General features: G+C 45.2%; 8 protein-coding genes across 9 annotated transcripts; 5 read left to right on the forward strand and 3 right to left on the reverse strand.

Annotated features, from left to right (window-relative positions):
• Positions 1-2,906: 2,906 nt before the first annotated feature.
• On the forward strand, positions 2,907-9,813 carry LOC135375457 (cysteine dioxygenase type 1-like; the record flags this gene model as incomplete). The annotated part of the gene is made up of 3 exons (XM_064608150.1): positions 2,907-3,027; positions 7,025-7,194; positions 9,675-9,813. Coding segments are annotated over 3 exons (330 nt in total), but the record flags the coding sequence as incomplete, so codon positions are not given.
• A 975-nt stretch (positions 9,814-10,788) lies between these two features.
• On the reverse strand, positions 10,789-22,309 carry LOC135375481 (FAST kinase domain-containing protein 1, mitochondrial-like). The gene is made up of 9 exons (XM_064608179.1): positions 22,208-22,309; positions 19,383-20,758; positions 17,797-18,036; positions 17,233-17,369; positions 15,940-16,071; positions 14,169-14,282; positions 13,955-14,090; positions 11,430-11,544; positions 10,789-10,878 (listed from the first exon to the last, which is right to left on the reverse strand). Exons 1-9 carry the CDS (start codon positions 22,307-22,309, stop codon positions 10,789-10,791), a joined length of 2,442 nt encoding a protein of 813 aa, XP_064464249.1.
• Positions 22,310-23,804: 1,495 nt separating this feature from the next.
• On the forward strand, positions 23,805-24,937 carry LOC135375476 (ELMO domain-containing protein 1-like). Its single transcript, XM_064608173.1, has one exon. It carries the CDS (start codon positions 23,942-23,944, stop codon positions 24,887-24,889), a length of 948 nt encoding a protein of 315 aa, XP_064464243.1. The 5' UTR covers positions 23,805-23,941; the 3' UTR covers positions 24,890-24,937.
• A 2,892-nt stretch (positions 24,938-27,829) lies between these two features.
• LOC135375436 (putative Dol-P-Glc:Glc(2)Man(9)GlcNAc(2)-PP-Dol alpha-1,2-glucosyltransferase) lies at positions 27,830-29,229 on the reverse strand. The gene has a single exon (XM_064608132.1). The coding sequence runs from the start codon at positions 29,227-29,229 to the stop codon at positions 27,880-27,882; it is 1,350 nt and encodes a 449-aa protein (XP_064464202.1). The 3' UTR covers positions 27,830-27,879.
• A 6,051-nt stretch (positions 29,230-35,280) lies between these two features.
• LOC135375480 (peritrophin-1-like) lies at positions 35,281-37,820 on the forward strand. Its single transcript, XM_064608178.1, has 2 exons — positions 35,281-35,301; positions 36,909-37,820. Exon 2 carries the CDS (start codon positions 36,918-36,920, stop codon positions 37,470-37,472), a length of 555 nt encoding a protein of 184 aa, XP_064464248.1. The 5' UTR covers positions 35,281-35,301; positions 36,909-36,917; the 3' UTR covers positions 37,473-37,820.
• A 309-nt stretch (positions 37,821-38,129) lies between these two features.
• On the reverse strand, positions 38,130-47,900 carry LOC135375437 (immunoglobulin-binding protein 1-like). Its single transcript, XM_064608133.1, has 9 exons — positions 47,751-47,900; positions 46,947-47,059; positions 44,875-44,959; positions 44,581-44,808; positions 43,869-43,938; positions 43,686-43,759; positions 41,996-42,141; positions 41,790-41,932; positions 38,130-38,223 (listed from the first exon to the last, which is right to left on the reverse strand). The coding sequence occupies exons 1-9, from the start codon at positions 47,898-47,900 to the stop codon at positions 38,183-38,185; spliced, it is 1,050 nt and encodes a 349-aa protein (XP_064464203.1). The 3' UTR covers positions 38,130-38,182.
• Positions 47,901-49,332: 1,432 nt separating this feature from the next.
• On the forward strand, positions 49,333-88,368 carry LOC135375482 (LHFPL tetraspan subfamily member 2a protein-like). Of its 2 annotated transcripts, none has more exons than XM_064608182.1 (5): positions 49,333-49,664; positions 79,680-79,865; positions 84,367-84,618; positions 85,639-85,752; positions 87,659-88,367. In XM_064608182.1, exons 2-5 carry the CDS (start codon positions 79,694-79,696, stop codon positions 87,799-87,801), a joined length of 681 nt encoding a protein of 226 aa, XP_064464252.1. In that variant the 5' UTR covers positions 49,333-49,664; positions 79,680-79,693; the 3' UTR covers positions 87,802-88,367. The 2 variants fall into 2 exon arrangements, with proteins under 2 accessions (XP_064464252.1, XP_064464251.1); XM_064608181.1 differs by lacking the exon at positions 49,333-49,664 and adding an exon at positions 77,163-77,207 and having other exon boundaries at positions 87,659-88,368.
• A 14,702-nt stretch (positions 88,369-103,070) lies between these two features.
• Positions 103,071-105,533, forward strand: LOC135375466 (uncharacterized). Its single transcript, XM_064608158.1, has 4 exons — positions 103,071-103,148; positions 103,413-103,489; positions 103,911-103,982; positions 105,126-105,533. The coding sequence occupies exons 2-4, from the start codon at positions 103,442-103,444 to the stop codon at positions 105,420-105,422; spliced, it is 417 nt and encodes a 138-aa protein (XP_064464228.1). The 5' UTR covers positions 103,071-103,148; positions 103,413-103,441; the 3' UTR covers positions 105,423-105,533.
• Positions 105,534-107,914: the final 2,381 nt, after the last annotated feature.

Here is a 107,914-nt window from a genome sequence, read left to right on the forward strand (position 1 = left end):
CAATGCAATAACAACACGTTGCTACCGTATGTGCCGCAGTTTGTGCCCAAGTGCTTACGTGCGGTTCGCCAATAGACCACACTCGCGGGAGGTCACGTCACATCAAGATATCATGTGATTGGGAAAGAGTGGATCGTTGGCAAAACAAGCGCACGTTGGTGTTGCCATCGTGTACCCTCGTGATTTTCGCGTTTGGTGAGGTCAGGTGAGGTCAAGGTGGTATCTGCCCCCGCACGTGAAGTTTTCCTCCTTCGCGCATTGGCATCCATAATCGGAAACAACCTCAAAACAATGCACGTGATCGCGGGCTGCCAACGCACGTGGCCTTCTTGTGTCAACGACGGGTAGCGACACCTGGCGTTGTGACCTGGGGGCGTGACGTTTGTGACGCTCTCAGAAAGCAACCCCTAGCGAGAAAAAGGAAAAGCCTGACGAAGTCCTGACAGAGGAGAACTCAGGTGTGCCCATGGTGGCCTGCTTTTCTACGAATGTTCCAGGCAAGCTAAAGGCTTGTGCGCGTGGAGCGCACGTCGCGAGAATGATACAGGGAACATTGTGTGCTTCTGCTCGACTGTGAAACTGAGCCTATTAAATTTTGGATACAAAAACAGCGTCGCTTACATGGAGTCACCGCGATACGCATTTTATCTGCGTGAAACAGTGGCCCGATGGGCATCGCAGGCGAAGTAGATGTCTCCTACTAATGCGACTATACGAGCGGTAGGATATGAAGTGCTCTATACAGGGTGTTCCACCTAAGGTGATAAAAAAAATTATAACTGGCGGCGTACTCGCCGGAGGATTGTCGTACTTTCGGCATTTACCTTCTGAAAACTTTTTGCCATCATTGAGGAAGGCTTTGGACAATTTTTAATTGCGGGAAATTTATTATTATTTTTTCAATTGAACTTTGAAAATTGCCAAGCGAACCTCACTTTTTTTTAAACAGAAATATGATGTCCTCCATGGATAACCGCAGACCCAACAAAAACTATGCACAGTATCGCGACAGAAATAGTCGAAAAAAATTATTAAAAATTACGCTTTACCCCCGCCTGGCTTGATTTTCGCAGAGAAGCGCGCGCGAAATCTGCGTCTAGACGAGAAAGTGTCCCCGCCTTCATTTGTCTTGGCTTCTTTGTGATAAGACGGTTGTTTTGTTTTCTTTGTGATAAGTCGGCTGTCACCAGCATCAAGGTCAACGCGGCGCAAAGAAAGGTAAAACCAAGAGGCGAGAACACTTCCTCCGCTCCCCGCAAATATCGTGCGTTTTTCTTTGCGAAAATCAAGTAGGCGGGGCTAAAGCCGAATTTTTACTAATTTTTTTAGACTATTTCTGTCGCGATACTGTGCATAGTTTTTGTTGGGTCTGCGGTTATCCTTGGAGGTCATCATATTTCTGTTAAAAAAAAAGTGAGGTTCGCTTGGCAATTTTCAAAGTTCAATTGAAAAAAAATAAATTTCGCGCAATTAAAGATTGTCCAAAGCCTTCCTCAATGGTGGCAAACGTTTGCAGAAGGTAACTGCCGAAAGTCCGACAATCCTCCGGCGAGTACGTAGTGAGTTAGAATCTGTTATCACCTTAGGTGAAACACCCTGTATATATCGTGAACACTAGCGTCCTCAGTTACGTCGTGTACTATAATCGTATTTCTCGACAGTCATTTTCCCGCGAAATGATTTTAACAGCAATATTTTTAATGATAACAGGAAAGTACCCAATGAGTGCAATTGATTGTAGCACAATTTTAGTACATATGTAACACACTTTGGCAGCCTTTACCTTACTGGACATGGATTCCATACTCATACGAACGTAATTTAGCCATTCCACCACTCGTTCTCAACTCGACAATGTTGGCTTGATGACGTCGAATTCATCAAGAAAGGATTCATTCCCTTTCGATGCACATAGTTGCCTGTACGCGCCATAAAAATTTCAATCATCACCACCTTTCAGTGCTGCACAAGCACCGGCAATACCCCACATCCTGGCAAAACCTCAGACTCCCTGCATTCTGACTCAGATGGACTCCACAGTACAACCTGATACAGCTTCATAGAAAATGCATCGCGAAATTCAAGTCCCGTGAAATATTCGCTGAACGTCCCGCCTCGCGAATTCACCGACTGCAAAAGTAACAACTTTTACGCAGTGCAATTACCGTAATTTCACGCGTATAAGCCGCACCGCAGATAAGCCGCAGGACGCGTTTTTTGGGATGGTTTGAAAATTTTCTTGCAGATAAGCCGCACCCGCAGATAAGCTGCGGGGCAATACGAGACGACTGATTTGTGCGACAAAGGAGACCATAGAGAAATCCATAAACCCTGTGGTCCATACTCCGGGATCGGCACAGTGTACAACGGAGGAGATCAGTTCTGGAGTTGTACCAAGATCGGAATGTGCCCTTGTCGGGTGTTTTTCGTGGACAGATGGGTCAGTGATCTTCCAGAAGACGTGAATCACTGTCACCACTTTCCTTAAAGCTGCTTTGGGGAATGCACCAGGAAGATTAATCTACTCGAATGTGGACCCGTCCCTGTTACGCACTGTTCGTGCATCGGCAGGGCAGTGCTGTTCCAGAGACACTGTCGGCCCTTTCGTTAAAATCGGCGTATGGGGAAAATACCAGGAAAAAGTAGTCATCAGATAAGCCGCACCGGTGGATAAGCCGCAGGGCGCCCGTGAGAAAAAAAAAATCGCGCATAAGCCGCGGCTAATACGCGTGAAAATACGGTACATCTTAGAAGTTGCACCTCTTCTAAATAAGTTTCAATGTACCAATTAGACAAATACGGCTGACTAGTATTGCACATAGCACGCTGCACTCGCAATGCAATTGCAAGAATAGAAGGTCTGTCCTTGTTGAAGTAACCTGATGAAAACTGTTTACGTATTTCAGATGCTGCAGGGTGAACTCCACGAAATCCGGTTTGCCTGGCCTAAACCTGGCGATGAAGAGAAACCCATGGAAGTCACTGGAGAAAATCCCTTGCCGCTCAACTGCGTGGCCTATATTAACGGTGGGTGAGATGGTTAAGCCCGCTTATATCGAACGACGTTATACGCGGGTCATTGTTTAAAATACATCGTACTGCCATAGCCCTCTTTGAAACTGTCCACCAATGAGGTGGTCTGCGTATTCGCTAGGGTATAACGGATCCGTGCTAACCCTTGCATCTCTAGTACCCACGTGGACGTGACTCAGCGTAATGCATGCGCCGTCGTCCTATGCAATGAAGAAAGACGCACGTTTCGTTTCGTGTGAGCGGCTGTAGCAGAATACACTTGTGCAACGGCACGTTCAGACATCAGCATCCCAAGACCGGCGTCTACTTTTCGCCCCTGCACTCTAAATCTTTTCACACCTTTAAAGGTGTAACAACGTGCATGGCGCACGCCTTTTTAGGTGTAATTTCGGTAACATCATAATGGAGCACGGTTTCGCACAAATTTTCTTTACTCGAGTGTTGTCTGTCCTCCAAAAACTCAGTCTTGCAACATCTCAACATTGTTCAACAGTATTGTAGACACTTGCGCGTGCTCGATTATCGATAGCGATGCATATATGCATTAGCTCATACCTACGATATCCAAGACATAATGAAAGCAAGATTTGCACTGACACTTGATCTTTAGTAATGCTTTCCAAATTTTGTAAAATATCATCCTGGAGATGCAATGTTACGCAACCAGGTTGAATGTTCATAGCGCACACCTTTAAAGGTGTGAAAAAGTTTACAGTGTGGGAGTAGATGCAGTTCCCTGTATCTATTATAATCGGGCTATGTGATTTCTTGAAATTAGCCATGGAATAAGGGTAGAAGTCCGCAACATAACCTTGAGGAGCATGCTTCGTCGCTTGTACACACTGATGCGGATGGAAGTGTCGATAGTTCAAACTTCGTGACAAAAGAAAAGACTATGCTAACCCTTGCGATAGATTACTATGTTGCTCCCAAAGTTCACAAAAAGAAGACATATACTCATTATTTCAATTATACCAGTGTTTGTTTCGATATACCACAGTTACCATTCAAGTAGTGTTCCAAGCATCGAATCTTTCGCAGGCCGTGTTTGCTGCGCTGAGCACTGTACTGAGAATGTTGCATGAAGTAGTTCCTTACTTCATGTAGTACTTACATGAAGTAGAGATGTTTTCACCGCACTGGTACCGCTGCAGAAGATCACACATCGCAGAGAACGGACCTTTTCAGTCTTCTACTAAATAGTGCTCTCTTATGGTGTGGAGTTCGTAAGGTATAGACACGGCATAATCAATTCGAAGTCCTCCAGTAGTCCACAACAACAGTTGATGATGACTTCTGTTGTCACATAGTTCAGTTCTTCATTAGCTGACTTCGAAGATTCGGCCATCAATGCCAGTGGTCCTTCCAATGTAGATGAGCAGACGCTTTTGTAACGCGTGTAGATCCGGCGCTCTATATCTCTAAGCTCTATATCTTGAAGCTCCCCTTGTGCGATCTCTCCCATATCTCCGAAAAGGGAAAAGGACCATGTCTATGCAAAAAGTAGAGGTGACACCATCGCTTGACTCTTCTTCGAAACAACTGAATTTTAAGCCCTGCCATGATGGGTGATGGCGTATGCAGTAAGTTTGAGAGAATAGTAACTAAAACATATTTTCGGTGGACCAGCTCGGCCGCCGTAGCGGTTAGGTTAGGATAATAGGAAGTTACCCGGGTTCGAATCCCAGTCCCGGCTGTACTGCCTGAGGTTTTTCCAGGCAGACTTTCCAGACGCATGTCGGCACAGTTCCCCCTGAAGTCGGCCCAGGGCGCATACTAACCCTCCTGTGTCCCCCACTCCTTGCTGTCCTCTCTCCATCTGACCACGTCTGTACGCCGCTCATAACCACAGTTGGTTCGCGGCGCTAACACAGAATTAAAAAAATATATATACGGGGTGCGGCACGTAAGACTGACCAGAATTTTTTTTTCTTTCGAAAGAGCAATTGAATATATCTACTCCCGATGGGGCCTACCCAAAGGCGGTGGTGTATCAGTAATTAGTGCGGCCGTTAGTTCACTTATTAATCTTCTTAATTAGTGAAAATAGGTTGACGGCGTAATTGCAGAGTTGTACAGCGCAACCCTGAGGAGTGTAGTTCGCTAGAATCGAAACCGCAGCGCTTTTCTCTGCCCTAGTAAAAATATGCGGAAATGCACAATTTTCCAGCGTTCCGCGAGGTATGCGGTCGCTTTCTCCTCTCCCCCTCTCGATGTCACCCTGAAACCAGGCTGTTCCTCAAAGCATTGGAGGGAATAGCAGGCTGACCCTCCTTCCCCCAACATCACGCCCCTCCCCTCTTGGGTGGGAAATGGGGGTCTTTCATCTGTTCATGCCGAAGAGAGCGTTGGTCGAACGTAGTGAGGGGACAGAGCAAAGAGGGGCTCGGTGTGCAGCCGCGGACCCAAGGGGGGGGGGGCGATCGCCCCCCAAAACGTCAGTTTATACATTGGATTTCCCTCTTTCCCCCTACCCCACTACGCGCTCCGACAAAGAAATCGCCCCCCCCCCCCAAACCAAGGGTCTGGATCCGCCCCTGTCGGCGTGGCACAGCAGGACCGGGGATGTGCGTCCGCTAGCGGGCAGCGAGACGAGGCATCGGCGCCGGAGTGCTCTCGTCCGGATTTATACTTGATCCCAGCGAGCGAGGCGGGCCGGTAGGGTCTTTTGAGGAATGCAAGCAGCACCGGACGGTGCTTGTCGGTAACGATGGCGAAGGGCCGACCGCAAATATATGGCCTAAAGTGGAGGACGGCCCATAGAATCGCAACGCACTCCTTTTCGGTTGTCGAGTAATTCTGCTCGACTTTCGTGAGCGTACGACTGGCGAAGCCGACGGCATGCTCCGTGGGTGCGTACGGGAGCCGTTGCGCAAGGTCCGCGCCAAGGCCATAGGCACTAGCGTTGGTATGCAGTTCGGTGGGTCCGGAGGGGTCGACGTGCCGTAAGACGGTCGCGGAGGTGAGGATGTCCTTCAACCGACGGAAGGCCGAGGTGTGGGCGGCAGACCAAAGGAAAGCGGTATCTTTGTCGAGTATATCTGTGAACGGGGCAGCAAGATCAGCAAAACCGCGGGTGAATCGGCGAAAGTAAGATCACGGTTAAGATCAAACTGTAAGGCTGTAAGCCAGCGGCGGTTAAACAGTCAAAGACGGCCTTCAGTCGTTGAGCGTGGGCACAGGGTATGTCGAGGAGTAGACGACGACGACGTCGTCGTCAAGGTAGCAGAGGTTTATTATTGGGCATATGTTCCACTGTAATCCCCGGAGCACGGAGTCCATCATCCGCTCAAACGTCGCTGGGGCATTGGTCAGTCCAAAAGACATGACTGTAAACTCCATCGGGACCATCGGGAGTGGTGAATGCGATTTTTTGTATGTCGAACGTGGTCATGGGAATTTGCCAATAGCAGAGCGAAGATCCAGGCAGGAGAAGTACGTGCTTCCATGGAGGGCGTCCAAGGCGTCAATCCGAGACATGAGGTAGACAACGCGTGGAGTGATTTTGTTAAGACGACGGTAGTCTACGCGGAAGCGAATAGAGCCATCCTTCTTAGTGACGACCACAACAGGGGACGCCCATGGACTGGAGGAAGGGCGCACGATGCCCCTGGACAACATATTGTCGACACACGACAGGGTCTATGTCTGAGAGGTCGGGAGTCACAGTGTCGATAGGGTGAGAAACGCCTTTGGCGGCGCCCAGCGTGGGCGTCAGCCCAGCTGAAATCAAATAGACAGACGTACTCCCGCAGCAAGGCGAGCAAGGGAGGTCGGTTCAATGGCTCAAGGTGTGCCCATTGTTAGTTGCATGACATGAATCTCTGTGACAAACTCGGACATAACAAGATATATCGCTGCAAGAACGAGTGCAATTTTCCTTGGTGGTTCAGTGCGCCTCGTTACTTCCTGCAATATATTTCGAGAAAATAAGATGAGCGATGCGGGGATCAAAGGGCGATACCGCATCTAAACTGTTGACTCATTGCAGATTCCATGGGACTGCATCGCGTGGAGAACCGTAGCCACTCTGAGCGCGCCGTAAGCTTGCACCTGTACTGTCCGCCCTTCCAGGCTTGCCAAATGTTTGACCAACGTACAGGTCATCGCTCTAAGAGCAAGGTTACCTTCTGGAGCAAGTATGGAAAACGCACTCCTCTGGTAAGTTTTGGTTGTTGTCCTTTCGGATAAAGATCTTTATTTACATTTTTCAGTGACACCGTTATATGGGTTGCGACATTTGAATGTGGGTCATTATATCATGCACGTATTGTATTGCGCAAAGGTATACGCTCCTCAGGTAGGTTTCTGCGCAGCAGAAGAGGGCGAGGGTGTAAAATCACGTGCGCTCCTAAGCGCACCCATTCGCCAAGGCCGCTGTTGACTCCACCCAAGCAGCACAATGTACTGAAAGTCGAGTGCAATAAGGGTTGGTGGTATGTGTCTTGTCAATGTTCTTTACTTTCACGCGTCTGTTCAGGGCCTTCCATCTACCCGGCCACCCCTATCGCACTCGACTTTCAGTACATTGTGCTGCTTGGGCACGTGCGAACGGTAAGGTAAGTTAAGGTAAACGGTAAGGTGCGAACGGTAGAAAGGTAAACAGTATAGGGAATCCGCAAATAACACTGGAGCCTTACAGTTTACCAGGAACGAGCGTCATCATTGTCCGTTCGGGTGCCTCTGCCACCATATCAGGCTCCTGTTGCCTCACATTGCAAGATGCATGCTCGTACGCGTGCTGAGGCATGGTTGTCTTCGTCCCGTCGTTCACGGAAGAGCATTGTAGCTGCCATGTGACTACATTTGCCACATCTATGAGGGCACTCGCAGTTCGCCCCCTAGATAATTTTACTACCCCGCGAGACCGTAATCTGAACACAATGGGAAAAACGTTTGCAGGATGCTCACACGAACGAACTTATACCAACAGCCGAATAGTTCAAACTTCAGCAAGCATGTTGCGTTGAACTTCCGTTTGTCTTTCGCCGATAAACCAAGATAATCCCCAACGAAAAATGGGACCTTTAATACAGAAACCAGAGCTGTTTTAGCCTTCCCGGAGGCACTCTGTGCATCCAATGCTCCTTTGTTTACCTTTATGAAGCGCACACATGGTTCCTGCGGCTAATCACGAGCGTCCTAGAAACGTCACCGTTACGTCATGAGCATTGACCTCGCGGACTTGCCTAGCGTACTGAAGGGAAAATAACGATTTTTCTACGTGTCGCGGCAACAACGACACGGACTCTTGAATACACACATTCGTCGAGCTCCGTTGATGAGCGCAAGCAACGGCCATTTTGGAAAATCCCAGTGCTCCTTGCGTTCAGCTCAACGCCAACAACATTTCAATATGTAATCGGAATTTCACCGAACTGTAGGCCTAACACGAATGTTCAGAGTTCGTTGGCAATCCACTAAAGCCACGACTGCGTTGCCGGTGCATGCGTACCGCGGTTTCGCGTTTGGCTTGGGCGGACTTTAAAATGGCGGCTGCGCACAACCGCGTACTAGTTTCGGTTTCGGTTACCGAACGTGTAGCGACGGCGGCGCATTCGCAGATGAGCGTACCTCGAAAGCTCCTCGCTTCGCTTTGCAGCTGTTCTATACTATATACATGTTCGTCGCTGTTGCTGCAACATACAAATATTAGCGCGCAGCCCGCAACAGCGTTGAAAAAAGCTGCAATGATATTTTAAAAAAATTGCATATTCGAACTTTGACGAATATTCGAAAACTTCGAATATGAAACTTTCGAATATTCGCACGCCTCTAATAATGACTTGTATTTGTTTCACTAAAATCCCGCGAGCCCTTACGCTCTGAATACAGTCTCTGTTCGAAATATCGGCAGCTGTCATCCTGAGGCACTTTCCCTTTATCATTCATAACGTGTTTTACATGCCTTTCAATTCAGTTTAGTTGTAACTGTGATTGCCCTTTAAGCCTGAACTCAGGACATATCACTAACCTTGCCCACATGAAGCAACAAAGGGCTGCCACGTGTGGTGGTACCTGTGCTTGCAGATCACTATGATGTCATTGTTCATTGTGGTTCAAGAAACCGGTTACATGTATAACAATTCCAACTCTGGGATTAACAAAAGCGAAATGGTGCTGACAAGCTGGTGCACGACTGCAAAGTAAACCCGAGACGTGGGATTGCTGTTTCACATGGATCAAGTATTTGCCTCTGTTCTATTATGTCAGGGGGCAGAATGCTTACCAGAGCATTTGTGTGATGGGCCAGGTCCGCTGGTCTATTCCATGTCACGTTACTGTTTATAAAAATGTGCTGCACATTGTGTTGAACATTGCAACCTACTGTGTTGCACATTGTGACCTACTGTAGCATTGCACTGTACAAGTGCCGTACACGACAGCTCATCTGGAAGTTTCAGATGCTCGCATAATGATACGACGGGCAAGGTTTATCTTTCCTATGCATGATTCATGCCGTGTACCTGACTAAAAGTTGGGTATGAGGCTAGTCACAAAAAAAAAAAAATGATATAGGAAAATGCCTTATGAATAAGCCTTAGAAACACCGAACATTAAAAGAATATAAGACAAGAAGATTGCTCTCATCCCACAATTCTATTAATGCAGCATTTCTTTTTTTCTTTCTTTTTTTGCAGGTTGCTCCATCTGAACCAGTACAATATGAAAATAACTGAGTGGACCACAAAGATGAAGACTCTGGCATATGCAGATGTACATATGCAGTCGATGTGACCAAACACACAGCTGCAGCGGTATTCCAAGCACATGACATTCCTAACCAGGCCAGTAAACACCCGTGTACAAAAATTATTTTTTGCAGTAAAAATCCTTCAGTAAATCCTGCAGTGTCTTCTCTGAATAACCGGATACATACACTCAAGCCATATGTCATGTCATGTCATGTGTTTTCATAACTTATTGTGACCTTTCAGAGCCCAGCCCTTTGTTGCCACAAAAGGGCAGTGCAGGCTTAGTGTTTTGTCCTTCCTCCAGCTCCTATGCTTCATTGCCTGAGCTATAGCTACTAGATGATATCTGCACCTTCTTGAACATGCATTTGGTGTGTGGTCGGCTCCCTGTGAACATTAGCTGCTTTCGCATATAAGTGACCTTGGGGTTCACCAAACTCCTGGTATTTCTTCAATTTGGGCTCTGGTGATTTGACGTAATTCTGTAGTCTCGTCTGGATCAAGTTCATGAAAGATAACTAAGACCCCTGGTTTTTTGCTGCGGAAAATTCAAAATTCTGCGGCACCGATTTTCTGCGGCAAGCAGTGAACGGCTGCTTGGAGTGGGAAACATTTTATTTTCTTGGATAATGTGGGAACAAAAATATGTTATAAAATTACGGATTGAAAGCACTGTTGTGGCTCAGCGTTACATACATGATATCTTGTGTTCTCCTCTGACAAAGACAAAGGTCCGTCACCTACAACCATTTTGTACCTGCTGAAAGGTTTTCCAGCATATACAGAGTTTATAATAGGAACTTTATAGGAAAATTACAGGAAGGATTCCTAGGAAGGATTCGAAGGATAGGAAGGATTCGATGAGTTCTGGATTTTGCGATGATTCGCAGAATCGCGGAAAACCCGGGGACTTAAAGATAACATCCGTGTCAAAATCAAACTGGGAGAAATAGGAATAAATGCTCCAGGGGATCTTTGGCAATGCTGTATTTACAGATGCTCGACATTATTACACCTATTTCCTTCCAAAATACCTATCTAACTACAATTGGAACATGTTCTATGTGGGTGCAAATATCTTGGCTTGCAAGTACGCTGCACGAGAATGGCGGTCTGACAATCTCATTGAATTCCATTCAAAGAAAGGCACCTGCAAAGCAAAAGTGGAAACCATGCTGGAATATGTGACACCACATTAACCATTTACCATAACCTCCAGTACCAAGGGAAGTCATTCATTACATTGACAGTGTTAAAGGTGTATGTCAGAAATGCTAATACAGTCGAAACTCGTTAATATGACCACAGCCGTCACCGCAGATTTTACCAGGCATTGTCATAAAAATGGCCATAAAGCGGGGATGTCATATTAACGAGTGTCATATTAACAAGGTTCGATTTTATAAGCATTCCATGTGATTGCCCTTGCCACATTTGAACAATAAAAACTACCCACAAAATTAGAAGAAAGTTGGGGTAGTTTGAAATTGAACACTTTTGTGATGACAGCATGTTGATCTGTGCATGACTAGTGGAAGTTTCTCATGCCATCCTTATTACAACTAGCAATGTGTTGCAGATAGGTAATTAAAAATTGGACCGAATGTTTTAAACGCCAAGCAGACATGAAAAGGAGTGGATCTCACATTAAACAAGTTTCATGAACGTAACTTATGTGCTTGTGACCATTAATACTTTCACCTGAACGAGCTTGTAGCCCAAGATTTCCAAGTGGCGGTTTTTCAGAAGTTGGTACCCAGCCATATGAGGGACATTATCACAGAAACTGGGTTCCCTGAGGACATCAATGGCAACCCTGCAACAGAAAATACAGAGTGGCCTATCTTTCAGATAATCAGCAAGGAAGATACATAATTCACTGCTACTACACACAGCTAATTTCGACCAAACAAAATTAGGGAAATGCCAATCGTGAAATGTGCTGTGCTTTGATGTGATCCAGCAATATATTTTTTTTCTAACCGTTTGTTAATATCCATGTTAACCTTGAAATTTACACATTTGTACCTCGTTTATTTCATCAAACTCTTAATTCATCACTAACAATGTGGTTCATGCAGTATGGCTTTGGTTGCCCATGTGCCAATTAACATCAGACATCGTCACCACAACATATTTTCGCTTCGTATCGCTGAACAATTAAATTTGCGCACACGTTCTGAAACATTGAATTGCCCAACTTGATGGTATGGGCTACACCTGCTGCTGCTGCCTATCCTGTTACAAGATAAGTTCTCGTTTGACATGCTCTGCTCATGCTGCGATTGTAACCACCAACGTCCTCACAAAGTGACAAGAAACAGAAAATGTACGATGAAAGATTGTTCCATTAAGCTCCAAAATCTATTTGCGTATCTTTTTCTTGACATATGTCTCATACATTTTCTAACCCTGTGTGTTGTGGGGTTTTCTCCTACAGGTTAAAAAATTTACAATGTGAATATAGTCGCCGTCCAATTTTTCGGACGCGGCGGGGATCGCGCAAAAGTCCGAATAATCGAGCTGTCCGAAAATACGAATTTCGCTTCGAAAGTCAACTTTATTTAGCGCTAGTAGGCCTGAAAAAGTTTTTCGAATGCTTTCTCGATAGGCAGTCTTCCATTTTCCGCCTGATAACATCGGCTTCTTTTTCCCGAAGTGACATTTCGTCACTGTATACGGACTAAAGCTCCGCAACGGAATTCATTAGTTCCGAGTTTGACGGCTGCGCTGAGAGACTGCAAGGCGTCGATGTCCCGAACACGGTCAGGGAACTTTTGGCAACACTAGGTTTCACCATTACGCAAGTCGGCTTCACCTAACGCCTGCGTGCTTTAGGTGAAGCTCTCTTTACGACACTGTCGCCCGACTTGCAGGTGGACAGCACGTGCTGGGCCTTCACCAATTTCGGCACCGTTTCGGCAGTCCTGCTTCACTCAGAGTAATGGAAAATGAACAGTCACTGCCCATTTTCTTGCCTGAGTTTTTATATGCGGACTAGTTCTTGTCACACGAATTTCGGATGATAGGACTATTTTCCGGCGTCCCGAGAGATTCGTACGATCGAGATTCTACTGATGACGACAATTCGGCGTGATGACAGTTCCTGCATCTGGGATGAAGTGAACGGCCGACACGAGCGAAACTTGCGGACACGATCGCTACTGGTGCAGCGATTTCCAGCTTCCCGATGTGGAAAGGGGGAGATGGTCCCTCTTTGACCTATTTCACTCCTTATTCCAGGTCCAGTTAAAGTGGGTCATAACTCATAAGGAAGAAATATAAGTAATGCGCAGTTCCTTGACCTCCGCATTGCGCCATACGCACGTAGTGAGCTGGCGACCGTTTGGGACGCTCGCTTGCTGGGCATACAGACTCCGAAATATCGAGCGACGGAGCTGTACGCGCGTCCCAAATTTTTTGGACGTTGTTATACATTAACTGTATGGGGACCGTTCCGCGAACTCGTCCAAATAATCGAGCAGGTCCAAATAATCGGTCGCCGACTGTACATTGCAAATTACAGTATAAACATGTGCATTCATAATTCACACGCTTTTTCACTGTTGCTCTTTGAACGCTTATGCGGCGGTGAAACACCCCAGCCACCACCAAAATAAAGTACAGCTTTTTTGAAAACTTGTGATGCACGCACTTTCTGTAGACGCATACAGGCAGTGATGGCCACTAACTACTTCTACAGTAGTTTAATTATAACTACTAACTACTTCGTGATGGAGTAGTTTAATTACTTTTCAGGGGAGGTAGTTAAGACTACTTCTTTAACTACTGCAATGGATTTTAACTGCATCTATAACTACTTAAAGTTGTCCATCAACACCAATCCCATTCTATATAATGTTCTTGGACACTTAAAATATGTATCACAAGCAGTGATAAAAGTGAAGATTTAGTACACGTGCACACTGCACCTCCGTTCTCATCAAACAAGTAGCTCAAGGTAAAAGTCGGAAGCACAGTAGTCCCGTAAGGCTTGCGGCAAAATCGGAAGTAGTTCGCGCCTGCAGTAACCTAACTACCGTAGTTAACTACTCGAACTAGTAGTTGCACACTACAGTTCTGCAAGTAGCTGATAACTACTTTTTAACTACAATCAGGTAGTTTAACTACATGCACTGCATACAGGGTCATACTCTTGCCAGACCATACATGGAGGTGTACCAGCAGAACAACTTGCAAACTTGGCAGAACTTTGTAAAATCTACCTTTGATATTCTGGAGGCAGGCTGCTAGAGATCTTTGCGTGACGCTCATCCAGGGCTGGATCGCAGCCCCAGAGAACACTTCCATAATCTGAGCAAGGTACGGGTCGACCATTGTTGTCCAGGACACATTCGAAACCTACGCGCAGATTTTAAAAAAAAATTTACAAAGTTTTGACCAACAGCCCCTGGCAGACAATGAAGATGATATACCTACTTATGTGGTAGTAATATGGCGTGTAGACATGACAACGAACATGGTCCATGCCGGAAAGCAGATGTACGAGCACTTCTAGCACTTCTCTTTGTATGGGCTGCAACCTGTGAGACACTGTTTCACACCTTCATCACATTCAAAATTCCTTCTAGGCAATTTTTTTTTGTGTAAATATGGCACACTGGAATATATGAATAAGAATCTGAATTGTTGAAGGATGTGAAAGAAAAAAAGTACAAATACAGTAACAAAATTTGTCTGGACGTTTCGACGTCTATGCAGACGTCGTCATCAGCTGATGATGACGTCTGCATAGACGTCGAAACGTCCAGACAAATTTTGTTATGTAAGCCAGTGCTATCCTTCTATTAAATCTGAATTGTTGAAGGAGGTGAAAGAAAAAAGAACACAGAAAGTTCATAAGAATGAAACTTGGAAAAAAAAAAGTGTGAAGATGGAGTCTCTTGCAGTGTCACATACACCATAAGCCTTATGGCAGTTGCAAAATGATTCTGGACACATTTAGGAGCCGTAGTTGCTAGCTAGGTGCAGCAAGCAAGATTAGTTGTTATCAATATCGTTTATCTGTTATCTGTAAACTGTGTCTTGCATAGTTCTGAAGTTTCCATGTAAGCATATAGACTTTTTTTTTTGTAAATGTGGCACACTGGAATATATGAATAAGAATCTGAATTGTTGAAGCTAGACCAGAAGCCAGGAGTCATGTTTAATAGAAGGATAGCACTGGCTTACATAACAAATAAAGTAACAAAATTTGTCTGGATGTTTCGACGTCTATGCAGACGTCGTCATCAGCTGATGATGACGTCTGCATAGACGTCGAAACGTCCAGACAAATTGTGTTACTTTATTTGTTATGTAAGCCAGTGCTATCCTTCTATTAAATCTGAATTGTTGAAGGAGGTGAAAGAAAAAAGAACACACAGTTCATAAGAATGAAACTGGAAAAAAAAAAGTGTGAAGATGGAGTCTCTTGCAGTGTCACATACACCATAAGCCTTGTGGCAGTTGCAAAATGATTCTAGACACATCTAGGAGCCGTAGGTGCTCAAGTTAGGTGCAGTGAGCAAGATTAGTTGTTATCAATATCGTTTATCTGTTATCTGTAAACTGTGTCTTGCACAGTTCTGAAGTTCCCATGTAAGCATAGACTTTTTTTTTTTGTAAATGTGGCACACTGGAATATATGAATAAGAATCTGAATTGTTGAAGCTAGACCAGAAGCCAGGAGTCATGTTTAATAGAAGGATAGCACTGGCTTACATAACAAATAAAGTAACAAAATTTGTCTGGACGTTTCGACGTCTATGCAGACGTCGTCTATGCAGACGTCGTCATCAGCTGATGATGACGTCTGCATAGACGTCGAAACGTCCAGACAAATTTTGTTACTTTATTTGTTATGTAAGCCAGTGCTATCCTTCTATTAAATCTGAATTGTTGAAGGAGGTGAAAGAAAAAAGAACACAGAAAGTTCATAAGAATGAAACTGGGAAAAAAAAAAGTGTGAAGTCTCTTGCAGTGTCACATACACCATAAGCCTTATGGCAGTTGCAAAATAATTCTGGACACATTTAGGAGCCGTAGCTGCTCAAGCTAGGTGCAGCGAGCAAGATTAGTTGTTATCAATATCGTTTATCTGTTATCTCGAAACTGTGTCTTGCGTAGTTTGAAGTTTGCATGTAAGCGTAGACTTGGCTGAAAGTGATTTCAACATGGTGTGTAAAATTAATTGTCAGTAGTTGCTTACCAGTTGCAATGTGGTTTTGGTAGTAATGCTGGTGGAACCACGGGACACCTTCCTCTGGAAAGTCTAGGCACACAATGCGGTTCAACGTAGACAGCAACTCTCGTAGCTGATGCCTGGACAATGCACTGAGCCCTGTTACGATCAAAGATCAAAGTTTTTACACTTGTAACGAAATACCGCAGCAGACACGGTTGCCAACAGATCTTTAGGAGCTCCAGTAGCCATCAGATTGGTCCAAATTAGCAAGCAACTGTGAAACTTTTTCAAACACTTTTTTCAAAAGCCTATTTATTCAACATAGCTAAACGAATTTGAAAAGCTGTCAATGTATGTATGCCCTGCCACAAACAAACGTAAGAAAATGCGCGAGATAAATTTGTGTCAGTGTAGCTTGATGAAGTGCCTAATGCCCAGTAGCTCAATGTCCTGCTGTGCAATCGTCGTTTTGCAAGTTCATCGTGTTAGTCAGACAACTGAAGGTTCTGCTGATGCAGTTGTACGTATTGTTGGCTCACCCAAGGACATTGTTGACGTGATTGCCTATGCCACAGATGTGTCAACTATAAACACGGTGATAGTGTTGAGTTAATATCGCACCCACACCCACATCCTGCATGACAAATGCAGTAGCATCCTCCTCGCTTGATGCTGACGAGGATATGTCAACCTACACTGCCAGTATTTTGAGACCAATTGGCACTACATGTCTGAAATGGGACATTTGAGCAGACATGTGCAAGTTCATCCTCTGCCTAAACGAAAGCATCTGTGCATTGCACTGCATATGCAAACTCTAGCAGTCCGTAAAAAAAAAAATTGTAATTGTAAAAAAATCGACTCAACGGAGGGTTTGGTGGTGCCAACAGTGCAGTCAGAAAAATCGAAAGTTCAGATTTTTGTAGTCAATAAAAATCAACAGACAACTATACTTTCGCTGTTTGTTGAAGGTGGCATGGACAACTTAACATTTTGTGATGCAAATATTGGTTGAGAGACGTTTTTTTTCAAATCACATTTCTGTTATGTCATCCCTAAAAATAATTGTGAAACATTCTACGTGAAAATACATTGATTCAACAGAGGGTTTGGTGGTGCCAACAGTGCAGCCAGAAGAATCAAGAGTTCAGATTCTTGTAGTCAACAAAAATCAACAGACAACTATACTTTCGCTGTTTGTTGTAGGTGGCATGGCCAACTAAACATTTTGTCATGCAAATATTGGTTGAGAGACGTTTTTTTTTTTTTTTTTCAAATCGCACGTCTGTTATTTGATATTATTCTTGTGCTTCTCACCCGCAAGCTGCTTGTCCAACCGATCCATGAATGCTACTGAGAAGATGTGCTTGATGAGGGCACTGCCTAAACTTTGGAAAAACCCTAGAGCAATCGCAGCTTGCAGCAGCACAGTTTCCTGCATGTCATCAAAATTCCTGCAAGTTTAAAGAGATTTCAGCGTATCATTCCTCCAAAACAGCAAATCATTAGGGCTGTGCAAATATTGCAATTTTTGGAATACCAGCACAAATAATGCAATATTTAATTTGAATTCTGAACCATATTTCGAATTCTATGCTTGAATTTTGAATCTAAGCAAAGTATTTTCCGAACTAAATACTACACCTGAACAGTAGGCTGCGGGTCTGAAAACTTCACAACAGAAGGAATACAGCAAAGTGCGTGCTGCTTCATGCGAAGATCAGTGTGCATGTATCACATGCATATATTCTCTATATGCTCTACATTCACTTCGTTTTCACTTCGGCTATATAATACTCACGTAAGTTTTCAAATAACTATTCGCACAGCCCTACGAATCATTTGAAAATCTCGTTGAGCCGACATTCCATATGCCGTTACCTAAGCAGCTGTTCATTGGCAGTCGATGCTACAGCATCCAGCCTGTGTGGGGCATAGCCACTTTGGAAGCAGGCAAATAACAGATTAGAGATTCCTACAGGTCCCAGGAGGTTTTCCTCTTCCAGCACACGCAGCACAAGTGCATCGTAAACATCAGGCAGCCAAAATCGCTCTGCAGCCATCAGCTTACAGAAAATGCCTACACTGTTTGGAGGTGCCTGGTTGACCTGAGCTCTGTAGCTAAAAAAAAGAAAAAAAAAGAAAGGTGCATCCTCCGTCAGTATTTTGTCTAAAGGTTTGTATTCTGACACTAACTACGTACAGTGTGTCCAACGAGAGGACGTCATTTAATTCTTAAAAATAGATTTCACTACATAAAAATTTTAATGAAAAAAAGGTTTTGCCACATATTAATTAAGCTAATTTTGTCAACTGGACCTACAAATTAGACAAGCTAAGGTGGTTTTTTGTTTTTTTTCACGAATGCGGAAGCCTATGGCCATAACACACTTCCAATCAAAATCACTGCGTTTTTCGCAAGATTTCACCAATAATTTGGCAGTCATAAAATCAGTCAGCGCGGAGCGTGCTCACTGAATTTTTCATGTTTGCTCCGTCCAGATACCCTCCTTGCTATGCAAGAAAACAAACCACACCACAGTCACACTATTCACCCTTATGAACGTGTCTGTTGTCAGTCGCCAGCCACTGATAATGATGGGTTGCACAATGATCTGTATAAAACATACAACTGTGTCGCTCTTTCCACTTCGCCTCCACAAAGGCAGAGCCAACAGATCTGCAAACGCAAACTTCACCGAGCATGCTTCATCAAGCGATGGATTTTCCACTGTCAAATTTTTGTAAAAATCTTGCGAAAAACCCCTCGATTTTGACTGGAGCAGTGTGTTATGGCATAGGTTTCCAAATCCACGAATAAAAATGATTTTTTTGTTCGGCCAATTTCGAAGTTCAATTAACAAAATTAGCTTAATTAATGTGTTGCAAAAACGTTTGAGTGCATTCCAAGTAGTAGTTTCATATCTGTCTGTAGCAAAAAAACTATTCTTAAGGATTAAATAACATCCTCTCACTGGACACCCTGTATAGAAAGCAATCAGATCATGGTCACAGATAAGTTCTACATTAAAAAGTTTTTGAAACTGTTTCAATCAAACCAAACTCTGAGGAGGTGTCTTACAGTTAGTCACTAAATGACCTGCTGGAAGTTACAACCATAGGTGCTCAAATAATCAGCGAGACGTTACAAATAAAACGTAGTCCCGAAAGGCTATTCAGAATGTTCTGTGACCTTCCAAGAAATACTAATCTCCTTTCCTATGTAATGTAATTATTTTTTGATGCATTTTCAATAGTTTTGCAGACACCACTGTTACATCAAAAGGTAACTGTATCTTGAGGTTATTTACAGCTTAGTCACTATACTGGCAAGGAGCTTCATAACTTAACACCACACATGTCACCTGACAAAAATAGAAAGAAAGAAAGAAAGAACGAAAGAAGGAAGGAAAGAAAGAGAGAAAGAAGAAAAGAATGAATGAAAGAGTGAAAGAATGAAAGATTACCTATTTATTATGCCTTCCTTCAACCCTCCAGTAGCAGAAAGCAGTTTTTCTGTCATCATTAGAATATTAATTTCCTTCCACGATTCTGTGGTAGACACTCTCCTCCTAAACTCCTTGTGCAGTGACTCCTCGAGCGTCCCGCACGTCCTTTGCTTCGACAAGTAGATTCCGCGTGCAACGTCCCGAAGTAGGAGGGGCGTCAGCTGCGGAAGCATCGACACCACGTGTGCCGCGTGTTCCGAGCTTAGACGTCCGAAAGCCGAAACGAATAGCGTTGCCAGAGATACCGTCCTCGGATAAAAGCAACGAGAGTCTAACTGCGACAAACTCCACTTCAGACCTTCTTCCTCGAACCTTTTGTGTCGAAACCCGGTCTTTGCGAAACAGACGACGTAGCCTCGAATGATAGTCTGAGCGCTCCGTGACGAAGCTAGTACTGCTGCCACCTTTTCCCAGAACAGGGTCAAAACTGCCTTGTCTTCCACCGGTAACAGTAAAACGACGTCCAGGAGCTTGGTCAAATCCCACTCGTCCGCAGCGTTTTCTAGCAGTGGTAGCAGGCATTCCTCCACTTGTTTTACGGCGGAGTAGGAACTTATGGCGAGGCATCTCGCCAGCGAAGCCGACGGTTCCTCGAAAAACAACGTTTTCGCGCGCTCGCGGATGAGACTCAGCGTGTCGGGCACGTCGTCCCCTCGTAAGATGAAATTGCTTGCCAGCGAACTCAGGTCCTGGCTGTCGAACCTCGAAATCGCGGGGTTGATCAACGAAAGTAACCTGCACATGTACGAGCGACTCTTGCTGCTGCTTTGCCTCTTGGCGAGCACTGGAAGACAGCGCAGAACGGTGTGAAAATCTGAGACCGGCGTTAGAACGTCTAACGTTTTCTTGCCGAATGCGTCGACGAAATCGGGCGAGGCAAGCCGAGAGACCCTCAGCAGGGAGATGGCTGCGCACTTAACATCTTCATCCGTGTAGCATCGTGGAAGAAGCGCTTGGAGACGCTCCATCGCTTTACATTGATACGAAAGGCTGACGTTGCTGGACTGGTCCAGGCTGACTAGGAACCGTGACAGACTCTGCAAGTCAAAGTTTCTGCAACGTTGCGATGCTTCCTGTATTAGTGCGTTGTACGCTGCAGTATGTGATGTGACACACAACCGTTTCAGAGCCACCAGAACAGCAGTTAAAGCAGTGTCGGCGAGCACTCGTCGGTTGTGCGCTACTTGTGACACGATGCTCTCGAAGCCTACGAGGGCAGCAGGGTCGAACACTGTGCGGCTTGGAGATATCTTTTTGACGTCCCAGAGACAGATGATGGCTTGAGCTGCATGCTGGGGTGACAGGTTCTGTTCCGTGCTGCACTGGAGTATCTCCTATAACATTTTTGGGGCATTTCTGTGATGTCTTTGATGTTGCGCGTATTGTTAAAAACAGGAACTAAATGCAAATAGTGAAACGTCAGAGCATACACCTATACAGGGTGTCGCACGAGAGAGCGACCCCTAATTATTAAAAAAAAGCTATGTGAGATAAAAATTAGAAACCTGTTGCACGACACTCGTGAAGGTTTTTGCCGTCCAAACAGGTGGTTTGCATGAGTGTACCTCATTAACTATGCTAGTTATCTTAATTGAACTCAAAATTTTGTCAAGGAAAGGTAACGTTTTCTTGTGTTAATTAGAAAGTCTGTGGCCGCCACATGCTATTCCAATCGTAATTTAAAGTTTCTTCAACTATTCACCAATTATTTGACAACCGAAAACTTGCCACCTCTGCAAGCGCGTGCCAGGTCTATCGACACTCCCACTGCACATAGAAACTGCATGAGAAAAACAGAGCAAAAAAATAAAAATAAAAATAAGGGAGGGCAGGTACTGGGTGCAATCTAGTAAACCGAATTCAACTCAACAGATAAAAGGAACCGAACAAAAATGGAGGCAGCAAAAAGGGGATGGACCTGACTTCTTGCTGTTTTCTGTGTGTTGTCCTTTCCTCCTCTCCATACTTTAGGCGGGGCAACTTGGCCGTGCACACGCCTTGACGAACGACGGTTTTTCTGGCGGTTGTTACGTGTTTTCGGGTGTCAAATTTTTGTGCAAACATTGTGAAAGATGCTATATTTGTGACTGAAATGGTGTGTTGTGGCCATGGGCTTTCTAATTAATGCAAAAAAAAGTTACCTCTCCTTGGCAAATTTTTGAGTTCAATTAAGCTGATTAGACTAATTAATGAGGTACACTCATAGAAAACACCTGTTTGGGTAGCAAAAGCTTCACACGTGTCGTCCAGAAGGTTGCGAATTTTTATCTCACGTAGTTTTTTTTTAATTAAAAATAAATTTCTAAAAAATTAAAAATATTTTTAAAATAATTAGATTTTTAAAATAATTTTAAATAGTTTTTAAAATAATTAAAAATAAATAAAAATAATTAGGGGCCACTCTCTTGTGCAACACCCCGTACTATATGACAAGTTATAGAACTAGCTTTGTAACTCGCTGATTATCCATACACCGGAAGGCATACAATATACCACAATGCAGAAACATGTTAGGTGTAAGCCCCTGTGTGTTCAAATCTCTGTCACATTTGCAATTACGATGCAAACTGAAGTTGCGGCCACATTCTTTGCCTCATTTTCCACGTTGTGAAATTGTTTATTCCAAGATGAAGGATTACCATTTGACATTTGAAGACCACTGGTAGAATTTAGAAACTTATGGCTAATCTCGCAAATATTCTTCATAACTGTACACATCCTGTACGTGAGGCAGCTGAGCAAAACACAAGTCAACTGGCAGGTCCATATCGTGTGCTTTTTACCCTGCCTAGGCAGAGGTGCTTCAACTGGAGAGGCTTTCGAGTGTATGATTTTATGCATGGGACCATGCTGGCAAGGATGATGCGCTCACCCTTTGTAGACATTCTATGTGTGCTACAGATTCTTGGTTATACAGGGTTACGTTACAACAGCTTTATGTATCATCGTCATCACCATCATCACCACACACAGGCACCCCTGTGTGCGGTGCAGAGAAAAAAAGGGAGGGGGGTGCCGCAAAACAATGGGGGCGTGGGGTGGGTCTGGATCTGGTTACCTGTTTCAAGGCTGACTATCAAGTGCTACTTGACTCACAAACACGAATCCGTAAGATTCGTGTTTGTGAACCCGGGAATTTCCGCTAGATGTACTTGTTCAGGCGCTCCTAATCAGGGACCATGCTGGCAAGGATGATGCGCTCACCCTTTGTAGACATTCTATGTGTGCTACAGATTCTTGGTTATACAGGGTTACGTTACAACAGCTTTATGTATCATCGTCATCACCATCATCACCACACACAGGCACCCCTGTGTGCGGTGCAGAGAAAAAAAGGGAGGGGGGTGCCGCAAAACAATGGGGGCGTGGGGTGGGTCTGGATCTGGTTACCTGTTTCAAGGCTGACTATCAAGTGCTACTTGACTCACAAACACGAATCCGTAAGATTCGTGTTTGTGAACCCGGGAATTTCCGCTAGATGTACTTGTTCAGGCGCTCCTAATCAGTTACCCTAACAATTCAAGCTTACAATCGATTCCCTCGTCTAGTTCGTGAATTGCCCGCACAGACACTTCTAGCAGGAAACACAAAACTGTATCTTATATCAGAGGCAATTGCCAATGAACGAGAGCTCACCAAAGGTGATGTTGCAGACAGTAATTGGTTAAGAATAGGATCAGCGTGGTCTGGGATGACGACAGTCTGATAAGGGGCCCATTTGCTTTCAGCTGGCTCATTGTCTTCACTGTCCGTGGGCACTTCATAGTCACAACGACGAGACCAAGTGGTGCTCCTAAACAGCTTGCACCAAATCGCGGAGAAACCACCGGATAACAGTCTGTGTCTTGTCTTCACTAAACTTCTACCTATGTGCTTCGGTGTGATCATCACAAATGATCTTCCATGACGCTTATAAGATGGGGAATATCGCACACGGAATACGTGAAGCAGTGCAAAAATCAGTGCAACCGCACATCACAGAGAGCCATGTGCTACGATTGAATTTGGATTGTATTGACTACAAGCTTTACTTTCACTGGATTCTTTGTTGACTATGCTTGGCTCGAGGAAGCTAATTAATCTGTTTGCTGTGCGCAGATAGTTTCGCAATAATTTAATCACTACCTACTACTAATAAAGACCGATATTGACCGTATATTTAATTCACGTATACAGCTTGGCTTAATTTTGTTACGTCGCCTGCGTAGTATTTTTAATTTTTTCGACACATAATTATACCAGCTTCCGGCTCTGTGTCATCTGCTGGATCTACTGGACGCCGCTCCGAGCTCGGAAGGACGCTAGAATCCGGGAAACACTTGTTCCAGCTTGAACGCAATAATATCCTTGAATTTCACTGCTGTACAGCTAACCCTGAGATACAACTCTAATGCGTCCATCGATTCATTGGTTGCCAGCAACACGGCTATGTGGTTTTAGTTGAGCGATATGATCGAGCAGGAGACCCGGGTCTGGTACTTGTGTTGTCACTACGTTTCCTAGGCACCTGCAGCGTAATGTGGGCCTTCTTAAATCGCGTCGTTGTTTTCTTGTACATGCAAATTCGTCCAACAATCAAGTGGATAATGCGAAGTGTTACACACTTGTGTGAACTACAGCGTATCTGCTACGGCACGGAACCGGGATACCGACGGACCCGAGACTTGGAATGGAGCATGCAGATGTCCCGCACAACGGCCATTCGTGCAATCTGCGAAAGACTCAAACAAATGGCAGACGAAGGACGCTTTTCCAAAGAGCAGAGCAACAACGCCGTTGAGTGCGCCGTGATGGGAATCGCTTACATCAAGAAGGTCAACCCGCAAATCCACAGCGAGTTCATCCGATCTCTCCGAAGGAGCATACTCCAGATGTTCGGTTACAGGCACCTCATGGTTCAAGTGGAACGCCTGCGTAAGGTGCAGTTCATGGCGCAAGACCCCGACCACCTCAACAAACTCCTGAGGTTGTGGAAGCTTCTTCGTCCGGACGAGCATCTTATGGGACCGGTGTCGAAGCAGTGGACGACGATCGGTTTTCAAGGGGACGATCCGCGCACCGATTTTCGAGGCATGGGCATGTTAGGTTTGGACAACTTGGTTTTCTTCGCCACGGAGTACACGGACGTAGCGCGACACGTGCTCTCCCATTCTCAGCATCCCGAGTACGGGTATTCCTTCGCCATCGTGGGAATCAACCTGACGAGCCTGCTGTACCACCTGCTCATGAAAGGCCAGCTCAAGTCGCACCTGTACAATGCGGCCAGCGAACGGGCTCAGGTGACGGACTTCCACAGGACTTACTGTTACGTCTTCTTCGAGTTCGACAGGTTGTGGCTGGCGGAGAAACCCACGGACATTATGGAGTTCAACCGCATCCGGGACAAATTTGAGGACTACCTGTCTCAGATGCTCGAGAAGGACAGCTGTCTGCTTAGGTTGAACGAACGCGTCAAAATTGTTTGAGGCTATTTTCAGCGAGACTGTGTTTCACGTACATTGTCAGACAGTGCAGTGATTTTCTTTTTAGGTGGTGGTTTTTGTTTGGAAGGCATGACAATGCAGAATCTCACAAATGTAAACCCAACTTCCACTAACATTCCTCCCGGTGATCAGAGACTTCCTTTCCTTTCTCCCTTTTGTCTTGTGTGTAGTCGTAATTCCGACGGGGTGGCAACAAAAAAAGAAAAAGTCGAGTAAAAATTGTAGCACTGTAGTTAGATAGCAACATGTACACGCATCTTCCACTGCACATATCACAAAACGATTTTGAGAAGAATATTCAGGCCCGAGTAGTTTCATTACCGCTGATAAGTGCTTTGACAGTCAAACAAAGTGTACGTACTATGTGAAATCTCTTAAACTTCTGATCTTTACTTGTAATTAACGTGCAAGCATTAAGGAAGAGAAATTATGCCATGTGAGTTTTGTGGTCTTATGGTGAGCATCGCGTTTTTGTGTGTGTGGCAACATGCCTCATACCATCAGTATTACTCCCTCTAGGGCAAGTGCACATGTACAAGCATGTACTCAGTGATGCAATAATCATTCCATCTCAGTATGCAGAGCACTTTTGTGCAGCGTTATGACTTTGCTTTTTGCAAGTCAGTGCGTGTTGTGAGCAGCACAGCCAGATATACTCTATTGTCAGGCAGAAATTTTCCTATAAAAACCTCATTGAGGTCAACACATCATACAGGACTGGGGAAGAGATCGGCATGCCAAGCCCAAATGACAATTTTTTTTTGTCAATGATTTCGAAGGTTATCTTTTGTGTGGAAAAGGCTACTGGAGATTAAGAATTTTGATTTTTCTAGTTTATAATTCGCCATTTCCCCGATTGTTTCGAATCATCTGTGCGGCGATTTTCTTGTCAAAAGATGTTTTTTATTGGGCACAGCATGCATTGTGTTATAAGAGGCTGTTCCATGAGAAAGAATGCGGAAGAAGAAAAAAAAAATAGAAAAGAGAAGAAATGTTCTCTGCATATGCACTCATAGAGCTTGGAATCAAAGCTTCTCTGTACTTACTTTCTGCAAATCAAAACATTTGCTTTGTTACTTGTTAGAAAAGACAATAGGAAATGAAGGTGTACATGGCAGAAGCACGGCACTATATTTATTTTGCACCACATGCACTTCACTCATGCACATTGTTATTCATCGTGTTTTTAGAATAAATTGCTCTCATTTATCCTTGTTCCCAAATTTGCGTGTTTGGAATTCACCAAGGTCCATTCATGTACTGCCAAATAAAGTGGGGTGCATGATATACATAGTAACACGACACATCCACAACATGCATGTAGGGCCTGACTTTCCCCCCGAGTTAGTTGATCGTTGGAAACTTTGGGTGTAAAAGGTTTTAAATTTTTAATTTGAGGTGAAATTTATTGTTGCACGTACATTATGAGCTTTAGTGGTACATAATAAAAAGGAACTTTTGGGTCAAGATTGCATCAGACCACATCTACATCTCGTGCGTAAAACCGGTCATGTGGTGTCGACGACACAAATCGGATTCAAATCGCCCTTATTCTGCTAGTTACAGTAACTTTGATTCGAAAGAAGTATGGATTTAAACTGAAGTCCGGACTTGTAAATGACTTCAAAATGGAAAAATTACTCACCAAAATGAATCCAAATCCCCCTGCAGAAATCTGATTCAATCCCAATCCAAAGTCCTACCTATTAACTAGCCACCAATCAAATCCACACACACTATCACCTGAATTCGAATCCAGATTGAAATCAAATCTGTGATATCAAACCCACAACACCAGCTGTTTTTGATTAGGCTGCACTTTGTGAACTAGTGCAAACTGCGAAAGTCCATGCATTCGATTCAAAAGGGGTCAGCCGTTGCACTTGACTTTGACCATTTCATTGGACTTGCACTTTTTAACGAATCCAAGACAGCTACTGATGCCTGTCTGGAAAATAGCATACCATGTCGGCGGTGTATTCGGCCAAAAATGACACTTGAAAGCTTTGTGTACAGTTTTGCGAATTGTAGCATTACAGCAAGATTTGTTGTGAACATGTTAGGTGCATGTACATTGGAGGAGCTGCAAGCAATAGTCTTTCCTTGCCCTCTTTCTGCACTGCACTGCGTAAAAATGAAAGGTAATTCAGCGAAAAATTTGATTTCGTCTGGCCCAGACAAAAATCTAATTTGGTGTTAGCGTACCTGGTGAAAGTAGGTCGCAGACAGAAAAGTGGCACTCCAGTTAAATATAGACAACATTTGTAAATTTTACTCACTGAAACCACACAGTTCTTGAGACAAGCAATGGAAATGAACCACATTTGCACACCTTGGTTTTATGTGGAAGGAAGTATAGGTGGTAGATCCACAGGTTAAGTGAGGTAGACAGGGAAGGTGTTTCTACGACCGAGTCAGCATGTTGCATGGCGGGGACAGGACATGTTTTGTATGATGACATGATAGGGACAGGAGGTGACAAGGTGCTGGTAAACTGGTTTGTCAAGCAAAAAGAGAGGGAGTGTCTTCTGTGTGTCTTCACTCTGATGCTTTTACACTAGTCATAAGCAAGAATTGAAGAAGGAGAATTCACACCGAGGATTGGATATCAGTGAAACTTGGCAGTTTAGTGCATTTTTCTTTGGCAACAAAGGTTTTGGTTCAGCCTAACTATTGTTGAGAGAAACCACATCAAACCAGCCTCTTCCTGGCAACAATGTGCAAGTGACACGCTTAATATCACAGACAAATTCCAATTGCAACATGTTCATGTAAGAGTGGGATACAAAATTTATGGCACAACTTGAGATTTCTGTAGGTGTTCGTGAAAGCACAAGTTTCTAGTGGAATTTCATGAGGCTTCATAGGAGCCGGACATGTAAAGCACCTTCTGCAGAAAACTGCAAGCACGTGCACGTAAACCTTTCACCAACACTTCATGACATTCACACTGTAACACACTTCTCAAGCGTTCACCACATGAACCTCTGCGGACTCGAAACATCCTCCCAGTAAAACGTCCTGCCTAGGAACAAGTAAAAAGCAGCTACATTGATCACGGTGTAGATCCCCAATTCCAAGAGGAGCTGCTTGTAGCTTGGACACCTTATGTTGAGCCTGAAGAAGAGGTAAGGGACTATGAAGTAGCGGAACTCCAGCAGCTTCTGCGGCACGGTCGACGCAAGCACGGCAAAGCAGTAAAGAACGCGCCACGAGGTACTCTTATGTCGAAGCTGCCACAAAATCGCGTACCCAGCGTATATATAAAACGGAACGAGGGAACATCGCAATGCCGCTCCTCTGCCGAGGAATCGCCTCCACAAGTAAAACGTGAAATGACGGTTATCCGCGAGCAGGTACGGGTGGACGTAGCTCAGTTTTTGGACCCCAGCTATCGAGAGCGCAGCCAGCAAAACGTAACACCAGGTATGTTGCACCACACTTTTGCAGAAATCCTTCACGGCACTGGGATGAAGTAGGTATGGCGAAGCGTGCACGAGTGTGAACAGCAAAAAGTAACCCAACTGCGCCAAGTGAAAGCAAGCTTGGTGTGCACTTTTATCACCGAGTACGATACTACCGTTGTAGAAAATGAACGACAGAAAGAGTACCCCCACTACCATGTACCCGAAACAGTCCCGAAATATTTTCTTAATCGTGACAATCCACTTGGTAACCACTGCCTTGATGACTTCGCACGGTTTGACATCTTGGAAACACTCTTTTTCCACTATTTCGAGCAGTCTGCAACCTGCAAGCATCGCAACCCACACGATGGACGTTTGCCGAAACATGACACTCGCCGCTCCGAACGCAGATGCCAGCCAGTACCACTCATAGAGATGATAAAGGTACATGAGCTGAAGGAAGAATACGGTTCCTGGGTCTGTGTAGTACAAGAACGCGAAGAAATAAAGCACCGGCAATGTCGTCAAGACAGCACTTGAGCAAATCAGCTTCACTCGCACTTTCACCGTCGCGTACACGTACGCAAGCTTGATGGAGATAAGACTAGAAAGCCACAGGTTCAAGATGGTAAGGAAGACATTTGTAAAACGCAAACCCTCTGCTGTGCATAAATTGCTCGATGTGAAGATGTTTCTCACACCATTTAATGCAAGAGATATGAGGTAGAGTCCCGGTGGTGTTGTTATCTTCGAGTCCCAATGAGTGAAGTTGTGCTCGCAGTAAGCTTGCGCTTGTGGAACGTGAAACTCTTCGTCCATGTAAGCTGTCTCCTGCACTTTGTTCACGATGATATGAAGGACAGACGTAACTGTCGCCACAATGAAAAATACTAGCACGAACACGTAAAAATGCATCCTTTTACCTCTCGCACACGCTTGCACCGTGTTTTGTTATGGATTGGATTGGACTGAGGACGACGACACGTCGGATTGGATTGTGTCGACTTTCGTGAGTCCGACGTAGCCCGTAGCTAGCAGCAGCCAGCAGGACAACCCCAACCCCCGCGGGTGGCCTAGACTAGACCGGCGACTCGAGCTTACAACCATATTTCAACGGTGTAAGTCGGTGCAAGCAAGTTGGTGCACTGTAGAAAGAGGTAATATTTCCTCAAATTTGAGAAACCGATGCACAAAATGCGCGCCGGCATGCTTTGAGGCTCTGAAAACGCGGGAAATTTAAATTTGAGTTTGTGCTTCTCTCGTGAACTACGCCTATGGGTTGGTTATGACATCGGAAACGTGGTCTCCGTTTCTGAAAAGAGTGTCACCGTTTTTTGTTGATAAAAATTCATAAAGAACGAGCGAAGTATGGTGTCATTTTGTCACTGTGGTTCAACAAGGCGGTGGCACGCAAGATCGCGTCCGATTTCTGCGAGGAGTGCCCGGGAGTGCCCAATGCATGTCAAAGGAGAAAGATGGGGAAGAATCCTTCGAAAACTGAGTTTTCTGTTTGCGCATGACGTCATTAAACAGAACAAGGGGCACGACACAAAAGACGAGTAACTCTGTATATCTGGTAGAGAGTATCGACTCTCGTTCACGCATCAATATCGCTTGAATTAAGTGTAGGATGATTTATGTTCTTGCAGACAAACGATCTATCATCCAATCCTTCCTACCCAGGTGCCACTAAACGGTACTTTTGAATTTGCAGAAGCATTTGAATGGCTGTCATCAGATGGACCTCGAGCGAAGAAAAGCAGGGAAGGCAAGCAGCGAGTTCGGGGGAGATTTCCCCTGGCTACCTTACAGGTATCACTACCACAGTGCTGGTGAAACGTAGCAGCTTTCACAGATGACGGCATGTTTGACTTGTGGATATTCCATAGCACGCGACAAATGCAACAGTTCCCCGTGCTTCGCTATGAGCTCCCGCGTGGAGGCCAATCGCAACAGTTTTCATGTGCTGTTGCGTGCCGTTTGGAGCGCGCTATCTTGAAAAATATGGATAATGCTTCTGGGAGAGCCGAAGGAAGGCTGTCTGCCGAGGACCTTCCCGACCTCAACACTCATTCGAAAGGTGCTCTGCTGACCACATATTCCCTTGTACCCATATCCATAAGTAAGTCCCCATAAGTAACCCATATAAAGTACCCATAAGTAACCCATATCCATAAGTCCACCATATAAAGCAGGGGCCAAGGCTCATGACGACGCCCTGTAGGCAGACAACCATAGCAGACAAAGCTACATTACTCTCACATGCCACTTCATCTATGGTAATTCACTTTCTTGTTCTTCTGTAGATAGCGGGAAATGAGATTCCACATAAGATCACACTTCCTTTGGTTCATTTACAAGGAACTCTGAGCAGCAATATATCACTCTCACCACAGGAAACAAGACATGAACCAAGGAACACAGACACAGTGGCGACGCCATCACTGATGAACTTTTCAAGTGCGTCGATGACTTTGAAAAGAGAGGAAAGGTGGTGCATTCTGTCACTGGCACTGGATCAAATGTAAGGTGGGCCGCCTCAGTGGACAGCACAGGTGCGTCAGTCATAGTCTTCATAATCACACTCTTGTGGACGGTTTTGCTAAAGATCCGGAGCCACAGTCACTTCTTATTAGCCATATACTGGCACGCAGTTCGTTGTAAAGCCGACATACTAGGAGACTGGGTCGAGGTGGAAACGAGAAGAAGATGGCGTCATGCTCGGTTGATAACGACAAACGTTAACCGGTGACGTCAATGGCAACTGACCATGACTACATATACGCGATAGGGTCAGCACAATCAAGGAGCTTTTGTACATCGAAAGCACTCAGTTTTATGGTGACAAACCTTGGCGAACGTCACGAGGATGTGTGGCTGAGATAAACGTTATTGGGTTCTGGTTTGAGAAATGAAAACACATTTAGCAAGTTTTGTCTCCAATTGGTGACTTGACTGCTTGTCAGACCAGAAAGCAGAAGTTACTGACAGCGATGTGACATCAGTAAACCCAGTGCCTGTAGAATTCAGCTATAGAAATTGGCTGCAAATTTAATTGAAATATATGTCACTGGCACTGAGCATCATAAAAGAGCATATATAACCGTGTTTCTGTCATTTGGGTGTGGACTGTCGCTTTAAGTCAGCGTGTAGTGGTGAAACAAAAAAGTAAAATACAAGATGATACGTACATGTAACATTCTTGTTAACTCTCTCATGCACAATCATACGGGCACCGTACTGACCAAAAGAGTCCACCACCCTCATGACACCACTCTGAAGAAAGGAAACCTAACACATGATCACCGTGCATTTACTTCCATAACGAGGTCAATGGAGAAGAATTACAATGCCGTATGTGCATACTTTTGTCCAAGCATCTTCTCCTGCTGAAGATTTTCCTATTTTTTTTGTTTTTTTTTTTACATTTCCCAGCATAGCAATAAAAATATGTACACTCAAAGATGTTACGGTCAGGTCTCCACCACAGTATAATATGAAATTACGGTAATAATAAATTGAGGGTTTATGCCATGAGACAAGTATGATCATGTTCCTATGATTGGGACGTACTCAATCTCGGGACTTGTTTTATGTTGACCTACCTCTCGTTTACAAGGTCTGTATAGCGCGCATGCCAGAGAGCATGATATTTTTTGTAATTTGCGGAGACGGTGATGTTGTGTCTGACATATATGTTATGTAACAAAAAAAAGCTTTAGAGATTTTATTGTGTTTGCATGTACATATTGTGTACCGCTATTTAGGACATGGCTGTTGGTGGGCACACTTAAATAAAACCCAATCAACCCAATCAATCACGTGGCATGGGCATCACACTGTGTTTATACACGCGAACTAGATGAATTAACGTAACAGTGACGACTCAGATGAACCAATATCTCCGAATATAGCAAAGTAAAGTACAGGACCAATATTCCTGTACTATACGTTGTATTTACATTCCGTTGGTGCAGTTGACATCAACCTTTGGCTCACCATTTCTCATTAAGTGTGAATAGAAGGCGATATAATCGGTTGAAATTGCTGTACGATATTCATAGCGGAAACACTGGTCTAAATAAGGATGAATTTCTTCTACCACCTGTGTATGCATCGTCCAGGATGGATCACTCTAAAAAAAATTGAACCACTGCGTTTTTCAACGAGTGTTTTACGGCAATCCTTCTTTTGTTCCACCATCCCAGAGTGGAATTCTCTGCCCCAAGAAGAAGCTGTTAATGCTGCCAATAACTCATTATTTATGGTTAAGATTAGGTGTCTTATGCACTGATTCTTAGTTTTTGTTGTTACTCTTGTTTTTTTTTTCTTTTTTTTTGTGCAATATTGTGTGTTTGATCTGCTGAGAATGATGCAAGTAGCATCACCATTGCACTACCTCACTCCTCTGCTGTAATGCCTCACGGCGCTGCAGAGCTCTCCGAATAAATAAAATAAATAAATTACATAAAAGGGTTGCATAGGCTCAGCTGAGATGTGATGGTGCCGTGATGTTGTGGGCTGTTGGCACGGCCGGGCATGATGTGGTGTTGAACGAATTTTTGGAAAAATGCCGGCCCTACGCACTTGACAGCTCCTCTGGGAAAAACTAATGCAGCCAGTTGCCCGACACCTGCTACATCCGTGGGAACTACGCTTTTTATCATCGCATTTAAGGGCACGTCGTAAAATGCAGTGACGTGCGCCGCTTCTGGTGACAATGATGACGCTTTCGTCATGCAAGATAGAGCGCGCGCCTGTTGCAATGCACTGTTGACAACAAAACTGAATCCCTATGTAAAGTTACATTCTCATTTATACCAACGTTGCTAATGGGAAGCACGTTAATTACGTGCATGCACAAAGTGTGAGAAAGCACTTTTTTGTGTACCCAGATGCAAATATTCCCATCTAAGGTAGCGGGACCAATACAATCTGGAACGTGGGTGTATAATGGGGGGGGGGGGGTGCTTAGGGGAGCTTCAACCTGGGGGACAGTTTCGATTTCTAAAACTTAACAGAAATTACATTCAAGAGCAGTACGGATACACAACAGTGAAGGCTGCTTCACTAAGCAGACGACGAAAGACGAGAAATTTGCAAAAAATATACCATAACAGCAGATGCAGGATGGGGAGAGCAGTGAACATCTCACGAAAACTGTGACATTGACACTTAACCGAATATACCAATGTGTGAAGGGGACAGGCAAAACAGCTGTTTCTGGTAAGGTTCTCGCACCCCACTTTGAGCATGATGTATGTGTTGGTTCCTCATCCTCCAAGGTTTCCATCAAGTTCAACGAAACAGCCGTCTTTGTTTAGATCCAGTCATTTTTTCCCCTTTGGAGTGACGATGCTAAAGCATTACAGTAACTTTGTTTTCTATGTTTTGAAGGTTATCTCCTTTAGACAGCCCAAGAGGTTTTGAAACATTCTTTTCTTTTCCTTTTGTCGACCCGTGCGATTATTCGGGGAGATGCACAGTGGATGCCGTTGTCGTCGGCACAGCTCTTATTAATTCAATTTATTTACGTGATGACAATGACCTTTTGCGGCAAGAGAATTTGCCGTTCTTCATTACCAACGGCGAAGATTAGAATGGCATGCATTCCGAGTAGGTCTTGTCCCTATGTGTCTGCCCATCTGTGTTCTGTAATGAGACTGTCCCTTTAACTCGAAACATGTGGCCTCGATTAAGAGGTGCCCTCGACCCCATGGTCCCCTCATACAATTAGAGGTATGAGAAAAAGGTTCACAACCATACAACCCCACATTTCCCTCCACTCCATCTATACATCCTTGCTTACAATATTTGAGATGTGCTACTGAATGTTATAACTGCCTATGCATGTTTGTATCCACATCTATGGCACACTCCTGGACAAAAGTTTATGGAACACCCTTACAGACATGTGCCTAGGTAACCCAGTCACCTGTTCGCAAGTGTGTACGATCCAATTCACTGTTAGCATGTCACTCTGAGGGGAAAAATGCACCGGAGCGTGTACTGTAAACTTTTGTCCAGCACAGTGCATTATAGTAACGTATGACACTGGAAACATTAGACATAGCTTGCAAGCTGTATCAAAAGCCATGTTTTGCCCTTCTTCCACATTCACAGTAAGACTATGTATAGAGCCTGAAGTTTTTGGGAAATATTTTTTTCTAAATTCGGGGGGTAAAAATCGGGTAAATAAACGTGTGCACTAAATTCGTGCAAATTCGGGTGAAAAAAACTTCCAGTATGCTAAATCCGGGGTGAAATCGGGCTCAGTTACTCAACTAACTGTAGTCGTTTGGTACAAATGGTGATGTAACTGAATTTTTCTGCCAAACAAGTAAATTAATGCATTCCTACAGACATCCCAGTGAGGGCAATTTGCCAGGTAAAAATCGGGTTTCACCCTAAAGAGGCAACCTTCAATTCGGGGTGCAAATTCGGGGAAGAATCGGGTAAAACCCTAAAACTTCAGGCTCTAACTATGTATAGTGCCTTGGACATCAAAGACAAACGTTTCCCATCCCTCACGGAACTGCCGGCAATGTTACGACGTCATGAAGATAGGATCCTATTTCTAATTTTGCCGTTATAGCTCATAACGTTTGGTTCGGAGGCAAGAGCTCGTCTGCGTAATGCAACATACAACGTCACTGCACATTCCAGTACTGAAGCGTAAGACCGTCACAAGGCACATTATCCGTCGCCAAGGCGACAGTGTTTCCCAGCTGCGAGAGAGAGCCAGAGAAACGTCCAGTACAGCGTCCCGTATCGGACCATTTCGGAGTCTGGTTATAAAAGCTTCGATTGCACGTCCTTCCCACGCACATCTTTGTAGGAGGATCCGGGATTTCTAATCTGTCGGCTTAAGCTTATCTCTCTTTACGGCTCCTCTAACGACGATGGTATAAAAACGTTTATCGAGAAACAAGGGGCCTCTACAGCCAGAGTTGGACCGAAGCGACCACAACCAGGAATTGCAGAAACGTGAGTACAGGTGTTTTTTCTGTTGTTTTCCATAAGTCAGGTTCAGGAGTACCGTACTACATTGGTAACCGCACTGCCTGTAACAACGCTGCCTTTGCAATGTCTACAGGGAATGCAGAATGTATTTCAAATATTTTTAGGTGTCTTAATAGAGCAATACTTCAGACTATCTTCATCTGACAATTATGGTTTAGGACAGTAGCTGCTTGTGCTGCAGCGTTATAAGAAGCATTAGGACCTTCCAATGGGCTCGGAACGCAGTGTAAATTAGTACTGGAAAAAATTCGAAACTGGAATGATCCCCCCCCCCCCCCCCCCCTAATTTTAGCACGACAACATCATCTGTGGCAACTACCCACTCTGTCTGTCCACTTTACACATCGTAACTATAACTGACGCATTAGTATTGCAAGGAAGGTTCCTGCAATAACATGAGAGGTGTATGACATATAATGAAGAAAGGCTGTTACTTTTGTAAGTGGCTCATGCTAGAGAAAAAGTCTGGCGAAAGTACTGAAGCGGAAGCCTTACACCAGGGGTGAGCGATGGTTTGGGACAGACTTTGTTCTACTACTAGGCAGCTGAAATATGCCTGCTGTTAGTTAGGCTCACTTGACTGTCAAAAATTACTAAACAGCTTCTGTTACTTTGTATTTAGCTTATATTTCCTTTTTTTTTTTTAATGATGCAAGGCAAGCTGAAAATTTTAGGGCATATGTGACGAGGGCGCTCAAAACTGACTCTCTAAAAAGGACACTACCCACTAGTATAGCAACCTCTGTGGTGGAAGTGCCAGTTTCAGCAAGAATTAGAGAATTAATATGCTGGTCTGCCACCATAAGTCTCAAGAAACAAAGGAGGGTTGTAGCTTGAATTCTGCCTGTTCATTAATTCATAGCACAGCAAAGCACGATAGGTCTACTCATGTAATGTTCCGGAGACAACAGTGTGGTTCCACCCAAAAGTGTGAATGTGCAACTCTCGTAACTGCGCAGTTCTGAGGCATTCTCATTATCTCAAACTGATAAACCCATGCACAATATGCAGTTGTCTTGGTTCACAGTAGATTTTTGAATTTTGACGTTGCAATAGAGAGTGACACAGCAGCCACCTCTTTCGGTCCGAAGGATATTGTAGATATTCATTCATTCACTTTTTTTTTTTCACTTTTCTTTTCACTTTTTTCATTCATTCATGTTCATTTCACCTTTTTCGGTCCGAAGGATATTTTGGACATTCATTCATTCACTTACGAGCATTTAGAAAACTGGTTCATTAGCATTGGGATCAGCAATGGGATATTAACCATCGAGGAATACAGTGGGACGCCTTATAAAATAGGACATAGCGTCTTATTCTCATCTAAAGCATTCTTTCTTCTGAAATGGAAATTTCCTGTGCAGCTTCCAATTACATTCTGTGCTCTTTTAACCCTGTTCAAGGTACTTGCTATACTTTGTTTCTACCTCTAGAACCACACAGGAAATAACACACAAACTTTCCTAAGGTCCTTAACAAGAACATGTTGGGAAGATGTATCCATTATTTCCTGGCATAATATTAAAAAAATGTATTGAAACTAAAAATGACTCCTTTCTTTTATGCAGGCCAAGAACATGAAGTGCATAACGACAATCTTGATGCTGGTGGTGGCACAGGCCTACGCAGACCTCGGCGTACTTGAGTGCCCTATCGTGGAAGACGAAAACGCCACAGTGACCCTTCTGCCCAACCCATACAACTGCTCCACTTTCTACTACTGCGCCCAGGGACAGCCCACGCTGTTCCTGTGCCCTCTCGGCCTCGAATTCAACGCGGAAGAGCAGGTCTGCGACTACAAGGGCCGTGCCAACTGCGTTGAAGTAGAGCAAACCGCACCTCCTACAACAGCAACAAACGGGACGCCTGCATCTGACGAAGCGGCTCCAGCAAGCGAAGAGGGGGCAAGCGTGGTGGAAGTAACGGCTGACGTGGAGGCAAAGGACGCGCCGTTAACCAAGGTGGTGACGGAGACCGTACCGGTGACCAAGCTGGTGACCGTGGCTGTACCCGTAACCGAAGCGGTGACCAAAGTGGTACCGGTGACCGAAGCGGCAGCGGATGCCAAGGTTGAAGTCGCAAATGAAGACCCCGCCGCTGGACTGGGCGACACCGATTATCTCACGGCATAGCTAGAACTTTCGCGTAAAACTGCACCGTCAAAATATGGCTCGCTCTGGAAACCCGTGAAATGAGACGCCCCGGTGAAGAATGGCTGGAACCGGCTGCTAATGGTCAAAGGCAGCTTATAACTTGTTTGTGAGAGAATTTTCTGTACAACAGCTCACACCAAATCAGATGTCCAGTTCTTTTTCATTAGGCAATGCACAGTTGGAGCTAAAATATTATACCCAACCTTGAATATTAATCTTCTCGGCAAAAGTATGTGACGAGTTCTGCTCAGTATTGTCTCGCTTGCTGCATTTATTAATTTGTACTATATTAGAGGTGACTCCTTAAGGCTTAAATTTTTACAAAATATAACTGTCCATCTACCACTACTCCATCGCTACAACACTATTTCACTTTCCTGGATAAATGACATACGTAAAAGAACATACGTGAATTTACTGCTACGTTAGATGCACGTAAATCTTGGAAAAAGTGTGAAAACATATACTACTATATAGAAATATTTCATTTGATTGTATTATATGATAAAACTTGTTTCTTTAGCATTTGGTTATTAGTATATAATTTATTGCACATAAACAATCTTGCCAATCTGTCGCAATAGAAACTGTTCTCATTTATTTGCACATCTGTACAATAAATAGGCCTCTGCAAATTCAAAGTAACAGAGGAGTACCACTGACTTTTTCCAGAGTTACACCGGAAGACCTCAGCCCATATTTTTCCTATTGCCATCTCCTCTCCTGTTTTCTGAAAGGCATAAAACACTGTTATTAGTACGTGGCACACTGTACACACCTTTGTCTCCTATCATAAACCTTGTAGGTAATACTAGCCGTCTTAACCAGGCATGAACCATTTTGTATGGCAAGACTCATCCTTACTTTGCCCCCATGTCATGGCTTATTGGATTCGCGATTAATGGTCTCTCACTCTTCTTCGAATAATTTGCAAAGAGCAAGAACGTAACGTGTTTAAAATATGTTCATGTCCCGCTCATCCGGGTCCCTCTGTTCCCACTTCCTATCATCCAGATAGCAAATTTTCGATTAAGCAGATAGACCTAATGCAGTTCTGCAGGTCTTGGCCTTTTTTTACGTGCGTGTTTCACTTGGGAATCACAAGCGGTCGCTGGAAAGCTGCTTATCTCTCAGAATGTCGTAAATGGTAGATTGCTGGTATCAACGCTCAGCACTTCTTTGGCTCAGTTCCCGCTTCTTGGGAACCGTCGAGACACAGTCTCTCCGCACGAGCATGTGTCGACTAACCTTGGTGCAAGGTGTGTGTGTGTGTGGGGGGGGGGGGGGGGATCAAAAAGTGAACGGAAGGCTTCCGTGGGAGATGATATTACTCTTGGTCAATGCAAAGGCCACCAAATCCCAAGGGTGATACCCTGGCACATTTCTGGATAAGCAGATTAGGATGACACTGTTTCTGGAAAAGTGTCACCAGCAAATCATGTCTGGATAGTATAAGTAGCGAATTCCAGATAACCAAATAAAAAATTGACGTCACCAAGTCCGTTCTCGGTAACGCAGAGCGGATAACGAGCTTTCTGATAACGTGTTACGGATAGTCGGTACATGGTTGTACTACAGTGAGCGATACTTCGTCCGTGCTTTCACGGTTCCAAGTCACGGTCTTGTCTGCACTTTCAGCTACGACATTGTACACCTATAATAAAAGCGAGCTGGTGGCAGCACCAATCAGGTGGTCTACCATTGCACTGTTGACATGACTGAGCGACATCCTCTGGTGCGAGCTGGTACCCCGAGCAATGATGACAGAGGCATGTCAGCCTCGGTGACTCCCGTTTGTTCTCAGCGGATGCCGTTTCCCGTTTCTCTCAGCGGATCCCGTTTCTCTCAAAGAATGAGACTTAAACGGGGCGGCACTGAGTAGGTCACTTTCTTTGCATCTGCGTCATATACGGTAGTATACGGTGGAATCCCGTTAATTCAAAAATCCCTTAATTCGAACGGGTGTTCTAGACGCGTTTAAAGTTGGTATTTCAATGGGGGAGAACGCCCGGTAAATCGGACACCACAGGAACGCGTAGGCGCTGACTGTGGGGTGGTGGAAGATTTTTGTGCATTAAAGGAGTACAGAGGGCCATCCAAAAAAAAATTCAGATTAAGACATCTGATGAAAGTGTGTGTGTCATTATACCGAATAGCGCGAAAGGTTTTGATGTGTGCAATTTGTTTCCCAGAAAAAAACTTGCATAAACAGAGCTCCGCGCGTTCACCCTTAACTCGCCACTCCAGCTATAACGAGGATGAGGAGGTATGATGCCACGTCACCGATGACGGCATAAGGAGACTTGTTCTGGTCAGTGGGGGTCAGTGCCTTGATCCTTTGCCGCCGTAAACCTGTTTTGCCAGTTCTCCCGGGGAATTGGGGATAGGAGGAGCGGCCGAAGCATTACCGAGCGAGGAGAAAGGCTCTATCAAAACCCCGAATAGACGAGTAGCAGACGACAGCGGAGTAGCGGACAACATTTCCCTAGGCCAATCAGTGAGCGTTCTCCTTATAGCGTCAGCGTGAGGTTCCAGGCAGATCACAGGCTGGTACTGCTCTTCACCACCGTTGCGCACGGTCGCCTTTTGCAGCGTATTTTGAATTCAGTTTCTGCGATTTATGACTCTGTGGTGTAAATTACTTCGCATTGTGCATCTTACTGGCCTACTTAACAGTTTTATAGGAAGAAAACTGGGTGTTAAAAATGACTTCTGTGATACTTTAAGTCCTTATTATTTGCAAGACCCCTACTTATGAAGGTAATACCTGTGCCAGAGGAAAGGGGAACACGGAACGAATCACTGTAATGGTGTGTGCAAATATACAGAATGATGCTGCTAACTCGTGCGTAGCAGAGCAAGAAACTTCGCCATCTTAAGAGGATCAAGACGTGGACAACAGAGCCAACAAAAAGGTGTGGGCGACAGGTGATATTTTCTCGAATCGGGTACGCAGTATTGGTTAGGCGATGTGGTTGGATTCAATATTGTAAACTGTGTTGACAGAGCTGCAAATGCGAACGCGTACATATAATGCACTATTTTCTACTCTCGGGTGTTTTGATGCTTGCCCGTAATTACAGTAAAACGTCGATAATTTGACCTCCGTTAATTTGGAAATTCGGATAATTTGGACTACTCGCGCGGTCCTGACAGATGCATATATAAATCTATTGTTAAGAAAGACTCGTTAGTGTGGAAGCAGTCTGCGCCCACCGCATAATTTGAACAGCACAACATCGTGGCGAACTTCCGTAAGTAGCGTGCGCGCAAACCCTGAAAGATCACATGGACAAAGTGTGGCGCCACTCTACAACTAAGAATAACAGGCACAGTCGCATCGCTATAGTTATCAGCGCCGTGATGTGGGACACATGCTTCCTCCCTCCGAGCAACCATGTGCCACACTACGGCACTATTGATGCTGCTGCTGCTGGTTTGACCGAAGATGACATTGTGGACGATTTTTGCTTGAATGCTTCTGGTGGTGCAACTGCGGTAGAGCACCTAACTGCACTCCGAAAAGTTCAAATGGTCCAAAAGAACTTGCAAAAGCAAACTACCATACTCTGAGAGTTTTTCTTAAATAAAAGCATCTTCATAATTGCAAGTACACCCTTTGTTATGTGGTCCATTTCAGTAATTTGACATTCAGATAAGTTGGGACATTTTTATTAAGACCCGTGAGATGCGAGTTAAAGGGGCTCTACTGTAAATGTCGAACGGAATGAGAGCCTCTTGTATTACCGGCATCGTGTGACAGCGAACATGCGGCAAGGCCCAGCTAGCCATGATGTGTCTCTGATGCAGCTAGTACAGTGAACCCTCGTTATTATGACCATGGTCGTTTCCGAAAATTTTGGTCATAATGCGGAATTGTCATATTAACGGGGGGGGGGGGGGGGGGGGGGGGGATTTGCAGAGGTTTTACCGCATTGTTCCCCAGAAGTATGCTCGTAAAGCGCGTATGTCAGATTATCGGGGGTTATATTAACGAGGACTCACTGTATGTGCTTTATCCATCCCCTTCGAGTTCAAATTAACGGGACTGCACTGTAGTTATCCGGGAAGTACATCAACACGAAGTTACACGTTTAACATGAAGTTACACGTTTAACATGAAGTTACACACGGAAGTACATACATTAACCTTCTATGTTGTTCCAGCCTCAGAACATCAGTTCTCTCATGTTCTACATTAACATCCCTGCCTGTGGACCTTGGTTCAACTGACCGACTCTTCTTAAGCACGGTGAAACTATGAAAACAATAAAATGGTAAAAATACAATACTCACCATCTTTCCAGTCGTCCTTGGAGCGCAGGTAAGACAACGCCTCTGCGTCGTCTGCTTCGACAAGTGCCTCTCTCTGGGCATCTTCCTCTTCCTGCTCACGACGAGCCTTCTCAGGGTCTGCCGACCAGTCCTGCATGCTCCAGCTGTTGCGAAGTAAATATTGCGTAAGCAATCGCAGACGTCTTCCATTATCGAAGTCGGCTTACGGTTTCGGTGCATTGTCCTGCTCGGCATGCTCAGGGTAGCGCTTCGCGTAGAACTCATCGACCGTTACTGTTGGAAGGCTCGGATATCCTGCTCCATAGACGGCCTTCTGAACCTTATCTCTGGTGATTATAATGGGACGTAAGGGCTACAGAAAAAAAAGATCGACACATATTATCAGAGTTTTGAAAGCTGCATCTAAATGTCAGCTGCGTAACATTAGGAATGATGCTCATCGGCAGCCATTCCGTACTAAGTTACAGACAGTGACTAGAGCCTGAAGTTTTCGGGAAATATTTTTTTCTAAATTCGGGGGGTAAAAATCGGGTAAATAAACGTGTGCACTAAATTCATGCGAATTCGGGTGGAAAAACTGCCGGTATGCTAAATTCGCGAGAAGTCGGGCTCAGTTACTCAAACTAACTGTAGTGGTCTGGTACAAACGGTGATGCAACAGCATTTGCTGCCAAAAAAGCAAGTTAATGCATTCCTACAGACATCCCAGTGAGGGGAATTTGCCGGGTAAAAATAGGGTTTCACCCTAAAGGGTGAACCTTCAATTCGGGGTGCCAAAACTTCAGGCTCTAACAGTGACCAATTATTTTTGAGACTTGACAGGGATCGCACAATAGTCCGAACGATCAAGCAGTCAAAAAAAGAAAAAAAAACCTTGACAAAAAAAAAACACTTTAGTGAGTTAAGCGGACGGAAAAATTTGTCGGTGTTTTGCTGACGCACGCATTTCCGTTTCTGTGCAACCAGATCCGCTTGTATTGCATCAAAGGACATTTTGTCGCAGTACACTGACAAAAGTACCGCAAGATTTTGATGGATGCACCATGTCCTGCACATCATCCTCGGAGTCGGTCCCACTATCCTATGAGTAGGGCTCCGAGTTTTCGGAGTTTTCATTTTTGGAAAATTCGGAGGGCGTTTATCGGAGTTCTCAACTTTTCCGAAATTTTGAGTTTCTCGGAGGATTAAAAAGTCAGAAAAATGAACGGCGCCGATTTCAGAGTATTTCGGAGCAGTCGTCACAGAGACAATGAAAGGAAAGAAGTGCAAAAGTGGCTGAAATCGCACGATGTATAGCGCACGGATGTTTTACTATGCAGAGCTACTGAAGTACAAACAGGTGTACTTGCACAAGTTTTTGTCCCAGAAAAAGTCATTGAGTTATAATAAAAAAAACTACGCCACCTAGAATCATGCGGTCAACGGCATTTGTTCTTACTAGGTTTTCGCCAACTCCTGATGTGAATGTCATGTAACGTAAGTTTAATTATGTAAATTTTTGCGAACTGAACTTGGAAATTTGCCAAGTAAATGTCACTTTTTTTTACACCACCAATTTTTACACCTCGGAAAAGTATGATGTTCGGCTTTTTTTTTTTCGAGGCGACAGCTTCTCAATATTCCTGTCAGTTATCACTAATTTGAGTAAATTCGGTATGCTCTTCACGTTGGTAGAGTAAAAAAGTGACATTTACTTTGCAAATTTCCGAGTTCAGTTCGCAAAAATTTACGTAATTAATTTTACGTTACATGACATTCACATCAGGAGTTGGCGAAAACTTAGTAAGAACAAATGCTGTTGACCGCATGATCCTAGGTGGCGTAGTTTTTTTATTATAATTCAATTACACGTTTTCTGGGACACCCTGTACAACATACAACAGATGCTAAGAAGGCTACCTTTTGTGAAGTAGATGGAGCACGTGGCTTGCCCTTCATTTTTGTCATGTGTTCCAGAATGGGCTTCTCCTCTACAAGGAGTGAGGCGTTAAACACATAAGCACCACAGGCAGAGGAAATTGAAACCCCTCTGACAAAACAGCACGCAGGTTTGGACATGAATTAACAGAGCCTCTTCACCTTCAATACTTCTTAGTTCCTCGATGGCAATGTTAACCCAGTAGCGGAGAAGAACCATGTAGTACTCCCTCTATGTAAATATAAAGCAATGAGAATGCAATTATGGCATATCAGTAGCAATGTCACTGGTACTGTAACAAAGTCAATAATTCAATCTCTGTGACGGTAGTACACCAATAACATCCGCTAATAAATATGCGCAGCAAGCAATTCTTGCAGAGTTTTTAGCAACATGACAACAACGGTGAAAATTAAAGGGAAATCCCCTTCATTATTTCCAAACGTATCTTTTTTGCATAATTAAAGGTGTAACAGTACATTTGTGAGTAGTTCGTAGTACATAAAAACAAGGTTTACACATTGCCACGTGACAAAATAGGTTTCGGAGTTTAACTATTAGGCAAAACAAGCATGCACCTTTTCAAACATGTGCCTCACATATACAAAAGCATCGTACACCAATTATACGAGAAAAAGAAGCAAAAAAACTTTATAGGGTTTTATAACCCTATAGGGAAAACCCTATAGGGGAAAACCCTATAGGGTTTTATAGGGAAAACAATCTTTATAGGGTTTACAAAATTCATACTGAAAGGGCGAAATGCAAAGCTCGTGGACTCTTCTGAACAAGCATGATTCCTTTTCCGCCTTACAAGCGTGGCCGTAGCTTACAAGCGTGGCCGTTACTTGACCAGATGGGTTCGATACTCACCACAACTTCAGCATCAACCCTACTTTGTTTAATCAGTTCTTTAAGCTGCTTCTGTCTCTCCAGCATTTCCTTCTGTTGCTGGTACCTCTGAATCTTCTGCTGGCGTTGCCTAGCCGCACAGAGCAGCTGCTGCAGCTCTCCCTCACTAGGATTTTCGCGTTTATCACCGTTCTCCAGTTCTGTAACACCGTACTGTCGACATCGGGTCAAGAAGTCTCGAAAATACACCTAGGGAAACACAAAAAGATCATCAGCTGACACCTATCCTTTTTCTCTTTCTTCATATATTAATACCTCAGCGACTTGTATGACTTCTGCCCTGTCACGGCCCACAGTTTTGGAAGTGGCATAGCCAAGAAAGGCTGGAAGTAGCAAGTACCTAGAACATGTTGGCAACCCCAGAGGAGCTGTGTGAAATTTACCTGAATCTACAGGCAATATGTGCAAGGGGGCTATGCCCATCATCAACAACACTTTATTTTCATGATGATGAATGGGGTGTTTCATCACCATGGGCAATGCTCTACCACATAATCCGCAGTGATTCGGTAAAAAATATAACGATGAGCGTCACAGTGGCCAGGAAGCTGAGCCATGCTCTTAGGGCATTACGTTGGTCAGTCGGACTTGACCATGGACCGAGCAATTTTGTCATAGTGAAAGACCAAGAGTTTAGGTGGTTTAAAGACGCTGTAAGTGTCGTGCTGAAAAGTTGGTAGTGTGGGCAGTGGAGAAGAATGTGTTTTAGATTTTCCAAATCTGTCAAGGACAGTGAGACAGCAGCTTGGAGAATTCACTTGTCACAAGCTGTAATTCAACTGAGCACTAAAAGCAACATCAAGTTGCATCCAATAAGTTAGCTCAACATCCCGATGAGAGATCTTTCATGGCATCTAGAGAGAAAGCAGAGAACCAACTCTTGTGAGCACGTTGCTTACTGGTGCGACGCCACTAGCTCTGACGGAATTGAACGACAGTCACCTCTCAACCCCTTAAAGTAGCACAGAAGTCATTTTTAACACCCTGTTTTCTTCCTATAAAACAGTTAAGTAGGCTAGTAAGATACACCACGTGAACTAATTCGCACCACAGAGTCAGAATTATCGCAAAAATTGAATTTAAAGTATGTCGCACAAAGTGACCGTGCGCAACGGCGGTGACCAGCCTGTGATCTGCCTCGAACCTCGCGCCGACGCTATAAGGAGAACGCTCGCTGATTGGTCTAGAGCAGTGTTTCCCAAAGTGTGGTCCGCGGACCCCTGGGGGTCCGCGAGTGTGTACGTGGGGGTCCGCGACCCTCTCTGACATTTCAGTGAGGATTTTCGTCCCCACAAACACGCGCTCGTACATGCTGCCCGATTTCCAAACACCCAGAACTTCCAAAATTGCTACAAGCATGCTTCAACGGCTAGCTTCTAATTTCTGATAGAAAAGTCCTGCAATGCACGTTTGTCCGCGTCATACACATACAAACAAGAAGAAAAAACCAGTCCGGAATCGTTTCTGAAGCTGTATCGAAAGCACGCAGCAGCTGACGAAGTTGCTGGTTATGCACTGGCTAGCATGGGAAATACAGTGCGTCATATCGTTTTGCTTCGAGTTCGAACTGACTAAGAGTGTTCCTGTGTTTAGCGCATTTTAGATTTGGCAGCCTGCGGACCTCTTGCAGCGATGGTGGCACTACAAATGATACCTCTGTTCGGTATTATCAATCTTGAGAGTTGACAAGCAGTGCACCATCGAAGAAAAAGTACGGAATGGCATAGCAGTGTGTTACCTTGGCTCGAAACGGAGCAGACAAACATGCAATTGCGTACCCTGTAATATACCCTGTCGCGCATATTAAACGCAGTCTGCAATGCAGTGTACACAGCGCGTATCCTGGTATATTTGTGTGTGTGTGTGTGGGGGTCCGTGAATTGGTTCTTATCGCTTCCGGGGGTCCGTCACCGCCAAAAGTTTGGGAAACGCTAGTCTAGAGAAATGTCGTCTGCTACTCGGCTGTTCGGGGTTCCGAAAAAGCCTTTCTCCTGGCTCGGTAATGATTCGGCCGCTCCTTCTATCCCCAATTCCCCGGGAGAACTGGCAAAACTGGTTTGAGGCGTCAAAGGGACAAGGCGCTGACCCCCACTGAACGGCGAACCAGAACAAGTTGTCCTTATAACGTCATCGGTGACGTGGCATCATACCTCCTCATCAGTTTTTTTCTGGGAAACAAATTGTACACATCAAAACCTTTAGTGCCATTCGGTAAAATGAGACACACACTTTCACCAGACGTCTTGATCTGAAAATTTTTTGGACAGCCCTCGGTACTCCTTTAGGGCTAAGCGGAAGTTGCAGTAAATTAAAGATAAACTACTCACTTCAAGTCAGCTGTTGTAACTTCTTCTATTTCCTCGTTGTCGCTGAATAAGCACATCTGATTCACCAAGTGTGTTGCACCTTCGAAGTTTTTAATGGCAGATTCGACGAGGCTCTGCAATGTCAATTTAGTCTTTTAACAAGTAAGCGTTAAGCCAATGGAAAGGATGAGGCAGCAAAAAATGCAGATTTCTGCAATACGCGAACAGGTGTTGCAGTTGGAGACAGTGCACTCCGGTAGTTTGCAGCGAAACTACTATCGTTGACAGAATGGCGAAGATGCGGGTTAGCTGGTGGATAAACTCAATGTCAGGCGAGCCTGAGCGATGGGCAAAGACGCGTAAACCACTACTCTCGTTGCATGTCGTGCTACTCAGGTTGAAACAGATTACTGTAAGCACAAAAACTGAGTAGTTTGTCACGAGATACGAGATGTACTAAAATCAATTCAAAAGCCCGGTGCAGCAGGTGACGGCGAGAACAAGGGATTATATAATGAGACGAGGACGACGAGGCACTGTACTAGCAACCAAAAGTTTATTTTACAGAAGGCAACGTCTATTTATACATGATACCTTTCTTCTCCCCTTTTTGAACCGGTGTTTTAACAAGGGACTTTTCCATTTTATTAGTCAAACCCATGGACGACTTTTTTTAATGAGATGTACGGAGCAGCACTTTCCCATGTCTACAAATGGTCCTTAATGTTTTTCCTGATCTGCTGTGTAGTTTGTTGTCAAAGCGCTACTGAGTTTGAGTTTCCGTACACACAACTTGTCGGCTGCTCACAAGCTAAAGCAACTCACAACGACAACTCGCAAGAATGCTGGTACCTGGAAGGTCTTGCCGTTTGCACTCTCATTTGAAGATTCGATTTCTGCGATTGCATCGAAGCCTTTCTCAAAAAGCTCGCCCAAGCTATCGAGCTTGTTATGATCACCGCGATCGTCAGCCATTGCGCGATTCCTTGTCAGAATCGGATAGGGATTTCACTGTGGCTAGCTGCGACGGTGGCTGCGGCTGCGGCTTCGTAACCACGTGACTTTTAAACGCGTCGTCTGCTGCATTTGCTACGTTTCTTTTCTGTCTGCTGTTCCAAAATTGATAATATGAAGAAGTGCGAGTGGAAAGCGAACTACCGGAGCGAACTTTGTGTTCACTCGACCAAAATTTCAGGAACATTAAAAAAAGTAAATATAAGTCCGTTTCAAGACACCTGAAAAGGTGCAGTTTTTCATGATAACCAGTTGCTGTGAATTTCACATTCAAGCAAAAAGAAACATCTTGCTAGACAATAAATTATGCATTCGTCTGCAACCTACTTTCACATACGCCTTGCTGTGCGCATCTTGCAAGGAAAACAAGAAGCACCTGCGCGGTCTTATCAGCCCACGAAATCAGTTCTCCACCCCATCAACGTGCTCACCACAGCGTCACAGACAGGGAGTTTTCGCGCGTCGCCATATTCAATCTCGTGTTTTAACGCTGGAAAGTGGAAACCTAGTTACACGCCAACCGGTCGTTCACTCACTGGATCATCTTTTGCATTTGTCGGGAGCCTAATACAAGACGGTCATGCTATTGTAATTCTCGACGGTTGCATAATTTCTTCTGCGGCACCCCGTCAGCAATTTGTAAACTTGCCCCCCCCCCCCTTCCAGGCATAGGGCGACGCGCTTTTTGGAAGATCCAACGACAAAGAAGATCCACTGAGGTCACGTGGCTGGAGGAAAGGGATCCAACCGGAAAGATGCGAGAAAACTGAGAACTATGCGTCAGAAACATGCAATCTCCCGTCTAGACACAGCACAGCGCTCTACCCTCTGCATACCCTCTGGATTCCGAAGATGGACCATATCATATCTTTCATTATTTGTTATTTTTTTATTGTTGTGTTATATTATTATTAAACAAAATATTAGAAAGGTGTATTCAAAACGCACGTTGCAGGCACATCCTGCAGGCACTTCTTGCATGTGTCGGATAAGATACACAGGGTTCCGCTTGTCACTGTTGTCCACAAGAAAAAGAAGAGAGAAAGTACGGACAGATACAGAAGCGCAAAAACACCAGGCAGAGAGCTTTTCTTTTTGTTTTTGCTTCTTGTATTCTTACTTTAGTTCAACACTTCCTGCATGACAGACTCAATTCCGACAACAATAAAGCGTAAAAAAAAAAAAAAAAAAAAAATTATTTCCGTTCACACCGCATATTTCATTTCCGTCTTCGATTGCCGAGCCATTCGAGACTGTAAACACGACGATATTAATAGCGACCACAATTAATTACTTTCCCAACCAACATCACCACCATCAGCATTTTCTTTCGTTTTTATTTCTGTCTCTCCAGTTCACTTCTCCCCACGATCCATACTTCGCAGACGATTCAGCCCGCATTCCGGAAGCCAGGGAGGTATCTCTCTCTTTCCCTTAGGATGAAATGCACGTGAAATCCAAAACCGATGGCCCGCTACAAGCAGCCGAAGTAGCCGTCACCGATCATCACGCCGGCCGCCGTTCCCTCTGGCGCCAATGGACTCGCCCTTACGCTCGGCTCTCCTGCCTTCAACTTGACGCGAGCTTCACGGCGGGGCCCGATTCTGCCGGATGTCTGCTGCTGACGTTTTTGCGGCTTGTGCACTGGATGCTGCATGTTCAACAAGTGGTGGCATCAGCCAGGATAGGTCACACGTATCCCTTCAGGCTGTAGTCGAGGAACGGGTGAGTGTGACATTTATTGCTCCATGTTTTCTAGGTTATGATGAGAAAAATGTCCATCGCGGAGAACAACGTCGTTGTGTTGTCAGTTTGTCACGCGGCGGGTCGCGCGCGCGGTTTTTGGGTATAGTTTTGGGCGACTTTTTACAAAGATGAGTTTGGAGAGTTTGTTCGGGGGGTTTTCAGTTTCGTGTCAGATGTCTTGGATCTTCATGCGCTTTAGCTGTTGGTGTTGCTTGGTTGAAGGGGGTTGGAGAAAGGGGATCTAATTTGTCTCTGCCAAGATGAAGAAAGCGTTTTGCGCGTTGTCAGTGATTTCTACGAAAAACTTAGGGGCCCCTTGAAACACATCTATCGCCACTTTTCCTTTTCTTTATTTCTGCGTGGTGTGCGGGCTTTTAAGATTACATTTGTTGCCATCTCACATTCTAATTAAATGACTCTGCTTCGAATGAATACTGTTCAGGCAACGCAATGGAGGGCTGACTGTTGCCTTTCGCGACCAAGACGTAATTATTAAAATAAAGCGCTACTGATGTTCGTCATCATCAGGTAACTTAAAAATATACGATGCAGAATTAAATTTTTAGTATGAGTGTTTGTGCCTCACCAGGCATTTTCATATCGTTTCGTTTCTCGTTTCTCAGTCTTTTATTGTTTAAGTAGTTGACAATTTTGGAAAAGCGGCATTTTTTCCTTTTGTTTCTTAGCATGTCAGCCTCCTAATTGTAGTGCAGTTGTAGTGTGGTGGGCATTTTGCCTTGATAACACCGGAAACTTTCCGTTTGTTTGAGCGCACCCAAAAAATACGGAAATCTTCCTATAGTGCATAATTGACAATGAATGAATGAAACCAACCAATAAGCTGATACGGTTGAGATATCCGCTCTGTGGCACTCGTACACGTTGTCGAGTGTCGTTTGACAATGTCGTTTGAATACGTTTGCTATTTCGAAGCAAATATTTTGAATGGGCGACTGAATAGTGTATTGTCGAATGCTGTATGTGCAAACCGAATCAACGACACGCAGGGATTTGCCCAGCACTCGATTCCCCCGCACCCCCCTAACGCTCCCCTCCTCAAATCTTGTAACACCCCCAAAATACCGGCCAGAAAGGCCAAAAACATGCCACGAAAGCAGCATACATGGGCATCACACATCCCCTATATATACGGGACACCAACACCCTCCCGACATGAAAATCCTGGGAATATCCCCGACGACACGTATGTTCGAGGACTATGTCTGGCGAAATTCCCTCTCTGGCTTGTTTGTCTTCTCACTAATTCATTAGGAATTGGTTTATATTTAACGTGACTACGACAGTACTAGGAGGGAGCCTGCAAGAGGTACTTTTATGAGGGAAACGGTAGAGGGGCAAGATGTCCCGCGTACTCGCGCGCCAATGATGATGATGATGATGATGATGACGACCACGATGATGAGCGTGGTAATTCTGTCTCACAGCGTATTTTATTTTATTTTTTATTAGCGCCGACGACAATGGTTTTGTGCTTTCGACATGTACACACTCTTAAAAAAAGGGTGTACTTTAACTCCTTTTTTTGCCACATATATAATATAACACCCTTTTGGAGAGTACAATTACGCTCAAAAGGGTGTCTCCTCACTCCCTCAAGGGAGTAGCGTAACACCTTTCTCCCTACTGGAGAGTAATATTACTCCCCGGCAGGGAGAAGGTGTTATGCTACTCCCTTGAGGGAGTGAGGAGACACCCTTTTGAGCGTAATTGTACTCTCCAAAAGGGTGTTATATTATATATGTGGCAAAAAAAGGAGTTAAAGTACACCCTTTTTTTAAGAGTGTAGCTGTTCCCTCTTCTCGCACACATCTCTCTCTCTCTGTCTCTCTCTCTCTCTCTCTTTTTTACCGCCCAATATGTGTAAAAATTACAAGTACAATATGTACAGAAGTCGGGCGAGTAAAGTCATGGATATCGAAGCCCCTTTTGCAAATAAAGAAGAAAAAAAAAAAGAAAAACATTATGCCAGAAAGGAACGGTATAATTGTTACAGTCTGTACGGCACGCACGATGTCAAATTTCTGGGCAGTCCAAATAAAAGCAGGATATAAGCTCCATACAAGAAACGAAATCCGACCACAACACACGAAATATATGTAACACGGAATCATGTTGTTCCTGCAGCTATACTTTCGTCTCGCTACTAAATACTTGCCATATGGCCCGCATAAGCTCCCCATCAAAACTCCAGCTCATATACAAGAGCCATGCGCACCCGGGGAGGAAGCAATAACATATCCCGAATTGTATAACTGGTGTATAGTACGTATATATGTTTTCGCACGATGTCCCTCCGCCCACCCGAAAAGAAGCCGTTAATGTGGATACGGTTATCGCATTCTAACAGTGATAGCGTTATATCGCGAGAGACCTCCCCCTCCTCCGTTCCTCAGCTACAAATACGACGTTAAAATCTACAAATAAAAAAAGTATCCGCGAAAAGAACAGGACGTATATAGACGATGAAAAACGTGCAGCTTAACAGGCGTCGTCGTCGTCGTCGTTACATTTGATGTTGATAGTTTTATGCGGTGCGGAGCCATATGCCTTCATCTCCCCCGCAGATCCGCCCCTCTCTGTACGCCCCCACGTATATATGCTTGACAAGGCACGGCGATACCCGGTCTCTTCCGCTGTTCCCCGACAAATGGCCGGAGAAAATGTAGTCGCGAGATATAAAGTGTGTGTGCTGTCGCTGCCGACATGGTTTTCGTCCCTTTTCTCCTTCATTTTAAAGAGACTCACTTCGAATGCCGCGCGGCTGAAGACTCGATAATAACAGGTGATTGGTCGCAATATGATATTTTGTGCACTCTAAGAAATAAGGAGTACTTTTACTCCTTTTGGGGACTAAATGCATTGCCACAAAAAATAGTCCCTTTCGGGAGTAAATGCATGGGAGTAAATGAATGTCACAGAGTGAAGACTGCATTTCACGCGCTGTTTTAAGAGTCCCAGGTACATAATTCGTGTGCATGCATGAAAATATGTTGAAGCAAACCGTCAACCGTGATATATCGAGTTATATAAAATCTTGCGCCATACATAGGGCGCAGTTTGCGAAGAAAGATGCGCTAAGTGTTTCTTACTCTATGTGGCTGGAAAATTGCTGTGTTGGCTGAGTTATACAGCCTTATGCCATCAGACTGACCAAGGGCACATATTTACGTAGACTGTTGCATTCAGAAGACAATTCGCGAAGTTCAGTGGCAATTTGCAGTCCTGGGGAGTAAATGTCGGGACTAAATGCCGGGTTTGGGGAGTAAAATGGGGAGTAATTGCAGTCCAGGGGGAGTATAAGCTGCAATTACTCCCCGTTTTACTCCTTTTTTTCTTAGAGTGTGGTTATAAATTATCATTTCTTCGAGATTTACTCCACATTGTCCCGAAGGTGTACAGCAGGTGGGTTACAGAGATGACAATAAGTAAATAAATAAATAGTATGTAATAGATTTGACGAGCACACGTCAGGCAGCTCATTTCACTGTTCGATGCTTTCAATAAAAAGGAAAAAAGCACGTTTGAGAACATTCCTGTCTCGGCAAAGTACTCTGTAATTTTGCACACGTACGCACTCTTAAAAAAAGGGGGTACTTTAACTCCTTTTTTTTTTGCCACATATATAACACCCTTTTGGAGAGTACAATTACGCACAAAAGGGTGTCTCCTCACTCCCTCAAGGGAGTAGCGTAACACCTTTCTCCCTACTGGAGAGTAATGTTACTCCCCGGTAGGGAGAAGGTGTTATGCTGCTCCCTTGAGGGAGTAAGGAGACACCCTTTTGAGCGTCATTGTACTCTCCAAAAGGGTGTTATATGTATGTGGCAAGGAAAGGAGTTAAAGTACACCCTTTTTTTTTAAGAGTGTGGTCGTGCCGTCTGCACTCTTAAGAAAAAAGGGTGTGCTTTAATTCCTTTTCCTATATAACACCCCTTTGGAGAGTACAATTACTCTCAAAAGGGTGTCTCCTCATTCCCTTCAGACCCTTGAACTCCCTACTGGGGAGTAACTGTACACTCCAAAGGGAATGATTTATATGTGGTAAAGGTGCACTCCCCAAAAAGGAGTTATACTGTACACCCTTTTTTTTAAGAGTGATGGAAAGACAAATATGGTCGTTTTCCGTACATTTCTTTCCCTATTATCGTTTTTCGATTGAATATGAAGTATAAAAATTTCAGTCGGAGTTCTCTTCGGCGAGAAGCAAGTCTCGTTTTAATTCCTGTTTCATTTCAGTACAGTACTGTATGTGTTCCCGGCTATATACCGGCTTATGATATAGGTTATTTGAACGGGATAGACATTTTTTTTTTTACTTTTGTATTCATTTCCAAAGGAAAAGGGAGGTACAGCAAAAAAGCTGCAGAGGCAACATGGCAGGCATATTCCAAAATAGCGTGGACACACGTTATATCTGCGGTTTTCTTCAAATTACACCGATCAGTTAGGTTTCCTCGCATAAAGTTTATTGCTCCGCTAGCCTTTAAAACCAACCCCATCCACGGGAGAAATCCATGAGCGCTTCCGGTCAAGAGATCCAACGAGTCAAGAGATCCATCGAGCCAGGAGATCCAACCGATCACATGGCAGGCGAGTCAAAAGGTCTAAAGCGTCAAGAGTTCCAACCCGGTCAAAAGATCCAACGAGTCAAGAGATCCATCGAGCAGTCGACAGATAACGTGACACCTAAATATTTACGCGAATATTCTTTACTGGACCACCCTGTTTACGACTGGCGGTCGGTTTCCGCAGTGTCTTGATTCTAGTGACGTATTTTATGTATATTGTATGTGCTGCCAGGGGTCGTGCGTTGTGCGCCGACATTTGTGAGAAAGCTTCTGGGGGAAAAAAAATCCAGAAAAACTCCGTGCCATCAACGGGTCTCTAATCGTCTCGATTATACCATGGTCCCTTAATAGCTATTAAGGGACCGTGATTATACTGATCGCTTTGGTGGCAGCGATAGCTGCAGCATATAGCTATTTTTGTACATATTTTCAGCATACTTTTTACATATTTTTAAGATATATTTTTGGGATAGCCATTTTTCTCTCTCATTACACACTCACTGCACTTTCTACGTGTCCTGTTATTTTTTTTTATTTCGTGTTAGCGCCGCGAAGCATATGTGGCTATGAGCGACGTACAGACGAGGACAGATGGAGAGAGGACAGCAGGAAGGAGTGGGAGACCGGGGGGGGGGGGGGGGTTACTGTCCTGTTAGTGTATGGTCTGAGTGTTATTGATATGGTTGATAGTTCCTATAAGACGAGGCTATATAACTATCGATTACTATCCTACTTCCACGATACTTACTCTGCCAGACGTGTTTTCATCTTCCAGTGTTGGAGTAAAATAAGGCCCCAAACATTACATTACGCTACATTACATCTGTGAAAGGATAACGATATGCAACCGTATAGTTACAGGCTCTATATGATGGATGCTGTGGCTGTCCCGAGAAGAAGTTGACGATGTGGAGTGGGGAGTAATTTACTGGCGGAATACGCCCTGCCAAGCTGCATGAGAGCCGAGCAAGGGAGTTCCCAGGGGTTCGGTTCAGAGTCTGTTACTCAGTGCTTGTTCCTGTTACACCCAGCTGTACCAAAAGAGAGAGTGAGAGAAAAAAAAAAGGCTGCATCTTTGTTTGTTTGTTTATTTGTTGCATCTTTGTCCAATGTGCCAAACGCGTTCAAAAGGGCCGACGTAGAAGTTTCACGATAATGTTTCCGAAGACATGATAAGCCTAGGCTCATTCTTTTGAAGTGACCGACATCACGTTGCTGATATCTGATTGACTGACAGCGATACGGAGTCGTAATCGGAGGGGGCTTACGATTTCCTAAAAATTCCTATTGTTACTGTGGGGGTTACGCAATTCCAATGTACCACAAACACAGTTTGGCGGTGGCACAGGACATGACGACCTACGATCTACGACGACGAACCCACGCAATGGCTGACTCTGTAGTGCTATTGCGTTAAAGCTGAAAAGAACAGACTGTCAACTCCGAAATTATTTGTACTGTTCAAAAATAAGAAGTCGCTCCAGATGAAGAAAGTTGGCGATTTTAACCGTGTATTCACACGAGCGATGTTTTCCCAGAAGCGGAAGATGCGAAAAACGTCATAGCTTTCTGCTGTTACGTTAGCGCGAGCGGTCAGCGCCGTGTCTTCACGTACACTGCTAACCATGGGGAATATCCTGCGCCACAGCCACAAGATATTCCGTAGCAGACGACAGGAAAAGGCGCTGAGGGCGTCGTCTGCTGAGTGTCGTCTGCTAAATGCGCAACTCCCGGGTGTCCGCACCGTGTGAATGCTCAACACAACACGGGATGGAACTTCCCAGTGTTCCAGCTTTTTTCTTCCGCTAGAATCTTCCGTGAATATGTCGCTCGTGTGAATACACGGTAACAAGCCCGCGAAATTCGGTCGTCGGGTACTCGAATGCGCGCGAAAGAGCGCTGGAGCACTGAGATGTTTCCACTGTGTTCCTCTTGTGTTCCACTGGAGCTAACTCAGTAGTAACTAGTAACTCAGCCGAGACTAAACTCGAAAATAGACTGTTCGCAGTTCATTCGCGGAAAGTTCCCGCAACCAACAGATCTCTGGCACCCAGCATGTACCCAACACAAAAAATGACTGACAAAAAATGAGTCAAAATTTAAAATCCAAAGTTTCAAATAAAAAAAGATATTCGCCTTTTAAATTCCGAAATTGTGCAACTCGTGCACATTCATTGCGACTATTCACGCAGCGTCGTGCAGGAACACTACGACGCGTGATCTTTTCAGATCACGATTCATTATCGCGCACGATAGCTCTGTTTCATAAATGCCCTTGCCAGTCCTTTCCTCTTACTATATATCCTCTGCTCTGCAGAAACCAAATAAGAAAGTCCTCGATATAAAGCGTGATGAATTGCTCTTTGTTTCAGCTCCGACACCCGCTCTCTTTTCAGCAGCGTTCAGCCACGCGTGTTTTTTTGTTTGCACCTGCGCTATTGTCTTTGTCGGTAATTTATGCGGGGTATATAGAGATGTTGATGCGGGCGGGGGTACTGATTAAAATTCTGGTCTTTGTGCGCTGTTATTGGATGCAGAACCGTAGAATGTGTGCGGGAGCCATCCGACGTCGATAATCGCGAAATTGACAACATCTGCATATACCTCCAACAATTTGTAGGGCTGGTATTTGTTTCACGATATGAGAACAAACTTGAGTGGGGGGCATTACTGTAAGATTGTTTATTGTTGTATCTGTTTCCTGCACCGAACTGCTTGCTCGGGCACGGTTATATATGTCGGCAGACTGTTGTGAACCAAATCAATAGTGTTTGACAAAAAGAAACAAATGGCGATAATAGACACAATGCAAAATAAGAAGGCAAAAATGAATTAGCCACCCATGGTATACGCAAAAAGTAAACAGTTGGTGTAATTCGCGTACAAATATATGACAGTTTATTACAAATTTACTACAAATATATTTCAAATTGATTACAAATCGGCAAGTTAATACAGCTATAATAGACGAGGGCTGATCATTAGTGATGCAAAACTGTCGATAAATTGACTATTGATACTATAGATAGTTTTTTTTTTTTCAATACAGTCGATAGTGTTAAAAAACTGTTGACTATCGACAGTACTACCGATAGTGTTTAAAAACTAGCGATAGTTTTACTATAATTGACTATCGATAGTACTATTCTTTTGTTTGTCTGTTTTCTTTACTATCGATAGCTAGATTGGTTCTCACTATCAAAGCTTATCCCCCCCCCCCCCCCCGGTTCGAAATTGCAAAATTCCCATATCGGACCCCCCTCCTGGGAACAAGGCTAACCGGAAGTCGCGCGTCGCTAGTAATACATTGCGCTGTAATTTGCAAATTCCCTAGTGAGGTTAGGTTAGGTTAGGTAAGCACATTTTACACGCGCGGGGGGGGGGTTCGGGGGGTCCCCCCCCCCCTGGAGTTGTTCGAGACTGTGCCCACTTCCGTCTAAGCCTCGTTCCCAGGGTTAGATCGGAGGGTGTCCAATGTGGGATTTCTGGCTCACTCCCCCCCGTTTGCGTCTTCATTTTCTCGCTGGCGCAGTGGCAACGGAAGCACAATCACGTAGCGACACAATTTCTCTCCGTTTAACTGTAAAGTATGAATGATCAAGAAAAGATCTTCCCGGAACAGCACCGCAAGCGGTACTGCCCCGACGACCTTGTTATCGGCCGCGCGTTCAAAGACACGGCCCACCCATGCAGGGGCGGACCGCGTTATCGCGTATGAATGATGCACTGCAATCAGCGAAAGAAGAATTGCTCATCATAAAATCGCACGCACTCATGAGACTGCAATGGCAGTCAATTCAGTGCACTGCCAGTGCAGAGAGTGTCAGGCGCCCTTTGCGGTTGCTTTGAAGGGCACGAGAAGCCAAGGTCAGCGTCGGAGGGAAAGCTGCCCAAGCAGCAAAATGTACTGAAAGTCGAGTGCATTAGGGGTGGTCGGTATGTGTTTTATCAAAATACTTCAGTTTCACGAGTCTGTTCAAGGCCTTCTACCTGCCCGTCCACCCCTATTGCACTCGACTTTCAGTACATTTTGCTGCTTGGGAAAGCTGGCTTGAGTTGCATGAAGCGTCTTCTTTTTCTGTTTTTATCTGCTCCCCGGTAGTTTTCAGATTGCCGACTATCGATATTACACTCAATAGTACTATCGTACTATCGATAGTTGGACTCTCATAGACTATCGATAGTATTGATAGTACTCTTGGTAGTTTTGCATCACTACTGATCATTTAAGCCAGTGCCATGACCGGCTGGATATAAAAGCATCCGCTCTTTGGTCGTGCTGTAGACTGGGAGGTTGTGGGTTCGAATCCTACTACTGGCTGTTCTGTCTCGGGTTTTCCCCCGACAGGCCTTCTAGACGGATGTCGTCCCAAGAACCCCCTGTTTCTCCACTACCTTCCTGCTGTCCTCTCTCCCCATCTGATTACATTTGCACGGTACTATCTGATTATATTATTATTATATGATTATATTATCTGATTACATAGCCACAGTTGCTTCGCGGCTCTATAAAGCGGAATAAAAAAAAGATAAGTTAATTTATAATTATTCATTCGATGAATGACTATAGGCGTACTGGGTGGTACACTCTACGCAAAAAAGGTAGAATTTCCTACCCAAGCTAGTAGAACGTCAGTTTCTACTCTGTAGTTTCTTTCTACTCTGCGGTTATATCGACAAGGTAAAATTGGTTTGAGTAGAAATGTTGTTGCAATAGAGCTCTACCGACATGGGTAGAAAATTCCACCTTTTTTTCTTAGAGTGTACATCGCGTACCTTTCGAAATGATGTGCCGGTGTTTGTAAACACTTATTCCGACGTCTTCACGTGCGGGGAGGTGCCAGTTTGCCAGGCTTTGTACGTATACACTCTTAAAACTGAGTTTCACCGCATAGCACGCTCCTAGCCAACCATTATTTCGAATGATATTGTTATCTGCCCGGATTTGTTGAAAACGGGAGGCGTACGCCTTTTTTGTGACACTTATGCTGTTCATAATTGTCACAAAAAAGGCGTACGCCTCCCGTTTTCAACAAATCAGGGCAGATAACGATATCATTCGAGATTATGGTTGGCTAGGAGCGTGCTATGCGGTGAAGTTCATTTTTAAGAGTGTACCTGCACTTGCGCGGGTTTCCCTGTGTCATGTCTTGTTGCCACCTCGCTGCTGATTAGACGTGGCTTCAGAACAAGAAAAAGAAAAAAGAAGACAGAAAAGAAAAAAAAAAAAGAAAGAAAGAGCGATCAGTGGTGGTGGTGGTGATGAGTTAATATGCGGTTTTGGTACACATGAACCAATACGAGACATGTGTCACTGAGCGCCGACATTTTTTTGAAGTAATATATGGGTCCCGCAGACTTGTCCGGAGGGCCCGCAGTTTCAGTGACATAACAAACAAACAGGAATAAACATATAGTGTCCTCCCCCCTCCCACACAAACACAGGTCTCTCCACAGAACGCTGTGTATAGGAGGTCTGTGAGTCTTGTGGGTATAGGCTGTATCGGAGCTCACAGAACCTGCAAATTCACCATGTTCCCACGAGGTGAAAGAAAAGTGTTTCTAAGTTGTTCGTTATGTAAATAAACAAAAATACATAAACGCCGTCAAGTCCACGGAGGAGGTATATAGTCGGAATAAAATTCGAACGGTTTTAGGAGCATCTAGGTTTATTGACGGGCAGATGAAGTGCAGATTCTGCACGAAAGCTCGTCAATAAAACTAGATATTAATGATACTAATAATCATTATTATTATTATTATTAAGTGAAAATATAAAACGTAAAACAGACCCGTCTACTAGCCATCAGGGGATGATGGGCAGAGTCAGGTGGACAACGGGCACAAATAAGCATTAGATCCAGCAGTAATATAAAACATAAAAAAAACATACAGAGTAGCACAGCAATGTTGGACTTCAGCGATAGTAAAGTAGTAGCAAAAAGTAGTAAAAAATTCAAATAGATAGTAAAGTCAGGGCATCATCAAGGACGGTACATAGTAGTCTCGTTTACCTTTTCCGTGGTTTGAAAAAATCCTTGGGATTAAAGTATATGTATAATATATTATAAATAAATTTTAATAACAATATTTTTTTGTCATGGTGGTGCCCAAAGGATGCTCCTAACCTTTTAAATTTTATTGTTTTGATGATAAAATTATAATTATGAAGTAATTGCTTACTTGTTTATAATTTAAATTGACTTTTTCGGCAACGTGTACGGAATTTTCTCTACGTTCAACCCTTTTTCGTGTCCCTGAGGGGTCATAAACAAGACGAATAAACACAAAGAACGAATGATCGACTTGGCAAGCGCGTCTTGTCTGCTCATACATTACCTTATACACAACACCAGTGACGAGTGACAAGTATACTTAGCTGCGAAACGTCGACGTGCTGGACGTTTAGACCGAGCTGCTGTCCGGACCTGCACTTATTTCGGGAAGCAGTTCGGCAAGCGATGGGTGGGAGAGAGCTTGACGTTTCGGACCCTCTAATTAACCTAGCAGCTGTCACGAGGGATCGTGCAAGAAGGATCACAATAAGCGTTTTCAGATGCTTGTGTACAAGACATCCTATAAATAGAACAAGAAATATCACTGTCTCTAAACATCCGGGCTTCCTATGCCACACCTATGCCACACTGATGGTGACTGTTAGGTTTTTATAGTCCTATGGTGCTTTATGGTTTTAGGGCTACGCCAAGACTGCGATGATGCGTGTCTCTAGGTAAAACTAGAACGATTAGGTTAAGAGTAGCACGTCATAGAAATTCAGACATAAAACCTGGTATGATAAGGTAAAAAAAAAAAAAAGAAGAACGGGATAAATCTACATAGCACTTAAGTATCCAATATCTCTAAAAAAGCTAAAAATTTTGACGAAGGGTAAAAGGGGCTTATCGCCCAACAACAAGGCTGGGTGAAGTGGCCAATGGTATCGGTAGAAAAATATATCGAAAGTGACGTGGACTCACTGTGTACGGATATGCGTAAATATTAGTTTACAACAATAAAATTTGTATAATTACTTTTCAGCAGTGATTGAAGGATAAACGGACAGCTGCGTCACCCCAGTGAACGCATCTTTTAATTTTCTTATTCTTTACTCGTAAGTATCTGCTTGAGTGAAAGTTCGCGTATATCACGCGAAAACCCTCTTCAGAAGTTGCAATACATTGCGTATATTGCGAGCGAACAGGATACCAAGTATACCGAACCAAGCACAGCCCCTGATGAGTTGACTTCAACTGTCCGTTTCGTACACGGAGTCGTCAGTGCGGTTTCGTGAGACCGTAATAGTAAAAAAATACAAAAATAAATACAAAATAAAAAAAGCCATGTTGACTATCAACCAAAAGATCTTAAGTGCGTATTTATTACTTCAACGATTGCCTTTTTATTCCCGCACAAATAACATGGGTGTACGCTGACGTTTCTCTATTCGGGCAACAGCGGGAATGTATATGTACGACGACGGCGTTTTTCGCTTGCTGCATGCAGGAGCATCTTCGCTGGCGTCAGCGACGGAGTTGGTTGCGCGTTGCATTTTCTGGTGCGAGGACCGCTTCATGCGGATTACTTTTCCCGACGCTTCAATCCCCACTGTGAGGCTAATCAGCAAACAAATTAATTCTGTTTACCGTGTATTCACACGAGCGACATTCTCCCAGAAGCGGAAGATGCGAAAAGCGTCAAAGCTGTCACGTGAGCGCTAGCGCTCACCGTTGTGTCTTCACCACGACCTATACTAGATTATAACGACCATGTCGTGGGCGCCCCTTCCCAGCGCCGCATTTTTGGAAGGTAGCGGTGGCGCTTCTCATCGTCCCAGTTATTGCTTCCTTAACTTCTACAATACTTTGTACTTCAGCTTGCCTTAGTATTTCTGTACAAGCGGTGGACGTTCCACAGATGTTTCATTCTGAGGTTGATTATCATCATCATTCTACGCGTTTTCATAGGAGCTATCGCTGTCGTCTGCTACGGTAGTCGTACATACGCTTCTGCGCGTTCAGAATTCAAATTTCCATCGTCCAATCGTGGTGTGCCGATGAGTAGCGCCCCTAGCGGATCGTGCGGACGGGCTCCTCATAGGGGTTGCTGATTGTGACGTGGTCGTTATAATCTAGTAGGCCGTGGTCTTCACGTACACTGCTAACCGTGGGGAATATCTTGCTACGCAGCCACAAAATATTCCGTAGCAGACGACAGGAAAACACGCTGACGGTGCCGTCTGCTAAGTGTCGTCTGCTAAATGCTCAGTACGACACTCCTCGTATTCCGCATCGTGCAGTGCTCAACATCACACGGGACCGAACTTCGGCTCTGTGAGCAGTGTTTTCGCTTTTTCTTCCACTAGAATATTCCGTCAAGATGTCGCTCGTGTGAATACACGGTTACTGAAATGAAAGAGACTTTATCATTTCATGCTGACAGCAGGCGAATGGTTTATATACACCCACCCCACCGTTCGAATACAGCAGGACCGGCTTAACCCGCCCTTAGATCACCGAGATGCTCAGTTTTGATACCGATCACACTTCGAACACAGAACGTTCCCCCGTGTCTGTTCACTCTTAGAATGAGCTAGAAAGCGTAAACAACGAGAATTAGGCAGGCCACAAACATGGACGACACAAGCCTTCAACGATTTTCGCCAATACGATCTCATAGAGCTAGCAAAACTTCTTCACCCGCTCTGATTCATAACCGCAATCAGTTATGCGTTTTTGGAGGGCACGCTAATAAATGCGTACCTGTAGTTACCGCGCCTCGTGAATTATACGCGAATTTTTAATTTGATTCTCTCATTGCGTATTCATGTATGCGACTCTTGCCTCTAATACTTGACTTTGACCAAACTGCTTAACTTCCTTCCATGCATCTCCTCCTGCATAAAATGCGCTTGCATATGTTATTCATTATCGGGAGGTTTTCCATCGTATCGTGCTGCTCGATCGAGAACTGCCGCTGAAGTGTAAGCGCGGGCATAGCACGGCGGGGGAGCTTTATTGCGGTAATAATTCTCGCCCCTCGTGGTTATTACGGTGGAAGTGGCAATGACACCACAGCCGATTTGCCGGGGGTTCTGTCTCTCTTTCCTTATAGAGTGTCGTTAAGCTATGGGAGATGGAGCGGTAGAAGGGAAAAAGAAACGCAAACAGTAAATAGGGTACAAATGAGCTAAGGGCTGTTATGGCGACCTCTATACGTGCTGCAGCTCAGCTTCATTTTGCGGGAGATTAAACATATGTAGAGAGAGAGAGAGAGAGACAATGGGGGAGGGGGGGCAAACTTCAACACACACACGAGAGCAAGCGTCGGAGGTTTTGAATAATATAAATATATTATAAATACATTGTAATAATAATAATTTTATTCTTGCTATGGTGCCCAAAGCATGCTCCTATATAACCTTTTGAATTTTATTGTTGTTTACGATAACTTGTAATTATGGAGTAATTGTTTACTCGCTTTTATCATTAACTTGCATACCTGCAACGCTTGAATATGTAAGGTCACGCATTCGGAACTCCAGTTGTTGTCAATAACTGTATATGCACAGTACAAAAGTTGCACATTAATATGCCCTGCTCTCGAGCATGAACCTGGGCGAGGGCAGAATTACTTTTGAAAGGCGATGTGGTCGAGCGCTGCGCATTGTCCAATACTCCGGTCTACAATGTAATTTTTAAAGTATCATTAAGCGTGTAAAATGAATGTTCTTGTAAGTAAACAACCCTTTTTATTCCGCGTGCTCAACAATGTGTAATAACAGTGGTCACAAAGGTGTTTCTAAACAATGTTTTGAATGACACGGCTCTAAATGGTGCATTCTAGAAAAAGCACAGTTTTGAAGGGCATTAGATAACACCATTTCAGGGGGGTACTCTATTTAAACCATTGTTTAAGATGGGTGCTTTGTTTTAAATTTGATTTAAAAATTCGTGATTTGTCAAAAACAATTGAAAAAGAAATGGAAACACCTTTTCAACACGGCTGTATATTATGGTGTGCGAGTTACACCACCAAGACGTGTGCCATAGTACAAGACATTTACACCCGTAATGTGCGAAACGATTTCTGTCTATAGGTGCTTTACTTTTCTTCTTCTTTCCTGGTTGATAACTCCTATGGTCGCAGAGGACCGTGTGACACCGCTTTTTAAATTTGATTCGACAACGTACCTGTACCTGCCTTTGGATAAAGCCACCAATAGACTGGGGACCCGGAGGTACCCGGGAGGTACCTCCCCGAGACTGGGAGGTACCCGGGTTCGAATCCCGGTGCCGGCTGTGCTGTCTGGGGTTTTTCCTGGGTTTTCCTCAGACGCTTTCAGACATATGTCGGCACAGTTCCCTTAGAAGTCGGCCCAGGACGCACATTCCCCCAGGGCGTCAGTCGTGACGTTGCCCACCTACGTGAGGCCGACAACGGCAAGCCCTTTCACCACCCACCACCACCACCAGCCACCAATATTGGTGGACGAATCAAAGCGACGAAGACGAAGATCTGCCTCGTGCTCTCGTCCCTCGCACCGTCCGTCGAAGTCCTGGTGAACGGCTGGCCCGGTGTCGCGGAAAGCACCCTCCGAAAGTCCAACCACCTGTTGAGTGGACGACGGAAATGTTCGAAGGTACGTTCGCAATGTGAGCAATAACACGTGGTGGGGAAACTTTGAAGCACCGCATTGACGGGACTTGAGACGCATGGGAACCGCGGTGGAACGAGGGTGTCTCACAATCCCGCTTTGTCGGTGCTGAACGTGTGGGAAAACGGTGGGAGACGTGTCTGGCGTAAAACCGTGGTGTGCTACGAGGCATTTGGTATTCCTCGTGGACCTGTAGAAGAATGTCAGTGTCGCCTAATGTCCATCATTGCATCCGGCATGCATAGGCATGCTTTACAACGCGACGTATCGTAAGCCCACGCAGCCGTAGGGGTCTTTGCCAATCCATAGCCATAACCATTGAAAAAGCAGCTTCTAGCCGGAAAGGCAGCCACTTGCAGTCGAATGATTTCTGCCTTACTCCACTGGTCGATCTGGACGCAACCTTCTTGGGCTCCCCGGCGGAGAGAACATGTTTCATTGGTCGATTCGTGCGGACTCGAGGGTTCTGTGCTGGTGCTTTGATATCGGATTGGGCTACTGTCGGTTTCGTTTGGCATCATAAAACCGATGTTGGCTACTTGGCTGTTTTTTGGCTACTTTTCCGAGTTACTATTGAGCAGTGCATAGCAACAGAGAGAAAAAAAAAAAAAAAAAAGACGTCCACTCCACGTTCAGCTCTATACCTTGGTATGCCGGCGGCCTCCCGGCAAGTTCAGCAGTGATGTACGTTGCGGGAACGGAGAGCGCAGTGTGCAACTGATAGCTCACGTCATTTACATATTGTAAACAACATCACGTGACATATACTACGTATACAATAAATTCCATAATTCTACATGTAGCGCACATTCCCTGTCTAGAGCTGGAGAAGCGTTGCTTGGTTGAAGCTGAAGAAGAGTTGGCTAGCAATGAGCAGCACTCGGAAACATTTCAGGCACACTCTTAAAAATGAACTTCACCGCATAGCACGCTCCTAGCCAACCATCATCTCGAATAATATCGTTATCTGCCCTGATTTGTTGGAAACGGGAGGCGTACGCCGTTTTTGTGACAATTATGAACAGCATAAGTGTCACAGAAAAGGCGTACACCTCCCGTTTTCAACAAATCAGGGCAGATAACGATATCATTCGAGATGATGGTTGGCTAGGAGCGTGCTATGCGGTGAAGTTCATTTTTAAGAGTGCAGTTGATCAGTCAAACCATAGCCTCGAGAGGCAAGGTGAAAATGCAAAGGTAAACGTCGTGTACCGTTGGCTACTTTTTGGCTACAAAAAATATGTCTGGTTGGCTATATTTTGGCTACCTGAGCTAAAAAAAATTGGCTACGTGCAGCTTTTGCTCTCTGGCAACCCTGATGTCGACTCTCTTCACTATGTAGAGCTCTTTCTATAGCTCCAGCGAGAAAGCGTGATTTCGAGCGGAACTCCATGAAAGTATATACTGTCGCCTCTTCCGCATCTTCTGAGGCGAGCAACAGCAAACTTTCCGAATTTGCCGGATGTACGTAACGACCTCCGCAAAGCTCTCAGCTGGAGCATGTGAATTTCATATTGGATTTCATATATTCGTATTCGGTCCCTCCGTGTCGGATTTTCTTGCTCTGTAGCCGATTCAACCGTTCGCTCCGGATCGACCAGTGGAACTCGCCATTGGAAATCGTCTGCGGGGCTGCGGCGGTTCGACGAGGGAAATAACCACTGTATTTTGTGTTTCCACCGAAAAAAGGGGGAGAGGGCGAAGGACCCGTGGGCGAAATGTTTTTAAGGCTGTAAACGGTTAATTCGCTCTCCAAGCATCAATTTGTAGGTTATTGTTGTTATGGCTAGTGCATCTCCTAATTTTCGCCTACAAGAGCCGCAGAATTATAAGCGGTATTAATTGAATTACATGTTCTAGGAAGGAATCCACACGGTTTGAAATTCCCGCTCAGAGAGACGTGTGCGCAGCGTCATTGTGACGACGTGAGGACGTTCCTATATGGGTGCGTTTTCTTATTGAACCCGAGTAGCCAGGAGTTGGGTAACGACGTCAGAGCCTTTATCATCACGTGACTCCAGAGTAGCCACCTTTGACCGTAATTTTCGAACGGCCAGAGTTACTCTGCGCTCAAAATGGCGGACTGGCCTGACGGGCGAGACGATGTGGAAGTGCTGGCAGACACTCTGTCTAACAACTTAACGCAGATGCGTGCACTCCAGCAGACTTTGGAAATGCTCGACAGTTTTTAATCAGTCCTACATTTCGAAATTGAACACCACCCATATTGTCTGTCAACAGGACGGTCGGTAGCAGACGACGCACTGTCGTCTGCTAGCTTCTGTGTGACGTCAGAATTACGGCTCCCTTTCTTCAAAGCAGAGTAGAGAAGAGTTGTCACTCCCTGGCTACTCTGGCTAATTTTCGCCGCAGAGTTATGACGTCATTTCCACTACTCTGGCTATTCTGGCTATTTTTCGCCAGCTGAGAGTATAGTTGAATAAGAAAACGCACCCTATGACGACATTTCTGGTCAGCTTCACCATTGGCGCCTTTTGCGCGTGGCTTCGACTGTATATCAAATAATTTGCTTCGGTTGCTTCTGCCGCGGAGTTCTACGCGGTCCGCGGGGGAAAATACGTGAGGATATGTAGTAGTGGGCACTCATACGGGAACGTACAACTCGAACTGATTAGGAGATTCTCCTCGTTGCTGCTCTGCGAGCCCACTGACGGAATTGTCACGACAAAATACGTATATGGAAATGTACAGGGTGTTTCACGTAATATACAAAATGTATTTAAAAAATCTACTTGTCGGAACATTATGGGGCTGAAGCTATTGATCTCGGGGGGAGATTTTACCATGACTTCTGAGCACTCTTACGAAATTTAATTCGCGAGAAATTGCGTTTTCCCAATTGAACTCTGAAATTTGCTGAGTCAACCTTATGTGTTGTTTTTATGTGTTTACAGAAACAGAAAGCGCACGTCGGATTTACACCATTGCATTGAAAATACTTTCCCTACTGCTTGGTTAATACCTATTTAAAAAAAAAGGCGAAAACTGTCGTTTTGAAGCGCGCAAATCGGCGGCCGAGCTCAGTTCTCCATCAAGGCACGTGATCGAGGTAATCCAAGATGCGGCGGAAGAGAAACGGTTACCCGCCCCTTCCTGTTTCCCTCTCACTCTTATTGCAGATAACTTTGCGTTGACACCATGCTGTCATTATCAGCAGATTTGCGCGCCTCGAAACAACGTTTTTCGCAATGTTTTCCTGGCTATTACCATTGTAGTAGTGAATATATTTTGTAATAGTACGGAGCAAATCCGGCATTCGCTTTCTATTTCCGCAAAAAAAAGAAAAAGAACGTGAAGTTGACTTGGCCAAATTTCGGAGTTCAATTGGGAAAATTCAATTTCTCGCGAATTAAATTTGACAAAAGTGCTAAGAATTCGTGGCAAAATCTCCCCCGAGATGAATAAGCGTTGATCCCAAGTGTTCAGACAAGTAGATTTTCTTAAACCGATTTTTACTTATTTATTTATTTTATTTTATTTATTTATAATTATTTTTTAAATTATTTTTTTTCGCGTTAGGTGAGACACCCTGTATATGGCGATCTCGAGCGAAAAGGGGGCTCCGCTGGAGAATTGCTTGGAGTCAAATGGCTCCTGCGAGACATTTATTTGAATTGCGGCGGAGACGGCGAATTTTTCTTTTAATGAAATGACAACAGTACGAAAGAATTTAGACCTTTATTGGTATTTGCTGCATGTGGTCGCATTACCGTTGAAACTGTTAATGTCGGACGGTCGTCCCTCTTTTGTGTGATATAATAGTACCGATTTCTTCGGTCAGGATCCCAGGCATCCCTGATGCGGTCTGAAGGTGGCATGCCTCCACCTAGCGGCCGGCGGCCTCTGTTCTCCTCGCACGGCGCCTACCTGTGCACGGCTGTGGGGATTGTGGTTGCCATCGGATTCACAATCGGAATCGGATTTGTCGTCATGCAGCACAAGGTGGCCAGAGCTTTCGGCGTCGTCGCTTGAGTATTAAATATGATAATTCGTGTCTACACCGAGTCTGCTCTTTATGTAACTCGATTGAGCAACGGACGAGTGAAGGGAGTACTGTCCTCCTTCACCGTGGAATGGCCAGTGGATGCTGCTCGATTACCCGGAAAACAGGAAACAGAAACAGGAAACAGATTTCAGAAACAGTATCAGCGGCAGTGATGGCCACTAACTACTTCTACAGTAGTTTAACTATAACTACTAACTACTTTGTGATTGAGTAGTTTAACTAGTAGTTCAACTACTTTTCAGGGGAGTAGTTAAAACTACTTCTTTAACTACTGCAATGTAGTTTAACTACATCTGTAACTATTTAACGTTGTCCACCAACACCAATCCCATGTAGTGTTCTTGGACACCTAAATATGAATCACAAGCAATAATAAACTTTGGCTAAAGCCATTGCTACGGTAGTCAAATACAAAGCTTGCAGCGGGATTCTTTCTGTGCCTACGCGATAAACTAAGTTGCAGAATTATTTCGCAGCAAATGAGGCTTCACTAGACAAGCATTAAAAGAAGATTTAGTACACATGCACGGCACAATTGCTCTGCACCTCCGTTCTCATCAAACAAGTAGCTCAAGGTAAAGGTCGGAAGCACAATCGTGCCGTAAAGCTTGCGGCAACATCGGAAGTAGTTGGCACCTTCAGTAACCTAACTACTGTAGTTAACTACTTAAAATAGTAGTTTAACTAGTAGTTGCCACTACATTTCTGCAAGTAGTTGATAACTACTTTTTAACTAAAATCAGGTAGTTTAACTAGTAGTTTAACTACATGTAGTTAACTACTGGCCATCACTGACAGCGGTGCGCAGGTGCACGTGCAGCACTATAGAAACTCGTATATCCCCCCCTCTGTGGAAGCTCCCCACTGCATGTCTACCTGCAGTGGAGGCTGTGTGCACGAGTTTTCGTCTCGGGGGTGGGGGGCGGGGGATGTCGCAAGGAGGTTTACGGTTTCGATGGAGTACATTTGAGTGGTTTGTAGTATTCCATTCTGTACTGTAGACTGCTGTCGTTTGCTAACGACCCTCCATGGGCAGGCCCTTCCACTTGCCATGCATTGGGGACACCGTAGTGCGTGTGCGAGAGGTCAGTCAGGCTCACCGACATCTACGAGGTTGCGGAAGATGTTAGACAAATATTTGGCACGTACCAGCGAGTCCTAACTGAATTGAGTTTCGGAAATGAGATGCGTGTCAGCGAAATGACCTCGGTCACAAGTGCGTCACGACTGAAAGAGTAAATCAGGGTACGGTTATATTAGTAAATTAGGTAAATTTTAATTTTATTTTTCACAATCAGCAAGCAAATACATAACAGGTCCCCCTAAGCAAAGTGGCTTGTGACACTGGGCTTATTAAATTAGTCAGTACTTAGTAGTAGTTACTAATTAGTAAATAGCAAACTAGTTATTAGGTAAATTATTAATTAGTTAGTAATTAGATAGCAATTAGTAAATTAGGGTACAGTTATGGTTCTACTCCCTTAGATCACAGTTACTCTCCATATTAGTCCCCTATGCTCCCTAAGTCCCTATAGTCCCTAAACCTCGCATTTTATCCAGAAATGGACTATAAAGGTTGCGGGACTAAGGAAGGAGCTAAAGAGCTATTCCTTTCTTTTTCTTTTCTTTTTTAGAATGCCCAAATGTGTATCCGAGGAGACACAACACCTCGTTGCTCCAATACCCTCCATACTGCACTGTCCTTGCTCCATGTGCGGATCTTTTCTTTTTTCTTTTTTTCGCGACTGAAAAAAGCATTGAAATGTTGCGGATTCCACGAAGAGGTTTCGAACAAATGCTGGCCTGCGGATGGCTGTTACAGGACGGGACTACTAAAGTCGATACTTTCGTCAGCAGCGATAAGACAAGATAAATGAGGATGGTAGCGATTTCGGATACTTGCATGGTTGGTCGGCGGTAGTTCTGTGTACTCTGTCTTTCTTTGTGCTTCGCTAATAAACTATATTCACGTCGCACAAGAGTAAGTGTAGTCACAGGGAGTCGGTACGTACTATCCGGTATGTCGGTTCATTCACGCTCAGATAAATAAAGTCCACCAGTTCTTCTCCAACAGGAATTTTCGTCCTTAACGGAACGTCGCGGAGAACGTGTGGCATTGTATATACTGATGGGCCGAAAACACACACAGGCGTCTCTTGTGCAAGCATAACAGAGGCATGTACGTACACGCGGTCACATCGTTTTGCAAACGTCCTGTCGATCTTCAGCGCTGAAATCGGTCATTTACTATACAACTGTAACTTACAAAAACCAAAATAATCTTCTTGTCCAGCGGGCACAGATAATCCTTTTGCTGGATATCCGATCATGTGAGAATACCCACCAATGAACTTGCAGACACCGTTGCTGCCCCTGCACTCGGATCCTGAGCTGCGAAGTGCAACTCTCTCGCTGTGTTGCACATCCCAGATGTCGCTGAGTCATATATGAACCCCGTCACCATCGTCACTTCCGTCAGTTTTAGCTGCCACTTCATCCAGCAGTATTGCTGGATGCTGAACCCTTTTTACTCTATAAAATGATATTGGTAGTGATGGCCAGTAGTTAACTACATGTAGTTAAACTACTAGTTAAACTACCTGATTGTAGTTAAAAAGTAGTTACCAACTACTTGCAGAAATGTAGTGTGCGACTACTAGTTCAACTACTATTTCGAGTAGTTAACTACAGTAGTTAGGTTACCGCAGGCGCCAACTACTTCCGATTTTGCCGCAAGCTTTACGGCACGATTGTACTTCCGACTTTTACCTCGAGCTACTTGTTCGATGAGAACGGAGGTGCAGAGCAATTGTGCCGTGCATGTGTACTAAATCTTCACTTTTATCGCTGCTTGTGATTCATATTTAGGTGTCCAAGAACAGTATAGAATGGGATTGGTGTTGGTGTACAACGTTAAGTAGTTATAGATTTAGTTAAACTAGATTGCAATAGTTAAAGAAGCAGTTTTAACTACCTCCCCTGAAAAGTAGTTGAACTACTAGTTAAACTACTCCATCGCAAGGTAGTTAGTAGTTATAGTTAAACTACTGTAGAAGTAGTTAGTGGCCATCACTGGATATTGGTTACATAACTGCCTTCGAAGTTGTCACGCGCAGGACTTTCACTGTATCACACCGTTTGTCTTTAACCACTCAGTATTCTGTCTTGGCGCATTATTGTATGAGTTGCTAATGCGCCATAAGCATACCAATCGTCATCATCATACGACAAAAAATTGAAATAAAAACGAGTCATTAATTAAAGAATCCCTCCTCATACATTTGGATGGCTACTAATAGAGAACCTCTCTGTGTTCGACGAATATATTCTTTGCCAAATATCGAGGATTGTGTTCATAAAGTGCTACTACCAGATCATGTGCTTATGCACCAATCATGCACCATGCACGATTATAGCCGGACTGGTCTGCCAGTTAAAAGCTCATAGTTAGACCGTATTTCCGTTGTGTCCGCCCCCCCCCCTTTTTTTTTCTTTTTTTTCTGGTTCGGACTTCTCGCCTTATCCCTGCAGCTCCTAGAGGATGTTCTTCTCCGCATAAACGAGAATACATTAACGTCGGAATACCCTGTGATGTTTCTACTTCAATCTCCAGGAAGACCGGAAATCGTGCATAATCTGGGCATGCCGCCGCGGGGGGTCTATGACTGCAGCGATTTCGCGTGCTTATGAAACATAGCGGGTGTGGAGCATCTTTCTGGTCTGCTGGACACAGTGTCGTCGCGTAGTTAAGATATACGTACAGCTCGCATGAGAGTTAACATGAACGCCATTCCGGCCTGCGGGCTCTGGTGGTGTTTAGTGGAAATAACGGCGGAAGGTGTTTTTGGTGATCTATTTACAGTTAGAGAAGTGACCCACGTTATGAAGGCGTTGCTTTTTGACAGGCGCTGCCAGGGTGGCTCTCCTCCCGCCTCGCAGGCTGGAGCGGTGTTCAAGTTAACTTTGACACTAGCCGTACCATTCAACCCCAGCAGATTTGGACAAAGGTTGAGTGATGGTGTACAGAAAGGGAATAAGACGTTCCGATATGCACATTTCACACTGAGCTTACGCGAATTGCTTGGAAATTACCGAGGGTCGACCCTGGAAGGAGCTCCATGCAGACTTGCTGAACTCAAAATTTCCTCCCAACCTCCCCTCTGCAGGCGCCTTTGACCTTTAGCCTCCACGAACCGCGGTCAAATATTTCGTGACCACCGCCTGGCGCCTCCAACGGTAATTATTCGCCTCTTTTGGGAGTGTTACGGATTAATGGATTCGGTAATAGGCGGGCAATTATGTAATAAGTGAAGAGAAACCAGCTCGAAACGCAGGGTCGCCCTTGGTCAACCATTCGTATTGGAAAGCCAAACGGAGCGCAAGTAGACCTGTGCGCCGAGCCGCCGATGGCAGTGGGCCGGCGGCAGCATCATACTGGTCTTGCCTCCGGGGGCGCGGCGAAGACGCGAACAAATAAAAGAACGACAGTGCGTGATCACTACATAACAACGCACATGATGAGAAAGCAAATTGGCAAATAAATGTGTTATCAAGTTGTATGATGCCGAGTGACAATAATGGAACACAATGTTCTTGAAATCCGGAGAGAAGGGCTTATGGGCGATGGCTCTCTCCGGTGCCCTCCCATACCCATGTGCAGATGTCACCCATGGAACTGCATGCAGGGTTTTCGTATTAGGAATTAGGTCACAAACGCAGAATTTAGAAATGGATCCCGCCTTTGCTGTTTAATATGGAGAAAGTTCTACTCGAATAAATACATTCGACATGTGTTATTATTAACGTTACTATTATTTCTTTTTACTGTTTTTTCCCGAAGCTACGTAAGTACATAGAATACTGGTATTAGTACACTCTTAAAAATGAACTTCACCGCATAGCACGCTCCTAGCCAACCATAACCTCGAATGATATCGTTATCTGCCCTGATTTGTCGAAAACGGGAGGCGTACGCCTTTTTTGTGACACTTATGCTGTTCATAATTGTCACAAAAAAGGCGTAAAAAGAGACTCCCGTTTTCGACAAATCAGGGCAGATAACGATATCATTCGAGATTATGGTTGGCTAGGAGCGTGCTATGCGGTGAAGTTCATTTTTAAGAGTGTAGTTACTGCACTCTAAAAACTGAACTTCACCGCATAGCACGCTCTGCGCCAACCATTGCCACGAATGATAGGGTTATCGCTTCTGATTCGAAGAGAGAGGGGGGCGTACGCCTTTTTGTGTCAATTTGGATACATGATAATTGACACAAAAAGGCGTACGCCTCCCTCTCTCCTCGAATCAAAAGCGATAACCCTATCATTCGTGGCAATGGTTGGCGCAAAGCGTGCTATGAGGTGAAGTTCAGTTTTTAGAGTGTGTCTGCCATCTAGCAATGACGGCCCACATGCCAAAAGGCATAGGCCTGCAATCCTGTTTTCTCAATGTGTAAAACTAGTCGAATAAAATAGACGTTGTTGTTGCTGTTATATTATTATTATTATTATTATTAAAAGATAATGTACTTTGGGACCATGTACTGTTTCTGAACAGTGACGAAGTACAATAATTACCGCCAAAAACGTTCTCCAAACATTTTCTGTGCGTGAAGAAACGTTTCAAGAATGACAACTTTCCGCCCTGCTGTATTCGTGTCCCTGTCCTCATCCATCTTTCGACGGCATGCCGACCTGATTTTTGTTTTCTTGACTAACAAGGGTAAAGTATTTGGAATGTACCTAAATAAGTAAAGTAAATAGTTGGTGGTGGAGGAACTGTTCGCCGTAGTCGGCCACCCTCAGGATTGCAACGCCTGAAATATACACTCTTAAAAATGAACTTCACCGCATAGCACGCTCCTAGCCAACCATCATCTCGAATGATATCGTTATCTGCCCTGATTTGTCGAAAACGGGAGCCTTTTTTACGCCTTTTTTGTGACAATTATGAACAGCATATAAGTGTCACAAAAAAGGCGTACGCCTCCCGTTTTCAACAAATCAGGGCAGATAACGATATCATTTGAGATGATGGTTGGCTAGGAGCGTGCTGTGCGGTGAAGTTCATTTTTAAGAGTGTAGGACTCACAGATCACAGTATCGAGAGTTGAACAGTTATAAAAAAGAAAGCTTCCGAATCGGAGTCGTAAGATGTAATGTTAATTACATCCCTTTAATTCGTTAATTAATGAAGAAGGGCCACGGCCTGCTAAATAAATCTCGTGTCTTCAGGATCTTATACCGAATATATGCCGCTACAATCCACGTGCATCACGGTTGTGTTTTCACAAAATATTGCTTCTCTGCGTGACGAAAAGATTTCCTAAAATGGACACACTATTTTTGAGGAATATGACGCCATATAGCGTGCACGATATCTGCCACCTGTCCGACAACATTGCTCCTCCGAGATCGATTCCCGTCTCCTCACCACAGCTGCCTGCAGTCTTCCAGTGTGGGGCGGAGAGCGAAGACGCAGAAGGTATACGCTCGCTGTATAGTATAGACAGACTCCGGGTGTCCCGGCGACGTCGCACTCTTGGAGAATTCGAAAGTGTGAAGTTGTTGTGGGCTCCTTCGAAGCACTTGGAAGCACGTAATATTTACCGGCGGTATTTGTGTTCTGCGTACTGAGTCATTTGAACGAGGCCAGTTTATAATACGAAATAAAGTACCGTAATTTCCAGTGTGTAATGCGCGTGTTATACGGCAAAGTGTGTCCTCTTTCACAAGTCTGTTTTTGTCGTCCATTTGCTTCAAAAGTAGAAGCTAAGGGCACTCGAGCCCCGTAGGTTCCAATGGGTCCGATTTGCCTCCGTTAAAAACAGGGAAGAGAAAAACGTTCGTGTGAAACAAGCCTTACACATGGTATTTTCTATCGCTGCAGCAAGCTTCGATCATAGTTTGCGGGTACAAACCCGGCTGATGACTCCAACAACCTGTTGGCAAGGTACAAGGTACTTGGACAGGGCTCTTCCGCAAAGCACGTTAACTACCTTGTGTCGTCGTATGTTGAGACTTCGGAGCACAAGAAGTTGTGGCGTGGCTTACTCGTTATATACTTATTATATGCTTATACTTATTATATGCTTATACTTATTATATACTTGTGTCGCGGCATAAAGCCACAAATTATCAGTGTATCACGTATCAGAGGTGATAATTGATCTCTTAATTGATCTCGTGATGATTCCTTGTTTTCTGAGCATAAGCACAGACTGGCTGAGCTTGTGCATGTTATACGTCGCTATATATACAGGGTGTCCCAGCTAAATGCGAACGTATCTTTTAAATATATATATATCACTTTTGCCGAGATAGTGCGCTCTTTCACCCTCTCACATTGAGGGTGAAGGAAAGACGCGTCTCCGAAGATGCGCAATGAACAAAATACAGAAAAAAATGGTGTCCCTTCACGATTTTTTTTTTTTGCGGACGATCTATCGAACGGATTTTTGTTCTGAAAGCGGCTCCGGTATCAGGTGACCGAAGGGACCAGATGTTCTCATTGGGACAACTTCGTAGCTAATTAAAAAGTTAATTATTGAAAGTTAATTAAGAAATTGCCTTATAGGAGAATTTGTCCTCCTAAGGAGTGCCCTATAGCATAAGCTATATTGCAATTGATTTCATCTCGGAAAAAGTGATATATATATTTTTTAAAATATGTTCGCATTTATCTGGGACACCCTGTTTACGTGGTACTTTTATTTTAAAAGTCGAATTTTTGGTTAGTGCGCCTTATCAACCGGAAATTGCGGTAAATATAATTTTTCAAGCCCTCATAGTGACAGTTTAAGGTCGTTCCAAAACACGAGAACGGTATACCAGCCACACTTCGCAACGTGAGAAGAAAACATAGTTGACGGGACGTCAAGCACCAACGAGTGTACCGGCCACCGTCTTGTGAAACAACACTTGTGTTGCTTCTGGCTCCCTTTTTACTGGCTTCTGTCCCACTTCCATTCTACGCCTTCGCATGGTTTGGCAATGCTACTGGGCCCAGTTTCTGTAAGGTTTCCTCGAGGCAGTTTGCACCCTGCTTGTCAGCACCAGCACCACGACGTTTGTCTTACTTGGAGAGTTCGACGAGTCTCGCTGTGAGATTGTGCGATGTTTTGGTGAGGCGTTTGTTGATTGAGTTGAAGGAAGTGCGGCCTCTTTGCAATTGAGACGTATACGCTCCGCGTGGTGTTGACGGTGCGACGGAATGGTGTCCCACTCCCTGACCGCCACAAAAGATGATTCAGGTATCTATGCACGCGCGCACTATGTGCTTTTAAAACATGAGTGAAGTTATATTCTCGTTACTCAGGGTGCCGTGCTCCACCAGTTAACTTGAACTAACGTCTTTTAAACTTTTTTACTAACTCAAAACGCTACATAATTTACGAACATTACATACTTCATTACTTTGTAGATGAGGCAGGAAAGCTAAGTACAAAAAAAAAAAAAGCCCAAGGATTCCGGTTTTCCGAATATATAGTATTTAATGAGATTCGGTACATTGGAAAGAATTTGGAATTTGGATTTAATACGCCCGATGATGATGCTGTTTTTGTCTTATATAACGAGAAATGCAAGCCACATGTGCACATACGGTAGATCGGACGTGAGCATGCGCCACTTTTCCGGACTTCACAGAGGACGTGCTACCGAGACAGGGGCGACTGAAGATTGTTTTGCGGCTTGCAAAACCACATCCACAAGTGTCATCTCGAATCAGTGGCTTCGAATTTTCGCAGAGCAAAATGTTTACTGAGAGCCTTAGCGAAATAGTATATAAGAAATCATGTGACGTCGCGTTCTTGGTAAAGTAAATGTACTGCCATCAAAATGGAAGTCTTTTCTCTCCAAAAGCATTTCATGAAGTATAGGGAACATATACCTATATAGAGTGGGAACAGGCCCCTTCACACGTATTCCGACTGGCGCCTGGAGGGGTATTGCTGTGCGTATGTATTGGCGTCAAAGTGAAAGTGCTGACACACGGCCTATAGGTCCCTCCCGCTTCAAAAGGATAAGGCCACAACGGGCTGAATATCAACTCCTTAAAGGAGTTGCGACATGTCATCCCAGGTTATCGGAGATAAACGTAAAAAACGCACCGATGTGAAACTGCATTGAAAGCTTGACTCTGACGTCACAGACCTCACCGCCGCCAGTGAGGCAGCGCACGAGAAGTCACGTGCTTATACGGCTGCCAATGGGAATGAACGCAACTCTTGAGATTCTGTGACGTACCTGCGCTTTGCTCGGGAGTGCGTGCGAGGGCTCGTATCTTGCTAAGTACGACACCTAGAAGAATAATTATTTTTTCCTCCGTATTCTGGGGTGCAATATGCAATGCGTCCATGATGTAATGAACCGCATCTACACTCTTAGAACTGAACTTCACCACATAGCACGCTTCTAGCCAACCATCATCCCGAATGACAACGTTCCCGCCCCTGATTTGTTGAAAACGATAGCGCGGAGCCTATATTCTGTGCCGTGTATAATGGTCACAAAATAGGCTCCGCCTCGGGTTTTCAACAAACCAGGGGCGAGGACGTTGTCATTCGGGATGATGGTTGGCTAGGAGCGTGCTATGTGGTGAAGTTCATTTCTAAGAGTGTATGAAAGTGTCTCAACCACTTTAACAAGGACTGCTTGTCAGGTCAAGAAGTAATGTCCGTCCTAGTCAATACAATACAGCGCCTTTGCTGTCCACAAACCTTATGTATGTGTATTGTCATCAACCGTAGGCGACCACCCTTTACAAAGAGAGAAACTTTATCTTTACATACTGCATAAAAACAGTTCACAAGCACATCACCACCAGCAAAGGGGTAGAGTACCGCCCCCGACGATGAAAATCCCCATTCATCATCACAAAATATAGTTGTTGTTGTTTTTCAGGAAGGAGATTGCCTTTTGTACGTGCCATACCAAGCGCACAGTCCTAAACGTTGGGAAGAGTAAATCTTTGTGTTGGACAGGCATCAAAGTGGAAGACCTGCCACCTTCTATTGAAGACTGTGGGATGGGCCATTTCGGCCATCTATATGTGTGTAGGGTTTATTCACTGACGTCACCTCGCCGCCATACTGTAGGTCCCTCGAAGTTATGTTCCTGCATTAGTTCGCTGCCATATGCTTTTTGGGTGGCTATTAACGTCGAAGACATAGAAATTGCTTGGATATGCTACAAATTACACTGCACACTAACTTTGAAACACCAAATATACGGTGATAGATGGGTAGAAATCCAGCGAACCGGTAGAGATGTAGGAAGGGAGTTGCCTCAGGACAGAAGCCGCCGATATTTCGAACAGAGACTGTTCTTCTTCTGGGCACCGTCCTCATCATTGCCATGGTATTTAAAGGTGTATTTAAATACCATTTAAATACCATGCCAATGATGAGGACGGTGCCCAGAAGAAGAACAGTCTCTGTTCGAAATATCGGCGGCTTCTGTCCTGAGGCAACTCCCTTCCTCCTTCCCAAATATACGGTGAGTGCGATATGAGTGGCGGCTTGGATGGGACCTACAATATGGCGGCCGATACAGCACGTCTGCCTGCAAGCGACAGTGGCGGTCTCCTGCGGATGACGTCATGTGAATAAACCAGTGGAAGTCCGGCCACAAGGGGCCATGTTAGACCAATAGAGAGAGGACGTATAGCCTCCAACAGTGCACATTTACGTGTTTTCGTGGGAGTGATCTCGAACTTTGCGCAGGTGGTGGGCGAGCCATGTGCTACGTGATCGTGACGTCACGCACGCTCCTGTGGACGCTGCTGACGGTGGCGACGACGTTGGCTATGCTGGCGGCTGTCGTGACGCCCACCTGGTTGATAGGCATGCCCAAGAAGCCCCTCATCCGCGGAAGAGTGCCACAGGCACCGCTTTACAGGCCGTCCATAGGTAAGTCACCGTTATAGTAACGAAATTGATTGTAAGTATAACGTTGGCTGCAAACAAACCGCTAACTCTTGTTAGCGCAGTTTCTGTCCCAAAACGTTGTAGCGGAAGATTTCTCGGCGGGTACAGTGCGATGCATAAATACAGGGTGTTCAAAATTAAGCTTTCACGAGCGCTACGCAAACACAGCGATGACAGGAAACCGGATGATAACTTTACGCTACTTGTGTAAGAAACAGGTGCTGCTAATTATGTAGCACCTGTTTCTTACTCAAGGAACGTGAAAAATAGCACCAGTTTTCTTTTGTTCGCCTATTTATAAAGTGCTAGTGAAAGCTTAATTTTGAACACCCTGTATAGGGACACCCCTGAAACTGGTGGTACAGCGTCCCAGTCCCACTGCAGCATCGTTGCTTTGCATCGTTGAGAGCAAGAGAAAAGATTCTTTTCTTTTTTTACGAGCTTGCGTCGTACAATTTTTTTCGCACATTTTTGTAATTTGACCTGGGGCAAAAATATGGGGACACTTGAGCACACACACATAAGCAAAAATAATATTATATCACTTAATACTTCGTAGGGCCGAAACACACGAGCTGCGCCTTCGAATTGCGGACGAATGTATATAACGCCATGGGAGCGCACAGCCTCGGCACCTCCAGGGGCCCGATCTTCAGCTTGTCCCATAGCGTCTTTGGTCCGGGACACCGTGGTCCGGGATTCGCCACGAGCTCTTACGCGATCCTTCCAAAGCGGCTTCGGAAAGCGTGAGCTTTAAATATCACGATAACGATCGATATGTGAGAGTTCAAGATCGGGGCCCAGTGCCATATAGGCTCTTCGCGCATGCGCATCAGTAATCCATAAAAACCTACATTATCCGTGTATTCACACGAGCGACATTCCCCCAGAAGCGGAAGATGCGAAAAGCGTCATAGCTTTCTGCTGTCGCATGAGCGCGATCTTCACGTATACTGCTAACCGTGGGGAATGTCCTGCTACACAGACACAAGATATTGCGTAGCAGACGACAGGAAAACACGCTGAGGGTGTCGTCTGCTAAGCGTCGTCTGCTAAATGCGCAGTACGCCAATCCCGATATTCCGCACCGTGTGAGTACTCAACATCACACGGGACTGAACTTCGGCCCTGTGAGCAGTATTTTCGCTTTTTCTTCCACTAGAATCTTCCGCGTCGCTCGTGTGAATACACGGTATGTGTCATAACTATAGGGATGTGTCAACCGAATCCACAAATCAGGTTGGGATTCGAGATTTAGGGAATCCGAATCCTAGTTCCCAAAACGGCGAATCGAATCTTTCTAATCCACCAACCACGTTTGTTCCTTTCTTTTTGAAATTGGCGCCTCCGGAGTCCTTTGAAAGCCTCATTGACCGACGGGTGTTTTCTTCTTTCTTTGTTTACATTGCTCTGAACTAAAAGAGTTCAGGCAGGAACTGTTACATATACACGTTTAAAAGTGATATGGTTTTGCTTTCGATTGTTGCTTTAGCTTTAGGGAAATAATTCAGGCTAGAGAATTTATGTATTTCTTGTAGTCGATGAACAATATGTTCAATAAGTGAACCATATATGGGTATATTTTCTCGCGAAATTGAACTATTATGTTTTTTTTAACAAATGTATGATATTCTGGTTCAAAACACATTTCAGTAGTAGTTTTTTTTCTAGCTCTTTAACCTGTTTTTAAAGAAATGATTCGAAAAATTCGTTAGATTCGGATTCGTGAAATTCTGGATTTGTCCCCTCTCTAGTCATAATTGTAACATCAACCTCGCTAATCTGAGGAACAACATCCTTTCAATGCATTCGATATCGTCGTGGATATCCCGACGACTCTGTAGATCAGGCTTGTACAAGGTATACACTCAAAAAGTATTTAAGTGAAGTTACTGAGCACCAGGGAAAAACGTAACTGAGTATAGTACTAAATACTTATAAAAGTAACTCGTTGCTTTCAAGATACTATCGAGTTACAATTTGCGAAATTGACTGTCGTGCAAATACGTACAAAGAAAGCGAAGATAGAAACGCATATACTCGTTCGAAACTTCGAACACACTCGTTTTTCCGTGATATGTTCTTGTCGCTATGCTCAGAGGAAGAGCCAACCTAAGTGAGCGTATATTGTTTTAATCAACTGCTCATTTCAATTATTTACATCTATAGCCGTCCTCGCTCGCTATCACGAAACCAGACGTCGAGCCATAACCGACGCTCTCCCGAAAAATATAAATGAAATGGGAGTACAAAGCTACTGCCAGAAAGTATTTAAGTTGCGGTACTAAATACTGAATTTTAAAAGTATTTGTAAGATACTAAGACGCTCCCAAAAGTATTTAAGATAGAGTAACTTGAATAGAGTATCTAAGTTACGTACAAGTCTGCTCTGGAAGTACAGAATAACATCGAAAGTGATGCTTATACAAAGCAATGTCGTGAGTATGTGTGACTAACTCACCCCACGCAATTATATAGACGTACTGGAAAGCCGCCTGAGACATCATTATTTTAACCTCGTACCAGTTCTGCAGGACGCATCAAGTTTATTACAGCGCCCGATTATAGGTAGCGGCCTTCGCGCAGTTAAATGGCACGGGTTAATTAGCACCATCCTCAAGGCGGAGTTTCGCACCGTTATAAGTGTCTGTATATTTAGACAGTTCTTCCCTTTCCTTGTACGCATAGTGCGTTAGTCATGTGTGAACTATTCTGTAAAGGAAGTGTGGGGGTGTGCTCCAAATTATCCTGGAGACACCTGACGGAAGGCCATTTCCGTCAACGTGAACTTGTATAGTCCAAGTTTTACAGCAGGTTAAGGGTATTAATAGTTGTGCAGAAAATCGACACACTGATCACGCTGCAATCGATGCTGCTGTGCCATTGCGACAGGACTGCTTCTGCTGTGTGTAAGCTTGGGAAAGAGCCAATAGGAATCAAAGAAATTCGAGCCCCTCTGACGTAATCGTTGGGGACACCTGTACATACTGTGGATCCGCTACGGGCTAAAAAGAGAGCCTTATTTTATTTCGTATTATAAATCAACATCACTCAAAGACGCAAAGTATAAATAGAAATAGGGAACGAACATTACGCATTTCCACGAATTCTCGAGAAAGGAAGCGCAAAACATAATATTTCGGGTTCTTCAAGGGTCGGTGACGTCACCACGAGCTCTACCGACTTTCTCCTAACAGCGCGCGCAATTTTCCAGGTCTCCGTCTTCCCCATGACGTTGGAAGTAGGGAAAGGTAACAGAAACGGTGACAGAAACGGAAATGCTATTATACGGGAAATATAGCTGGTAACGGTAACAGAGACGGATATCGCGCACTCACCTGAAACAGAAACGGAAACTAAAATAATTTACGGTAATAATTCGGGTACTGCAGGCTTATTAAGTCTTTACCGTATCATGTAGCTAAATTTATTAAGTAAACCTGAATGAAGCGAACCAAAATTAACTGAGGAACTATAGTCAGTGACAACATAAGTCATACACTTGACCCCGCCCCTCACATAAGAATCGCTCCGCACGCGCGAATGTAGTGCGGCGCGGCTAAGTGGGGACTGGGGGAGAGAGAGAGCCGGCACTACATCGCGAAGCGGGGGCGTCGTGCAAAGGCTGGTAGTCAATCGCAGGAGCCTTCCACGGATGAGTGGGCGGTCCCAAATGTAAGACTTAAGTTGTCACTGACTATAACTAAAATGAACTATATCAAACTGGGGCATATAAGTAAACAGTATATAGTAAATAGAATAAGAATAATTCTTGCAAGGAACTTGCTTGGTGACTTGCAAGTTGCGAACGTGAGTAACCTTCGTGAAAACCATGTTCATATTAGCTGTTCAAAGAAACCACGTATGTATATTTTTGAATTAATGTTGTCTCTCGTGTGCATGTATCCGTGAAGTCCTCAAAATAGACTTCAGAATATATATGTAGAGGTATGAGGCTTTGTCACGCTCTCAAAGCTTGCAAAAAAAAAAGGAGGGGAAACAACAGGCGGGGGTGGGGCGGTACCGAAAACCAAAACGCAAACGCAACTGAAACGAAAACAACAATGGCGATATCCGAAACTGAAGCAGAAACAAAGATGGTAACGGATTTCGCAATGGAAACGAAAAAGATTCTGTTACCTTTCCCTGGGCAAGACAGCCAGCAGCTGCAGGGTGTTGGGACGGAAATCGACAATCCATAGGCAATGTTGCCAGACGCGCGTGACAGATTGCGTACCCTACGACGTCATACTACTCAAAATTATAAACTAATTTTATCGTCCTTTCGCGTCACATAGAGAGAGAATACAGTATGAGGAACATGGGTATAGCAATAGCATAAATTAGTCCAACTGGCATAAATTATAGGAGATTTACTGTGGAGTGACACTTTAACTTCTACCGTGGAGCATGCTATTGAATGCATACTTGACCTAATAACAACAGCTTTAGTGCCTTCTACCCTTGGTGACTCTCTTCCTAGGCATCTACAACCGATGCGTGAAGCTCCACCAGATAGACGAGCTCTTCACGGACAACTGCGCCCCATTCGTGACGTCACTCGGCATGCCGGGCGATGAGTTCCCCAGCCTTTGGAAGGCAGCGCTTCTGCTCTTCGGCTGCGGCTTGACGCTCATGGGCTGCACCTGTCTCACAGCTCTCCTCGGATGCTGCTTACGCAGCGTGGGCAAGAAGAGCATCTTTACCGTGTCCGGTACAGTGCAGGCCATTGCCGGTACGTCATGTACGAGACAAACACGATCGTGACCGACACCATGCACAGTGATCGGTTTGTTGAATAATAGGTTAGCATTGCCTTTGCAGTGGGGGGCGTCCTCGCGGTAAAGACATGATGGTGACGTACTTTGGTACGCCAACCATAGGGCAGCGCGCAGCCGACTGGCTTCGCAGACGATTGTTTCTGAGCCCGTTTACTTCGTGCTTTCCAGACATCCGCAAACTCAGGCGGCTCACGTTTGTCAAAGGCGTGCAATCATCGGTCGGTCGCAGTGTGACGTTTTTCCAGAGAGGGAATTCCGCTGTACTCTCAACATCCGGAGTCTGCTCCTGCCGTGTATTTAAGCAACCTAGACAGAAACTGCGTCAAAAAATTCGCATGGGGATTTTCGTACCGTGGTCAGTGATCAACGAGGAATAAAATGCCACCATATAGTTTCGGAATCGATATTAACGAAGGCAACCACGTTGTGGGCGACGAGCGTAGGCAACGTGTACCATGCTACCAAACTGCTGGTGTCCTCGGCCTCGTTAGAATCCGGGCCGTAACTTTGGGATCTTTCAATTGACCTTTTTCACATATGTGTCATATCCTAGCGGCTATCGAGGGAACCACGCTCGGCGCGCGCCAAAGTTAATCCACGTGGGTTGCACAAAGGACCAGAACCGGTGCGGAGTGGGACCGACGAGCTCGCGACGTTCGTGTGGTCTCCCCACTTGTGTCGTACCCATACTGCGCCATCTAGTGAAGACGGAGATAACCCTCTTCGGCGCCTCACGGTCATGCGCATGCGCATAGGCTGTTGTGAAAAAGGTCCAAGGAGCACGATACCAAATAGTGGTGATGCCATAGGCATGGTCAAATCAGTTGTATGCGAGGAACACCGAGAACAAATGCAATATAAATTCTGCAATTGCGATCACGGAGATTTATTCCATATTATAGCCTTTTTTTTGTCGGTCTTGCATCGTTTTAAATGATACACAAAAGAACAGAAACGAACGTGTGGCATTGCAGGGCTGATGTTCCTCTTGGGCCTGTTGCTGTACCCAGCGGGCTGGGGCAGCCGCCGTGTGCACACCATCTGTGGTCCTGATTCGGAGCCTTTCATGCTAGGAGGCTGCTCAGTTGGTAAGCATTTTATATCTCTTCTTGAATCGCTAACTAAGTGACCCCTCTCTGTCACACGCGAGCTCAGCAGTGTCCTATATGTCGTTGGCCGTATAAATCCACGTGCCAGACTGCAGAAGGCAAGTGCTGGTGCTCGAGTTCGATTATTAATGCAGACATATATGTCTCTCTATTGAATTGCTGTTTTATTGGCGTACCACTGAAGCCGTCCGAGACATGTAGCCAACACTCAGAACTTCCATTGTTTTAAAATAGAAACAGCGGTAAAGTGGACGAGGAGCACTTCCCCCTGCGGGTCCCAATGCGGGTATGTACAGACAGCACTGCGGGTGCGGGTGCGGGTCGCCCAGATTAAATTCTTGCGTGTGCGGGTCGCACATGCGCGGGTACTGTGCGGGTGCGGGTCCAAGTTTACCTACCCGCACTCACCTCTAGTTATGTACCGTGCCATATCCTGACAAATGCCTCGACTTGAACATCAGTCTGAATCCCTCTTTGACATTCCATGCAAGTTTCACGGAGCTTTAGATATTGCGAATAAGAGAAAAGTCGGCAATAGACGACAATGTAGGACAGAACAGAATGCTTTAATCTCCATGCACTCTCATGCGGCTCAACGGTTGACGACGGCTCGTGCAGCACGACGGTTGTGGTGGTGGTGATGGTGAAATGGCTCGCCGTTGTCGGCCTCACAAATGTGTGGGCAATGTCACGACTGACGCCCTGGGGAATGCGCGTCCTGGGCCGACTTCTAAGGGAACTGTGCCGACATATGTCTGTGCATAACGACGATATTGGTGGCGGCGGCGATCGAGCCACTACAACGCAATTGCCTTTTCTTTCTTTTCACTTGCATCATGGCGATTGGACGGCCTCTAGCATAGCGCTGACGAGGGCGGAGCAAACGCGAGCTTGCGAAGGATAAGAAGTGGCGAGGAACGTACCCTTGGATGACTTCCTCACGACGGGTTTTCGCATGGCTAGCAGAAAGGAGCGTTGCGCCAAGGCATATCATGCAGTGAGCGGTGACTTTGTAAGTGACGTAGTCGGGCACAACACTGTGAGAGTCAAGTTTCTCCCCACTGCGCTTCGTCACTATAAGGTTCGCGTGTTTGCGGTACCTGGTTTAAATTATCTCGTGCAAAAACCGTTCTCATGCCGTACGTATACCGTTGTGTGTGCAGGAACATCTCTTCTGCTAGACAAAAACGACAAAGAAATCCTTTCATGGTGTCTTTAAAGGGATAGTTCGCTCTCCAAGCATCGACTCGTTGATTTCTGTTGCAAACGGTAGTGTATTTCGAACTTTATCAGACCCGTGCATTCGTTTCCCGCAGCTCGGTATGATTTATAGCAGGCATCTGAAAGCAACGGGATCTATGCAAGTGGGCTTTCCCGCTGAGGAGGATGCTTGCGGGAGAAAAACGTGACGTCAAGAGGGCGGTCCTTTTCCGGGATCTAGCCCCGCCCCCTCCTATCCCCAGCCTCTCGCAAGCCCCGAAGGAACGTCACGAAACGTCACTCCAGCTGACCGCCCCCTCCCGTAATATGCTCCTCCCCCAACGCTCGGTCGGGCTGCCGATGGCCACAGGAAAATACTGAAAACTCGAAAAGTACGTCGAATTCGAACGAAAGGGATTGAAGGGGAGTTGCTCATTGTCTATTGTACACATCCAGCACTGCTTTTTTTTCTCACTTTTTTTAGGGTGCGAACTATCCTTATAACCATAATCAATTACCATTGAAGAGGCCAATTTTGGAGATTTTCTCGATTTCGAGGACGTATCTATCGCGTTCTTCACTTACAACATCACTGTACTTCCTTCTCCTTCTCTATACCGTAGTCAAGGAATGCGTTGTCCCTTACATGATCGAGCAACTAGATATATCTGCCTTCATCTTGCAGGTTGGGCTATGTACCTAGCCATTGGTGGCACAGTGGTGACATTCCTGTGTTCAGTGCTCTCCATCCAAGCTGAGCTATCTACATCGAGCGACAAAGTGCAGGACGAAATCTTACAGGGGAAGAATCTCATCTGCCTTATCTAGAGACGGTTGATAATCTGTGCTTCGAGAGACTGTCGTACTTGTCGACACTGCCCCATCGCCCTGCGAAAGCTCTGGAAAGCTGGACGTGAAAAGGCCAACACCATTAGGGGAACAGTCCAGAATGTGCCCAGTACATCATTATCACGCTACGCTGTGTCATAAGAAATAGCGATCACATTTCATACTGTCCTTTGAAGTGTTGATCCAAGAACGGTTAAAGCCGAAGCTTTCCGTGGATAAGCTTTACAGCGCTGTCTACAACGTTCGAGTACCTTACTATTGTCAGACATGCCAGAACTTCAGATGTCCTCTGCTTTCGTACACGCGCTATAGGAATCCGTAACGTCTTGACCTTCTTATAAAGTTACGGTTACTTGTCTACGCAATACTAAGAAATAGTGCCAACCACAGCAGTATACAGTCGTAGCGTTTTCTTGCAGCTCGGGAAGGATACACATAGCGTAGCTGCCTGCTGCGTCTCAACTGTTTACAAACTTTTTTGTTTTTACTTCTGCAAGTGTTTCCCTGACCTAGAGGTGTAGAAAGTGCTGTAAATGTTTTGTCTGGACTTCCTGTACAAGGCCTCGTCACGTTTGCTGTGACATCACAAATTGTAACCTGGATTGGCCCCTTTCTTTTCTGCTGCTGAGTTGTATGGTTTGGAGTACATATATCACGCTGTATACCTTTATGTTTTCGTTCTTATGTTCGTGAGCGTTCGTATCAGACGACATACGAGGCGTAGATAGAAAGTGCGTTCAGATATTTGTATTATTTCGCAAACGATGTGACTCACACGAATTGTCGCTTGCTACGGTCGCGCATGCACATAAGGAAAAAAAAGAAAAAAGAAGAAAAGAAAGACTAGACAAGAGTCGTGCACAGGGGCGATCTGGCATTTGTATTAGTCTGCCACCGACATGTCATGCAGCAGATCGTCAGTCATGGACACTTTTAGTCGTGTTCAACCTAAGAACTGCACGTTTAATCCTCACCCTATGTACTCTTGTTCCTATTGGCTGCAATAGCTAGCCGAATCACTCTACGTCGGGACAAAGTAGTGCGCTGGTACGGTGGCGCTGCAGTACGATTCCTCCGGCGGAGTAACTCTGTTATATCCTCATAGGGTTGGCGCCGTCAACTTGACGGACTACATTTTGTGCCATTCTTAGGTTGAACACGGGTACAAAGGATCACCGCGGGTGCGATGGTCCTGTAGGAAAAGTCAGTTGACGTCATACGTTAGAGCACTTAATTCGTTTCGACAAACACCTAAACAGGGGTCACTCGGATATTTTGGATCAGAGTGGAAGCGCCTTTCACACATGCTTTGATGACATCAACATTAATCTCTTCTTCAATATCAAAATGGAGATGTTGGAAGCAGGAAGCAAACTCGGCAAAAGATGCGGATGAGATATTTCATTTGGAAAGGCTTCTTTCTTTCTTCTTGAAGGTGCACGAACGTCAGTAAAGTAAGTTATATGAGGCGATGACTAATGTAAAGGGAAGGGGAGCCTGAAGGAGATGACTCTCCAAATTCGCAACCTGACCGCATATGACAGGAAAAACCGTCAGCTTTGTACTCATTCAACACGTGTCGTGTTAAGGAAGCGATGGACCGTCTCTTTAAGGACGAACAGTCTCGCTATCTGGGCTTACAGTGAAGTATCTAGCATGGGTCACCTCAAAACCCACACGCATAGATTTGATCTATGATCGTACAATCAGTGCCAAGATATCAACCCGTGACGCCAGAACATACACGTTTAATACCCCTGTCACACGGGCAGTCTTCAATGAGCATTGAAACCAATCGTCATTGAAAATGCGTGTAGCGCCACCTAGCGTGTAACATGTCAACCTGTCGGGAAACATTGAATTCAATACTCGTTGGGAAGTTGACACGTTACACGCTTGGTGTCACTACACGCATTTTCAATGGTCATTGGTTTCAATGGCCATTGAAAACTGCCCGTGTGACAGGGGTATAAGGTGACGAGTGCCAAAGGACACTTTACGAATCTATTTTTGACATGCTGCTTGTATGGTCCACATAGAGGTAGGGAGATTGAGGAATGTTCTGTCCACTCATGAGTCTCTGTATACGTTCTTTACTTACTGCCACTTGAGTCTTGTGTGTTGCAAGACATGTTTTCTATGTTTATCTCTGTGTGTACAGTTAAAGAATGTTACAACATTCTGCTGGCGTTTGTACTTCGATTTGCTCGCCTACGATCCCTTGCGGAACACTACATCGGGTGTAGTCCGATCTACGTATCCTAAACCGTCGCTCCTTAGACAGATATCCTGTACTTCTAGTAGGAGCAACACTAAAGTATGTTCCACTATAGATACTTGGGAATAATCATTGACATGGGGTTGACACGGTCTCGACATATAAATGTCGTCTGTACTAGCACCAGCACCTCTGTTGGTCCTCCTGGCGTCCGTCTTGTGCTGACCTCTGTCAGGTGCATTATTCCGTGATTTTCGGGGCTATGCGAAATAGTTTAGCTGCATTATATGGGCTAAGCAGCTCAGGAGACCGGGAGCTACTGAACGTCAAAGCCGGTACCCTTCGTCTTTGCTAAAATGTGCCGAAGACCACAGAGATCTGTTTTAGAGGACGCGCGGGAGTCATCGGCATACATCCTACGTGATAAAGCAGTTCATCAAGCTTACACACGCTACGTTACCCGACATCCATCTCGTCCCCTCTGGGATATCGCACAATCTTGCCCATCCTCCGCATTTGGTCGAGTTATTCTTCGCTTTGCAAGGCTACACTTTCCCCTCCCCCAGAGTTCTACCGTGGTCTTATATGCGGCGCGGCGCCAATGTGCACACTTCGTCAGCCGACCGTACACAAGTACATCCCTGGTCTTCCCTCAAAGGAACAACGCACCAACTATTGTGGCCTGTCAACTTACTCTACACCACATACATATACCACAGACGACCCGTTAACATCCACAGGATGACATCTACCTGACACAGAAACGTACAGAGGACATCCCAAAAAGTTCATATGGCATACTGTGGACATCCGGAGGACTGTCATTGCAACATCTTGCAACGTCCATTAGGAAGTACTGAGGGCGTCTGATGGGACCTTTTGGGGACGTTTCTGGAATGTTTTTACTGCACCTCCTGTACCCATTTACTGCATATCTTACTGTGCTTCCGCTGTATTTTTCTTTCTGCCATTTTTTTTCAGCCCCAGGCACCACACATTTCGTCTTCTGTTTCTCCTCTTAGTTTGTCTCTTGTATCTTCCATAACCGAGCATGAGCGCGGAATTTGAAAACTGAAAAGGATAAATATAGAGGATATACAGAATATTGCGATCCCAATGAAGGCTTCTGAGGTATCTTTGAGACTGACGACGACGACAGGCTGCTTGGGTAAGCTTTGATTTCCTTTTGTGTGTTCGCTTTGTATATATTTCGCTCTTTCTTATTCCTTTATTTATTATGGGTTAGATTAGTTAGTGTGCTTGAGATGGCCAGTAGGCCGTTAGATTTTCGCGTCACGTTACCAACAGCGGTGTCTCGCGTTGAGTTTCTTCTTGCCCTGGTGAAGAATGCTCCTCGAGGGTGCATTCGATCCTTTCAGCACCAGGATGAGACTGATTTTGAATTGAGGGCTATATCTCTTGACGGTGCTGCCGTCTTGAAGGGTCTGGGTTCAGTTGATGTAGGGGGTACTAACGTCCCGTTGGTTTCTCTTGAGTCGAACCTGACCGTTGTGACGGTGTCCAAAGCCCCTGTGGGCATAGACGATGCGCACATAATCTCTTTGCTGAACCAATTTGGTGTAGTGAAGGACATTGTGCGGGAGAAGTACGAGCACCCTGATTTGAGCTCCATCGAGACCGGCAATCGCCGTGTGGTGATGGAGATGAAGTCTCCGGTGCCCAACTTCCTGCGTCTTAGGGGTAGAAGAGTTATAATTCGCTATCCCGGAATGCGGCGAGTCTGCTTCAGGTGTGGGCAGTCTGGTCACTTCAAAAGAGCTTGCCCGACACCTGCGTGTGCTAGGTGTGGTGAGGTGGGTCACAGCTCATGCGAACGACCCTGCCGTCGTTGTGGGGGAGATCATCCGTCTGTTTCATGCTCGGTAAGGACATGGGCGAGCCGTGTGGGGGCCATGCATAATGGCTCAGAGACCGGCGGCGCAGTGTCCGAGCGCCAAGGCGTGGTAGAGGGGGAGGGGGAGAAGGGTAGAGGAATGGGGCCCGCGGTGTCTGCTTCGATGGAGCCGAGCGCTACTTGTTCGCGTTCTGCCGTTGTTGCCCCTGTCGAGGTTTCTGGGCCAGTAGCAGCAGGGTGCGCGTCCCAGGTGTGTGTTGTACCTGCTCTGTCGGGCAAAGGGGTCGTCGTTCAGGGAGAGGCCCGGTCAGGGCGTGTGAGAGGTTCAGAGACTCCGTGGTTTCCTAGTGATTCGTCGCTGGAGAGCATGGAAAGCGCGGTTAGTGCGGACAATGCAGCGGTAGAGTCCCGCCACGGTGTTAAGAGGAGGGTGTCCGATTCTGTGGTTGCCCTCGGTTCTGATGCGAAGAGTGGTGTAACGGGCTCAGGGGCTTTGTGTTCGCCCAGTGGCTTGCAACCAGGAAGTGTTGACAATGATGGTCGGGGCGTGAAAATGTCTCGCACCGCAGTCAAGCGCAGGGCGTCTCTCCCTGTGGCATCTGGGGCACTGTTGCCAGTTGCTTCTTTAATGCTACAATGAGTTATTTCTTCTTTTGCCTTTGGTTTTTGATGGCATGCTCTCTGGCAACGCTCAATTGCAGGGGCTTTCGCAGTGGCCGAAAGCAGTTTTCCGTTATTCAGTGGGCAAGTAGTTTAGGTGTTGATGTCCTTTTGCTTCAGGAGACCCGCGTGTTATCGGCATGGACTATTAGGCACTTAGTAACAGACTATGGGGTGCGCCCTTTCTTCAGCCACGGATCTCCGCATCAGTCTGGTGTTGCAATTTTATTATTTCCTTCATTTCGAGGCGACGTACGTTGGTATGATCGTGATAATGATGGGCGTGTCATTTCTGTTGAATTACAACTCGGCGGGTCATCCCTTCGAGTTGTTAATTTGTATGCCCCAGCTCGGCGGGCTGAACGGGCCGAGTTCTTTCGAAGTCTCGACTGCTTCTTTCTTGGCAATTCTAATCTAATTGTTGCGGGAGACTTCAACTGCTGCATTGACGGCCATGGTAGTGGTCGTCGCCCTATAAACGCGGAGTTGTCTCAGTTGGTCCGGGATTTAAGTCTTGTGGACGCTTTCACGCACTTGCAGCCGGGGCAGTACCAGTATACCTGGTCCAACTCTCGTGGTGCACATAGTCGTATTGACCGTTTCTACGTGTCTCCCGCACTTGTGTCGCGCATGAGTGTGTGTGCTGTTGTTCCGTCTGGGGAACTGTCGGATCATGAGGGGGTTTCTCTCGTCCTTAATGGCTTCTGCAATTATCGCGCAGGATCAGGATGTTGGAGGCTGCCTGTCACGCTATTGGAAGACTCTGAAATTCGCAATGATGTGAAATCATGGCTTGAGGCTCGTTGTGTGTCCCCTCCTTTCACGCCAGGCTGGTGGGAGGAGACGAAGATCGGGGCCGCGAGGCTTTTTCGTCAGTGGCGGGCGAGACGTGCGCGTGAGGGTCGGCAGCTGATGCAGCATCTACGGCAGGTGCTATCTATACTGCGCCATCCGGGGTCTAGGAGCCCTGGAAATGACGAGGCCATACAGGAAGTCCTGCGAAGGATTTCTGCCTTGCAAATGCAGGCCTGGGATCGCTTTGCCTCGCTCCAGTCAGTTGAGCGTTGGTCACGGGAATCATGCTGTTCCCGCCTCCTCCTTGGCCGTTACTATCGCCGCCCTCAGAGTGTCATTGGGGAGCTGTCGGCGTCTGACGGGTCTGTCTGTGGGCAGCCCGATGGCATTAGGTCGCTCTTTCGAGAACATTTTGCGACCCTATACGACGCTGCAATCCTGCCTACTGAGGGGGCCCGCTCTTTCTTGCCATGTGCAAAGCACTTTGCTCTCAGCGCCGACCCTTTTACGCGAGCTGAATACTCGGCTGCAGTCAAGGCCCTGCACACTGGGAAGTCTCCCGGCTCTGATGGACTTCCTGCCGAATTTTATAAATGCTTCTGGTCGACTTTGTCCCGTCCTTTGACTATCCTTTTCAATAGCTGCTTGGCGGGCGGTCTCTTGTGTCCTTCCATGCGCGACAGCGTTATTATCTTGCTCTGCAAAGACGAGTCTCGCAGGCTCGATCGGAACGCTTATAGGCCCGTGTCTCTATTGAATACGGACTATAAGATTATTTCTAACGCGCTATTGCAACGAATTTCTCCTGTTTTGGGCCTTGTTATTCCTCCTTGGCAGGCCTGCGCTGTCCCCGGACGGTCCCTCCAGCTCCACGCTTCTGCGTTGCGTGATGCCCTTTATTGGGCTCATAGTCGCATCCAACCTGCAGTTTTGGCCTCTTTTGACCAGGAGAAGGCTTTCGACAGGGTGCACCACGGGTACATGTACCAGGTCCTGCACGCTTTTGGTTTCCCTGTTACGGTTATTGACTGGGTCAGAACTCTGTACGCCGGAGCTTCAGCTACGATTGGGCTAAATGGGGCTCTGTCTGACCGTTTTCCAATAAAGTCCGGTGTGCGGCAAGGTTGCCCTTTGTCTCCTGCTCTCTACGCCATGGTCTTTAGTCCACTTTTGGAGTCTCTTGCAACTTTCCTCCCTTCACGTATGCTCAAACTACCTGGCTCAACAGCTCTTCCGCTTTTTGCGTACGCGGATGACCTATCTCTAATACTTAGAGATGTAGCTTCTGTTGCCGCTGTCCTAGGTGTTCTAGATGCCTATGGCAACGTATCAAATGCGCGCATTAATCGGGCGAAGAGTGTTTTGCTCTTCCTTAATGCTACCCCTTCGTGCCCTGCGCCCTTTGGCATTCCTGTTAAAGACGATGTTCGCATACTAGGATATAACTTTAATAGTTGCGGACTGTCGCCGTCCTCATGGCTGAGGGTGCACCAGCGCAGTGTCCCCGTTCTTGCTGATCTCAGAGGTTTGGTGCTCCCTATCACGTGTCGAGCCCGTCTTGCCGCCTCATGGTTTTTCAGTAAGTACTGGTACCATGGCAGTGTCGTTATTCCCCCTCGTCAGATCTTGGTAGCTGCTACTCGCACAGCTTTTCGTTTCATCTGGGGTGGCAGCGTGGAATGGGTGTCACGCGCCCGCATGTGCTTGCAGCGGGAGTTAGGTGGCCTATGGGTTCCACATATGAAGACCAAGTGTCTCGCCCTTGGTCTTAAAGGTATTTTTGATGCGCTCATGGAGCCGTGCCACCCTGCCCATGATCTGTTACAGTTCCTCCTGGGTCCTGATGTCAGGTTTTTTTCGGCTTTTTCTCTGAGTAGGCCTCGGTCTGAGTTTGTCGCACCCCACCTCAGGGAGTATGCCTCCTCCATGCGGCGCCTGCGCGAGTCCTACCCAGGTGAACGCATTTCTACCTGGACTGTGAAGCGACTATACAAATCTCTCTTGGAGCTTCTTCCCATGCCTCCGCCGGCTGTGGGCCTTGGTGTGCCCCGGCAGGTTGCTTGGCGTCTTGTCACCGCGGGCTGGTTCGACGCACGTCGGGCTAGCCTGCAATGGCGCTTGGCACACGGCGTTTTACCGCTTCGAGACCGTCTGGCTCGGTACGGAGTCACCACTCCTTTCTGTCCATTCTGTGCTTGTCACGAAACTGCGGAACACGCGTTTCATCAGTGCCTTGTGCCCGATACTCTATGGCACAAAGTTGAAGTCCTGTTCGGTGTGTCACGCATTCGGTGGGCTGTCATTCAAACGCTCTTTCAGCCTCCCGTCCCGCATCGCGATAGGAAACAGTTCCTCCTTCTGGCAGTTGAGATTAACTACCAGGTGTGGATTTCTCGCTGCATTGCAGCACAGGGTGGCCGCATCCGTAGTGTAGCAGAAGTGCTAAATCTTGTTCGAGCAGGGGTTCGTCGCGCTCTTCGTAGAGAGAGAGCTGTGCTGGGAGCTGTGCACTTTGCAAGACGGTGGCAGACATCTTCAGTCCTCTTTGAAGATGATAGAGGTACGTATGTGCTTCACTTTTAGGTGGCCAAGTACAGTGTGCCGTTGTCACGTTCGCAGCTTTCCGCGAGTCTTCGTTCGTTGCATGGTGACGTCCAGCACACATATTAATCTAGAGATCATATTGCTCTAGAGTTGGCATCTACGTAGCCTTAGTTTAGTCCGTGTGAAACGTTAGAGGGAGCCAGTCTGTGTGGCTGGTCTTCCGCTCTGATGCCAATACAGAATATAGAGGTTTCCAGGACCACTAAGTCCAAAATTCGTTAGTCCTGCTCGCCTTTGAGTCAAAATGAAGATTGAAGAGCCTATTTAATTCGATTACGTACAGAAAAAAACACTAAAGTGAGCAATTGCTTGGAGTATGATCTCAACATCACGATAGCGTCTGATTTTTGTGTTCTTTTTTTTTTTTTTTTTTACTGCTTTCGGTTTGAAACATTCAGTTGGTCCAACGAAAGTCGAAATTACGCAATGCTACACGATCCCGCGTTTCTCTCTCTCTCTTTCTCTTTGAACGCTCCATATAACGTCCCGTCAGGGGCCTGATTCGGACAACCACCTCCGAATCAGGCCCCTGACGGGACGTCCTTGGTGGGTCACTGTGTATGGTTCTAATGGGTTCCAAGCCATGTAGGCCTAAATGTAAATGTCCGCGCTGACTCTGTGGCAAGACGAGCCCACGGTATAGCGGGCCTAATAATGGCGTCCCTCTTACGCCCTCTGCCTGCTAGCTGAACATCCACCGCTTCTGTACCGAGGATTCTTTCTGCAGGACGCTGTCAGAACTGAGTGGCGCTTGAACGTTGCAAGGACTCCGCTGCTTTTGTTTCAAATGGGCCAACTGGATGCGCCAATCTGCCCGCCTTGCAATGTATCAACTGCGAACGCTATTAAAGACACCGTATCACACCTCGTTCATCCGGGGTATCATGAACTCGCACTATATCGACATTACAGTGACGTGATTGCAGCGGTATTCAAGTTCCTCAGGGAAACTGAGCTTCTTGGCATCAGCAGCGAGCAGTGAGGGAACAGGACAATATGGTTACCCATCTGACTGTTTTCATTCTTTTTAAAGGGACAGTCCGAGAAAACCGGAAGTTGATTTTTTCCAACTGCCACTGAGGCTTACATGCTGGGTGGAAAGTTTCAGCTCACGAAATGGCGTGGTTTTCGAGATATCGTATAAAATATACTCCTCTGAAGACATCCGGTTTCGTTTTTCTCCCTCGCATACTCCTTGCCCCAAGGATCCTCTATGTACGTCAGCCGTCACGTGGGCATGACGTCCCCAATGGACAAAGTGGAGCGGAGGACTGCGCCGTTGCTGGGAATGCAGAGAGGTGTTTTTGTCTATGAGTGTACTGAACAGAAGGCTACGTCGTGATACCTGTGTTTACATTGACGCTACTCTGCATTTTAGTCTACATAACGCGTGATTGCTACTCAAAAACATCATAATGGACAAATGCTAGCACGCAACAATCAACTATCGCACAAGCAGGCATGCGCAAGTCACGTGCGGCATTGCTCTTATGCACGTCACGCGAGAGCTCGCTGCGGCCTTTACTCGGGACCAACTGCGGCATAGAAAAAAGACTATTATAAATCGTGCGATACGATTTCTTGTGAAATATTTTGCACAGTTGTTGTGGGGAGTATTAGAAATCATAAGGCGGTGTTTCCCAGACCTATGTTTTCGACCGGACTGTCACTTTAAGGGAAGCGAGTGCGCAAGGAGCCTGCCGTGGAAGTGGAAGGAGCCATTTCGCACCTATACTGGCTCTGGCGAGAGACATCAGAATCTCACCAACGTGTACACTGCTGGAAGTTTCGCAGTACTTTCGTGACTCAGTGAGAAATGGACATGTCGCACGAAAAGACAGAGATTTTGTTGTTGTTGTTGTTCTCTAAAAAGAGGAGGAAAGGTCATCAACTACGAACGAGGCGTAACAGATCCAACGTGAACAAGGGGAATTAGCCGAGGCAGGCTATACATCAACCAACCAAAAAGTTATTTGATTTCATTGTAACAGATCCTTTCATTTCTTGGCCAACAGAGGTACAGGCTCGGAAAGGCATCCCTACACTCCCACTGTACAGCTGGGTCCCTGTTGAAAAGAGTACATCTTAGTGTCCTGCAGACAATGTCCTCAGCATCGATACCATCTTCAGACATAAAACACGTCAAGGACAGACACGAACAGTGTTACACTACCAACTGGTTTACTGAATCTGTTCCGCGTTACATGTTTCGAATCAACCAGAAATCAAAACGCTCTACATCTTCGTGCATCTCAGATCTTCTGACGTTTCTCGACGGAATGCGCGTGGTGAAAACTAGGGTATTGAGGCAAAAGGCTCGTGAAAGACATAGTTCACAGCTGGCCCCAAGGACGTTTACATTGTAAGCTCGATCGATATGTAGCCTACCAATATTTTGCGAGAACTATACGAGGGGCGTTCAAGTCAAACCGGGACTTTCTGTCTCCTGAGTGTACAAACCGCTCGCGCTACTTCTTTTTCGTCATTTTCACAAGCGACAGGCCATAGCCTCCTATATACTGATATAGGAGGCTATGTATCAGTATATAGGAGGCTATGGACAGGCCTCCGCATTCACCACGTAGTGGTCCAAAGATTGTGCAAAACAGAAGACACGTGCTAGACAAGATGGTCGACAACGAGGTGAGCGCGCACATCGTATAGCGAATTGGCATGAAGTTTCTCGTGAATGAAGGCGTAAAGTCATCTGAAATTCACAGAAGACTTCAGGTTCAGTATGGCCACGATACACTTAGCCGCAGCAAAGCGTTTGAGTGGTGCAAACAGTCCCGAGACGGCCGTGCATCAGTGCAGGACGATCCCGGCCGGGGCGGCTCAGAGCCTAGTGTCAGAGTTCCTGAGAACATCCAACTTTTGTGGAGCGCCTGATCCTCAAGGACCGACGGATAACATGTCTCGAACTGGCTCGAAAGACGGACCTTTCTGTGGGAACGTTGTACACTATCATTCATGAACACCTCCAGTTTCAGAAAGCCGGGCCTCATCAACAAAGGAGTCCTCCTCCTACAGGACAATGCACGCCCGCATACCGCGCATCTCACGACACGCACTTTACAGGAACTTGGCTGGGAGTTGCTGCCACATCCCCCTTACACTCCAGACCTCGCCCCCAGAGATTTCCATCCCTTCGGGCCACTGAAGGCGTTCCTTGGGGGCCGCCACTTCAGCTGCGACCACGAGGTCAAGAATGCGGTCCGATCATGGCTGCTACGCGTCGGTAAGGATTTCTACGCTGCTGGCATCCAAGTCCTCGTGAAACGCTGGGACAAGTGCATTAGTGCAGCTGGAAGTTACATTGAGAAATAAAACTAATTTCTCGCCTGTAAGTTCATTTTACTTTTGCGAAAAATGAAAAGTCTCAGTTTGACTTGAGCACCCTTCGTATATGCCGTATACATGCCGAAGCGTGCTGTTATCCCAGCGAACCTGCTAGACGTGGAGGGTTCTTCTGGGGTTGATGGCGGTAATGTGTAGTGTAGTAATATGGTCAGGCCACCGTGGGCTACTCGGTTGTCACAAGACGGCTGGGTTCCTAGACTTTGAAGCATGAAGGTTCAGGAAAGAGCCCTGGGGTTATTCTGCCTCCCAGACCATTCTTTGTGCGTGGAGGACATACAAGGAGAAGTTCTTCACTTAGAAGCGAGCCCAGCGAACCCTATTATAGTTATTACTATCAATAATGAATGTTGACGATCTTCATCTGCCACAGTATGTAATCTAAGTAATCTATCGGTCACTTGTCCATGGAAGTCTTCACTGCAGCTTGGCATGTCGAAGTCATTGATTCTGTGCGTCTCGGACGGGTTCCAGCACTCCTTTTGCACCACCACAAAACGTCTGAAGCAGCAAGGATAGCCTGTCAAATCAAATATATTGTACTACATGACAAGGATAAGGACGTAGTGAGTTCTTCGACAACATGTTAAAGAACGCTTCTTGCGAGCTTGGTTTAATCTATATCCAGATAGGCGCCGGGATGTCAAGACTTTCGCTAGACGAAAAAGAGCGGTGTTCCCTGAAGAAAATCCTACAGTAAGTGCAGTGGAAGGACGACGAACAAGGACAAGCTGTTGTGGCTGTCCGTCGTCCCTTGGGGTTGAACTAGGGGTTTCCCTGAAAAACCCTTGAAGAACGACGTGTTAACTGTGTGCACGCCATTTTGAAGGCCTATTATGTAAATAATCTCTTGAGAATAGACATACAAGGGTCGTTCAAGGTTGACTGAGACTTTTGCAAAAACTTTAGCGAGACGTGAGCAAATGTAATTAAATAAAACTTTCGGAGGACAAAGTACAACCCTTCCCCGATAAGCGGGACGTGCAGCAGCTATTATGGCGGCGAACAGTGTGTCTGTAGCTGGGGAAAAGCGATAATCAAGTTCCTTGTGAAGGAGAACGCCAAACCAGCTGATATTTTGCAAATGTTACAGGCACAGTATGGGGAACAAACAATGTCACATGTACGAATGGTGCAGACAGTTTCGCGAAGGACGGGATATGGTAACGAATGAATCACATGGACACGTTCGTCTGACTACGGTCACGCCAGTGAACATCGCAGGCGTTGAGAAAGCCATCCTCGAGAACCGGCGAGTTCAGGGCGTTGCAGCCCAACGCGGTATTATCGTCGGCAGCGTGGACGCAATCATTCACAAGCACTTAACTGTTCCACAAGGTCTATGCAAGATGGTTTCTCCGACACGTCCCAGGTGACCAGAAGGGAGCGCGCATGGCAGTCTCTGAGCAGCTTCTGAACCGGTCTCAAGGTAGAGGGGACGAATTTTTGCAATCAATGCATGCGATGAAACCTGGATGCATCCCTTCAGCCCAACGACAAAAAGAAGCAGCATTGAGACATAAGGCTTCTACGCCGACAAAGAAAAGCAAAGATGCAGCCTTCTGCTTGGAAGTCCATGGCAACTGTCTCCTGGGACATGAGGGGTGTCATCCATGTGGACTTCTAGGAGCAAGGGATCACGATTATCGCCCTCTACTATACAGGGTGTCCACGCTAAGTGTGAACAGATTTAAAAAAATATATATAACACTTTTTCCAAGATGAAATCAATTGCAATATAGCATAAGCTGAAGGGCACTCCCTAGCAGGGCATTAGCAAAGTCCAAAGGCAATGTCTTAATTAACTTTTTAATTATAAAAGCTACAAAGTTGTCCCAATGAGAACATCTGTTCCTTTCGGTCACCTGATATCGTAGCCGTTTTCAGAACAAAAATCCGTTCGATAGATCGCCCGCAAAAAAATCGTGAAGGAACGCCATTTTTTTCTTTATTTTGTTCATTGCGCTTCCTAGAAGACGCGTATTTCCTTCATCCCCAACGGGAGAGGGGGAAGGAACACAGTGCCGCCTCATGCGTCGAAGATGAGCTTTAACTTGCGGAAACAAAACAAAAACAAATGTATCGGGTGACTCTATCGGAACTGGCCTTATCTTGGGTTGCATTTTCTGTTTCCTTTTAATCTTTTTCCAGGACGCGAGAGGCGATAGTGTGCTCTTTCTCCCTCTCACATTGGGGGTGAAAGAAAGACGCGTCTTCTAAAAAGCGCAATGAACAAAATAAAGAAAAAAAAATGGCGTTCCTTCACGAATTTTTTGCGGGCGATCTATCGAACGGATTTTTGTTCTGAAAACGGCTACGATATCAGGTGACCGAAAGGAACAGATGTTCTCATTGGGACAACTTTGTAGCTTTTATAATTAAAAAGTTAATTAATGAAAGTTAATTAAGACATTGCCTTTGGACTTTGCTAATGCCCTGCTAGGGAGTGCCCTTTAGCATATGCTATATTGCAATTGATTTCATCTTGGAAAAAGTGTTATATATATTTTTAAAAAATCTGTTCACACTTAGCGTGGACACCCTGTATACTCCACTTTGATAAAGGGTGCCGTGCGAAACGCAAGCCGCAAGAGAAGACTTGAGATGATGTCCAGAAGGGTTTTTCTTCTTCATGATAATGCCCGGCCTCACACGGAGAATTTGACGGTAGCAACCCTGACCGAAATGCGCTGGGAGGTTGTGCCCACAGCCCCTTACAGCCCAGATTTAGACCTAAGCGATAACCATTTGTTCGGGCCCTTGCGGGAAGACGTTCCACACATGCAGATGAAGCCCTCCAGGAAGATGTCCTGCAGCGGCTACGACAGAAGCCCACTTCTTTCTACACCAAAGGCATTAAAGAGTTGCCGCAGTGATGGCACTGGTCTCTAGATGCGCACGGTGAATACTTTGAAAAACTGACGTAGTTTGGTGCTTCCCAAATTTTCCATCATATTTAAAGAAATAAAAGTCTCAGTCAGCTTTGAACGACCGTTGTACAAATTGTAGAACACCTCTCACAGAGCCCTATACATAAGTACTGTTCACGATATTGGGGTCCGTGTCGTGAGCGTACAAAACCTTACAAGGTGTGTACTTTTCATGAAACACCTATACACTGTCGACGAATTCATCCATGATGGGAAGAAGTTGCACTGTAGTAACAGCTTTATGCCCGTGTCACTACAGTGAACATCTGGACTTCTCATGAAGCGGACTGTACGTTACTTTTACGGGCAAGCCTCTATCTACTGTATATGTCCGTGCAGACTGTGCCGGTTTTTATTGATCTCGAACTTCAACTGGATGGATTCTTAAGTCAAGAGTAATTTTTTGAAGAACGGAGGCTAGAGAACTGACAAAAAAATCAGTTTCTGCCATTTGGTCAACAAATCAGCAAAATCGCGTTTCAAAATCAATCCACCCGCTGCTAAACTTCATCACAAAAGAAACCGTCTGTACTAATCGCAGTAAAATCCTCTCTGCGACAAAAAGCGCTGTGAAATATCCTTGTTTTGTCCGTCGTAAACTTTATGCAACAGCTGGCGGCAATGTTCAAAAAGACCGCCACCAGTAGGTTAGGCGATTGGATGGGAGCCAACACGATTTCTTAACTACCGTAATTTCAGTACTTCAGAAAAATGAAATGTACTACATTTGTTGCAGTTTTTCTTCTTTGATCCACCTTTCCAACTTGCAACAACAAGGTTCGCTTTCACGTTTTTCTGCTGCATTTTGAGGTCACTTTCCCCGCCGAGCCCCGAGTGCACAGCATTTCGCGCAGGCGCTGTGCATCCCCGATCGCAGTTGCTTCCTAGTCGTCGGTACGTTTGGAGGGTAGGTGTCTCCTTTTTATATCTTCCAAAATCTTTGCAATCAATTTGATGTATGACCAATTTTTTGTTGTGTGTTACCCCTAGATTAACCTTCGTTCGCGGTGACGAGTTATTTTATTGCATTTCTCTCTTGCAAAACAGTAACTTTACATCTGTATCAGCGATATTCAGCCGGTGTCTGAAGGTCACCCCGCCATATTACTGGTCGAATATTGTTACTAACGTATCGGAACACTTACAGGAGCAAATATCGTTCTTGTTGCAGTTACTTTCGTGCTTCCCCAAGGACCAAAAATGATCTTCGCTTGCTCCAATCTCGTTGCCCCGGTCTCCAGGACCTTGGTGAGTTCTTTCGACCTCGTCTTAGCTCGGAGGTTGGGCCTACCGGGTAGATAGCACTGCACATCAGAAACGTTAAATTGTGCGTTTGAAAAAAGTATTTGGCTTGCTGTTTATGACGCACTCATGCGAGTTACTGCCGGATAATACGAACCGCACTGGCGCTAGCAACTAAGTCCTGTAATATTACTCGAAGTTAATTAAAATCTGAGGTCATGACCTAGCTGCCCATTTGTTATCTGTTCCAGTGTATCTGACTGGTATTGATGAGGTCTTCATTTTGTACGGTTACGGTGTTGTGAAGGTTACACTGTCGAGTGCTTTATTGATGTGTTCATCATGAGCACAAACGTTTGTTCCGCTGCTCCCAATAATATTCGTGCAACATACGTTCATTATTTATAAATAATACATCCGTTTTCAGGTGTCTGCGGCTTCTCGCAACTGCATGCGGCCACTCTCATCGACGATTAGCGTGAGCAAGCTTTTTGATGAGGTAACTACTGTGCTTTCAATATTGTACAGGTAGTGTGGGTGGGTAATTAAATTGTATTACACTACACACTTGTTTTGCTAGTGGCCCAGTTTTCACAAGAAATTTGAAACTGGGCATGCATTGACTGACCCTTGTAGTGACCTTGCTTGCATGAGAACTGTTCTGAGGTATACACTCTTAAAATACACATTTCCAAGAATATAAAACCGTTCTACTTCAGCGGTAGTTAATTCAACAGGTGAAATATTGATTTCACTGTACAGCCTTTTCTATGTGTGAGATACTTGGTCTTGTCCTGCTTCCACATTTGAGGAATGATTCAGTGTATTTGGGAAAATCTGGCTGTGAGGGTGAGGTCAAGTACACTAGTATTTTTACGGCAACATAGTTTGTGTACTGTTTTTATCTGTGAGGTGCATGTGATGGCAAGTTTTGTGGCACCGAATACATAAATATATCCATAAATGTATAAATACTTCCACATGTGTGTTAGATGCCTCATTACCGGTTCTTGCTCTTAAAATGACCTTCGGTGGCGGCTTTTCTAACTGTTTCACGCTAAACAATTCCAGTGTACCCAGTCTCCTCTCGTGACTGAAACTACTTTAAGGGTATGGTGCTATAAAGACTAAAATACGTAATGTGACATGATGTAGAATGTAGAACATAAGGCACCTCTATCATTCTTGTATCATTCACTTACAAAATTGCAACACTTTTGCTGGCAAGGTGTGTGTTTCACAGGCTATCCGACACATTCTATTTGGAGAAGTGACAAATGCCGGAAATGTAAAGTGCATTTGAGAATAAGCTGGAATTTTGTGTCAGTTTGTTTTCAAGCCGTGCTCAGTGGATATTTTTCGTGCAAAACAAGAAGCTATTTCTGATCCGCTCAAAACTGATCGGAATTCCAGTGAGAAAAGCTAGACATAAGTTAAGAAATCCAATGGGGGGGGGGGGGGGGGGGGGCAGATTAAAATTGGACCTTGGCAGGCACAATGGTTCCCCCCCACTTACTTCTGCCATTGGTACGATTGATTTGTAGAGTTTGTTGTAATGCTTGTCTTGCAGGCTCTTGCAAGATTCAGTACTAACATTGTGTAACAATGATTGTCTAAAACATGAACCCTTCATTTTTTCCAGCAAAACCAGAGTGTGGCACTTTTGGGTCGACAGGAGGTTCGCACCCTCCAGACAAGTGCAGTGCGCAAGGACATTGACTCCGCGGCTAAGTTCATTGGTGCCGGTGCCGCCACAGTAGGAGTGGCCGGCTCCGGAGCTGGTATCGGGAGCGTGTTCGGCAGCCTTATCATCGGCTATGCCCGCAACCCATCCCTGAAGCAGCAGCTCTTCTCTTACGCCATCCTGGGATTTGCCTTGTCCGAGGCCATGGGTCTCTTCTGTCTTATGATGGCCTTCTTGCTGCTGTTTGCTTTCTAAGCATTCATTTTCCACCCATGTTTTCTTGGGGGGAGACAGAGGTACCGCTCTCGTAGGAAGGATCATTTGTAAATGTAACGGGGGACCGAATAAAGTGTTAGCCACATGTCCCATGTGTGTGCACAGGTTCTTTTTTCGTGAGTGATGCGAAAGGTATGTGCAATGCAGCAGTGATGGTGTGGGCAGTCATTTGATGAATGCCAGTGGTTGTCCCAAGACTGTAAGGATAGATGTTTAAAAGTCAATGGGTACCAGGTTATCCAAATTCTTGGGTTTCTAAAACCAAAGTTTTACTTAAAATTTTGCATGGTAGCAGTGGGAAAACTTGGCTATAGTGAACTTTAAAAGCGATAAAACCCCTGTGCCGGGGAACAAGTCAACAGACGACACAACACACAGGCACAGAATCTGTGCCAATACTGTGCCTGTGTGTTGTGCCGTCTGTTGACTTGTACCCGGGCACGGGGGTTTTATCGCTTTTAAAGTATGCTGTACCGAACAGCCCAATTTTTAACCATTTTCATTTTGGCTATAGTGAAATAGCTGAAAAATGTAAATTTTCATTTGTAGAACACTTTTTGTAGACTGTTTATGTATTTATACAGTTCCAAGCTGTGCTAAAGCTTAGGGAGGAACATACCCTGCATCATAATATTTTGGCATATGTGCATGTTTTGGAAGATTTAGAGCCCTGGGCCCTAGTAATCGGTTAACCATCTGGAAATTAAATCGGCGAGCTCTGCCTGGTGGCCTTCACCCGTTTCTAGGTGTTTTGTTGGAGACTTCTTATTGAAGGGGGAGTCGTGTCGTGTCGGGAGATTACATACATCGTCTGAGGAAAACACCAACAGCTGAGCCAGCATTTCTCGCGGTCACGGGCCACCTCCCAGTCTCGGTGGTGACTGCAATAAATACGGCAATCGTTTGAATTACGGGAGCATTTCGATCGAGTGCGGTTTGTAGAAAATTTGCATACCAAGGTCACTTACGACAAATGTCTGAGCGTCTGGATCCTGGGTTTTTATTAACGGAAGCTAATCCATTTTCTGGCGATACACTGTAGGAAAATCCTAAAATCCCAGAGTTCTGTGCATAACGTAAATAGCGTTGAAATATTTTAACATATCTGTTTTGTGGCGCCCTCTAAAGAAATTTAGATATGTCCTTCGTACCAGCGCTGAATGATTTCCCTCTAGTGGGACACGTGTATTTTGTATGCGTGTCGTTTGCGCTTGAAAGTTGCCGTTTATCGTCGCTATATTTGGACAAGTTAGCGTCTATTATGCAGGTAATGCTCTGTTTCTGCTAGACACACTATTGCCATGCTCCACGTCACAATTCAAGCGCAGTGTTTCACTTCAAAGCATGTTAATGGATTCCGAAACCTGAACACACATATTGCAGACGTGTGGGGACCCATGACCGCTGCTTTATCAATGTTCACGTTAGAAGGCAGCTCTAGACAATGCATAAAAGCGCCAAAACAGGCATATTATATGCATTACTGCAATACCAGCAGCGTTACGCTTTACACTATGTTGATTGAGAAATTCAGTTTCACTAGTTGGTATAGTTTCTCATCCTTCCTTTTTTTTTCTTACAAACAAACAACAGTTTCGCTAGAGCTAGTATAGTAATCACTTTTACAAGAAGGCTCGTTGCTCAATAAATGACTATGAATAAAAGTTTAGAATAATGCATCATGTTATGGAACATATTAAAGTAAGGTGTCCAAAACACTGTCCACACACACATAAATATATATATATATGCAGAGGGAAAGTGTAAAGCTCCATTCACGAAAACTTTTGTGACATGTCTTCATACAGTTGATGTGCAGATACTCACGTCTGTGCATGTAAAACGTTGTAAGTATACTTTGTGTGCACACACCCTGCGATTTATAGCTGGGATTGGGGGGGGGGGGCGACGTCTGCGAGCCTTTAGCGAGTCGCTATCCGTTTGGGTGCGAGGGGTGGGGAGGGGTTCTGGACACGGGCTCAACCTTTTCATGCACAAAATCCTATCACTGGTTGAAAAGAAGAAACTGCTGTCCCCTTAAGTTCGATCACCATTGATTCCCAATTGTTTCCGTATGGAAGTTTCTAAAGAAGCTAAACAAATGACCACGAAGAACGGGTTTCTCCGTGCAAACATTTGAGCACAGAAAGGCCATCTTTAGGGGACACGACACTCATCAGTACCACGTGTGCCTTACGCAGAATGCTTGTAGGTGGAAGGGGGACAGCTTCCAACCCCCAAGCTGCAGCTCCCAAATAAAACTAATAGAACCAGCAAATGAATGCCAAATAACATGAAACGAACGGGATAATTTATGGCCTTGTGCCACCCCCACCCAAGATGACTGTTTTTGCTTGTATATTTTTTAATCAGAACTTTAGCCTGCTGAAATATAGCTATGGGGGAGGGGGGAGGATCACCTCCCCCTTAAATCTGCCCCTGCCTGTATATATATATGCAACACAATCTAA

This window comes from Ornithodoros turicata, unplaced genomic scaffold (assembly GCF_037126465.1).
Source record: "Ornithodoros turicata isolate Travis unplaced genomic scaffold, ASM3712646v1 ctg00000864.1, whole genome shotgun sequence".
NCBI lineage: Eukaryota > Metazoa > Arthropoda > Arachnida > Ixodida > Argasidae > Ornithodoros > Ornithodoros turicata.

Excerpts from the sequence above, each read along its gene's own strand:
- LOC135375481 (XM_064608179.1), bottom strand. The coding sequence starts at position 22,309 with ATGTCTACAAAGGGTGAGCGCATCATCCTTGCCAGCATGGTCCCATGC. Across the intron at positions 20,759-22,207 it reads AGCACCTCTGCCTAGGCAGG|GAGATACTCCAGTGCAGCAC; the intron begins GTAAAAAGCACA and ends AAAATGTTATAG. Across the intron at positions 11,545-13,954 it reads CTGCCTCCAGAATATCAAAG|GGTTGCCATTGATGTCCTCA; the intron begins GTAGATTTTACA and ends TTTCTGTTGCAG.
- LOC135375476 (XM_064608173.1), top strand. The coding sequence starts at position 23,942 with ATGTGGGCCTTCTTAAATCGCGTCGTTGTTTTCTTGTACATGCAAATT.
- LOC135375436 (XM_064608132.1), bottom strand. The coding sequence starts at position 29,229 with ATGCATTTTTACGTGTTCGTGCTAGTATTTTTCATTGTGGCGACAGTT.
- LOC135375480 (XM_064608178.1), top strand. The coding sequence starts at position 36,918 with ATGAAGTGCATAACGACAATCTTGATGCTGGTGGTGGCACAGGCCTAC.
- LOC135375437 (XM_064608133.1), bottom strand. The coding sequence starts at position 47,900 with ATGGCTGACGATCGCGGTGATCATAACAAGCTCGATAGCTTGGGCGAG. Across the intron at positions 43,760-43,868 it reads GGAACTAAGAAGTATTGAAG|AGGAGAAGCCCATTCTGGAA; the intron begins GTGAAGAGGCTC and ends CACTCCTTGTAG. Across the intron at positions 38,224-41,789 it reads CAAGGACGACTGGAAAGATG|AAAACAGGAGAGGAGATGGC; the intron begins GTGAGTATTGTA and ends TATGCCTTTCAG.
- LOC135375482 (XM_064608181.1), top strand. The coding sequence starts at position 77,168 with ATGGTGTCCCACTCCCTGACCGCCACAAAAGATGATTCAG. Across the intron at positions 79,866-84,366 it reads GCTTTACAGGCCGTCCATAG|GCATCTACAACCGATGCGTG; the intron begins GTAAGTCACCGT and ends CTCTCTTCCTAG. Across the intron at positions 84,619-85,638 it reads TACAGTGCAGGCCATTGCCG|GGCTGATGTTCCTCTTGGGC; the intron begins GTACGTCATGTA and ends GTGGCATTGCAG.
- LOC135375466 (XM_064608158.1), top strand. The coding sequence starts at position 103,442 with ATGATCTTCGCTTGCTCCAATCTCGTTGCCCCGGTCTCCAGGACCTTG. Across the intron at positions 103,490-103,910 it reads CCCCGGTCTCCAGGACCTTG|GTGTCTGCGGCTTCTCGCAA; the intron begins GTGAGTTCTTTC and ends ATCCGTTTTCAG. Across the intron at positions 103,983-105,125 it reads TGAGCAAGCTTTTTGATGAG|CAAAACCAGAGTGTGGCACT; the intron begins GTAACTACTGTG and ends CATTTTTTCCAG.